Genomic DNA, 144,179 nt, shown 5'->3' with positions numbered 1-144,179 from the left:
GTGCCCGTTCTTGTCAGCATGTTACACCCTCGCGTCATCGCACTTCAGTCCTCTGCACCAGAAATTCAAGAGCACATTTTAAATTTAAATTTACAATGGGGGCAGTAGAGACTTTTTTTTAAATGTATTTTGGGGCTGAAGTCCCACTTGGAGTAATTCCAAGAATTTGGGACAGAAAGGCTAAGCATTTGATGTGTCTAATGAATCGACGATGTAGCTAGAAATAAAATTGTAGGCCTACTTGTATTGTGATGATACAAGATCTACTGAAATAATGTCAAACAAGAGGAAATTATATCGAGAAATGTGGGATTCAAATGACTGGTTTTACGCTATTGGACACGTGAAAGCAAAAGCAACATTTCTACTGATTTCACATATTCAGTCATGATGTCAGATCATTGAAAACGGATGGGCTCGGATTAGGGAGGAAGGAATGAAGGAAGGAAGCATTCAGAAAATACCCGAATAGGTCCATGTCTGCTCAGTAAAGTAGTATTGACCACAGTGAGTCTTGCTCATTTATACTCCCAGGTTGTAGTCAACAAATGCCCCAAAGAGACAGAATTTGCCTCCTTCGATTTTTTTATTTGATTTTAAAACTGTGTGTGTGTTCGCCTGTGTGCGTGCGTGTGTCAATAAAACATGTTGACCATTTACAGAGCGGTTTTAAGTGTACATATGGAGATTTAACGAAACCCTCACAATATACTGCTGAATTATTAAGCATGATATGGGATATTGGCTTGCTTCCATGTTGCTCCATGCGCTTCGTTCAAATGCATTTAGTCTAAATACATTTTTGAGTTGTTTATAAGTGTATTATAAATTATTGTAATAATGAATTAGCCTATACTACATGTTCTGGACTCTATAGCCTAGATTCTCGAAGACTTTAATTTGAGAACCTAGGACACTGTGAATAGTAATTCAAGATCCACCATGATGTGTTGTGTTGCAAATATTTCTGCACAGCTAGTTGATTAGTTGGGGCATAAGCAAAGGGGCATAAGCAAATGGTTGTGTATCTTCCAAAGACAGCCCATTCTATGCCATTTGGATCTCTGCGTCCTAGTCTGGTATTGATTTGTGTTGTGAAAAATTATTTAATTTCATGGCATTCTTCAAGGTCCCCTTGACTTGCATCACAAATACAAGCAAGTCATCAAATATTTTATTATAACCTACCAGTTAAAATGTGTGCGTTGAAATGTATGTCAAACTTCAAAGAATGCATTCTCTAAACCTCTCAATGCAATCTGTTATCGTACTGTATATTTTGCACTTTTTGTTATTGTTTATTAGTTGCAGTGAAGGCACTCAAATACGGCCTGTATAATGTTTTAAAAAGAATGAATAATTTCTGAGACAGAACATAACCTGAATTATATCATCAATGCAATCTGTTCTGATAAATTTGATTAGTTGTATCATTCCTAAGCAGGCTCACTTGATAATAACAATAATAATATACAATTTAAACTACTACAACTAGTTTACTATGCTCCTTTTGTTATAGGACTATCATATTTTCATGAAAGCATTCAAAATAAAGAAATATTACGAGGTAACTACAAATAATAATATAATAACAACAATGTTAGGCTACATAGTAGAACAATTCAGGAATATGTTATTGTAGCCTAAAACAATCGCAATCAAAACCATGATTCAGAGGATTGTACAACATTTGGTTGTGCCTCTATCCCTCCATTTCATGTCCACTTTCACCGGTTGGACAGGTTTACATGTAGAGAGAGAGAGAGAGAGAGAGAGAGAGAGAGAGAGAGAGAGAGAGAGAGAGAGAGAGAGAGAGAGAGAGAGAGAGAGAGAGAGAGAGAAAGAGAAAGAGAGAGAGAAATAATTGTAGTCATATTAAGAACATGAAATCCCTCTCTAATTAAATAAATAAAATCAGCCAGGATTGTTCCAGCGAACTAAAGAGGTTAAATAAAGCCAGTGAAAACACATATATTCATTCACCCTGCCTCCGTAACGCCCTAATTATATAATATTTCAGATTTGTCAAGCATTAATACGATTTATTAATTCCAAAAGTGACTCCCAAAACCCATAGATATTACCTTGTCGAATACATTTTTCCTCCTTTGCAATGGCCACTGACACGTTTTGGGAGAATAAAAAAATGTAAAAAATAAAAATGGAACGAATGCGCTAACTCATACATGCCCGCCAGTGTAGGTGATAGTGGTTATTACTGAGGCCTGCAGCATAGTGGTGCATGATGCTAATGCGCTACGAAAAAGAGAGCCAGGCTTTACCGTAGGCCTAATCTATTCGAACTGCAAGGGGGAAGAAAGAAAATCCGTTGGCGCTTTTCCCTTTAGCTCCATGACCGTTGATTATTGGTATTTTCCGAGTTTTCCAAACTAATAAGTGGCGCTATCAAGAATTTGGAAGCGCTGGGAGACTACCGAAGGGCTGCTAGACTTAATTGATATTGAGCGGGGCGCTGGTAGGCGCGGATGGAGGCCACTGCTGGGTAATTTGCAGTTTAATCAGCGTTTGTAATGAGAGCGGCTGATTAGCACGGGGTGGAAATAAAAGAGAGTTACAAGGAACGTCTGTCAGAGTCCGGTGATAATTCAGGACTAATTGTAATGATTAGAGCAAACTGGATGACTTTGGAGTTTTCTAATATGGTGTGTGTGTGTGTGTGTGTGTGTGTGTGTGTGTGTGTGTGTGTGTGTGTGTGTGTGTGTGTGTGTGTGTGTGTGTGTGTGTGTGTGTGTGTGTGTGTGTGTGTGTGTGTGTTTAGCCATCGTGATTTATGTGAAGTAAAGCAAAAAAGAAAAGCTAGGCATACTCATTCACCCACATGCATGATGCTAGCCTACTGTTGACTGATGTGATGTATACAGTATATAGTGTGTGTATATAAGCAAAAATGTAGCCCTACAACCCCTGACATCATCGGAATGCATAATATATGTCAGGTATATCATCTAGAATGTGTATTAGCGATTGTTCTCCAAGCGTTGAAACAAAACAGCCTACCTGTATTGCGGCCAAGCATTTCAGCACCATGGACAGCGGTTTTTCGAACGAGCTCCAACCAATACACTGCTGAATTACTAGGTTATGCATGATGGCCTAGGCCTAAAGATAAGTCTACTCTCACGTTTATGTTTGTTACAGAAGGAAAGATATTTTTATCATTGTATACGTTTATATTGATGTGGTGTATGTGTGTGTGTGTGTGTGTGTGTGTGTGTGTGTGTGTGTGTGTGTGTGTGTGTGTGTGTGTGTGTGTGTGTGTGTGTGTGTGTGTGTGTGTGTGTGTGTGTGTGTGTGTGTTTGTGTTCACTCTCGTTTGCTAGCGTGGGGACACATTCGGTAAGGGGAACTAGACTGAATCACGGAGATTTGATTATCAAACAAAGCAGCTAATTTATCTGAAAAATCGTTGATGGAGTCTGCGGTGACTGAGGGTGGGATATATTCCTTGAGACGTGCCTCAGTTACCTCAGGAATAGCAAATGTGAAATTAGTGAGAATGTGTGTATGAACGTGGAAGGCCAATTAGCGCGCGCGAGAGAGAGAGAGGGAATGGAAGGGAAGGGGCGAGCAAATCAGCTGTTTGCTCGCGCCATGGCGCATCTGCCGGTGGAGCCGCGAGGACACTGGCACCTGCTGTCGTTTATCTCTCTCGCTCTCTATCTCCCTCCTCCCCTCTCTCCCCTCATCTACTGCTCTCTACTGCTCTCTCTCTCTCTCTCTCTCTCATTCCCTCTCTATCCACTTCAAAATAAATAAAGTTGAAGATATGACAGGTGAATAACAGACATTTCTTACGGGCTGCCACGAAAATTTAAAAGTGTTAATTTGACTATTAACCACCATCTGTTTTTTTACATGTGGATTATTCACTAAAATGCTTTTTACAAAATAAAATACATAATGATAGCCTACCATTTGAATACAAATGTAAGCTACATTATATCTTTATAACGTCATAGACCAGTCCATCTAATTAAAATGCAGACCACAGCTTTCTGTTCTTACTTCCTCTGTTAATATCAACGTATGGATGCCTTTCATCTGCGCGTTTGTATTCCACGCTTCTCTAAGTGACCTCTTTCTTCCCCTCTTCCCCTGCCTCTCTCCCTCCACCACGGCTGGGCAGTGAGAGCTAGCCGCCTGGCTGGCTGGCTGCTGGACTGGTTGAAGCCCGATCGATTCTCCCAGCAAGAGGTTATCTATACGCGGTATTTTAATGTCAGGGAGTCAGCTAAATTGATAGTGATAAATATTTGCCGGAAGATTAGGTGAGGGGAGTGTGTCGGTGGTGCTCTATCTCAGACCTGTAACCTCGGCAGAGCCGTCTCTCTCTGTGGCGGATTAGCCCCATCCATCCAGTGTCACTGCCTGTCTTGTTGAGAAAATCAGTGAGTAAACACGGCTGACAGAGAGGGGGGGCGCCGCTGATTACTCATACAAATAGACTGCAAACTCCACCAGGACGCACCTGCCTTCCTGCCCCTTCTGAGATGCGTTTTTTCTCCCTCTTTCCCCTTCCTCTCTCCGCTCCTCCTTTTTTCCCGTGTTGACAGCGCCCGCTGTCTCCAAGGGTCCCTCCTGTCCTGCTGTTACCACTTTGTCCGCCATCAATCACTCCGCCATTGTGTCCTGGATGTTATATAGAGTCACTTAATATCTCTTCCTTCATCTCTATTCACTCCCAGAATGATTCTCCACAAGGGCCAGCGATACGGTCTGGACTCTCCACAAGGACCAGCGATACGGTCTGGACTCTCCACAAGGGCCAGCGATACGGTCTGGACTCTCCACAAGGGCCAGCGATACGGTCTGGACTGGGCGGGGAGCAATAGAGTCTGCACGCAGACACCCCAAAAAACAGAGAGAGAGAGAGACTCAGAAACAGTCATTTCAGATATTTGACAAGACGTAAATGTATATGCACTTTATTTCGACGTAACGGACTGATTGGACTCGCGCTTAAAAAAAAGTGAAACACAAAGTGAAGAGGAACAGGTCCAGACAGACAGTTTATGGTTTGCATTAAAATATTGGCCCACTAGAGAGAGGCCTATGGCTTGCAAATGAAAAAAGGAGAAATGATTAATGCGGTGAAAATCGGTACCCTATTGTCTTGTCTCAAGAACATTTATATTTTACCAAGTCAAACAAAAGGCATACATAGCCTATGTCTTCGGTGTTTTGAATAAACAGGGAGAATATAACCCATGCCATGACTTTATGCTTTGATATAAGATATCCTATAGCAAGTGATTAGCAGAGACGTGATGTTGGTAATAAACATTAAGGAGATTATTACAATCATTACAGATCAAATCATTCCTATATTAGTATCAAAGTGGATTTATAATTGCTATACCAAACAACGCGAGACGAGTCAAAGGTGAGCCGCTGTGACAAATAGGCCGTTATATTTGAATAGATCTGGAACATTTCGAACAAATAATAAATTGACCTTCTAATGAAAAGAGTCATTTCTTAACCTACGCAACCACTTCAATCATTATGAATGAATTTCAGTTTATTAGAACTTAGTAATTTTTTAATTAGAAATTACTTACCGACTATGGTTGTGAATTAAATACCTCATGCACGTGCATGCATTTAAATGTCCATATGCTGTGAAAGGATGATTAATACTCCTACTGTTTGATAAGTTTTGAGTTCTTAATTAGGCGGTTACTAAACCTTTGGCCTAGTATGCCTTGCCTCAGTCGAATCCAAACTCCTGTTTATTTGGTTATACAGGCCTGCATGTCAAACTTTAGGATTAATATCACATTAGGCTATACTTTGATTGTTGTTGTTGTTTTTCCCCAATAACTTACGGTTTGACCTATTTCAAAAAATGGATATGGAATATGCCCCAGGGTAAATGTTGTCCTTTAACAGTCTACCCTCTGAGCCTCTTTTTAGTAACCTCTGCGTAAAAATGGAGACATCACCTCTCCAATCCTATTTATGAAGGTTCTCTGACAAATAGTCCTCCGCGCTATGCTTGGGTGGCACCTTCATTCCGCCCTGGGCTTGTTTACATAGTGCCAGGACCATCCCCTGGATGAAACTAATCACTACCCGAGGGGACATCCATAACCCGCTAACGGGTCACCAGCCAGACAGTTATAAATGCTGCTGTCTGCTGCTGGTTAGGTGGGATAGATGTCCGTGTCCAAAGATGACCTTCCCGGGCGCACAACACCGGTCCTTTCAGGTAAAGAGAGAGGTGGTGACATGATAGAGGGATGTTCTGTTGCCTCTTGTTTCTTCCTTCAATATCAGGTCTGCTTTTATTACGAACAAAGAGCCAAATATGTAGAAAAACGCCGTTTCAAAGTTAAATCCACGCAGCCCAAGTTAGAGGAGAAACCATTTAGTTATAAAAGGAAATGTGGGCCATCATCTTTAATCGGCTTTCACGATAGTTAGATGGGAGGTTTTATCACACCTAAAATCATAGCAGGGGATAGGCTAATTTTCCGCAAATAGTGAGGCGGAGGAAAGAGATCAGGAAAATATTGTATGGAATCTTGAACCGATTTATTTCATCATTCCGCATTAGAGACTTATGAATTGTTCAAAATTGATAACAAGCACTCAATTCACTTCGTTATGTAGGCTAAGTTAAATTAGACTTCGATAATAAAACATCGCAGTGTCATTCAGTGGCTCCTTGAATAAAATGTAATTTGGGGGAGAATTTGTTGTATCTGTCACAAATATCCCCAATTAGCTTCAGTAATTATTTGATAGTTTCTGCAATTAAGGCTTAAACGGGTGAATTTGGAACTGTGCGGGACCGTAATTGGCCTAAATGTGATATTTTGCATATTTGCATAATGAGGAAAGTGGTAGAAAATTGTGTTCATTCATTTGTGAAAAATCCTATGAATTTTATGAATTTGAAAGGTCTGTTCCCGTAGCCTGTGACTTTGGCTAAATGATCCCTGAGGAGTCAACTGGAAAGTAGGCGCAGGCACGTCGCCAAGTGTGGAGGAGAAGAAGGAGAGGGGGAAGAGAAGAGAGGAGAAGTGCAAAGAGTGGAACATGACATTTTCAACTCGCGATCAAGAGGGAAATGCACGCTTACCGTGCAACTATGTGATACGGACCTTTTCTCCCGTCAAGCCAAGACTGTCTTGTCAGGTGGAACTTTCGAAATAGTAGGGCCTATTGATTTTAGGTTTCATGATTTGATTTATATTTTAGATACGTGGACTCATGCAATTCTCTGTGTTGGAATGCACGTTTTGGGGTCCATGTATCAATTCATGTTTATAGTGTGATATCAAAATAAACTAGTCAATATGAACATTCTAACATGCTCTCTCGCAGCACAAAGGAGTGTTATTTTTTGTCACCCCAAAAAACTCGTGGATCTCTTTCGATTGAATGTTATTTTTTGTCACCCCAAAAAACTCGTGGATCTCTTTCGATTGAATGTTGTTTTTTTAGTCCTGGCTACATTGCTGGAGGGTTAATGTGCCAGATGGCAGGTAGGCTATAGACCGTTATACGGTTATAAGGTGCAGAGCAGACACACTGCCACTTACAATGCAGTTAAAGTTGTTTCAAAATCCCATACCGTCACCTCTTCAATGCCATGGTCTAAATGGTCTTTAGGAACCTCAATTAGCTATGAACATAGTGCAATGAATGACACTGTAGTGAATGAGGCCATAGGAGGCGAAGTGAGGTGTGGGTAATTGGTAATAAAGAATCTAATTTCAGTCATTTGCAAAATCACAGTATTTTTCGTTCAACTAAATCCTAAATTACAGTGCTATTAACCTTGCCTGCAAATACTCTCCCACTCTATGCAAGAATGACTGATAGTGGTGGTTTGTAGCAATGCACACATTCTTTACCTCCAACTGTGATTTTGAACTTAGAGGGAGTATTTGTATCTCATGTTTAGTTGACAACAAGCAAATTAGAGCAAACTTACACTGAGTTTAGAGTACCCTGCTATTTTTTTAGACTATTTTAAAGGGAGAGCTGTAAGGAAAACATGTATTATTCAAATACTACATTGCCTCATCTTTCAGCAAGAGCCCAAACACCTGATATACGCCTGGATATACGAACATAACAATTAGGCTGCATGTTTTGATATGTAATAAGGCCTAACAAATCGTACAAATAGATGTATATATTATCTTCATGATTTAATTACATATCTGGACACATGTTTATTCTGGATTGTGAAGTGTGTCCATTCACACGCAACATAGCAGAAGTGTTGAGATCAAACTGTTATATATATATATACAGTATTCAGTGTTGGGGAGTAGTGAACTACATGTAGTTCAACTACATTTTGCAGTAGCTTAGTGGTAGTTGAACTCAATTCTAATCTTATTATTTTGTTTTTATTTTGTTTACTTTTCTGCCATGTAGAGGTGTAGCTACAGGAACTACACATTACGGGTTTAGTAAAAATACAATAAAATATGGGTGAAGTAGGCAAAAATGTCCTTTCTTGTTCGGCATCAGACCTGACTAATTCTCACTTGAAAAATCGTTTTTGTTTGTATTATTAGGCTAAATTACACATTCTGTTAACATCGGACTCCAGAGGGATCTGTTCTTACATTTTGTAGTCTATGACATGTCAGATTTAGATACACTATGATCATTTATCACGTAGTAGTTTGGATGTAGTGAACTACTTTTTCAAAGTAACTTTAGTTCAGTAAACTATATTTGTCTTAAGAGTAGCTTTAATGTAGCTTAAAACGTCTTCCAGTGTGAAGTAATTGGTAGCTTGGTAAACTATATTTTCAGAGTAGCTTCCACAACACTGACAGTATTATATATCCAGAAAGCACTCCAGAAATACACTCACATGGCAATGTAACATGTTTGTTTTAGTCAAATAGTGGGAGGTATCTTATTTTGCATAATCGGTAGAAACTTGAGAATACAGCTTTTGATTGAATGTGTCGGCTATCTGGCAAAGCAAAGCATTGTTTGATCTTTCCATTATATTACAAAAGCTCTCCAGTCTCATAATTCCGTTTTTAATTAGTATTTAGTTGTTTATGTTTTTGTTTTGAAGATGGTCCACATTAATCAGAATTTGACATGTTATTAAAACAGTGTCTGTTGTTGATGTGATGGGACTACCACCAGGGGAGAAGCATCCAAACAAACACTACTGGCTTAATGTAAAGAGTTAGAGAGGGGCTAGATTACAGTAACACACACACGCACGCACACACACAAGTCCATCTCTCTTTCCTATACAGGCCCTCTACCACTCCCCAGCAGCCCATAAAGCCGGTAGATGATAATGATGCTGCCATGGACAGTAATGATCCAGCCATTTCATGGGGTATTACTCTATAATGATGATAGCCCTGCACATTTGCATCCCATCCTGCCTGCTTCCTTTGGCTGCTGGGAAGAGAAGCACCTCTGTCTTACCTGGCAGCCTGGGGGATTTATAGTGCTGAGGACATGAAGACACTGTCCTGGAGTAATACAAGCCATACTTACAGTCAACCACCTACATTTATTACAGCGCTCTCAAACCCAAAACGCAAACAGAGCAGCCGTGTGTGTGTGAGTGTGTCTGCATGAAGACAAAGCAGAGAGGAGTTGAAAGGATAGATGTCGATGAAGACATACACAAAAACTCACCAATGACAGGCCATAAGAGATGACTGGGGGGTGGGTCTGGGTGGTGGGTGAGCAAAAGGGAGGGGTGAGGGAGGAAGAAGGAGGGAGGAATGGGGGAGGGATAGTTGTAAAAATGTACCTCCACAAAGACACAAAAAAACTACGCGGCCATAAATGTGTTCTTTGCCAGATACATTTTCTCTACAAACAAAAACACACACCACAACACAAAGACAACACACACCACAACACAAAGACAACACACACCCCAACACACACAATCACAAGCAACAAGAACACAGAAAAGCCTGAACCGTGTGCGTATTTTACTCTGGGAGTTAATAGGAATGAAATACCTTGGTGGATGAGTGCAGATGTGTTTGATACAAATAGTCATTTTCCTATTTGCTGCCTCATTGAGCATGATGAATGATGGGAGTCAGGGAGGCGGCGTGATAGATGGCAGCACCTTGGCTCCATTGCATGGCCTATTGATTCTCCTTCTTTATTACTCCTACAACCCAGCTGGCTGCTCCTGCCCTCCCTACACTCCCTCTCTCCCTCTCCACACTCCCTCTCTCCCTCTCTCCCTACACTCCCTGTCTCCCTCTCCCCCTACACTCACTGTCTCCCTCTCTCCCTACACTCCCTCTCTCCCTCTCCACACTCCCTCTCTCCCTCTCCACACTCCCTCTCTCCCTCTCCACACTCCCTCTCTCCCACTCTCCCTACACTCCCTCTCTCCCTCTCCACACTCCCTCTCTCCCTACACTCCCTGTCTCCCTACACTCCCTGTCTCCCTCTCTCCCTACACTCCCTCTCCCCTTACACTCCCTCTCTCCCTACACTCCCTGTCTCGCTCTCTACACTCCCTGTCACCCTCTCTCCCTACACTCCCTGTCTCCCTCTCTCCCTACACTCACTGTCTCCCTCTCTCCCTACACTCCCTCTCTCCCTCTCCACACTCCCTCTCTCCCTCTCCACACTCCCTCTCTCCCTCTCCACACTCCCTCTCTCCCACTCTCCCTACACTCCCTCTCTCCCTACACTCCCTGTCTCCCTACACTCCCTGTCTCCCTACACTCCCTGTCTCCCTCTCTCCCTACACTCCCTGTCTCCCTCTCTACACTCCCTGTCTCGCTCTCTACACTCCCTGTCACCCTCTCTCCCTACACTCCCTGTCTCCCTACACTCCCTGTCTCACTCTCTCCCCACACTCCCTGTCTCCCTCCCTCCCTACACTCCCTCTCTACACTCCCTGTCTCCCTCCCTACACTCCCTCTCTACACTCCGTCTCCCTTTCTCCCTACACTCCGTCTCTCTCTCTCCCTCACTGTCTCCCTCTCTCCTTCCTACCCTCACTGTCTCCCTCTCTCCCTACACTCCCTCTCTCCCTACACTCCCTGTCTCGCTCTCTACACTCCCTGTCACCCTCCCTCCCTACACTCCCGGTCACCCTCTCTCCCTACACTCCCTGTCTCCCTCTCTCCCTACACTCACTGTCTCCCTCTCTCCCTACACTCCCTCTCTCCCTCTCCACACTCCCTCTCTCCCTCTCCACACTCCCTCTCTCCCACTCTCCCTACACTCCCTCTCTCCCTACACTCCCTGTCTCCCTACACTCCCTGTCTCCCTCTCTCCCTACACTCCCTGTCTCCCTCTCTACACTCCCTGTCTCGCTCTCTACACTCCCTGTCACCCTCTCTCCCTACACTCCCTGTCTCCCTACACTCCCTGTCTCCCTCTCTCCCTACACTCCCTGTCTCCCTCCCTCCCTACACTCCCTGTCTCACTCTCTACACTCCCTGTCTCCCTCCCTCCCTACACTCCCTCTCTACACTCCCTGTCTCCCTCCCTACACTCCCTCTCTACACTCCGTCTCCCTTTCTCCCTACACTCCGTCTCTCTCTCTCCCTCACTGTCTCCCTCTCTCCCTCCTACCCTCCCTGTCTCCCTCCCTCCCTACACTCCCTGTCTCACTCTCTACACTCCCTGTCTCACTCTCTCCCCACACTCCCTGTCTCCCTCCCTCCCTACACTCCCTCTCTACACTCCCTGTCTCCCTCCCTACACTCCCTCTCTACACTGCCTGTCTCCCTCTCTCCCTACACTCCCTCTCTCTCTCCCTCCCTCCCTACACTCACTGTCTCCCCCTCTCCCTCCCACCCTACACTCACTGTCTCCCACTCTCCCTCCCACCCTACACTCCCTCTCTCCCTACACTCACTGTCTCCCTCTCTCCCTCCCCCTACACTCCCTCTCTCCCTCCCTCCCTCCCTCCCTCCCTCCCTCCCTCCCTCCCTCCCTCCCTCCCTCCCTCCCTCCCTCCCTCCCTCCCTCCCTCCCTCCCTCCCTCCACTCCCTCCACTCCCTCCCTCCCTCCACTCCCTGGCTCCCTCTCTCCCACCCTCTACTCCCTACACTCCCTCCCTCCCTGTTTAACTCGCCTCTCCCTCTGCACTCCCTCACTTTTCTCTTTTCCAGTGGGAAGGAGGAGAAAAAAGGGGGGGGTCATCCTCCTGCTTCAGGTCCCTCATACAGGAAGAGGTGTGTGTGTGTGTGGAAATTCATTTTCTGATTAGCACACACGCTCAGGCCCAGCCAACCAGCCGGTCTCTAATAGGGTTGTGTCTATTAGAAGCCTGGTTAGTTAGTTAAAGGAGCCTCTCAGAGTGCCAGGACAGAGACAGGAAGTGACGGTGCTAGGGACAGGATATGATGCAGGTAGAAGGAACACAGAAGAGACATCACAATGATTAGATTTTGTAGTTAAAACTGTTTTAGAGCAACGTCAGATGACAAGATTACGACAAGGTAAAGACGTATTTTTTAAGACTACAAAAATATGTGGATTTAATATACATATTTGACATCATGACTGCAACAGTTGCCTACTTCTTAAAAATACAAATCCCCACGAGAGGCAAGCAAATGAGAGTCAAACAACTGTTCAGCAAGTCTAGTTTTCACCCCAAAGCAGACACAGTTGTCTCTGTCATAAGGCTATTCTGCAATGTGTGTGTGATTGACAGGGCTGTGTGCAGTGGTCCGTGTCCGTCCACTTGTCTCGCTCCAGATCTGAGACACACACATACTCGGTCAGGACAGAGCGACATGTTGTCATCTCTGGCCCAGTGGGGTTTTTATACATACAGAAGAGTTGTCACTGTTCTGTCTGAGTGTGACCAATGACTGTATAGACTGAGTCAAAGTATGAGTCAAATAAGGATTTCAGAGGTCATGTCATAAATAGACATAAACACCTAGACGTACACTAAGACTCCCAGGCCCCGACTACTTAAGTTTGTAAGAAAAAAAAAGTCACAATTAATGAATAATTAACAAATCATATTAATGGTAGCCATTATTCCAAAACCTTTTGTGAATTAGTCCTATTCAGTAATGACTACAATTTGAGGCCTTTAACATACCCGCTCTCTCCCTACCCGCTCTCTCCCTCCCTCTCCCTACACACATTACCCTGAGAGGTAAGGCCTCTGCTGATACACACATTACCCTGAGAGGTAAGGCCCCTGCTGATACACACATTACCCTGAGAGGTAAGGCTCCTGCTGATACACACATTACCCTGAGAGTTAAGGCTCCTGCTGATACACACATTACCCTGAGAGGTAAGGCCCCTGCTGATACACACATTACCCTGAGAGGTAAGGCTCCTGCTGATACACACATTACCCTGATAGGTAAGGCCCCTGCTGATACACACATTACCCTGAGAGGTAAGGCCCCAGCTGATACACACATTGCCCTGAGAGTTAAGGCTCCTGCTGATACACACATTACCCTGACAGGTAAGGCTCCTGCTGATACACACATTACCCTGAGAGGTAAGGCCCCTGCTGATACACACATTACCCTGAGAGGTAAGGCCCCTGCTGATACACACATTACCCTGAGAGGTAAGGCTCCTGCTGATACACACATTACCCTGAGAGGTAAGGCCCCTGCTGATACACACATTACCCTGAGAGGTAAAGGCCCCTGCTGATACACACATTACCCTGAGAGTTAAGGCCCCTGCTGATACACACATTACCCTGAGAGGTAAGGCCCCTGCTGATACACACATTACCCTGAGAGTTAAGGCCCCTGCTGATACACACATTACCCTGAGAGGTAAGGCCCCTGCTGATACACACATTACCCTGAGAGGTAAGGCTCCTGCTGATACACACATTACCCTGAGAGGTAAAGGCCCCTGCTGATACACACATTACCCTGAGAGGTAAGGCTCCTGCTGATACACACATTACCCTGAGAGGTAAGGCCCCTGCTGATACACACATTACCCTGAGAGGTAAGGCCCCTGCTGATACACACATTACCATGAGAGGTAAGGCCCCTGCTGATACATACATTACCCTGAGAGGTAAGGCCCCTGCTGATACACACATTACCCTGAGAGGTAAGGCTCCTGCTGATACACACATTACCCTGAGAGGTAAGGCCCCTGCTGATACACACATTACCCTGAGAGGTAAGGCTCCTGCTGATACACACATTACCCTGAGAGGTAAGGCCCCTGCTGATACACACATTACCCTGAGAGGTAAGGCCCCTGCTGATGCACACATTACCCTGAGAGGTAAGGCCCCTGCTGATACACATATTACCCTGAGAGTTAAGGCCCCTGCTGATACACACATTACCCTGAGAGGTAAGGCCCCTGCTGATACACACATTACCCTGAGAGGTAAGGCTCCTGCTGATACACACACTACCCTGAGAGTTAAGGCCCCTGCTGATACACACATTACCCTGAGAGGTAAGGCCCCTGCTGATACACACATTACCATGAGAGGTAAGACCCCTGCTGATACACACATTACCCTGAGAGGTAAGGCTCCTGCTGATACACACATTACCCTGAGAGGTAAGGCCCCTGCTGATACACACATTACCCTGAGAGGTAAGGCCCCTGCTGATACACACATTACCCTGAGAGGTAAGGCCCCTGCTGATACACACATTACCCTGAGAGGTAAGGCCCCTGCTGATACACACATTACCATGAGAGGTAAGACCCCTGCTGATACACACATTACCCTGAGAGTTAAGGCTCCTGCTGATACACACATTACCCTGAGAGGTAAGGCCCCTGCTGATACACACATTACCCTGAGAGGTAAGGCCCCTGCTGATACACACATTACCATGAGAGGTAAGACCCCTGCTGATACACACATTACCCTGAGAGGTAAGGCTCCTGCTGATACACACATTACCCTGAGAGGTAAGGCCCCTGCTGATACACACATTACCCTGAGAGGTAAGGCCCCTGCTGATACACACATTACCCTGAGAGTTAAGGCTCCTGCTGATACACACATTACCCTGAGAGGTAAGGCCCCTGCTGATACACACATTACCCTGAGAGGTAAGGCTCCTGCTGATACACACATTACCCTGATAGGTAAGGCCCCTGCTGATACACACATTGCCCTGAGAGGTAAGGCCCCTGCTGATACACACATTACCCTGAGAGTTAAGGCTCCTGCTGATACACACATTACCCTGAGAGGTAAGGCTCCTGCTGATACACACATTACCCTGAGAGGTAAGGCCCCTGCTGATACACACATTACCCTGAGAGGTAAGGCCCCTGCTGATACACACATTACCCTGAGAGGTAAGGCCCCTGCTGATACACACATTACCCTGAGAGGTAAGGCCCCTGCTGATACACACATTACCCTGATAGGTAAGGCCCCTGCTGATACACACATTGCCCTGAGAGGTAAGGCCCCTGCTGATACACACATTACCCTGAGAGTTAAGGCTCCTGCTGATACACACATTACCCTGAGAGGTAAGGCTCCTGCTGATACACACATTACCCTGAGAGGTAAGGCCCCTGCTGATACACACATTACCCTGAGAGGTAAGGCCCCTGCTGATACACACATTACCCTGAGAGGTAAGGCCCCTGCTGATACACACATTACCCTGAGAGGTAAGGCCCCTGCTGATACACACATTACCCTGAGAGTTAAGGCTCCTGCTGATACACACATTACCCTGAGAGGTAAGGCTCCTGCTGATACACACATTACCCTGAGAGGTAAGGCTCCTGCTGATACACACATTACCCTGAGAGGTAAGGCCTCTGCTGATACACACATTACCCTGAGAGGTAAGGCCCCTGCTGATACACACATTACCCTGAGAGGTAAGGCTCCTGCTGATACACACATTACCCTGAGAGGTAAGGCCCCTGCTGATACACACATTACCCTGAGAGGTAAGGCTCCTGCTGATACACACATTACCCTGATAGGTAAGGCCCCTGCTGATACACACATTACCCTGAGAGGTAAAGGCCCCTGCTGATACACACATTACCCTGAGAGTTAAGGCCCCTGCTGATACACACATTACCCTGAGAGGTAAAGGCCCCTGCTGATACACACATTACCCTGAGAGGTAAGGCCCCTGCTGATACACACATTACCCTGAGAGGTAAGGCCCCTGCTGATACACACATTACCCTGAGAGGTAAGGCCCCTGCTGATATACACATTACCATGAGAGGTAAGACCCCTGCTGATACACACATTACCCTGAGAGTTAAGGCTCCTGCTGATACACACATTACCCTGAAAGGTAAGGCCCCTGCTGATACACACATTACCCTGAGAGGTAAGGCCCCTGCTGATACACACATTACCATGAGAGGTAAGACCCCTGCTGATACACACATTACCCTGAGAGGTAAGGCTCCTGCTGATACACACATTACCCTGAGAGGTAAGGCCCCTGCTGATACACACATTACCCTGAGAGGTAAGGCCCCTGCTGATACACACATTACCCTGAGAGTTAAGGCTCCTGCTGATACACACATTACCCTGAGAGGTAAGGGCCCTGCTGATACACACATTACCCTGAGAGGTAAGGCTCCTGCTGATACACACATTACCCTGATAGGTAAGGCCCCTGCTGATACACACATTACCCTGAGAGGTAAGGCCCCTGCTGATACACATATTACCCTGAGAGTTAAGGCTCCTGCTGATACACACATTACCCTGAGAGGTAAGGCTCCTGCTGATACACACATTACCCTGAGAGGTAAGGCCCCTGCTGATACACACATTACCCTGAGAGGTAAGGCCCCTGCTGATACACACATTACCCTGAGAGGTAAGGCCCCTGCTGATACACACATTACCCTGAGAGGTAAGGCCCCTGCTGATACACACATTACCCTGAGAGGTAAGGCTCCTGCTGATACACACATTACCCTGAGAGGTAAGGCTCCTGCTGATACACACATTACCCTGAGAGGTAAGGCCTCTGCTGATACACACATTACCCTGAGAGGTAAGGCCCCTGCTGATACACACATTACCCTGAGAGGTAAGGATCCTGCTGATACACACATTACCCTGAGAGGTAAGGCCCCTGCTGATACACACATTACCCTGAGAGGTAAGGCTCCTGCTGATACACACATTACCCTGAGAGGTAAGGCCCCTGCTGATACACACATTACCCTGAGAGGTAAAGGCCCCTGCTGATACACACATTACCCTGAGAGTTAAGGCCCCTGCTGATACACACATTACCCTGAGAGGTAAGGCCCCTGCTGATACACACATTACCCTGAGAGTTAAGGCCCCTGCTGATACACACATTACCCTGAGAGGTAAGGCCCCTGCTGATACACACATTACCCTGAGAGGTAAGGTCCCTGCTGATACACACATTACCCTGAGAGGTAAAGGCCCCTGCTGATACACACATTACCCTGAGAGGTAAGGCTCCTGCTGATACACACATTACCCTGAGAGGTAAGGCCTCTGCTGATACACACATTACCCTGAGAGGTAAGGCCCCTGCTGATACACACATTACCATGAGAGGTAAGGCCCCTGCTGATACACACATTACCCTGAGAGGTAAGGCCCCTGCTGATACACACATTACCCTGAGAGGTAAGGCTCCTGCTGATACACACATTACCCTGAGAGGTAAGGCCCCTGCTGATACACACATTACCCTGAGAGGTAAGGCTCCTGCTAATACACACATTACCCTGAGAGTTAAGGCCCCTGCTGATACACACATTACCCTGAGAGTTAAGGCTCCTGCTGATACACACATTACCCTGAGAGGTAAGGCTCCTGCTGATACACACATTACCCTGAGAGGTAAGGCCCCTGCTGATACACACATTACCCTGAGAGGTAAGGCCCCTGCTGATACACACATTACCCTGAGAGGTAAGGCCCCTGCTGATACACACATTACCCTGAGAGGTAAGGCCCCTGCTGATACACACATTACCCTGAGAGTTAAGGCTCCTGCTGATACACACATTACCCTGAGAGGTAAGGCTCCTGCTGATACACACATTACCCTGAGAGGTAAGGCCCCTGCTGATACACACATTACCCTGAGAGGTAAGGCCCCTGCTGATACACACATTACCATGAGAGGTAAGACCCCTGCTGATACACACATTACCCTGAGAGGTAAGGCTCCTGCTGATACACACATTACCCTGAGAGGTAAGGCCCCTGCTGATACACACATTACCCTGAGAGGTAAGGCCCCTGCTGATACACACATTACCCTGAGAGTTAAGGCTCCTGCTGATACACACATTACCCTGAGAGGTAAGGCCCCTGCTGATACACACATTACCCTGAGAGGTAAGGCTCCTGCTGATACACACATTACCCTGATAGGTAAGGCCCCTGCTGATACACACATTGCCCTGAGAGGTAAGGCCCCTGCTGATACACACATTACCCTGAGAGTTAAGGCTCCTGCTGATACACACATTACCCTGAGAGGTAAGGCTCCTGCTGATACACACATTACCCTGAGAGGTAAGGCCCCTGCTGATACACACATTACCCTGAGAGGTAAGGCCCCTGCTGATACACACATTACCCTGAGAGGTAAGGCCCCTGCTGATACACACATTACCCTGAGAGGTAAGGCCCCTGCTGATACACACATTACCCTGATAGGTAAGGCCCCTGCTGATACACACATTGCCCTGAGAGGTAAGGCCCCTGCTGATACACACATTACCCTGAGAGTTAAGGCTCCTGCTGATACACACATTACCCTGAGAGGTAAGGCTCCTGCTGATACACACATTACCCTGAGAGGTAAGGCCCCTGCTGATACACACATTACCCTGAGAGGTAAGGCCCCTGCTGATACACACATTACCCTGAGAGGTAAGGCCCCTGCTGATACACACATTACCCTGAGAGGTAAGGCCCCTGCTGATACACACATTACCCTGAGAGTTAAGGCTCCTGCTGATACACACATTACCCTGAGAGGTAAGGCTCCTGCTGATACACACATTACCCTGAGAGGTAAGGCTCCTGCTGATACACACATTACCCTGAGAGGTAAGGCCTCTGCTGATACACACATTACCCTGAGAGGTAAGGCCCCTGCTGATACACACATTACCCTGAGAGGTAAGGCTCCTGCTGATACACACATTACCCTGAGAGGTAAGGCCCCTGCTGATACACACATTACCCTGAGAGGTAAGGCTCCTGCTGATACACACATTACCCTGATAGGTAAGGCCCCTGCTGATACACACATTACCCTGAGAGGTAAAGGCCCCTGCTGATACACACATTACCCTGAGAGTTAAGGCCCCTGCTGATACACACATTACCCTGAGAGGTAAAGGCCCCTGCTGATACACACATTACCCTGAGAGGTAAGGCCCCTGCTGATACACACATTACCCTGAGAGGTAAGGCCCCTGCTGATACACACATTACCCTGAGAGTTAAGGCTCCTGCTGATACACACATTACCCTGAGAGGTAAGGGCCCTGCTGATACACACATTACCCTGAGAGGTAAGGCTCCTGCTGATACACACATTACCCTGATAGGTAAGGCCCCTGCTGATACACACATTACCCTGAGAGGTAAGGCCCCTGCTGATACACACATTACCCTGAGAGTTAAGGCTCCTGCTGATACACACATTACCCTGAGAGGTAAGGCTCCTGCTGATACACACATTACCCTGAGAGGTAAGGCCCCTGCTGATACACACATTACCCTGAGAGGTAAGGCCCCTGCTGATACACACATTACCCTGAGAGGTAAGGCCCCTGCTGATACACACATTACCCTGAGAGGTAAGGCCCCTGCTGATACACACATTACCCTGAGAGGTAAGGCCCCTGCTGATACACACATTACCCTGAGAGGTAAGGCTCCTGCTGATACACACATTACCCTGAGAGGTAAGGCTCCTGCTGATACACACATTACCCTGAGAGGTAAGGCCTCTGCTGATACACACATTACCCTGAGAGGTAAGGCCCCTGCTGATACACACATTACCCTGAGAGGTAAGGCTCCTGCTGATACACACATTACCCTGAGAGGTAAGGCCCCTGCTGATACACACATTACCCTGAGAGGTAAGGCTCCTGCTGATACACACATTACCCTGAGAGGTAAGGCCCCTGCTGATACACACATTACCCTGAGAGGTAAAGGCCCCTGCTGATACACACATTACCCTGAGAGTTAAGGCCCCTGCTGATACACACATTACCCTGAGAGGTAAGGCCCCTGCTGATACACACATTACCCTGAGAGTTAAGGCCCCTGCTGATACACACATTACCCTGAGAGGTAAGGCCCCTGCTGATACACACATTACCCTGAGAGGTAAGGTCCCTGCTGATACACACATTACCCTGAGAGGTAAAGGCCCCTGCTGATACACACATTACCCTGAGAGGTAAGGCTCCTGCTGATACACACATTACCCTGAGAGGTAAGGCCTCTGCTGATACACACATTACCCTGAGAGGTAAGGCCCCTGCTGATACACACATTACCATGAGAGGTAAGGCCCCTGCTGATACACACATTACCCTGAGAGGTAAGGCCCCTGCTGATACACACATTACCCTGAGAGGTAAGGCTCCTGCTGATACACACATTACCCTGAGAGGTAAGGCCCCTGCTGATACACACATTACCCTGAGAGGTAAGGCTCCTGCTAATACACACATTACCCTGAGAGTTAAGGCCCCTGCTGATACACACATTACCCTGAGAGTTAAGGCTCCTGCTGATACACACATTACCCTGAGAGGTAAGGCTCCTGCTGATACACACATTACCCTGAGAGGTAAGGCCCCTGCTGATACACACATTACCCTGAGAGGTAAGGCCCCTGCTGATACACACATTACCCTGAGAGGTAAGGCCCCTGCTGATACACACATTACCCTGAGAGGTAAGGCCCCTGCTGATACACACATTACCCTGAGAGTTAAGGCTCCTGCTGATACACACATTACCCTGAGAGGTAAGGCTCCTGCTGATACACACATTACCCTGAGAGGTAAGGCTCCTGCTGATACACACATTACCCTGAGAGGTAAGGCCTCTGCTGATACACACATTACCCTGAGAGGTAAGGCCCCTGCTGATACACACATTACCCTGAGAGGTAAGGCTCCTGCTGATACACACATTACCCTGAGAGGTAAGGCCCCTGCTGATACACACATTACCCTGAGAGGTAAGGCTCCTGCTGATACACACATTACCCTGAGAGGTAAGGCTCCTGCTGATACACACATTACCCTGAGAGGTAAGGCCCCTGCTGATACACACATTACCCTGAGAGGTAAGGCCCCTGCTGATACACACATTACCCCGAGAGGTAAGGATCCTGCTGATACACACATTACCCTGAGAGGTAAGGATCCTGCTGATACACACATTACCCTGAGAGGTAAGGCACCTGCTGATACACACATTACCCTGAGAGGTAAGGCACCTGCTGATACACACATTACCCTGAGAGTTAAGGCCCCTGCTGATACACACATTACCCTGAGAGGTAAGGCCCCTGCTGATACACACATTACCCTGAGAGGTAAGGCCCCTGCTGATACACACATTACCCTGAGAGGTAAGGCACCTGCTGAAACACACATTACCCCGAGAGGTAAGGCCCCTGCTGATACACACATTACCCCGAGAGGTAAGGATCCTGCTGATACACACATTACCCTGAGAGGTAAGGCTCCTGCTGATACACACATTACCCTGAGAGTTAAGGCCCCTGCTGATACACACATTACCCTGAGAGGTAAGGCCCCTGCTGATACACACATTACCCTGAGAGGTAAGTCCCCTGCTGATACACACATTACCCTGAGAGTTAAGGCCCCTGCTGATACACACATTACCCTGAGAGGTAAGGCCCCTGCTGATACACACACACATGTACGCATACCTCCATCTCCCGGCCCGTGTGTGTGTGTGTGTGTGCACTAGCTGCTCAGCAGACTAAATTACAGATGTTGCAGTGGATTGGAGTAGCGGGACATAATGAAGCAACGCCGCGTTCCGAGAGGTAATTACCCAGAAGCACCCTCTCCCTGCACCCGCCTGCCAGCCCCAACGAGGTGAGCGAGAGAAGATGAATAGCCCAAGTACAAAACCACTGACCCCTCAAAAGTTTCATTTACCATCTCCCCTCCCCCTCTATCTCCCCCCTGCCTCCCCTAGTCCTCCCCCTGGTTCTGGGCTGGTTTGGAAGAGGTAATCATCTAGGGACTGTTTTGGTGGCTTGATGAATGATGTGTGTGGTTTTGGCGCTCGTACACACACACAGCTATTTATCTGCTGCTGGTCCGAACGCAGCCAAGCAGCGCCGGGAGGCGTGGAGCATGCTGGGACTTATTGAGTCACCAGGACCAGCAGAGCGGAGAGACAGACCAGGGAGGAGTGGAGACGGGGAGGAGGAGGAGAGGTGAGAGAAAGGAGAGAGGAGAGGAGGAGGGGGGAGAATGAGAAAGAGGGGATGGAGCGATGGAAGGAGGACAAACTGGTGGTCCATGGAGGAGAGGAGAGGAGAGAGGAGAGGGATGGATGGAGGACAAACTGGTGGTCCATGGAGGAGAGGAGAGGAGAGGAGAGAGGGATGGATGGAGGACAAACTGGTGGTCCATGGAGGAGAGGAGAGGAGAGGAGAGAGGGATGGATGGAGGACAAACTGGTGGTCCATGGAGGAGAGGAGAGGAGAGGAGAGAGGGATGGATGGAGGACAAACTGGTGGTCCATGGAGGAGAGGACAGGGGGAGAGGAGAGAGGGAGACGGAGGGATGGATGGATGGAGGACAGAGTGGTTGGCCAGGGAACGTAGGAGCCGATCAATTCTCTCCCCCAGTCTATCAGTCATGTCCTCTCACTCTGTCTGTTTCTGCTGATGACACACTTTCTCTGGCCAGCCACTCATTTCCAGGCTAGGAGAGAAGGGAGGGGAAGGTGTGTGTGTGTTTGCTCTTGAGTGCATGTGTGCATGCATGTGCATGCCTTTATGCATGTGTTAGTGTGTGTGTGCGTGCCTGTATGCGTGTTGTCCAAGGAGACTGCCTGCCTTGTCGTTGGTTCTGTCAAAGTCTCCCCTCCCAGAAGAGAGTGGGCAAGGAGCTGAGAGCAGCCCAGATCCCAGTTAAGGCCCCCACAGGTAAGAAGGCCTATCTAGCCCCTCTCCTCTCTCCTCTTCTCTCCCAGGCGTGCCAGCCAAGGTGGCAGCAGCCTCCAGGTTTCAGGGCTCTGTCAATGCATAATGCATTAGAGCCCTCTCCTCTCTGCTGTCTGACAGGCCCTCTGCCTCCCTGCTCACTCCAACAGCCTGCACACTAATCAAAGACGACACATCCGAATGTCCAGACACACACACACAGAAATGTACTAATCAAAAAGTGTATTTCCTAGAGGCCGACTCCCAGGAGAAATCCAGCTGGAAGAAATTGGAATAATTTATTAGCTTACAAGTTTTCGTTGACAGTTAGCCCGGGGCTATTTATCTCAGTAATAGAGAACGGCTCCAATGTGGCAAAATTGACCAAATCAAACAGCTTTGATCAGAAAATGAATCTGGCAAGGCTGTCTGTCTTCGGGCATCCCGCGAGGCCGGAGAGAAACAAACAAAACTGAAATAGGGAAGAAGGAGAGAGAGTGAGAGAGAGATTTAACAAGTGGCCGGAGAAAGAGAGTGAATGATAAGTTCACATTGGAAGTGAAATCTCTTAGTATGACTTATTAAATCCACAAAGGGTTTGGTAATATTTAAAATGGAGGAGAACGCTGAGGAATTGATGTGACAACATCAAACTAACTGGCAGAGTTTACACTCCCTCTCTCTTCATTGAGTTTGATATGACAGAAATTGTCCTGCTTTTTCACATTACCACAAGTGGATAACTAATACATTTTGTCATCTGCAAAAACAGTTGTGAAATAGAATAACCAAAAATAACCGTCTAACTGAAAATGTAACAGAAAGGGTTTTACACATACCTCTCTGTAGAGCTCTGTCACAGCTGGTGTGGTGGAGGAAACGCTGTGATGGTGTTTTTCTGTCACATCCATTCTCATCTCATTCAATTAACACTCCAAATACAGTATGTTGAGACCATAGAGATGGAAAGAGAACTAATGATTGTATCCGTGCCATTATGGTGTATGTGACAGCATGGGCAGCGCCATTGAGGCTATCTCCATTTTAAAGTAGTACATTTTCTTCTTCTCGATTAGCTAATCTCTCCTGATGACCCGATTGGACATGAATCCAACAGGGTCACCAGGAGGGATCTGCCAATGAAGTTGGAGTTCCACCCAGTTGACTACATTAAAATGGTGGAAGCCCTCAATGGCGCTGCCCATGCTAAAACAGCATTTTGGCCACTAGAGGCCTCTATCATTCTCTATGGTTGTGACAGGAAAAGTGACATGATTTCCAACTTACAGCTGCAGTTTACAAAAATAAATCTGGGTTGATGGCTACTTGGCTAAATAATAATACATTTAATTTATAAGCCACTTTTTATTAAAACACAATGTCAAAGTGCTACAGTGAGTGTATAAACGATGATCTAGATATATAACGATGTGATAAATGTTGCTTTGTCCTTTTCCAAAACATCTGGATATCCAGTTTGATTGAACAGGCCCTTCAGTTCCACCACATATAACTTTTGATGGCAACCTGGGATTTTGTGCATTCACCATATGAGAACATAGTCTGACTTCTGTTCTGGTGATTTTTACGTTTCTTTTGGGATGTGAACCATGACACTGATCACATAGATAGAACTGCCATGACAAGGCCTCACTTCTCTTCTTTTCTTTTTGTCTCCATGCCTCCTCTCTCTCAGGGACACAGAGTCTGTTTATTCCTAGACTGACGGAGGGATCTGCAGGGTCGTCAGGCTGACACTGAGAGGGACGTAAACACGCCACAGCCATCTCAATTAACAAGCAGGCCTCTGATCCACACTTCACATACACACGTCACACACATCACACATGTGATCTGCTTGTGTTAAAGGCATGTCAATCACACCGACTCATCTCAACATTTCCTACTGACACTTTTAGCAGGACACACACACATTTTTCTGTAATTTGTAAACCGATGACAGCCCGTCTTCACATTCTAAATAAACCCTCTCCTCTATTGACACAATGGGGTGTTTGCAGGAAAACTGTAATGAGAGCATCGACAGAGTAGATCTCTCTGCCTGCACTGTAGACTGGCATTGGAATTAACCTGTCCTCCCTCATCTCCTCCACCCTTTTTTCTCTCCATCTCATCCTCTTCCTTCCCATTCCCTCCCCTCCCTCCTCTCAACCTCTTCCTTCCTCTCCTTCCCCCTCCCTCCACCCCTTCATCTAATGAGTTTTTACCTGGCACAGCCTGCTGTAAACTCCATTTGGACCTGAGCCTACAATTACCTCCTCCGAGTCTCCAAAGTAACTGCGGCCGGCCTAATTAGTATGCATTATCAATTAAAAAATGTAATAGCTGGCAGATTGATTAGATCCTCTGTAGTGGAGGGGGCAAAAACTGTAGCGAAACACACAGTGCAAAATCATCTCTGGTCTCCCACACTATTTCTCTCTTTCACTTAGAGACACACAGAGAAATACACAAAGGTAGAGGCAGGCTTGCACACACACTTACTCATGTGAGTGTATACACACACACACACACACCCAAGCATATATGCACAAATACACACATGCATGCATAAAAAACTATATTTACTTATATATATGCTTACGGTTCACACATACGCACACTTTTTTGAAACACATTAATTTGCACTTTATGCATATATATTCCAATATCTGAAAGGAGCAGGATTGATAAGATACTTTACAGAATAAAGGCCAATGGACAGGCAGTAAAATACATACACACTGGCTTAAGAGGCCTCATGTAGGTCTATTCAAGTCTCCACATTCAGGAAATATAGGCACTGTACATTTTCTGTAATTCAGAGGACTTTTAATTGACTACAATTATTATTTAACAAACAAATAGGAAAATATTAAGTGGAAGGAGTAACTAGTATTGTGTGTATTGTGTATGCAAAAGTTTAATCAAATAATGAGTTGTGTTGTTATAGCTTGCTGCACAAATCCTGCAAAAATAGAACCCTGCTTCCTGGAAAGTAAGTGGAGCCATGGGAGGCGTTAGGAAAAGGAAACCAATTTGTCAGGGAAATGAATATTACAGTTAAAGCAAGCATTCATTTTCTGGACATTGACGGCGCCATTAAATTGTGCTGTCTGACATAAAAGTCGCTGAATAGATAGGAATGTCTAAATTTTTCCCTCTCCTTCTCCCCATTTATCTTTTTCTAGACCTACTGGTTTTTAAAATAAATTGTTTACAAGGTAATCTGTTTTTGCACACCCATCAATTACTGTTTATTCAAAATCTGTAATTTTGTGTTGGGGACAAATATTATATTTCCATGTTCAACTGTTCGATGAATTGGTCATTCTTTAAAGGCTCAGCTCACATCAAATGTTTCTCCATGTTCAATATGCATTACCAAAGGCTTGGCATGTAGATAGAGTTGCTATATCTGATAATGAGAAAATAAAAGAGTTATAGAATCAAGAAAATATAGTAGTTCCAGGTTGGAGGCCAAGTCCTGTTTACATCAGCACAAATAATACAAGTCAAATAATTCAGCCAAATGACAGAGCATAAGTCACATTACTGCAGACAAACCATGGATTTATTTTCAAAAACATTCAAATGAGATTAAATGATTTATGACTACACATGAACAGATTTGAGTGAGGAACTTTGTCCGAATGCTTCTTCTTCCTCGCGCGCTGTCCAAGGAGCTGAAAATGACTGCCACCCTCATTTTCCACGTGCTCAATGAATTCATGCACGCTATTCAAACGTTTTCATCTATCTTAAATGATTGAATTAAGAATAGTTGCTTATTTACATAAATATCAATAACGACACATTACGTGAATTACCCCCCCTATTGGCCACAAACTTTGTACGCCTGAAAATATACTTTATTTTCATTAGGAAGCATGAAATGCGATCATTATTGCATTCATTAAGGCCACTATAAACAATTACCCAGGTTCGCCTTTCCTTATCATGTAATGGGTCATTGTGGTAATGGAAGAAACTTCACAGTATCATTTTTACACATGTCCACTAATACAGAGGCCATTTTAGCGGAGTTAGGTTAGGCAGAGATGCAACAAATAGAATAACATTCTGCCTTTTGGTGGGGCCTGTATCATTTATGTATAGCCAGGCCTATGGTGTATTTCTCTGGTATTTTCCTCACGCCAGCCGGGTCGGGTAGATCCATTACCTGGGTAGAGAAGCGACAAACGCCAGTTGTCCGGATAGTTCATAGCGCGGTAATACAGAGACAGGAATGGGCAGCAGATTCGGGGAAGCAGCGGAATTGAGGAGTCACATACAATGAGCGTCACACGGCAAGGGGACAGTGGCCGAGGGGAAGAGTGGCCCCCGCCACGTGCTCTTTGGTGACTGTCATCACGGTAACAACATTCTGAGGTGAGGGGACAGAGGTGGAGAGAGAGAGGAGAGAAAGTGTAGGCCAGGGGATCTATCTTAACATCAATGACAAATCTGTAGTAGAGGTTTAGGAGTGTGTTTGTGCTGAGTGTGTTATATTACACCGAAGGAAACTGCACTTCTCTGCGGATTGCACAGTTTCACTGAAAAAGCGGGAAAAGCGGTGTGCATTAGTGCTGACCCATGATATTGGACTAACAGTATTTTGTTTGTAGGTATAGGCCTAAATATGCATTATTTCAGGGCTCTATAGCCATTCCCCAATGATAACGTTTTATACCATTTGACTTTCCCATTCATACCACTGGCCTGTGTGTGTTTGGGACTGATCTCACAAGATTGAAATTATGCAAACACTTCTTAGAAATAAATGTTAGTATGAATTAATAAATTACGTTAATAAATTACAATCTAAATTAATGAATTAATAAATAAACATCGAGATGAATAGCCTTATTCTGAGAAATATGGCGGCACAGAAGAGTGTGGAGGTAATTCAAAGCATCTGAACCTAATGCAGTATTCTGCCTTCTGTGGTGTTTTTCTAAAAACTGAACGCTGCTGGCCATTTGAAAGTTCAGTAAACCTAAAGTCAATATGACATTAACCTTCAACACGTATTGTCAGTTTCTTACAAATGTAAGTATGATTAGTACTGCATTTTAAGTTTCAAGACAAGCCATCTGCTCCAAGGTAACAGTATAAAGAGTAGGCCCAGGCATAAAAGTGCATACACAACAGAACAGTTCGGCTCAGCTCACACACAGCTTGCTTCAACAGAACAGAGCATATGTCCCCGCAGTCGACGGTTACGTTGCCTATGAGCCTGCTTCAGCGTCAGTTTTCACTGATGTATATTTCGTTGTCCACGAGCTTAATTTTGATTTATCGTCCGTCCATAAATTAGAAAATATGTTTTAGAATTCCATCCTGCGGAAAAGCGGCGCGTGATGTCAGGGGATTGGGTGATATTTAAGATGTCAGAAAAACGTATTGGATTAGCGCGCTTTGTTCCCTCGCAACAGCAGGTGTTTAATCACGGTTGATGGCTGAGGCTAAATGCGTTAGGACAGCACAGGCCCAAAACTGGAGATGCGTTCCACGGATCGCGATAAATCATATGGCCGAATGTTGCTGCTTACCTCGCCACCCCCCATCAACACCCCCATGCCTCCCTTCCCATCACACACACCGTGCATGGCAAGCGTCTTGGAACAACAGTAACCTATTTCAGCGCGTTTATGATGTGATGTCGATGTGAAAATACCAATCCACTGAGAACCGCGCACAGCCAAAAAGTCTATCCTATAATTCACACGGTGTTGCTTGCATTCACTAACCTTTTGTCCGCTCTGGTTAAATACATTGATACCAACAGTGTACTATTAACATTGCAACCATTATCGTGGCCTGGGGTGATAACAATGGTGGAACAATTGTGGTGAATATAAGGCCTTATCTATTTTTTCGGGTAATCATGATTTATGTAACATAAATACATCTGGATAACTCGATTCAACTCGTGAAATGTGGACTGAGGGACTCAAGCTCATTGTGTGAATGGACTAGTTTAGATTTGACACTTTAGCTCGGGCAGGATGGAGTCTCAGCCTGCTCTGCTCCATCAGCGTGCTAGAAGTTTCTCATATATAGCCAGGCTCTCTCCCCATACACCATCATCGTTATCATTATCACCTTCTAAAAAGTGATTACTTTGCCAATACACGCTTTCCCGTTTCACACTGATGTGTATTTACCCGGGTAGGCAGAAATGGCTGAGACTTGGAGAGCTAGGCTGAGGGAGAGAAAGGAGAAAAGTGAGGGGAGGGGGGGGGGGGGGCGTTTAGGAGAGCAAACATTTTCAAGGTCACCCGGTGAACTAGAACGAGCGTGAGGAGATGCATGGCGAAAATAGCGCGTTTTGACACGAGCGCGCGGTTTGATTAAAAGGCAAAGTAATGAGTTTAAACACACGCCACGAGCATGCCGCCGGAGTCCGTCGGATTTTTTCGCAAATAACTTAACGGTGCAGTGATGGAAATAAGATTGTACTGTTTGGTAATGGAAAAGAAAGCCCGTATTCTTTTTCTGATATACACAAAATAAATTACACAAGCTAATAGTCATGGCGTACGTTTCCCCCCCCTCATCTCCCTGAATCATTCTGGGGAATTCGATCGCACTTTGCGGTTTCATTTTACATTGTTATCTCGGAACAATATTGGCTAAAATGAGGAAAACATCAAACACCTAATGTAACATTAACTGTTGTGACTGCTGAGAAAAATAGCTGGTGTGGGTTTGCACAAAAAACAAGTCAACCGTGGAAATAGGAGACAGGAGCCTCGTTACAGAGCGCCTTTAAATATGCCTAATAGTGGAACCAGAACGCTGGGAACCTTCGTGAGTAGAACCCTCCGAGCAGAACAAAGGGGATTGCAAAACAAACTGCAGGATGATTTAATGCTGTGTGCGTGGGGAAAAAAATCCGGACCACATTAGCCAGCAGAGAAACGTGCTAATCATGCATACCTGCAAGTGGGAACTCTGCCAAGCACGACCAAGCAAGAGCTCAAGTCCATATAGCTTGCAAAATACACTATGGAAATGTATCCAGGTTTCTGATGTATAGGCTATGAAAAATAGGCTACCTGATAGACCGAAAGTCACTGAATAAGGCATCCAGGTTTACAAGCTGCAGAAGACAGACCAATGTCACTGAATATAAGCAGGTTTCCAATGATATGCCTATGCATATGAATATATACTGAACAAAAATATAAACCCAACATCCAACAATTTCAACGATTTTACTGAGTTACAGTTCATATAAGGAAATCAGTCAATTGAAATAAATGTAACATGACTGGGCAGGGAGGCAGCCATGGATGGACCTGGGAGGGCATAGGCCCACCCATTTGGGAGCCAGGCACACATACAGGGGAGCCTGGCCCAGCCAATCAACATTTTATTTTAGCTAGAAAAAGTATTTATTACAGATAGAAATACTCCTCAGTTTCATCAGCTGTCCGTGTGGCTGGTCTCAGACGATCCCGCAGGTGAAGAAGCCGGATGTGGAGGTCCTGGGCTGGTGTGGTTGCACCAACCAGCCTGCTGTTGTGAGGCCGGTTGGACTTATTGCAAAATGATCTAAAATGACATTGGAGGCGGCTTATGTTAGAGAAATTAACATTCAATTCTCTAGCAACAGCTCTGGTGGACATTCCTGCAGTCAGCATGACAATTGCACATGCCCTCAAAACTTGAGGCATCTGTGACAGTGTGTTGTGTGAGAAAACTGCACATTTTAGCGTGGCCTTTTATTGTCTCCAGTACAAGGTGCACCTGTATAATGATCATGCTGTTTAATCAGCTTCTTGATATGACTGTCAGGTGGATGGATTAACTTGGCAAAGGAGAAATGTTTACTGACAGAGATGTAAACAAATTTGTGCACAAAAGTTGAGAGAAATAAGCTTTTGTGCATATTGAACATTTCTGGGATGTTTTATTTCAGCTCATGAAATATTGGACCAACACTTTACATGTTGCGTTTATATTTTTGTTTAGTGTAATATTACAGGTGGCGGCTATTCTTTGTTTGACACCCGACCTCAAGTAAAACATGAACAACCATTCAGTCCCCTCCTATCTATCGTATCTATCGTTTCTTATACTCCTCTCTTTTCTGTCTATCCTGGAACTTCCTCTTCATTGAGGATCTTAATTCGCCTCTAATTCTGTGTGTCAGAACCGTGTTCCCCCCGCTGTCCCGCCAGCAGCCCCTTGTCTCCCCGTTTTCAACCCTCTCTCTCTCCCGAGCTACTCAGCCCAATGACACAAGGCAAATTGCGTTTAATAAATTAGCTTAATGGATCCGGCGATCGGTTAGCGGCAGCGATGTTTCCTCTGGTTAAGCAAAACATTTATATCCTCCACATTCCCCCTTCTCTCTCTGTGAGAAGTGGAAACCGTGGAACAGGGCTTCCGGAGATGCACGTGCGCGCAATGAGGCCCAAAATAAAACCCTTCTTTGGGTGGTGCACGCTTTCACTTCACTGTTGGTTTGCATTACAGGGATAGGCTATTTAGCTTGCCCTTGTTCGACGCGTAACTGGCCGTCCATGGCAGTTACAGCATGATGATGGTAATCAGGCCTATAACGCTTCATTGATTAAAGTTGGTTTGGATAAATGTTTTAACGCTGCTGTGCCAAAATAGTTCAGATTCATGCGTAATGGGGGCACAATTATTTTCTTGGCGTGTGCCATTAGACTACATCGTCATCATCATCTGAGGAAGTTACCTTTAAAAATCACACTCTCTTCAGCGAGATCATCCAACCCAGTTTTAATAGCGTGGTGCGCCTATGCTGTGGGTTAAATGTCAATGACGATATGACCCCCTCCTTTACGGCCTCTGCATGTTTGGTTGCGCAAAACAATCTCATCGGACATTATTGATGTTACAGATGTTATAGTAATCAAATTATCGGCGTGTGAAGGGCCTCCCCGTCACTGTGGCGCCTGATGAATTACAGTAAAGGTCACAGACTGCTGCGACTTTATAGGAGCGATCTCCGGTTCACACAGCAACGCTCAGGTGAGCTACTCCAGGGCCTCGCGCCGCTGACACATTTCCGTTCAGGTTAACGGCTTTCTCACCCGAGGGGCAGAGGCAGGCAGGGTGCCCTAAATGGCTGTTGTATGGTCTGAACTTCAGATATTTTCAACGTCAACTTTAATAAAGTTACACTGGATAACTCTGTTTCAATTATTCGCAGATGTAGCCTCCCTTTTTACAATTCTAAAGGTTTTAACTAGTATGGCTGAATGGAGTACCATGGGGAGCCAACTACTTGTAGCGGTGTAGGCCTCTACATGGGCTTATCCCAGAGGTCAGTAATGTGCAGCGTCACATAAAACAGTCGCTATCCACTGACTTGTGGTGCTGAACATCATACAAGAGCCCCGATTTTGTCGCTGCCAGTGGTTCTGAAATGGTACCGAAAAGTTTTAAAGGAAAACAACGCATTGCCTTTATTGATGATTCAATACACACAAATCGATGGAGTCGTTTCGGTTGGTTCGAGCTCTGAAGCGAACAATATTCTGAGTTGATTATCCAATTACGCTACTTTTAATAATTTGTTTAGATTGCTGAATTAATTAAAGAACATGTCATAACAGTGGCGGATCAGAGTTTGATCTGAAAGGACTTTTCCACATTAAGTGCTGTTTTTATCACCGTCTTTGAAAATAAACGTTTATGGAAAAAAGTCACTCTAACCATCTGAGCATCCAACTGCTTTTGATAGTCTCCTGACACTACACCTGACATAGCCTCTTGGGAGGGATGTGTGTGACTTTTCGTAGAAGGCAGCCATTCATAGAATAGGCAACACATGGGTCTGTCTGTCTGTATATATAAAAATATATTTCTCAAAATCTAATGTGGCGTCATCAAAGAAATGACCATTCAGATATGAATTAATCGTTTTATCAAAAAGGCTAAATTTGGTAGAATATCAGTTGAGGTGCACCAGTCCTCGAGTTATGGCACTGCTGTGGTTATTGTGTCGGGGGGAGGGAGGAGAGATGCAGGGAGGGAGGAGAGAAGCAGGGAGGGACGGAGACTGAGGCTTTGCCGCTGTCACTCTCGGCCACATTAATTCACACGCAATTAGATGTCAGAACGCGCAGGGCTTCTCTGTTTGATGATAGCCTTGGGCTGCGCGAGCCACTAATCAGGAGAGTAAACTCCGCTATATTTCAATTTGGGAGAGCGCTCTTCCGCTAAGGGGGGCCCTGGCACTGCGATAAATAAAACGCCCATTTACTCCACCGCCTCGTGGAGTCATCCAAACTGCACGCAGCGCCTCGCCATCACCAAGCCCCCTAATCATAGCCTACATTTAGGGAACCCACATAAATCACACAATTGGAAACGACATGATTAGGGATGCCGTATAACTACAGCCGATACACTGCCTGGCTGTTTCCGCTTTTCCTAGTCGTCGATTGAAAATTATTTCATATTACTTCCAATCAAAAACTAGATGACATTGACGATTAGTAACACATTTTCAAATAGAAGGCTAAAGCCTACTGTTTATGTTATAGTCGTCCATTTAGGCCTTGGAGTGATTTGGTCACAGGTCTAGTCTAGAATAGGAGAGCGTGAAGAGTGACAAGTTCACAACTATTAGGCGAGTAATCCCCGGTATTTAGACACATCTGTCTTTCACCACACGACACTGTCTCTACCGAAGTGCCCCGAACTCCTTTCAAATGTTAACCAGCCTGTTCCTGATCTCGTTGAAGTATTAATTGTCTGAATATAGTCCATTTATATAATCCCCATGGCTTCGCTGCTGCCTTTCCAATAGGTTACTTCTAATTCTCTAAACGGAGTGGATTTGAGTGAAGTACAGCACATAATCTCTATTCAAATATTTCCATATGACAACTGCTTACCGACCACTCCAATTAAAGGCCAGTCACTTTCTATTTGAGACGTTCCATGGAGAGCCAGGCGGGTACGTGGAGAGAACAATAAAACCCTTTAAAAGCGTTTTATTTCCCAAAACTGCAGATCGAACTGGACTGGCCCAAGAGCCGCCTCGGAGAACCTCTAAACCGCAGGCCAGGGACCTCAAGGGGATTAAGGGGTGGACATGGAGGTTTGGAGAGGTATCAAAACTGTCATTTTTTTTCTCTCTCTCCAAACAAAGTGGCAGTCTGTGCGGTGCTTGCATGCTCATCATCATGAAAATGAGATGCGCATTTAAATCTGAGAGCGCGAGCGAGTCCACCGCCTGTGGTCACTGCAGGAGTATACCTGCCCGCCCCACAAGGTCCGTGGGTTAATTAATTGGGCCTGAATGCGAACAAGCGCGAGGAGAAGCAGCCAGCAGCAGCAAGGGTTTGATACCCTACATCTGGGTTTTTTAGAAGAAACATTCAGTCCCCCTCCACACACCCCATCTACGCGCGTGAGGGAGGATTTTAAATAGGAAATTAGCATTCAGATGAGAGCGCATGCATGGAGCGAGGCACTCGGACGGGGAGGCCTCTGAAAAGAGAGGGAGCAGGTTTGAGGTATATTAATGACTCCACGCGCACTCCCGTGACATAATCTCCAAACGCCGTGCTAAAATGGGAGTTCTCTATCGACACGCTATAGGCATAGTCCCCCGCTGGATCGGTTCTAAATTCACACACAAATAGGCAATTTGTCAAACATTCTGATCTAGCGAGGTTGGTGTGTGGTTGTGCCTGGAATGGGATTTACACGGTTTGAGCTGGTTGTTCCCAATAAAAATTACAGCTGGCTAATTGTTTGTTCTCAATACAAATTATATTAATCTCCTCACCATTCATAGAGTCACTGACTCCAAATGTCAAATGCTCTGTCATATTGACCAACATTTATCATCTTTACACAATTAATATTGAATGGAAAAAATATGTATCCCTCATTTCTTGTCTTGTTGGACTTGGGCCTGTATAATGATACAGTCAATCTATAAAACAACCAAAATTTGGTGAAGAAACATGTTAAAAGATTTAATGCAAACATGTGAAGGGTCCATGGATTGAGGAGACCTCACTGCTTTGCTGCTGCCAACCATGTTATGTACAGTCTTCTCAGTTCACAAAAATAAAATACACTGAATTAACATGGGCCCTAAAATAACACATTTCATTTGAGGAAACGTTTTTAATTAAAAAACAGACCATTTCCTTTTTCATTTGGTGCAAATGAGAAAGTATTATTTACCTTTTGTACCCACTTTGCATCTTTTCATGCTTTTGGACAAACACATGTATCTCAGCTCAGAACCTTTTCAACCCTAATGGTCTGTCAATGAGACCCCTAATTTAAAAAGCTACATGGCGGATCAACCCAAATAGATATTGCCTGGCTGTGTGTTCTCCTTTTCTCCGCTATGACTTTTACAGTCGAGGCTAGAGAGGGAGGAAGAGGTAAATGCAAAGTGCTTGTATAGGCCAGGAAGGGTACCAGCCCTGAGCACTCCACTCCGCTATGCTTTATTGTGTAGGCCCTGTGAAATACAGGTCTTCATTAGGGGCCTGCCTGGAGAGGAGTGCCGCCAGGGGCTTTGTGAGTGTGAATCACAGAGGTTTATGCGTCTTTTGTGTGGCTAATAATCCAATATTTCAGACTGAGTCTGTTTTAGTGCAAGCATTTATAGGCCCAAATTGCTACTGAATAGGACAGTCAAGCACTTTAACGCCACTCACCTTCCTCTCACCCCTTTTAACTTATTACCTTACATTAACACATTTTAACCTGTCAGGGGCCTCATGCCTAGCTCCTCACTGCTTTCAAATAAATTATTATCACGGTAAATAAAGTGCTTGTGTAGGTGGGGCGCAAAATGTGTTTACCTCGGCTTGAATCAACACACTAAATCTTTTTATCCCCTCATCCTCGTTAATGAAGCCAATCTCCGTTTGGACTGCGTTGATCACTCTTTAATGCACTCCGCTGGTTTTTACAGCGCAATCAAACGCTAATTAAGAACTGGGGAGGGTGGAGGGGGTGGCTTCTTACAGAGAGCCATCATAAAGGCATTCTATGTTTCCATTGTGCGTTCACTTAGAGAGCACAGAGAAGAGACAGAATGCACCTGGCTGCATGCCGCTCCTCAAATTACTTGGTTTGCTAACACTTTACATTAAAGTATACTTTATAAAGGGTTTATAAATCGATTATAAAATATATAAAAAAGGTTGATATGTTACATTTCGAAAACGTTGTAGTGGAACGTTTTACTGCAAAAAAGTTCAAATGCAAGTACTTGGCAAATACATTTAAAGTAAATGTATATCTCATGAGACTGGGTTGCTCTATCACCATGGACATTTCTATTAGTGTATGTGCTCACAGGTACAAATGCACGCATTCCACCCCCCCCATCTCAACAGAACATTTTCTTCCCCTACTCCAGTCTGCACACAGCAGATAGATACACATGTGAAGTCAGAAAAAAGTAAAGTGAAAAATCTAATGTACTGAAAGCCTGAATGTGTGTGTCGTCCTAACGAAGACCTGATTGAACATTTCTGAGTGGGAAGATGTAGTTCATTAGTCTCCACGCTTCAGAGCAGCATTTAAAAGAAACTTCAGCGCAGAAAAAAATCTAATTACAATAAAGGAGAGTCACACAATAGCTGTGAAGCATCAATTTAAGCCTAATCACCACAATCACCATCCCCAGGGGTCCCCTGGTGACAGACAGAGATGGGTTTGGGGGAGAAGATTGTATTTGGGGTGGATATGACACTTTCCACTTCCCTCCAAAATATAGTATTCATCAAACCCTATTCTGTTCCACTTTATCTCACAAATGAATAAAATCAACGTTTAAGTATTATGGTTTGTAAATTGTCTCTGCATTGACTGAACATGTGAGTTTTTGTTTGCAAGTATTTATTTTGATTTGTTATCATATTGGAGGGTAATCAATGTGGAGAGACAATGTACAGCTTCAAATACATCTGCTGTAATAAATGTTCGGATGTACAGGTAAAATAAGTGGTGGGAGAGATAAGGAAAAACCTTGAAGTTGCTGAGGAATTAAGAGCAGGAGGTCTGACTGTGGAAGGAGTCTGGAATAGAGGCCTTGACTGAGGAAGGAGTCTGGAATAGAGGCCCTGACTGAGGAAGGAGTCTGGAATAGAGGCCCTGACTGTGGAAGGAGTCTGGAATAGAGGCCCTGACTGAGGAAGGAGTCTGGAATAGAGGCCCTGACTGTGAGGAAGGAGTCTGGAATAGAGGCCCTGACTGTGAGGAAGGAGTCTGGAATAGAGGCCCTGACTGTGAGGAAGGAGTCTGGAATAGAGGCCCTGACTGTGAGGAAGGAGTCTGAAATAGAAGCCCTGATTGTGAGGAAGGAGTCTGGAATAGAGGTCCTGACTGTGAGGAAGGAGTCTGGAATAGAGGTCCTGACTGTGAGGAAGGAGTCTGGAATAGAGGTCCTGACTGTGAGAAAGGAGTCTGAAATAAAGGCCCTGACTGTGAGGAAGGAGTCTGAAATAGAGGCCCTGACTGTGAGGAAGGAGTCTGGATTAAAGGCCATGACTATCTACAGTTCCTGTTAGTGTACGGATGAAGACCTAAAAGGTCAAAACGTCACCTTTCAGTTCAGGTATAGGCTTCATCTTTTTTTCTGGTAATATGGCCCTATATTATACCGTATATTACTGATATTCAAAGGTGTGTTAGAGAGTGCAAGCTCGCTAGGGAAGGTTTGAATTTGAATTGTAATGTGTGTGTCTGCACATCTGTGCACAGGGAGACACTGTGGTTAATGAAAAGTGCCTTATCTGCTCAGGTCAGACAGCAGTTTCCTTTAGTGTCTGTCTGGGACCCTCTCTATCCCTCCTTCTATCCCCCTTTCTACCCCATCCCTCCCTTTGGCAATAAGACAGGCGTGTCCTTAACTGGGACCTTCTTTTTCCCTCCCTCTCTCCTATTCTCAGACAGACACCATGAAAAGTCCATATTAACAGGCCCATCATGTCGCCCTGAGAGAGCGAGCACGAAATCAAGCTGTCACCACAGAGGGGAGAGGGAGAGAAGGGGAGGAGGGAGAGAGGCAGGCCCCTCACCCCCCTCACCCCCAGCCCATTATAGTAGGTGCCAACCTGGGAGATGGATCACACATGCAGGGAGAGTAGACTAGTGGGTGTGTGTGTGTGTGTGTGTGTGCTTCTTAGTTTGTCTACATCAGCCTTTCTACAGTTTCTTATCCAGTCTAACATTCAGTCAAAGACATTGAATACAAGACCAAGAAGGCCCAGTTCAGTTGTTCTTCGTATTGTTTCCATTCACACAACTTAGCCGCTGCCTACATCAAATTAGGAAGATGACTGAACTTTGAGATAGATGTGGAGCTGTTGCCGTGGTGATGATCACATCAAGGAGGAGCAAAACCACCACCAACGTCTGGTATAATAGGCACTGTAATGTTTCCGTTCCTTTAATCAGTCAGATCAGGTAGCTAGTCAGATGAAAACATTATCAACATAACTATCTCAGATATGTCTGCTATCATGCTTCAATTTTGCCAATCACCAAAAATAAACTTTTGTTTTATTGAGCGGAAAATAAATCAAATGAATATGAAATAATTAAGAGCATTAAATTGCTACTTAGACTGCCTGTCTGTGTCCTGCTTGTATTCAGTTTACAATTGGCTCATTCATCCCCCTCTCCCCTGTAACTATTCCCCAGGTCGTTGCTGCAAATGAGAACGTGTTCTCAGTCAACTTACCTGGTAAAATAACGGAAAAATAAAATAAAAATTCTGTATTACAACGTCATTATAGTTACAACAGACAAAGACGTTTGTCCAACATGTTGATGATGTCGTTTATAGTAATAGACAAAAGAAAGTTCGTACAATAGGGGATCCCAAACTTTTTTGGTGTGCGACCCCATTTTGCAAAAAAAATAAAAATAAAATCACAACCCCACCATGTAACAAAACATTATGTAATCAACGGCCAATGTTTACTTCTTTAATTGGAGCTATTACAAATCAGCCCGACAGTACTTTTGACAGTATTCAATCTCAAAATCAAATCAAATTTTATTTCACATACACATGGTTAGCAGATATTAATGCGAGTGTAGCGAAATGCTTGTGCTTCTAGTTCCGACAATGCAGTAATAACCAACGAGTAATCTAACCTAACAATTTCACAACAGCTACCTTATACACACAATAGTAAAGGGATAAAGAATATGTACATAAAGATATACGAATGAGTGATGGTACAGAACGGCATAGGCAAGATGCAGTAGATGGTATCGAGTACAGTATATACATATGAGATGCGTAATGTAGGGTATGTAAACAATATATTAAGTGGCATTGTTTAAAGTGGCTAGTGATACATGTATTACATAAAGATGGCAAGATGCAGTAGATGGTATAGAGTACAGTATATACATATGAGATGCGTAATGTAGGGTATGTAAACATTATATTAAGTGGCATTGTTTAAAGTGGCTAGTGATACATTTTTTACGTGTATGGCAGCAGCCACTCAATGTTAGTGGTGGCTGTTTAACAGTCTGATGGCCTTGAGATAGAAGCTGTTTTTCAGTCTCTCGGTCCCTGCTTTGATGCACCTGTACTGACCTCGCCTTCTGGATGATAGCGGGGTGAACAGGCAGTGGCTCGGGTGGTTCTTGTCCTTGATGATCTTTATGGCCTTCCTGTGACATCGGGTGGTGTAGGTGTCATGGAGGGCAGGTAGTTTGCCCCCGGTGATGTGTTGTGCAGATCTCACTACCCTCTGGAGAGCCTTACGGTTGTGGGCGGAGCAGTTGCCGTACCAGGCGGTGATACAGCCCGTCAGGATGCTCTCGATTGTGCATCTGTAAAAGTTTGTGTGTGCTTTTGGTGACTAGCCGAATTTCTTCAGCCTCCTGAGGTTGAAGAGGCGCAGCTGCGCCTTCTTCACCACGCTGTCTGTGTGGGTGGACCAATTCAGTTTGTCCGTGATGTGTAACTTTAAACTTTCTACCTTCTCCACTACTGTCCTGTCAATGTGGATAGGGGGGTGCTCCCTCTGCTGTTTCCTGAAGTCCACGATCATCTCCTTTGTTTTGTTGACGTTGAGTGTGAGGTTATTTTCCTGACACCACACTCCGAGGGCCCTCACCTCCTCCCTGTAGGCCGTCTCGTCGTTGTTGGTAATCAAGCCTACCACTGTAGTGTCATCTGCAAACTTGATGATTGAGTTGGAGGCGTGCATGGCCACGCAGTCGTGGGTGAACAGGGAGTACAGGAGAGGGCTTAGAATGCACCCTTGTGGGGCCCCAGTGTTGAGGATCAGCGGGGTGGAGATGTTGTTACCTACCCTCACCACCTGGGGGCAGCACGTCAGGAAGTCCAGTACCCAGTTGCACAGGGCGGGGTCGAGACCCAGGGTCTCGAGCTTGATGACGAGTTTGGAGGGTACTATGGTGTTAAATGCTAAGCTGTAGTCAATGAACAGCATTCTCACATAGGTATTCCTCTTGTCCAGATGGGTTAGGGCAGTGTGGTTACGATTGCGTCGTCTGTGGACCTATTGGGGCGGTAAGCAAATTGGAGTGGGTCTAGGGTGTCAGGTTGGGTGGAGGTGATATGGTCCTTGACTAGTCTCTCAAAGCACTTCATGGTGATGGAAGTGAGTGCTACGGGGCGGTAGTCGTTTAGCTCAGTTACCTTAGCTTTCTTGGGAACAGGAACAATGGTGGCCCTCTTGAAGCATGTGGGAACAGCAGACTGGGATAAGGATTGATTGAATATGTCCGTAAACACACCAGCCAGCTGGTCTGCGCATGCCCTGAGGACGCGGCTGGGGATGCCGTCTGGGCCTGCAGCCTTGCGAGGGTTAACACGTTTAAATGTTTTACTCACGTCGGCTGCAGTGAAGGAGAGTCCGCAGGTTTTGGTAGCGGGCCGTGTCAGTGGCACTGTATTGTCCTCAAAGCGAGCAAAAAAGTTATTTCGTCTGTCTGGGAGCAAGACATCCTGGTCCGCGACGGGGCTGGTTTCCTTTTGTAGTCCGTGATTGACTGTAGACCCTGCCACATACCTCTCGTGTCTGAGCCGTTGAATTGCGACTCTACTTTGTCTCTATACTGACGCTTAGCTTGTTGATTGCCTTGCGGAGGGAATAGCTACACTGTTTGTATTCGGTCATGTTTTTGGTCACCTTGCCCTGGTTAAAAGCAGTGGTTCGCGCTTTCAGTTTCACGCGAATGCTGCCATCAATCCACGGTTTCTGGTTGGGGAATGTTTTAATAGTTGCTGTGGGTACGACATCGCCAATGCACTTGCTAATGAAGTTGTTCACCGAATCAGCGTATTCGTCAATGTTGTTGTTTGACGCAATGCGGAACATATCCCAATCCACGTGATCGAAGCAATCTTGAAGCGTGGAATCAGATTGGTCGGACCAGCGTTGAACAGACCTGAGCGCGGGAGCTTCCTGTTTTAGTTTCTGTCTATAGGCTGGAAGCAACAAAATGGAGTCGTGGTCAGCTTTTCCGAAAGGAGGGCGGGGGAGGGCCTTATATGCGTCGCGGAAGTTAGAATAACAATGATCCAGGGTTTTACCAGCCCTGGTAGCACAATCGATATGCTGATAGAATTTAGGGAGTCTTGTTTTCAGATTAGCCTTGTTAAAATCTCCAGCTACAATGAATGCAGCCTCAAGATATGTGGTTTCCAGTTTACATAGAGTCAAATAAGGTTCGTTCAGGGCCATCGATGTGTCTGCTTGGGGGGGAATATATGTGGCTGTGATTATAAACGAAGAGAATTCTCTTGGTAGATAATGCGGTCGACATTTGATTATGAGGAATTCTAAGTCAGGTGAACAGAAGGACTTGAGTTCCTGTATGTTGTTCTGATCACACCACGTCTCGTTAATCATAAGGCACACGCCCCTCTTCTTACCAGAAAGATGTTTGTTTCTGTCGGAGCGATGCGTGAAGAAACCAGCTGGCTGTACCGACTCCAATAGCGTGTCTCGATTGAGCCATGTTTCCGTGAAGCAAAGAACGTCACAGTCTCTGATGTCTCTCTGGAATGCTACCCTTGCTCGGATTTCATCAACCTTGTTGTCAAGAGACTGGACATTGGCGAGTAGTATGCTCGGGAGTGGTGCGCGATGTGCCCGTCTCCGGAGCCTGACCAGAAGACCGCTTCGTCTGCCCCTTTTACGGCGTCGTTGTATTGGTTCGCCGGCTGGGATCTGATCCATTGTCCCGGGTGGTGGGCAAAACACAGGATCCGCTTCGGGAAAGTCGTATTCCTGGTCGTAATGATGGTGAGTTGATGTTGCTCTTATATCCAGTAGTTCCTCCCGACTGTATGTAATAAAACCTAAGATTACCTGGGGTACCAATGTAATAAATAACACGTAAAAAAACAAAATACTGCATAGTTTCCTAGGAACGCGAAGCGAGGCGGCCATCTCTGTCGGTGCCGGAAGTAACAGCTTCCGGCTAGTAATCTGAAGTAAGTATGGGTTGAAGTAACTGAAATGCATCAGAAAGGTATTGGGAAGTTCAGAAGATCATCAGGCAATCATTTTGTATGATCTTCAGTGTCATCATTGATGATTTTCTTTTCCCCCTCTGATTTAGTGGCTGATCCTGTCCACTCTGTTCTAATGAGTCTTGAACAGCTTGTGGTCATTGTAGAGGGAAACAGAAGAGACACGTGTTCCTGAGAGTCTTATCTTTTCAGTGATGGGGTCATAATATGTTGTAGCTTAATAAACCATTCAAGAGCCACATTTGTAGGAAGAAAAACAGACACCACTCTGTTTATTATAACTGCCTCTAGTGGCTACTATGAAATAAGTGTTCATTTCAGAGTTTCTCTCGCGGACCGTTGTACGACATGTTGATCATCATGTCGTTTATAGTAACAGCAGACTAAGAGGTTTGTACAACATACCTTTCACAATAAAGTAGCACATGCACAGAAGGTATGGTTGTTTAGCTATTGGGGAGAGGTGTCCAGAGAATCAGGTCACTCAGCCACTCAGAATAATTAAATGAACATGCTGGTGGTACCACCTTTGTTTGTTGTTATCAACTGATAAATAATTGTCCGCTCTCACGTATTTCCTGATTTGTGTTTTAATGGAAAATGCCAATCTAGTAAAATGTACAGTCTGTTGGATGTTGACTTAGTGTTGCCAAAACAGACGTAAGGCCCCCTGAAGGGAAATTGCATTCACAGTACTTAAGCTTCCGTTTAGCGGGCTTACACAGTCTTGTGACCTGCGGTCAATCCCAGCTCAAACCCAGTCTCTCACACAAATTCCTATAAATATGCCTGATAATGGTAGTCTAGTGGTTAGCGCGTTGGGCCAGTAACCGAAAGGTTGCTGGATCGAATCCCTGAGCAGACAAGGTAGATATCTGTCGTTCTGCCCGAGCAAGGCAGTTAACCCACTGTTCCCCGGGCACCGAAGACGTGGATGTCGATTAAGGCATCCCCCCGCACCTCTATGATTTAGAGGGGTTGGGTTAAATGCGGAAGACACATTTCAGTTGAAGGCATTCAGTTGTACAACTGACTAGGTATCCCCCTTTCCCTAATGTTAACTGGAACATGAAAGAAAGCATCTAAGATACCGTACATATTCATTACAACAACACAGAACCAATCTCCATAGTGGGAACATTTACATTTACATTTAAGTCATTTAGCAGACGCTCTTATCCAGAGCGACTTACAAATTGGTGCATTCACCTTATGATATCCAGTGGAACAACCACTTTACAATAGTGCATCTAAATCTTTTAAGGGGGGGGGGGGGGGGTAGAAGGATTACTTTATCCTATCCTAGGTATTCCTTAAAGAGGTGGGGTTTCAGGTGTCTCCGGAAGGTGGTGATTGACTCCGCTGACCTGGCGTCGTGAGGGAGTTTGTTCCACCATTGGGGTGCCAGAGCAGCGAACAGTTTTGACTGGGCTGAGCGGGAACTGTACTTCCTCAGAGGTAGGGAGGCGAGCAGGCCAGAGGTGGATGAACGCAGTGCCCTTGTTTGGGTGTAGGGCCTGATCAGAGCCTGAAGGTACGGAGGTGCCGTTCCCCTCACAGCTCCGTAGGCAAGCACCATGGTCTTGTAGCGGAACAATATTTAAAGCAAACATACATAACTTCAGTTCAGCCCAGTAAGCTACAAGTATGAAGCAGCAGTCCGTCTGTGTTGAGTAGTCTGATTTAGCATCAGACCATTCCCTCTCTAAATGTGACATAAAAATGTCAAGCCGGGAGTGTAAAAGCTCCAGATTTGTGTGTGTGTGGGTCAGACGGAGCTGTAAGTTACAGCTGCAGTAGGCCTTAACGGCTTGTGTCATAATGGCAGATAAAGCCGTTTCTATACACTGCCAGTTACAGCAGCTCTCGCTGTGTGTGTCAGAGGGGAAAATGGCAGAAGAAGTGGGTGTGAAAAAATATTTTGCGGACTGTTGTAGTGTTTGTCTATGGCCTGTGTGTGTGTGTGTGTGTGTGTGTGATGAACAGCTGGCAGGGGGAATAAGTGCGTAGGGAGAGGTGATGGATGATCTAACAGGTGTTCTCTACAGCCCTCAGAGACACCTCGCTTATGAGCTGGAAAACACAGCCAGACACAAACCACAACACACACACCGCACCCAAACTCAACACAACACACACACTGCACCCAACACACAAACGCACTATACTCTAACCCAAAACACAGCCAGACACAAATCACACGGCACCCTAACCCAACACAACGCATCCTAACCCAACCCAACATTGCATCCTAACCCAATACACACATAGCCAACGCACCGAAACCCAAGACCCAGTCAGTCACACTGCACCACAACCCAACACACACTATGAAGTAACCCTACCCACAAACACACTGGAAAACAACCCGACACACTAACTGAACACACAACGCACCACAATCAAGAGAGACTCATTCAAAACAACCGTCAACAACCATAGTTCACGTTACAGTTTTAATATATTCAGTTCTTTTCACCAAAAGTGATACAGACCTCATTGATTGATGAACACATTTTTGGTTACCTGGTCTGGGGAGACACAGAGTCTCTGGTCTAGGGAGACACAGAGTCTCTGGTCTAGGGAGACACAGAGTCTCTGGTCTAGGGAGACACAGAGTCTCTGGTCTAGGGAGACACAGAGTCTCTGGTCTAGGGAGAAACAAGAGTCCTGTTGAAATGAAATGCAGCAGAAACATTGATGCTCATTGCTGACAATAGATTGTCACAGTGTAAAAAAATATGATGAGGTGTGTGTATGAGTGTGTGTACCGTATGAGAGGATGTGTAAGCATGAGAGAAACAATATCAATCTTTTTGCCTGCATGTAAGTGTGTATTTGCGTGATAGAGAATGAAAGAGAGGAAGAATAATTGAGATTGGGAGACAGAAATAAATGTTGTGTATGTGTGTTTTTGCATGCATGTGTATGAGACCTCTCCATGGCAGCTGTGCATTTCTCCCTGTGTTGGAGGACTGGGGCTAGGGGGCGCTGTAGACTCTAGGCCTGGGCCAGGGCCAGTTTAAGGTCTCGGAGCAGCATGGAGCCCATGACACTCTTCTCTGTGTTGATGGTGATCAGGGCTGTAGACGACTCCCTCAGCTCCACCGTCACCAGCACCACAGCTCCACTACTGGCCGTCTTACCAGCAAACCTACAGGGAACAGGAGATACAAGACTGGGTTACAGCACTAACAGGATAGTGGGTTACAGGACTGACTGGATACCAGATACAGGGTTACAGGACTGACTGGATATACAGCGGCAAGAAAAAGTACGTGAACCCTTTGGAAATACCTGGATTTCTGCATAAATTGGTCATAAAATTTGATCTGATCTTCATCTAGGTCACAACAATATACAAACATAGTCTGCTTAAACTAATAACACACAAACAATTATACGTTTTCATGTCTTTATTGAACACAGTGTAAACATTCAGAGTGCGGGGTGGAAAAAGTATGTGAACCCTTGGATTTAATAACTGGTTCACCCTCCTTTGGCAGCAATAACCTCAACCAAACGTTTTCTGTAGTTGTGGATGAGACCTGCACAACAGTCAAGAGGAATTTTGGACCATTCCTCTTTACAAAACTGTTTCAGCAATATTCTTGGGATGTCTGGTGTGAACTGCTCTCGAGGTCATGCCACAGCATCTCCATCGGGTTGAGGTCAGGACTCTGACTGGGCCACTCCAGAAGGCGTATTTTCTTCTGTTGAAGCCATTCTGTTGTTGATTTACTTCTGTGTTTTGGGTCGTTGTCCTTTTGCATCACCCAACTTCTGTTGAGCTTTGGCGGACAGGTAGCCTAACATTCTCCTGCAAAATGTCTTGATAAACTTGGGAATTAATTTTTCCGTTGATGATAGCAAGCTGTCCAGGCCGAGGCAGCAAAGCAGGCCCAAACCACGATGCTCCCTCCACCATACTTTACTGTTGGGATGAGGTTTTGATGTTGGTGTGCTGTGCATTATTTTCTCCACACAGTGTTGTGTGTTCCTTCCAAACAACTCAACTGTAGTTTCATCTGTCCACAGAATATTTTGGCAGTAGCCCTGAACAACATCCAGGTGCACTTTTTCAAACTTCAGACATGCAGCAATGTTTTTTTTGGACAGCAGTGGCTTCTTCCGTGGTGTCCTCCCATGAACACCCTTCTTGTTTAGTGTTTTACATATCGTAGACTTGTCAACAGAGATGTTAGCATGTTCCAGAGAATTCCGTCTTTAGCTGACACTATAGGATTCTTCTTAACCTCACTGAGGATTCTGCGCTGTGCTCTTGCATTCATCTTTGCAGGATGGCCACTCCTAAGGAGAGTAGCAACAGAGCTGAACTTTCTCCATTTTTAGACATTTTGTCTTACCGTGGACTGATGAACATCAAGGCTTTTAGAGATACTTTTGTAACCCTTTCCATCTTTATGCAAGTCAACAACTCTTAATCTTAGGTCTTCTGAAATCTCTTTTGTTCGAGGCATGGTTCACATCAGGCAATGCTTCTTGTGAATAGCAAACTCTTTTTTTGTGAGTGTTTTTTATAGGGCAAGGGAGCCCCAACCAACATCTCCAATCTCGTCTCATTGATTGGGTTCCAGGTTAGCTGACTCCAATGAGCTTTTGGAGAAGTCATTAGCCAAGGGGTTCACATACTTTTTCCAACCTACACTGTGAATGTGTAAATTATGTATTCAATGTAGACAAGAAAAACACAATAATTTGTGTGTTATTAGTTTAAGCACACTATGTTTGTCTATTGTTGTGACTTAGATGAAGATCGGATCAAATTCGATGACCAATTTATGCAGAAATCCAGGTAATTCCAAAGGGTTCACATACCCTGTCTTCTACAGTGGCAAGAAATAGTAACAGTACCAACTAAATACAGGAATGACTAGATACAAGGTAACATGAATTATGATAATACACATTTAGTCTTTCAGTCTAGGGTGGCACTAAGTTTAGGGATGTAAGTTAAGGTTGCATAGCTGACCTATAACTTCATGAAATTAACAACCAATGTGTGTTTCAGCTGCCTATACTCTTAAAGGAAGAATCCACTCATTCCTTTAATTTACAGTGTAAATAACATTAATATGTGTGAACAATATTTTTTTGTGAACAAATGTAGCATTTTGGCGTTATAATAAGGGTGGTGGCAACATGGAAAAGCGTTGTGGAAATCTGTTGCTGCTCAAGTCCACTACAAAATCCACAATGCAATGCTCTTTCTATGGGCTGGGTAGCTACACACAATAATACCAAAGACAATATCAGCATGTAACGGAGCTAAAATCAACAAAAAAAGAAACGTCCTCTCACTGTCAACTGCATTTATTTTCAGCAAACTTAACATGTGTAAATATTTGTATGAACATAAGATTCAACAACTGAGACATAAACTGAACAAGTTCCACAGACATGTGACTAACAAATGGAATAATGTGTCCCTGAACAAAGGGGGGGGGGGGGGGGGGTCAAAATCGAAAGTAACAGTCAGTATATGGTGTGGCCACCAGCTGCATTAAGTACTGCAGTGCATCTCCTCCTCATGGACTGCACCAGATTTGCCAGTTCTTGCTGTGAGATGTTACCCCACTCTTCCACCAAGGCACCTGCAAGTTCCCGAACATTTCTGGGGGGAATGGCCCTAACCCTCACCCTCCAATCCAACAGGTCCCAGATGTGCTCAATGGGATTGATATCAGGGCTCTTCGCTGGCCATGGCAGAACACTGACATTCCTGTCTTGTAGGAAATCATGCACAGAACGAGCAGTATGGCTGGTGGCATTGTCATGCTGGAGGGCCATGTCATGATGAGCCTGCAGGAAGGGTACCACATGAGGGAGGAGGATGTCTTCCCTGTAACGCACAGCGTTGAGATTGTCTGAAATGACAACAAGCTCAGTCCGATGATGCTGTGACACACCGCCAAAAACCATGACGGACCATCCAACTCCAAATCGATCCCGCTCCAGAGTACAGGCCTCGGTGTAATGCTCATTCCTTCGACGATAAACACGAATCTGACCATCACCCCTGTTGAAACAAAACCACGACTCGTCAGTGAAGAACACTTTTTGCCAGCCTTGTCTGGTCCAGCTAAGGTGGGTTTGTGCCCATAGGTGACATTGTTGACGGTGATGTCTGGTGAGGACCTGCCTTACAACAGGCCTTACAAGCCCTCAGTCCAGCCTCTCTCAGCCTATTGCGGACAGTCTGAGCACTGATGGAGGGATTGTGAATTCCTGGTGTAACTCGGACAGTTGTTGTTGCCATCCTGTACCTGTCCCGCAGGTGTGATGTTCAGATGTACCGATCCTGTGCAGGTGTTGCTACACATGGTCTGCCATTGCGAGGACGATCAGCTGTCCCTCCTTTAGCGCTGTCTTAGGCGTCTCACAGTACGGACATTGCAATTTATTGCCCTGGCCACATCTGCAGTCCTCATGCCTCCTTGCAGCATGCCTAAGGCATGTTCACGCAGATGAGCAGGGACCCTGGGCATCTTTCTTTTTGTGTTTTTCAGAGTCAGTAGAAAGGCCTCTTTAGTGTCCTACGTTTTCATAACTGTGACCTTAATATCCTACCGTCTGTAAGCTGTTAGTGTCTTAACGACCGTTCCACAGGTGCATGTTCATTAATTGTTTATGGTTCATTGAACAAGCATGGGAAACAGTGTTTAAACCCTTTACAATGAAGATCTGTGAATTTATTTGGATTTTTACAAATTATCTTTGAAAGACATTGTCCTGAAAAAGGGAGTTAAGTTAGTGCAATTTGTTTAGGCAATTTTACAGCTATCAATTTAGGAGTCTACAATCTCACCATGTTGGGACGGCAGGTAGCCTAGTGGTTAGAGCTTTGGACCAGTAACTGAAAGGTTGCTAGATCGAATCCCCGAGCTGACAAGGTAAAAATCGGTCGTTCTGCCCCTGAACAAGGCAGTTGCCCATGCTACGTCAATGGGCCGCGCGGTGCATTCTGGGCAATTCTGGTACAAGGATCGCTCTCCTTCAAGGAGTGAATGTGAGTCTATTGGGTGCTAGCTCAAAAACCCAATATTAGCATGAATTTCATCAACATTCTTGTTGATGAAATTCATGCTAATATTGCATTACAAATCTTTACAAATCTTTTCCGAAATGTGAGATAATTTTTTAAATTTTTTTTTAAAAATTTTATCCCATTTTCTCCCCAATTTTCGTGGTATCCAATCGCTAGTAATTACTACCTTGTCTCATCGCTACAACTCCCGTACGGGCTCGGGAGAGACGAAGGTCGAAAGCCATGCGTCCTCCGAAGCACAACCCAACCAGCCGTACTGCTTCTTAACACAGCGCGCCTCCAACCCGGAAGCCAGCCGCACCAATGTGTCGGAGGAAACACCGTGTACCTGGCCCCCTTGGTTGGCGCGCACTGCGCCCGGCCCGCCACAGGAGTCGCTGGAGCGCGATGAGACAAGGATATCCCTACCGGCCAAACCCTCCCTAACCCGGACGACGCTATGCCAATTGTGCGTCGCCCTACGGACCTCCCGGTCGCGGCCGGCTGCGACAGAGCCTGGGCGCGAACCCAGAGACTCTGGTGGCGCAGTTAGCACTGCGATGCAGTGCCCTAGACCACTGCGCCACCCGGGAGGCCCCAATGTGAGATAATTAACATGCTATCTGTAGTATCGTATAGCTTTGGAATCGTGACATTATGTACTTTAGAGGAAAATAGACACATTTCTCGACATATACACTGACTTTGAGAAGGGATTGCGTGGCGATTAGCTTAGCAATCGCGTGACACAGCATGACAACGTGAATGCAATTGGTCGAAAGTCTGCTGGGTGGGGTGTTATACGTTCCTTATTTCATCTGATTCCCATCTCCTTTCTATAATATCTCTGGCAACTGCACCATGCAATGCACCCTGGACTAAAGTGTCAGACAAACAGGAAAAATGTGCTAGACCATCCGTTAAGTTAGACATTTCTCGAGGAAGGAATATCACAAAATTATGATCAATGGCTCATTCGAGAGAAGACATCCTTCCAAGTTATGACATCAGACAGTATTGAAATCTGACATGTATGAGACGTTTTTGCGATCTAAATGTCGTATTCCTATTAACTTCCAGTGTAGTGAAAGTGACTTTATCACGGTGCTACGTCATACTGGCCAGATTTCTGCCTGCGTGAACGGCAATAACTCAGATACACATGAAAACTGAAATGACCCAGGGAATCGATAGAACATCACTCAGAGATGCACAAAAACAATATAACATTCGAAATGGCTGAAACTTTGCTTTAACACACACCAAGCAGGCCCTCATAAATCCTCCATTAATACAATTCCCAAACACTACAAATCATGTAATTACCCAGCATTAGTGAGGGGGTGTCAGAGAGAGGGAGAGAGAGAGAGAGATAGCCAGTCTATTATCCAGCTGACTAAAAAGCCATTAAGGAGGAGACACACTCCTTTTGTCAATCAAACATTCACCCCCTTTCCCCAGAGAGAGCAATAGAGAGTGTGTGTGGGGGGACCCTCCCTCCCCCAGGAGAATTCTAAGCAGCCCGGTTTCCTAGGATACGAGCCCCACAGACAGGGGGACTGAAATGGGGCACACATGGTGCCCATTGAGGGTGCTAACAAGAGCCAGGCAGCGGGCCTGACCCGGGGTGACCCAACCCCTCTTTAGGGTGACAGGCCTGTGCTGGGCCCCCTTCTCCCTCTTCCCTGTCCCCTCTGGTGCCCCACGTGGCTGACAGGCTGACACCACCCAGCCATCTGCCTCCGTTTAGCACTACATCCCTGGGACAAAGGCCCCCCGTGGACCCCTGGTTAGGCCTGACAAATACCTCACAAAGACCCGCTCTTAGAACTGACAAGCAGCCCTCCCTCAGGCCTGGCAATACCTCAGTGAAGAGGAGAGGAGCCCCCCACAGCAGATAGAGAAGGCTCAGAGCATGTTAGGAACAGGCCTGTAGACAGGACCAGGGGCCACTGGGCTGGCTCTGTCTCTGGGTACAGCTAAACAACACCCCCACCAACTAACACCCTATGGGATAGGGAGGAGGACACACCCTATGGGATAGGGAGGAGGACACACCCTATGGGATAGGGAGGAGGACACACCCTATGGGATAGGGAGGAGGACACACCCTATGGGATAGGGAGGAGGACACACCCTATGGGATAGGGAGGAGGACACACCCTATGGGATAGGGAGGAGGACACACATATGTGCACACACACACACACACACACACACACACACACACACACACACACACACACACACACACACACACACACACACACACACACACACACACACACACACACACACACACACACACACAACAGTGTGTCTGGCTGTGGCTCTGGGGAGCAGCTAAATTACCATCAACAGAGGAGAGGGAGTTTATCAGGCAGCTCTCAGTCCTCTCAGACTTAATTAAAATATTAGCCACTTCAACAGGACACACTCCACTGAAAACACCACTAATCCCTCTGTCCTTCATTCTACCCCTCCACTCTTTCATTCTACCCCTGCACTCTTTCATTCTACCCCTGCACTCTTTCATTCTACCCCTGCACTCTTTCATTCTACCCCTGCACTCTTTCATTCTACCCCTGCACTCTTTCATTCTACCCCTGCACTCTTTCATTCTACCCCTCCACTCTTTCATTCTACCCCTCCACTCTTTCATTCTACCCCTCCACTCTTTCATTCTACCCCTCCACTCTTTCATTCTACCCCTCCACCCTTTCATTCTACCCCTCCACCCTTTCATTCTACCCCTGCACTCTTTCATTCTACCCCTGCACTCTTTCATTCTACCCCTGCACTCTTTCATTCTACCCCTGCACTCTTTCATTCTACCCCTGCACTCTTTCATTCTACCCCTGCACTCTTTCATTCTACCCCTGCACTCTTTCATTCTACCCCTGCACTCTTTCATTCTACCCCTGCACTCTTTCATTCTACCCCTCCACTCTTTCATTCTACCCCTGCACTCTTTCATTCTACCCCTGCACTCTTTCATTCTACCCCTGCACTCTTTCATTTTCTCTTCTCGTTTAGCAAATGTGTAGGCCTAAATATGTCATTTTTCAAATATACCAATCTAACGACTCCAATCTAAAAGCTCCGGCTACCAAAAACAGCTTTAGATATGTTTAAAAAAACTGCTAACGATCATTTTAAAAGCCCTACCCAGCCACTGTGTCCTGTGCTATAACCTCTTTCCACGTAAGCTGCCTGAGGTGTGTGGTCACTGTGGCTTAAGGATTTTAGGGATGGGGGGGGGGGGGGGGGGGTATCTCTCGCTCTCTCTTCAGGCCAGAAAACAGTATGTTTGATTTGTCACTGGTTGGTGTGCTTTAAGTGTCTCTGTGTGTGTGTTACTTCTGTGTACAGGTCTGTCTGGTTGGTGCATGGTGAAACATTTTATCCTATAGTTCTGAGCTGTAGGCCTCTGGGCAGGATTCTCCCTGGTTCTGATTTCACACCGAGGACTAGAGGAGACACACTGAGGTGACACACACACCCCCTCATAAAAAAACGTAACGGGGCACAGTGAAGCCCCGAGGAGCATCCATTTACAAACCAGATGTGAGCCCAAATTCACACACACACACACACACACACACACACACACACACACACACACACACACACACACACACACACACACACACACACACACACACACACACAGTAGGGGTGATAGTGGTCCTAACCAGGTCATTGGTATGCCCATGCTCTCCCCAGGCAGGAGTGAGAGGGGCTAAACACTGGATTAATTGCAGCGTATGAAAAGAAAAGCAAACGATAACCCCCGGACTTAGAGAGGAGGGATTGGCATCGATCGGCAGACTGCTGCTAAGCATCACTCTCCAATTATGTGTGATTCTCCTCAGTGGAAAGAACCTCTCCCTGATGCCATCTGCCTCCAGTACACCTCCAACACCCCACCATGCAAACACTAAGTGGGCTTCACCTTTACATTCAACCTCAGGCTGGGTCAGGAAGAACAAGGATCAGTCTGCCACCCACCACAACCGACTGGCTGCACGAGAGACGTTACTGGATTGGATTTATGTAGAGCTTTTCCAGCACTTTACATTATATGAATATTCAACCAAAAATTCCAGAAAAACATTCAAGCAAACATTTGAAGTAAACATGAATGGTGTTTTGACTGGTCCGACATATAGCGGCTGCCTGGTAGACAACACTAACAGGCCCTGGCTGGTTAAAGCCATTAATGCAGCAGCATGCGCCCATCAACCCCACACTGAGCTGAGCTTAACTGGGCTTCACTGGCCATGTGGTCAGATGAGTGTCCAAGACCAAGTGTCCTTCAGCAGGGTGGTCAGATCAGACCAGCTACAGCCAGATGGGTACTGCTATTAACCCCTATTAGAGAGCAGTACATTTCCCAGAACACCGCCATACGGACACTGAGTGACCACACTGCAGCCCATATGAACACTGATGACCACTAGAGAGAGGGAGGTAGAGGTGTGTGTGTGTTGACCACTACACAACAGGGGGAGATGAAGGGATAAAGAACACTTCACAAGGACAGTATACAGATGTGTTAACTAATGCAGAGTTGGGGATTGGGAAGAGAGAAGACTCACACTCAAACACAGACATTGTTAGCAGTGTCATTGGATATGTTCATAACCATTGCTACTTCTGTTATAATTGTTATTATTTGGTGGCACATTCAACAATAAAGCTCACAAACCCACTAAAAACAAAATAATAAAAAACAAATAAATATTATTAAGCCTAAAAGCGCTTTGGGCTGCAATTTGTTCGTATTATAGGTGATAATCAAATAATGATTTTTACGAGTAATAAAATTATGGGATAAAATACTGAACATCCTCATTAATTTAAGACTAATAGGACAAAAAGTATATTTGCATTTAACTCCATTTCAGTCATCACCAAATGGAAATAAAATTGGATATATAAATATGTTATATTGAAGCAAAGTAAACACACAGCTTAAAATTCCCACGGTGCACTTTTAAAAATGAAGGTCTCTAACCAACCAATGCATACAAATACGATCACATTTGCTTTCAAACGGAGTGAAAAATAGAGCAGATTTATTCTATTCCCCCTGTTTAGACACAAACAAGAACAGCTTTTTCTACATTTGCTTTTCTGCTTGATTTATTGCCAGCCTCCTTTCCATCAATCTATTGGGCTGTATTGAGGTGGTTAGGTTTTCCTCCGTTAGTAAGGGCAGCTTGTAGAGAGTAGCAGTGCTGCACCCTGCTGGTGATGAACAGGACTGCATGGCTGAGAGGGAGAAGAGGTGCACTATACACCCATGTGCACATGCGCACAAACCAAAGAACCTGATATGCAGCTAGCATTCTTCCTTAAATTATTCTAATAGCCACAATATCAAATGTAATATAATATTGTGGCTAATACCACCACACAATATAAACATGATACCATGTAAGATCATCACTTCAAGGCTGAACCCTGACCTCCAGGGAGAGCGCCTCATTTGTGTGCTGGTGCCCAGGCAGGAGAGGCCTGTCCCTAGGGAGGAGGAGAGGGGGTCCTAGTGGAGTTCACCTCCATCACAGTAACATTAATGCAGTGTGACCTCCACAATGAGCTCTCAGTGTGTGTCTCCCCTCACATCGATCCTTCCTGTGTGCATTTGTGTCAACACTGGTCTGTGTGTGTGTGTGTGTGTGTGTGTGTGTGTGTGTGTGTGTGTGTGTGAGAGAGAAAGAGTGTGCACTAGTAGTTGTGCAGCATCAATATAACCCGACCTATGAGATACCTCTTCGGTACTTTCAGATCTCAAGAAAACCGTGGACGGCTCCACCTAACCTAACTTCCAGTACACCTATCTGACTCCTTCAGATGTGCAGAAGGGGAGGCTGCTAGCTCAGGGGTCGTCTTTGGACCAGGTCCATGTCATCATTGCGAGACCAGAGGAGAGCGTGTCGTCATTAAAGGACAGTGAGGAGAGTGTAGCTTCCTCCCCAGCCGTCAGCCAGCCAGCCAGGCAGCAGAGAGAGATTGATAGCCCAGAGTCATTTGTCCTATTGGTTATTCTAAATGAAGTATGGGCTTATTGGAGGCAGGCCTCTCCCACCGGCTAACATTGATTTCCACTCACTCTCCTCTCCTCCACTCCTCCCAGCTCCCTGTAACCTTGTGCTAGTGTCTCATTCCTCCTCTTTCTTTTTCCTTCTCTCCATCTCTCCCTTTCTCCCCCTTGGTTTTTCTATCCCCTTCTGTTTATCCCCTGTCCTCCCTCTCTCCCCCTAAGATCCCTTATTTTCAGACAGTTGGATAGACAGGGAGGGAGGTAGAGACAAAGTAAAAGAGGGACAAAGTGGGAGACAAATGGAAAGATAGGAGAGACAGAAAGAGGGACAAAGAGGAAGTGAAAGAGAGACAGGTGAGGAAACGGAGAGAGAGAGCAGGAGAGAGATAGATGGAGGGGTAATTATCCGTCAGGTGTGTGTGTGTGCGTGACGGAGAAGGAAGCTCATTAGCACACCCTGTGTACACCAATTACACAGCAAGACTTCACACACACCGTTCTCTAGGCATTCCCCTGGCAGAGCCGTCTCAGGCAGGGACACACACAGATAGTCAAACACATACGTGCAAAGCAGAGCCGAAAAAACAAACACACACACACACACACACGTTTGTTTTACTATCGTTGTGGGGACCAAACAATTCATTCCCATTCAAAATGCCAATCCCTAACCTTAAATAGTCACACAAAAAACAAAAACACACACACCTGTGGACGTTGTCTTGACCGGATGGAACCACTCCCAGGTTGGCCACGGTTGCCACTGGTCTGCTGATTGGTTGGCTGGTCATGTTCTCTGCTGCCATGGTGATGGTTGCCGAGCTCTCGTTCATGCCCAGCAGTTTACCTGATTGGGTGAGAAACAGTTAAGTGAAATGATGCACTCACATCACATCTAGAGGTTGCTTTGCAGGTGCGCTGGAGAATAATATTCATTGACTGCACTCAATACCCGGTGACACACAGCCAGCACACTCTCCTCATTCTGACAGATGACAGGAAATGAACATAGTGCTTGAGAGCTTGACTGTGTGGAAGATGAAGAAAGAAAGTGCACCCAACATGCCAGAAATAGTTTTTAATGAGGACTGGAGTGAATGGCAGAGGGAGGGATGGAGGCAGGTTAGAGTGAGTGGTGTGTGTGTGTGTGGGGACACACACTACTCCATTCAGGTCAAAATAACAAATCTGTTTAAAGACCGCATAAAGAGAAGGAAAGTTTCCTCAGTTTAAAGAATCTTCTTTAAAAAGAGAGGGGTGGGTTAAATCTAGCTTTTGTCTCCTCTTCTCCCTGATTGCTGTGAGGAGTAGAGATCAGAATACGAATCTAGTGAATGAAGATTCATTAATGAATTAACCAGACGAGGAAGGCATTAGTAGACACTTAGAGAAGAGTGGTGGCCTACATACCACATTCTCTGAACAGCTCTCCTCGGTGTGTGTATGTGAGTGTGTGTGTTTACAAGATATTTCAGCCACTCTTGGAGGACCATTGAAGTTGAATGGAAAATGTATCTTTATTATGACGCATTTCTGCATTAAAGCCTCCATAAAAAGCAGGCCTGTATTATTGGCATCACTTATGAAGCCATTAACAACAAACTGCCTTTGTTGCTGCTTTGACTGGTCTGACTACAGCACACGGCTCAGTAGCACTTTTTTTAACAGTGACTTATCCTAAACACCATGAAATACGGAGTGATTGGTCATGTTGATGATAATGTAGATAATGTTTAGTCTGACTGTGTAAGATAATGATTATGATATTTTTTGTAGTTAACGCGGTATGAAAGCTCACCTTGCTCCTTGCGGAAGTCCAGTTCGGTCATGGTGATGGGCAGGAAGAGTTCCCCTATGGCAGGCTGGATGGACACACTGAAATGGTCCTCCTTCGTACTGATGGACAAACAGGACAACAGTGAGTGTGGAAGGGCCACAACTATGTTACTGTGTTATGTTTCTGTCTGTGTGTATAATAGTACTGTAGTGTTTTGCAATATACCTAATAACAAAATCAAGCTACCGGTAATGCTCAAAAAAATTGAAATTAGGGGTGTGTATGTGACATTTTCTCTTTTCTGATTGCCATACAAAACAAACTGGGTGATTGGCATTTTGGCACGGATTGATTTGCTCTGTCCCCCCAAAAATTCTGATCAGCCTATTGATCAGCGAACGGAGCAGAGCAGAAAGGTGGTGGCATAGACTGCTGTTCTGTTCTGCTCTGGGAAGTCAGAGCAGAGTTCATTAATGAGGGGGATAATTGTTATCTCTGAAACAGGATCAATGGTGGGTGATGCCTCACCTGGGAGTCAGGTCAGAGAGGAGAGGAGGAAGAGGGGGGGTAGAGAAGAGATGGAGATAACAGACCGGAAAAGGGGAGTTTTCTTCTACAGCTAGAAGAAAAGCAAGTTAGGGATAGAACGAGGAGGAAGAAGAAGAGGAGGGAGAAGAGGAAGAGAGCCATAGCTGTTTCAACCTCACTGTGTATAAAGACAGGGTATCTTACCACAGCTGGAAGTTGGCTGCTTGTGTTGAGTCGTTGAAGTCGATGCCCATGAAAACAGTCACTGAGGCCTCTGGTTCCAGAGACTCTGAGAACAGAGAAGAGGAGAATGAGAGGAAGAGAGGAGTGAGTGAAAAGGGCAGAGAGGGAGGATGGGGGCAGAAGTGAGAGAAGAGGAGGAAAGGAAGAGAGGAATGAGTTACAAGGCCCGAGGGGGAGGGAGATGGCAGAAGAAGAAAGGGAAGAGAGGAAGAAAGAAGTGAGTGACCAGAACAGATAGCGAGGGAGTGGTCAAAGGAAGAAGAGAGAGATGGAAGAGGGAAGACAAGAGAGGAAGAGAGTGACAAGGGAGGGGGCAGAATGAGAGAGAGGAGGGCATTAGAGTGGAACAGACAGACAGGCATGCAGACAGACACTACTTGTGTTTTCTACTTCACAAAGCCAGGCCACTGCGTGTGAGAAATCCATCTTTCAATCTCATCCTCCGCAACAACGAAACCAAAAAAAGAATAGCCTATTTCCAAAACAACAGGATTGTCAAAGAGAACGTCACGGTATGAAGGGAGAGTGAAGGAGAGGAAAAGAGAGAGAGACAGAGAGGGAGGAGATGGCTATGTATAAAGTAGGACAAGAGAGAGGGATGAGAGAGATGAGGAAGGAAGAGAAGGAGAAAGACATGGAGCAGAGAGATCTGTGAGGTAGAGAAAGTGAGAAGGATGAGGATGAGGGAGAAAGAGGCCTAGAAGAGACAGATCGACAGAGTCATCCTCTATGCTCTCCTGAGCAGCCCTGTGTTTCTCTGTGGAGTGGAGGTGTTTTAGCGTGGAACTCTGTTTCACACAGAGGAGGACCCTGGACACCAGACACTGAAAACAGAGACATCAAACACTCCTCTTATCAACACTCCTGCCTCAAAGGTGCTTTATGTCACCCCTCTTTCTCTCTCTTCCTTTTGCCCCATCTCTTTAACTTCTTCCCTCATCTCACTCTTTTTCTCCTCCTCATCCCCCTCTACATTTTAGCTTTGAGAGGAAGGTGGACTTTACTACAGTAGATGAATACATGTAGATGCAGGTGTGGAAGCGGCAGATATGTTGAAACACATTGTGAGCCATGCTACTGTAGGAACAGTGCTCTGTATCATTTATTTTTAAGACATTGTGATAGAGTAAGGTATTTCTTCCGCATTCACTTTCTCCTGCTCAATTTGAAAACCGACTCCACACACACACACACACACACACACACACACACACACACACACACACACACACACACACACACACACACACACACACACACACACACAGACACACACACACACACACACACACACACAGACACACACACACACACTCTCCAAACTCAATCGATCCCAATTACCCAGTGTTTGGCAGCCTGAGTTCCTTCAATGCCCAATCAATCCACAGCCAATTGAAGCTTTTAACGTGCTTGAGCGCACACCACTTTTCTTTTTTCATCTCTTCTTTTGCTTTTCTTTGATGTCTGCAGGGAGAGTTGGCCCAGAGGTGTGTGTGTGTTATGAATGGAGATATTCTCTAATCAATATGGCCTCCCAGGGATTATGTGGATTAATACGCCCAATCTCAGCTATAGAAGATTATAATAGAAAACAAGGTCTTGATGGTTTCCTATCATATAGGCTTATAGTCCTCCATAGTATAATGACCTACTAATACAGGGTCTGGAGTGACCAGCAGAGCACCTATTTTAAAATGTCACGGAACATAAGAGGCCTTATATAGAATTGTAAGAAAGAGAGGTCATACCTGTATGTGCAAATGAATTCGTTTTACATTAAAATCATTAGGTCCTGGATGGCAGTGTAATGCAGGGTAGTTAAGGCCTTTCCCTCGACATTGGCGTAATACGTAACCTGGATGATGTTTCTGGCTCTCTCGCTCTGGTGGGAGGAGCTATAGGAGGACGGGCTCATTGGAATGGCGGGAATGGAATTAATGGAAGGAGTCAAACATGTGGTTTTCATATGTTTGATACCGCTCCATATATTCCATTCCAGCCATTCCAATGAGCCCGTCCTAAATACACAGTGTACAAAACATTAAAAACACCGTCGTTGTAATATTGAGTTACATCGACACTGATTGAAGTGGATTTGTGACATCAGTAAGGAATCATAGCTTTCATCTGGTCAGTCTCATTGAAAGAGCTGATGTTCTTATTGTTTTGTACACTCAGTGTACACCCTCGACTTATTCCACATTTTATTGTGTTACAAAGTGGGATTAAGATGGATTTAATAGTCATTTTTTAAATCAACGATCTACACAAAATGTCATGTCAAAGTCGAAGAAAAATTCTAACATTTGTAAAAGAATATCATGAAAAAGAAAAAGGTTGATTAGATAAATATTCAACTCTGAGTCAATCAATACATGTTAGAGTCACCGTTGGCAGTGTTTACAGCTGTAAATCTAAGCGCTTCCCACACCTGGATTGTGCAACATTTTCTCATTATTCTTTTCAAGATTCTTCAAGCTCTGTCAAATTGTTTGTTGATCATTGCTAGACAACCATTTTCAGGTCATAGATTTAAGTCAAAACTGTAACCCGGCCAGTCAGGATCATTCACTGTCTTCTTGGTAAGCAACTCAAATGTAGTTTTGGCATTGTTTTTTAGGTTGTTGTCCTGCTGAAAGGTTCCTGGTGGAAAGCAGGTTTTCCTCTAAGATTTTGCCTGTGCTTAGCTCCATTCCGTAAATGTTTTATCCTGAAAACTCCCCAGTCCTTAACGATTGATATCAAACATACCCATAACATGATGCAGCCATCACTATGCTTAAAAATTTAGAGAATGGTACTAAGTAATGTGCCGTATTGGATTTCCTCCAAACATAACACTTTGTATTCAGGACTAAAAGTGAATTGCTTTGCCACATTATTTGCAGTATTACTTTAGTGACTTGTTGCAAACAGGATACATGTTTTAGAATAGTTTTATTCTGTCCAGGCTTCAGTCTTTTCACTCTGTCATTTAGGTTAGTATTGTGGATTAACTACAATGTTGTGGATCCATCCTCAGTTGTCTCCTATCACAGGCATTAAACGCTGTAACTGTTTTAGTCACCATTGGCCTCATGGTGAAATCCCTGAGCGGTTTCCTTCCTCTCTGGCAAATGAGTTAGGAAGGACACCTGTATCTTTGTAGTGACTGGGTGTATTGATACACCATCCAAAGCGTAATTAATAACTTCACATGCTCAAAGGGGATTTTCAATGTCTGTTTTTATTATTTTTACCCATCTACCAATAGGTGCCCTTCTTTGCGAGGCATTGGAAAACCTCCCTGGTCTTTGTGGTTGAATCTGTGTTTAAAAATTCCCCGCTCGACTGAGGACCTTACAGATAATTGTATGTTTGGCGTACAGAGATGAGGTAGTCATAAAAAAAATGATAAAAACTATTATTGCACACAGAGTGAGTCCATGCAACTTATTCTGTGACTTGTTAAGCAAATGTTTACTTGTGAACTTAATCAGCTTCTTGGTATGCCACACCTGTCAGGTGGATGGCTTATCTTGGCAAAGGAGAAATGCTCACTAACAGGGATGTAAACACATTTGTACACAATTTTAGAGAAATACATTTTTGTGCGCATGGAACATTTCGGGGAATTTTATTTCAGCTCATGAAACCAACACTTTACACGTTGCGTTTATATTTTTGTTTAGTGCATATACACTACATGGCCAAAAGTATGTGGACACGTGCTCGTCGAACATCCCAAAATCATGAGCAATAATATGGAGTTAGAACCCCTTTGCTCCTCTGACAGCCTTCACTCTTCAGGGAAGGCTTTCCACTAGATGTTGGAACATTGTTGCGGGGACTTGCTTCCATTCAGCCACAAGAGCATTAGTGAGGTTGGGCACTGATATTAGTCCTGGCTCGCAGTCGGTGTTCCAGTTCATCCCAAAGGTGTTCGATGGATTTGAGGTCAGGGCTCTGTGCAGGCCAGTCAAGTTCTTCCACACCGATCTCGACATTTCTGTGTGGACCTCGCTTTGTGCACGGGTCATTGTCATGCTGAAACCGGAAAGGGCCTGCCACAAAGTTGGAAGCACAGAATCGTCTAGAATGTCATTGTATGCTGTAGATTTAAGATTACCCTTCACTGAAACTAAGGGGCCTAGCCAGAACCATGAAAAACAGCCCCAGACCATTATTCCTCCTCCACCAAACTTTACAGTTGGCACACGATTTTTACGCACTACGCGCTTCAACACTCGGCGGTTCCGTTCTGTAAGCTTGTGTGGCCACCAACACTGAGCCGTTGTTGCTCCTAGACGTTTCCACTTCACAATAACAGCACTTACAGTTGCCCGGGGCAGCTATAGCAGGGAAGAAATTTGACAAACTGAAAAGGTGGCATCCTATGACGGGGCCATGTTGAAAGTCACAGATTTTCAGTATGGGCCATTCTACTGACAATGTTTATCTATGGAGATTGGATGGCTGTGTGCTGGATTTTATACACCTGTCAGCAATGGGTGTGGCTGTAATAGCCAAATCTACTCATTTGAAGGGGTGTCCACATACTTAGGTAAGGTCAGGTAGTGTATTATGTTATCTAACTCCCCTATAGTATGTACATACTACCTCAATCAGCCTGACTAACCGGTGTCTGTATGTAGCCTCGCTACTGTATATAGTCTGTCTTTTTACTGTTGTTTTATTTCTTTACCTACCTATTGTTCACCTAATACCTTTTTTGCACTATTGGTTTGAACCTGTATGTAAATATTTCACTGTAAGGTCTACACCTGTTGTATTCAGCGCACATGACAAATAAACTTTGTTTTGAAGCAGTGTATTATGTTATGTAACTCACCTATAGTATTGAAGCAGTGTATGTTGAGTCCTGTGGGGCTCCTGTCTCCAATGTGGATCTCTTCCAGAGGGTGGTCTGTGGTGTTGGTCAGGCTGATCTGGACTGAGACCATGGTGGGCTGGTAGAGACAGGGCTGTCTGGGGAACTGGTACTGGGCTGACAGACCTTTACCTGTCATACGGTGCAGCAGGTCATGGCTCTTCTCTGGGACAAACGCTGGACCTCTCACCTGGACAGGAAAGGCGAGAGAGAGGGGACAGAGCTGAGTAAACAGGGACACACACACACACAGAGTGGACCAATGAGAATATGAAAAGGTCTGAAGAACAGAATGTTGGTTGATAACATTTTGACAAATATGGTCTTTGTCAGGTAACCAAACCCAGATAACCCCACATAGAAGTAGGTATGTTGTTTGGTAACGTAGGTCCAGCTCTCTTCATTAAATATCTACTTACCATAGGCTACTCCACTTACGACTGCAGGATAACTGAGGTTTTGTTGACAACTTATGCCTAGCTCTGTTCATTAACCATCAACCATTCTTCCTGGAAAAAGGCCCATTTCAGCCATGTCCTAGAAAAGCGCCATATAAACCCAATGTATTATTATTACTCCTATATAGTATGTCCCCAATCAGGCAGGTTAGTAGTGAGTGGGTGGGATAGTCTGATGCGGCTCCACGGCAGGCTGAAGGACTGCTCTGGCTTAATGAATGGGAACACTAGAGGACTGCTCTGGGCCTAGCCTGCCATTCAGCTTTCTATTAACAGAGCTTTTACCTTTTCAATAGCAGGAACTGTAATTACCATAGCATAGAGAGGCAAGACAAAACACCCTGTCAGGAGGAGAAGAGGGAGAAACTTACTGATCAATTCTGGGGTTAAGAGGAGTGTTTTTCTTGTTCTTTATTTTCCCCTAGCAACATTAACATGGTCCCTCGTTCATTGTGTATTCTGTTCGTTCTTTCATTCATTCTATTTTCTGTGCATTCTTATTCTGATTAACCGGCCTGACTCTCTTTTGAATTGTTGATTTGACAGTGGCAATGGAGTCCTCTCGACTCAAGATAATCTAGTCTACGTATAGTGGTACAAGCCATCTACTTCACACAGACAGACAGACGCAAGCAATCACAATTAGGCTGCATGCAAAAAAACAAATATACGTAAGCTGGCTAGGTGGTTTCATAACACTTCGCATCGGCACAAAACTACACTCCACTGCAATATCCCCATCAACAACTGTTACAAAATGCTACTTTTAATGAAGATTGAAGCTACTAGGCCTAAATGGTGTTACACTCTCATCATTTTGAGTTATCGGATGCCCACATCATGTCTCATTCATGTGTGAAAAGGCGAATAAAATCGTCTTTTTTTTTTTACACTGTTTAGTGGCTCAATCTTCATTAACAGTAAAAGGCTACCTTGTTGACACCCAGCCCAGCCATGCAGTGACAGAACTGTCTGTCTCAACATCAGGACAATCATAGCCATAGCCAGTGCATTCGGAAAGAATTCAGACCCCTTGACTTTTTCCGTATTTTGTTACGTTACAACCTTATTCTAAAATGGATTCAATTGTTTTTTCCCCCCATCCTCTCAAGCTCTGTCAGGTTGGATCTGGAGTGTCACTGCACAACTATTTTCGGGTCTCTCCAGAGATCGGGTTCTAGCTTGTAGTCCAGGCTCTAGCTGGGCCACTCAAGCACATGGAGACTTGTCCCAAAGCCACTCCTGCGCTGTCTTGGCTGTGTGCTTAGGGTCGTTGTCACGTTGGAAGGTGAACCATCGCCCCAGTCTGAGGTCCTGAGCGCTCTGGAGCAGGTTTTCATCAAGGATCTCTGTACTTCACCATAGGGATGGTGCCAGGTTTCCTCCAGATGTGACGCTTTGCATTCAGGCCAAAGACTTCAATCTAGATTTCATCAGACCAAAGAATCTTGTTTCTCATAGTCAGAGTCTTTAGGTGCCTTTTGGCAAACTCCAAGCGGGCTGTCATGTGCCTTTTACTGAAGAGTGGCTTCCCATCGGGTTCTTCGTCACCTCCCTGACCAAGGCCCGTCTCCCCTGATTGCTCATTTTGGCGTAAAAAAATGTGGGAAAAGGGAAGGGGTCTGAATACTTTCAGAATGCACTGTATATTGCCCATATACTAAGGACGCTACTAAGTAGGCTCCTCCCTGCCTCTCTCAGACAGACACATGGATATCAACCCTGTGTTGAGAGTAAAGTGAGAGAATGCTAAAACAAGTAGTTAACACCTCCTGAATCCTTCTGTTACACCTGCTGCTGTTGGTGCTATGTGTTTACCTTGACAAGCTGAGAGATGGACAGAGTGAGGGGTGGAGAGAGAAACGAGGGAGTGAGGGGGGGACGAGAGAGAGGGAAATTATAAAAAGAGGTGTGAGAAATCTCACAACAGTGTCAAAAAACCTCACAGTCAACAAAGATAAAAAGGGTCCAAGTAAACACGTGCGCAACGGTGAGAGTCAAACAAGGGATGAATATAACTCCTAATTTCTGACTTGTGATGATGTGATATGACATGGGAAAGAGTGTCTAAGTTGTTGACAGGAGATGGAGGTGGGTGGACATATTCGCCAGTCTCTTTCAGATTATACTGATAGGAGAAGAGATGTGTGTGAGACATTCTCAGGACTGTCATGGTGTGTGAGTGTGGAGAATCAGTTTGAAATACAAGAGGGTGGAACTCAAAGTGCTGACAAAACAAGTTAGTAAACAAACAGGCTGGCTAATCACATTCAAAAAGTCCAGTTTTTCCTCCTACAATAACACATAGTAGAGGAGAGCAGGTTATCCCCATCCTCCCCTGGTAATAGCCAGCCCAGACGTGTCGTGTACCCCCAGACAGGAAGGGGGTCAAACAAACATTTGTCACGGTGCGGCGCCCTCACACTCGCCCGTCACGCCAACGGGGGAAATTTATCGGGCCACTTTTGTTCGTGTCAGAGCAGTCGTTGTCGATAAAGCTGGCCGTAATGTCTGCCACGCCTTCACAGAGCAGATTTACCTTCCTGACAAGCACATCCTGCTCCCTCCGCACTCAAGGTCCTGTTTAACACCCCCGTGAGGAGGGAGGGATGGAGGGAGGATAGGACAGGGTTTCAAACTGCTTATCATCACCAATTTGACACAGCAGACAGTAATGACCTAACACACACACACACACCCTCGCCCAGTCTTCTGTCACTGTTGGCCTGTGATGCAGGACGCATCCTCCAAACCCAAAGTGTAAATAACAGCAGAATAGGGATGTAACCTTGCCTCCCGTGTCACACACCCCCTTGGTGGATCTCTTTTTGTCTGTTCTCCTGGACTTGGGGGAAGGTGACAACGGGAGAGGAAGTTGATTGAGAGGCTCTATTATGTCTCAACTTAAAGGAAGCTACTGTGATGGATGACACACACTCCAGTCACCTTCAGAGCCCGGACACACACACCCACGCCGTGGGATGACACGCTCACCCCCTCCCAGCATCCTCTCTGGTAAATTACCTGAAAATCTCGCTGACATATTCAAAAGGGGCTAACCGTAACTTGGCATCTGGCGAGCATGTGAACGCATAACATGTCCAATTTAAGAGAACGAGTGTGTGTTAGGAGATGTATGGGGATGTATTGAAAATCCATTTCTGTTTTTGTGACATTGGCTGCTTGTTACTTCAGAAAGACGATTTCATTATGTCGTGAGATTGTATGAGAGAGAGAGAGAGAGGTGTAAGAGACGTGTGTTAGACTTGATTTTAATTGTTCCCTCAGTCAGTCAGGAGATGACAATTAATTGAGTCAGTCTATCAGAAGACCTTGACTAGAAGGAGTCAGCAAGATGTCACTGCAGTCACCTACAACCATATTAAGCCAACAGGAGTTAGTTAGCTCAAAGCACACAGACAGAGGTTAGCTCACCTGGGACCATTCATCACAAAATTAGATTGAAAAAAAAAAAGTGATTAATCTTGGTACTTTCAAAGAAACATGGACAGTTATGGTACACCAAGACAAGGTGGGATCAGTTGAATTTAAGTCTTTACATCAGGTGCTTGATTCAGACAGACAGACAACCCCCTACCTGTGGTGGAAAAAGTACCCAAATGTTATACATAAGTAAAAGTATAGATAACTTAATAGAAAGTTACTCAAGTAAAAGTGAAAGTCACCCAGTAAAATACTACTTCAGTAAAAGTCTAAAAGTATTTGGTTTTTAGAAATACTTAAGTATCAAAAGTAATTGTAATTTCTAAAATGTACTTAATATATATAAATAATTTAAAATGTCTTCTATTAAGGAAAGCAGACAGCACCATTTTCTTGTTTTAAAAATGGATAGCCAGGGGCACACTCCAACACCCAAGACATTATTTACAAATGATGCATTTGTGTTTAGTGAGTCTGCCAGAACATAGGCAGTAGGGATGACCACATGTTCTCTTGAAAATTGTGAAATTCACACACACATATCATGTTCTGCTAAACACACACTCTCTCAGACACACACATCCCATCCAAATCAACCAATTGCATATTTCCTACAGGGCATTTAAACCTATTTATACCCAGACAGTGTGTGTGTGTGTGTGTGTGTGTGTGTGAGAGTGGCAGGTAGGGGTGTGTGGAGGGCAGGTCTGCTATATTCCTGCCTCTCCCAGTCCACTGCTGATTCATAATTAGACCTGAACCCAGCACACCCACACTGGGGGAGGTCAGGGGGGTGAGGCGCGGGGAGGTGCGGTCTGCCTGATGGGCACCAAATGAACAAATTATGATGGCCCCCTCTGGGCGTGATGGGGTCAAACGGCCCGCGCCCCGCCGCTGACAGTTCAATTTCCCCCCAACGCAGCCTCATTCGCCCAATGCTAATTATGAATGAAACGTTATCAGCCTTTGACAATTCCCCCCCTACACACAGACAACGGAAGGAGGGTGTGTGTTTGGAGGGGTGGGATGGTTTAAAAGGCATTTGTGAGAGATCCTCTAATGTCAAAATGTTATTAGAGAGAGGGAGAATGAAAAGAGAGAGAAAGTAGGAAAGAAGAGAGGGAGAGAGGAAGGGAAAAATAGGGGGGAGAGGGAGATCGAGGAGAGGAGGGGTCAGAGACAGTGACCAGGGTTAATGTAAATGTCTTTGATAACCAGGCAGTAATTCTCTAAAAGGGCCGAAGCGCTCAGCTGAGACACACTCACCGCTTCTGTGGGCTGATTGGTGAGAAATAGAAATGACACCGGGGCAAGTGTGTGTCTGTGAAGGATATTGGTGTGTGTGTGTGTGTGTGTGTGTGTGTGTGAGAGAGAGAGTGAGAGAGAGAGAGAGACAGATAGGAAGTGAGTGGGTGATACTATGTGTGTGTGTGTGTGTGTGTGTGTGTGTGTGTGTGTGTGTGTGTGTGTGTGTGTGTGTGTGTGTGTGTCTGCTCGCACATCTTTGAAATATGTAGCGAGAGGGTTGTGAGGTTATTTACCCCAGTCTATGAATCCTGATGGCCATCATGTATTTATGCATAGGATTGACTCTCAATCAGATGCTGATGTGCAAACAGCACCCTGTTAAATCTGCATTTCTATTGTCTATTACTGCCTGGCCTTAACCGATCAGTAAACACACCACTCTGCCTGAGACACCCTGTCAATCACACACACACACACACGCACGCGCACACTGATACAAACACACTGGATGAGTGAAGACTGAAAAAAAAAGTACGAAAAGATTGTATACGTACGAGAGAGAACTTATTATTTGTCGGTAAGACAATGAATGTAATGGGAACATTATGGGACGTTATAGTGATGTTATAGGGACATATCTACTCTCTATAGAATTAGCTCATATTGGTTGATTGGTCACACATGCTCCTCAGCTAAAGTAGTGCTGGTACAAGGCCAACAAACACATAAATCTAACACCAAAGAGAAAAAGAGCCATTCAACTGGGAAAAGGTCAACCATAATGCATAGACACACTGTAGACTACAGAGACACCAGGGAGAGAACAACTGACAGAGAGGGAGGTGGAGAGAGAGACAGAGAGGGAAGTGGAGAGAGAGACAGAGAGGGAGTTCGAGAGGGAGGTGGATGGAGGTTGGCACTGAGCGTTGTATGAACAGCGCACATGGAGAGAGGAAAACAGAAAGACTGTAAAACACAGGAAATGCAATTGTATGAGTGGAGAGGGATATTATTTATAAATATGTCCAAGAAGGAGGAAAGGGAGATGATTTATAAATACAGTACCAGTCAAAAGTTTGGACACACCTACTCATTCAAGGGGTTTTCTTTATTTCACTATTTTCTACATTGTTGAATAATAGTGAAGACATCAAAACTATGAAATAACACATATGGAATCATGTAGTAACCAAAAAAGTGTTAAACAAATCAAAATATATTTTATATTTGAGATTCTTCAAAGTAGCCACCCTTCGCAGTGATGACAGCTTTGCACACGCTTGGCATTCTCTCAACCAGCTTCACCTGGAATGCTTTTCCAACAGTCTTGAAGGAGTTCCCACATATGCTGAGCTCTTGTTGGCTGCTTTTCCTTCACTCTGCAGTCCATCTCATACCAAACCACCACAATTGGGTTGAGGTCGGGTGATTGTGGAGGCCAGGTCATCTGATGCCACACTCCATCACTCTCCTTCTTGGTCAAATAGCCCTTACACAACCTGGAGGTGTGTTGGGTCATTGTCCTGTTGAAAAACAAATCACAGTCCCCCTAAGCCCACACCAGATGGTATCGCTGCAAAACGGTGGTAAAACGCTAAACGCCTTGAATTCTAAATAAATCACAGACAGTGTCACCAGCAAATCACTCCCATATCATCACACCTCCTCCATACTTCACAGTGGGAACCACACATGCAGAGATAATCCGTTCACCTACTGTACTCTGCATCTCACAGAGGTTGGAACCAAAAATCTCAAATTTGGACTCATCAGACCAAAGGACCGATTTCCACCGGTATAATGTCACCACGAAGTCCCTTCTTATTGGTGTCCTTTAGTAGTGGTTTCTTTGCAGCAATTTGACCATGAAGGCCTGATTCAGTCTCCTCTGAACAGTTGATGTTACTTGAACTCTGTGAAGCATTTATTTAGGCTGCAATCTGAGGTGCAGAGGATAATGAACTTATCCTCTGCAGCAGAGGTAACACTTCCTTTCCTGTGGCGGTTCTCATGAGATCCAGTTTCATCATAGCACTTGATGGTTTTTGCGACTGCACTTGAAGAAATGTTCAAAGTTCTTGAAATGTTCCGGAGTGAGTAGCTTTCATGTTTTTTTTTCTTTATTTAACTAGGCAAGTCAGTTAAGAACAAATTCTTATTTTCAATGACGGCCTAGGAACAGTGGGTTAACTGCCTTGTTCAGAGGCAGAACGACAGATTTTTACCTTGTCAGCTCAGGGATTCGATCTAGCAACCTTCCGGTTACTAGTCCAACGCTCTAACCACTAGGCTACGCTGCTGCCACTAGGCTACGCTGCCACCCATGTCTTAAATGGACTGTAGTTTCTCTTTGCTTATTTGAGCTGTTCTTGCCAAAATATGGACTCACAACACAACTGATTGGCTCAAATGCATTAAGGAAAGAAATTCCACAAATTAACTTTTAACAAGGAACACCTGTTAATTGAAATGCATTCCAGGTAAGTACCTCGTGAAGCTGGTTGAGAGAATGCCAAGAGTGTGCAAAGCTGTCATTCAGGCAAAGGGTGTCTACATTGAAGAATCTCAAATATAAAATATATTTTGATTTGCTTAACACTTTTTTGGTTACAACATGATTATTTCATAGTTTTGATGTCTTCACTATTATTCTACAATGTAGAAAATAGTAAAAAGAAAGAAAAACCCTTGCATGAGTCCAAACCTTTGACTGGTACTGTATGTCCAGAAAGGAGGAAAGGGAGATGATTTATACAGTGCCGTTGGAAAGTATTCAGACCCCTTGACTTTTTCCACATTTTGTTAGGTTACAGCCTTACTCTAAAATGGATTAAATTGTTTTCCCCCTCATCAATCGACACACAATAGCCCATAATGACAAAGCAAAAACTTTGAGAATTCTTTGCTAATTAATTGAAAATAAAAAACTGAAATATCACATTTACGCATTCAGACCCTTCACTCAGTACTTTGTGGAAGCACCATTGGCAGCTATTATCACCTCAAGTCTTTTTGGATGTGACGCTACAAACTTGGCACACCTGTATTTGGGAAGTTTCTTCCATTCTTCTCTGCAGATCCTCTCAAGCTCTATCAGGTTGGATGGGGAGCGTTGCTGCACAGATATTCTCAAGTCTCTCCAGAGATCTTCGATCTGTTTCAAGTCCGGGCTCTGGCTGGGCCACTCAAGGAAATTCAGAGACTAGTCCCGAAAGCCACTCCTGCGTTGTCTTGGCTGTGTTCTTAGGGTCGGTATCCTGTTGGAAAGTGAACCTTCGCCCCAGTCTGAGGTCCTGAGTGCTCAGGAGCAGGTTGTAATCAAGGACCTCTCTGTACTTTGCTCCGTTCATCTTCGCCTTGATCCTGACTGGTCTCCCAGTCCCAGTCCCTGGCTGTCATGTGCCTTTGACTGAGGAGTGGCTTCCGTCTGGCCACTCTAACATAAAGGCCTGATTCTTGGAGTGCTGCAGAGATGGTTGTCCATCTGGAAGGTTCTCCCATCTCCACAGAAGAACTCTGGAGCTCTGTCAGAGTGACCATCGGGTTCTTCATCACCTCCCTGACCAAGGCCCTTCTCCCCCGATTGCTCAGTTTGACCATGCGGCCAGCTCTAGGAAGGGTCTTGGTGGTTCCAACTTATTCCATTTAAGATTGATGGAGGCCACTGTGTTCTTGGGTACCTTTAATGCTGCAGAAATGCTTTGGTACCCTTCCTCAGATCTGTGCTTCGACACAATCGTGTCTTGGAGCTCTATGGACAATTCCTTCAACCTCATGGCTTGGTTTTTGCTTTGACATGCACTGTCAACTGTGGGACCTTGTATAGACAGGTGTGTGCCCCTCCAAATCATGTCCAATCAATTGAATTTTCCACAGGTGGGCTCCAATCAAGTTGTAGATACATCTTAAGGATTATCAATGGAAACAGTGTGCACCTGAGCTCAATTTTGAGTCTCATAGCAGAGGGTCTGAATACTTATCTAAATACGTTTTTTTGCTTCGTCATTATGGGGTATTGTGTGTAGATTGATGAGGAAATTGTTTTATTTAATATATTTTAGAATAAGGCTGTAATGTAATAAAATGTGGAAAAATTCAAGAGGTCTGAATACTTTCCGAAGGCACTGTAAATATGTCCAGGAAGGAGGAAAGGGGAGATTATTTATAAATATGTCCAGGAAGGAGGAAAGGGGAGATGATTTATAAATATGTCCAGGAAGGAGGAAAGGGGAGATGATTTATAAATATGTCCAGGAAGGAGGAAAGGGGAGATGATTTATAAATATGTCCAGGAAGGAGGAAAGGGGAGATGATTTATAAATATGTCCAGGAAGGAGGAAAGGGGAGATGATTTATAAATATGTCCAGGAAGGAGGAAAGGGGAGATGATTTATAAATATGTCCAGGAAGGAGGAAAGGGGAGATGATTTATAAATATGTCCAGGAAGGAGGAAAGGGGAGATGATTTATAAATATGTCCAGGAAGGAGGAAAGGGGAGATGATTTATAAATATGTCCAGGAAGGAGGAAAGGGGAGATGATTTATAAATATGTCCAGGAAGGAGGAAAGGGGAGATGATTTATAAATATGTCCAGGAAGGAGGAAAGGGGAGATGATTTATAAATATGTCCAGGAAGGAGGAAAGGGGAGATGATTTATAAATATGTCCAGGAAGGAGGAAAGGGGAGATGATTTATAAATATGTCCAGGAAGGAGGAAAGGGGAGATGATTTATAAATATGTCCAGGAAGGAGGAAAGGGGAGATGATTTATAAATATGTCCAGGAAGGAGGAAAGGGGAGATGATTTATAAATATGTCCAGGAAGGAGGAAAGGGGAGATGATTTATAAATATGTCCAGGAAGGAGGAAAGGGGAGATGATTTATAAATATGTCCAGGAAGGAGGAAAGGGGAGATGATTTATAAATATGTCCAGGAAGGAGGAAAGGGGAGATGATTTATAAATATGTCCAGGAAGGAGGAAAGGGGAGATGATTTATAAATATGTCCAGGAAGGAGGAAAGGGGAGATGATTTATAAATATGTCCAGGAAGGAGGAAAGGGGAGATGATTTATAAATATGTCCAGGAAGGAGGAAAGGGGAGATGATTTATAAATATGTCCAGGAAGGAGGAAAGGGGAGATGATTTATAAATATGTCCAGGAAGGAGGAAAGGGGAGATGATTTATAAATATGTCCAGGAAGGAGGAAAGGGGAGATGATTTATAAATATGTCCAGGAAGGAGGAAAGGGGAGATGATTTATAAATATGTCCAGGAAGGAGGAAAGGGGAGATGATTTATAAATATGTCCAGGAAGGAGGAAAGGGGAGATGATTTATAAATATGTCCAGGAAGGAGGAAAGGGGAGATGATTTATAAATATGTCCAGGAAGGAGGAAAGGGGAGATGATTTATAAATATGTCCAGGAAGGAGGAAAGGGGAGATGATTTATAAATATGTCCAGGAAGGAGGAAAGGGGAGATGATTTATAAATATGTCCAGGAAGGAGGAAAGGGGAGATGATTTATAAATATGTCCAGGAAGGAGGAAAGGGGAGATGATTTATAAATATGTCCAGGAAGGAGGAAAGGGGAGATGATTTATAAATATGTCCAGGAAGGAGGAAAGGGGAGATGATTTATAAATATGTCCAGGAAGGAGGAAAGGGGAGATGATTTATAAATATGTCCAGGAAGGAGGAAAGGGGAGATGATTTATAAATATGTCCAAGAAGGAGGAAAGGGGAGATGATTTATAAATATGTCCAAGAAGGAGGAAAGGGGAGATGATTTATAAATATGTCCAAGAAGGAGGAAAGGGAGATGATTTATAAATATGTCCAAGAAGGAGGAAAGGGAGATGATTTATAAATATGTCCAGGAAGGAGGAAAGGGATATGATTTATAAATATGTCCAGGAAGGAGGAAAGGGATATGATTTATAAATATGTCCAGGAAGGAGGAAAGAGAGATGATTTATAAATATGTCCAGGAAGGAGGAAAGGGATATGATTTATAAATATGTCCAGGAAGGAGGAAAGGGGAGATGATTTATAAATATGTCCAGGAAGGAGGAAAGGGATATGATTTATAAATATGTCCAGGAAGGAGGAAAGGGAGATGATTTATAAATATGTCCAGGAAGGAGGAAAGGGGAGATGATTTATAAATATGTCCAGGAAGGAGGAAAGGGAGATGATTTATAAATATGTCCAGGAAGGAGGAAAGGGGAGATGCTTTATAAATATGTCCAGGAAGGAGGAAAGGGGAGATGATTTATAAATATGTCCAAGAAGGAGGAAAGGGGAGATGATTTATAAATATGTCCAAGAAGGAGGAAAGGGGAGATGATTTATAAATATGTCCAAGAAGGAGGAAAGGGAGATGATTTATAAATATGTCCAAGAAGGAGGAAAGGGTCAACAGCCAACTCCAGAAGGAGATTCCAGCCACTAGAGAGACAGTCTTTTAAAGACACTCTACTGTACAGTATGATCCAACACGTTTCTCTCTCAGCTGTCACACACACACACACACACACACACACACACACACACACACACACACACACACACACACACACACACACACACACACACACACACACACACACACACACACACACACACACACACACACACACACACACACACCAAGGGATGGATAAACAGACAGACAGATCTACACACACTCTCACCTGGATGGTGGAAGAGACATTGGAGAGTGACAGGCCCTCCAGGTCTCCTAGCAGGCTAGGGGAGAGGACAGAAGACTTGTGCTGGGTCACTGGTGCAGGAGTGACTACAGGACACACACACAGAACACTTATGAGATGAACTCCAACTGGAAATCTTGTGGTATTTTTCCCAGCTACATGCTGTTTTACAGACAGAAAACTCACAGTCGCCCAGATCCAACAGACACACCTCCTTCATTGACTTCACCTCCACCTGGAGAAAAGACCAGCAGAATCCTACATGAGAAACATACTGTCCCTAGACTGACTTTGAACAGGTGCTGGATAAAATATTAATTAATGGTCGACCCTTAGGTCTGTGTCACATTGTCAAACATATTTATAGTAAAAACACTTGGCAGAGTACAGCACAGTATATCATAACATAAGAGTTTTCTTTTTTAGCAAATGTTCCAACATGAATGGCAGATGAATGAAGGCTATAGATGAAAGAGAAAGAAGAACTAGTGGGAAAGAGAGAAAGATGACAGGCAGAATATTAAAGTAAAGTCTATCTGTATGTATTTGTGGGAATGTAGCCTACACACTGCCCTATTTGACTGACAGTGTCTATACAATGCAGTAACATGATATTCCTAAACACGTCTGCTATGTGCATAAAATATATTATATTTCTCAGGCTGCTGTGTGTATATACACATCTGTAGGGTCTGTATGATCTACATGGGCCAGCCATGAGACATGTCGTGTCACAATCCATAGATACACTCCATTGACTCTAACTCCTACAACTAGGCCAGGCTTGTCAAAAGGCGACTCAGAATATTAGGACGTGCATCGTCACATATACAACACAACAGGCCCTCTGTCTCTCCATGCCCTCCTAACCACCCACAGCCCTGTTCACTTCTCATAAAGAACCATAAAATTCCACTCTGCTTACTGCAGGATCCACAAATGGAGGAGTGTGTGAGAAGGCATATGAGTGAAAACAAACAATTATGTTAGAGGGCGTATCTTCTCAGATCGTCTCTGATAGATGCTTGGTGGCAAAGAAGAAACCCTTGTTAACAGGCGGATTGAGAGAGAAAGAGAAGAGAGAAAGAGGGAGAGAAAAGACAGAGAGATGCATAATGCATAGGTCGTAGGAGCAAAGTGTGTAAAATGAAAATGTCAGTGCAGAAAAGAGGGAATCAGAAAGAGAGTGAATCAGAAAGAGAGAGGGGGAGAATCAGAGAGAATCAGAAAGAGAGGGGGAGAATCAAAGAGAGAATCAGAAAGAGAGGGGGAGAATCAGAAAGAGAGAGGGGCTGCGTTTCAAACTCATAAAAGACACACCCTCCCCACTTACTCTCGTCTTATGCCCTTGGGGGAATCTCCGTCACCATCTTGACCATCGGTCCAAACGATTAGCCAAACAAGGGAACTTCGCAAAGTAAGCCCCTCAGCCCCTATTTTTGATAGAGTTTGCGAGTGTACAATTATGTTCACTTCGGGGCCTGAAACACCCCATAATTCAATTTGCGATGATTGCACATCCGCTAAGAAAACTCTGCCAAAACTTAAAACCTCAACGTCAATATGGAGAAGTAAACATACAAGTGTAAGTAAAAACAAATGTAAATAAGTTAGAAATTGTGCTACTAATGCACAAACACGTCTCATAAAATGTATGACGTTTTTGTTTGGTTAGCTTTTGGAAATTATATAAATAAATGTTTTTCCTTCTTCAGAAGTTCCAGCTAGGCATGAAAACGTTAGTTAGCTAATTAATTTGCTAGCTATCATACAGTGGGCGTATATTCATAATTATATAGTTAATATAAGTAGACATGCAATCATAATTGACTGTAGCGCATATAAAGCACCCACAAGCTACCGGTGGCTGAAAACACAATTGTCGCGGGATGAACGAGTGATGTACTTCCGGGCAAGGGCGGTCCATTTAAAATGAATTCCTTCCTCCCTTGCAAGTGTAAACTCGTCAGATGTCATCAGAAGTGTCCACTTAATTTGAGGCCTGAGGGTGTGTCTGTTAAGTGTTTGGAATGCAGCCAGGGATAATCAGAAAGAGAATCAGAAAGAGAGAATCAGAAAGAGAGTGGGAGAGAATCAGAAAGAGAGTGGGAGAGAATCAGAAAGAGAGTGAGAATCAGAAAGAGAGAATCAGAAAGAGAGAGAGAGATAATCAGAAAGAGAGTGGGAGAGAATCAGAAAGAGAGTGGGAGAGAATCAGAAAGAGAGTGGGAGAGAATCAGAAAGAGAGTGAGAATCAGAAAGAGAGAATCAGAAAGAGAGAGAGAGATAATCAGAAAGAGAGTGGGAGAGAATCAGAAAGAGAGTGGGAGAGAATCAGAAAGAGAGAGGGAGAGAATCAGAAAGAGAGAGAGAGAGAATCAGAAAGAGAGAGGGAGAGAATCAGAAAGAGAGAGAGAGAGAATCAGAAAGAGAGTGGGAGAGAATCAGAAAGAGAGAGAGAGAATCAGAAAGAGAGAGAGAGAATCAGAAAGAGGGTGGGAGAGAATCAGAAAGAGGGTGGGAGAGAATCAGAAAGAGGGTGGGAGAGAATCAGAAAGAGGGTGGGAGAGAATCAGAAAGAGGGTGGGAGAGAATCAGAAAGAGGGTGGGAGAGAATCAGAAAGAGGGTGGGGGAGAATCAGAAAGAGGGTGGGGGAGAATCAGAAAGAGGGTGGGAGGGAATCAGAAAGAGGGTGGGAGGGAATCAGAAAGAGGGTGGGAGAGAATCAGAAAGAGGGTGGGAGGGAATCAGAAAGAGGGTGGGAGAGAATCAGAAAGAGGGTGGGAGAGAATCAGAAAGAGGGTGGGAGAGAATCAGAAAGAGGGTGGGAGAGAATCAGAAAGAGGGTGGGAGAGAATCAGAAAGAGGGTGGGAGAGAATCAGAAAGAGGCAGGGAAGGATGAGGTGAGAGAAAAAGCAAGAAGAAACAAATAAGACCAAATCATATTCCGCTGTGTAAAATGTGATTTCTCTGCCTCCAGTAGCTCTTCAAAGACACTGTTCACACTCACTAACACACTGTATACTGTTGTACCATGATGAACAGCGGGTTGATTCATACTCTCTTATTTACGGTGTGGAGAACAGCTCAGATTGGACACAGGTCAACAGACCTTCATCTGTTCAGAGTCAGACCACGGCCTCAATTCAATCAACTGCCGATAAAGGAACACTCAAGAGAGTTAACGCTAGCTGTATCTTAGATGTTAAGCATGCTAGAACTGACACACCTAGCAAGCTGTTTCCCTCCCAGTTGGTTGGTTGTCTCACCTTGGGTTTGGCTTTAGACTTGGTCTTCTTCTTGTGTTCGGTGCCTGAGTCAGAGTCTGTGTGGGTGTCAGAGTCTGATTCTGAATCAGAGGAGCTCTCTTCTGCAGACGAACTGTTGGCTTCTTTAGCAACGTTCCCATTCTCATCTGAATCACTGACACAGGAACACGCACACACATAAACGAACACACATGCACGTTGAGGAGAGAGAACACAAAAGGTTGTAAGAGTTCAACCTCCAAATCACATTCCAACACTTTTCAACCTGTAACTGATAAAGGAGTGTTTAAAGATGATTTCCCATGAGGAAATCTAAGGAATAGGGCACCTTTAACATATCTTAAACTGAAGAGTGTAATACATTAACGCGTGTTTCCTATAACCAAAACATAAAAAACATGACAAAGTTTCAATACGAAGGGGAAAGTGTTACGCATCTATCCATTCAAACACTTTCCATTCTGCACCACGTAGTGCAGTCTGCTGGAGCTCACACTCAAACTCTGTCAGAACAACCTAGATCAATCTGTTTTGGTTCGCCCACTTAATTTAATATCGCTTTGGCTAAAAAGTTATCCTCCTCCCTCCCTCCATCTCCCTCTCTCTTCAATTTGTCCTGATAATGAGTGTTTACTGGGGCTGCCTGGGATTTTCAGCTGTTAAATTAACGAGGAGAATTGTGACGGTAACTGGCTTTTTAACTTGGCCGATGATGAGAAGCCAGTATTAATTTGGCCTACAGATTTCATTTGTTTCGAACAGGAAAAAGCGATATAAATCAGAGTGGGCCTGATTAAGCCCTGCCTGGAATGACTGGGCTGTAATGAGGGCATTATGCTGGGTTTGTTGTGGAAGCACTGGGGTGAGCTGGGATAATTACTGTGTGTGTGTCGGTGTGTGTGTTTGCGAGAGAGATTGTGTGTGTGTGGGATAGTGTGTGTGTGTGGGATAGTGTGTGTGTGTGTGTGTGTGTGTGAAATCACTGGGGTGAGCTGCTCTAATTACACTCTAATGGAGGGAACAAGGTCAGCTGCCGGCCTGTCATACAGCGCAAGCAGGTAGGGTGTGTGTGTGTGTGTGCGAAAGAAAGCTGGGGTGAGTGAAATAGAACGTGTCAGGGACAAAATTTGCCAGTGTGTAACAGTGTGCGTGTGTGTGTATTCAGCAGTAATGACTCAGATCTCATTCATTGGTACCACCAGGCAGCTAAATGCCCAATCCACAGTCATTATCTATCGGCCATGTAAATCTGGACCACTGCTGATGGAGCTCACACTAACTACATTCTAACTGCTCTGAACGTGTGTGTACAGTAGGTGTCATCGTATGTCTTCAACATGACCAGAGAGAATGTGTGTGAGAGACAGAGAAAGTGAACAGATGGAGAATGAGATTATTGATGCCACAATGCACTGATCACGTTGCTGACTGTGACCATGACTTCAGACAGCTGCACTGTTGTATGAGCGACCACACACACACACACACACACACACACACACACACACACACACAACCCTTGCCTAATTATCACGCTCAGCCTTCGATAAAACAGGTAAGACCTCAATAGATAAATTCAGCAAGAAGAGAAATGATAGACACACAATACATATAGGTTCCAAACCAAGGACCTAGTCAGGGGAGTGGGCATGTTCCATGATAGTGTGGTACCCGTCTTTGGCCGTTGGTTTGACTGTCTTCTTCTGTAGTGGGGTCTTAGTTTTCCTCTTCTTCTTTTCAGAGTCAGAGTCAGATTCACTGGAACTCTTCTCTGATTGGCTGGAGGACTTGTCTGACTCCTCACTGCTCTGACTGCTGTTCTTCTCGACACGGCTCTCTGCATCGCTGCCTGACTCTGGACACACATGTTCATTTTGTAAGATGTGCAGTCTTACAGATAAAATGGATTGGACTGGCAATGCAAACACTCACAAGAGAACTTTATGTTACACACGTGGACACACACACCTTCACTACTACTACTGCTACTGTCATCCGCACTGCTACTGCTCCCTGGTCCCTTCCCCTCCTCTCCAGAGTCAGAGTAGAACTTGTCATCTGATGACTTGGCAGGCTTGGATTTACCAGTCTTCCCTAGAGATGGAGCCCACTCCTTCACCTGGCAACAGAACAGGAAGTGACGTCAGAGGAAGTGAGGTACAGTAAGAGGAAGTAAAGTAAGAGAAGGGAGGAGAGTTGGGAGAACTGCAAACGTATTGAAACGTAGCAAAATGGATTTGTAGTTTGGGTGACAGAGTTGACCATGACCACCCTTGGTGTAGGGCCGGGGTGAGGTGAGCAGTAGAAGGAAAGATGGAATGATGGATCTTTACCGGCTCAATCACCTCCACATTCCTCACTGACTGGTCAGGAGCCACGGCAGGCCAATCAGAAAGCTCCAGGTAGCCACTGGCTTTGGTGTTGATGGTGTGGGACAGGGTTCCCAACTGGTAACGATCGCGGTCTGACAGAGGGAGAGAGACAGAGAGAGGTAAAGAGAGGTAGAGGGGGAGACACAGGGAAGAGGAGAAGAGAAAAAGATGGGGAGAGGGCAAGATGGAGGGAGGAGAAAGAGGAACAAGAGGGATGGAGAAATAGAGGAGAAAACGTGTCAGAGGAGAATCATTGGAGTTAGGGAGAGAGGAAAAGAAAAGAAGGAAACAATGATTAACATTGGAGGGGGGAGAAGGGTTGAGAGGCAGGGGTCTCAATGTCACAGCAGTGCTCTCTCAATATGCAGGACAGAGAGTAATTGGCCTTAAACACTCTGAAATGTCACTATATAAACACATACACAACTCTGTTTAATAAAGGGTCCAGGAGCCCACAGGAGCACATACACGGCAGCGGGCAACACAGATTAAAAGGATTCTCCCTCCCTAATGGTGAATATAGGAGGTGTAATCAGTCAAAGTGCCTGGGGAGGTCTGCCTTCAAAACAGGCTTTCTCTAACTAAAAAGATGGAGAGAAAAAAGAGGCGTTAAAGTGTGAATATTAAGAATGACAGGAGCGGTTAACGTTTTCCATAAACATCTAGCAGACGCAGAGACCTCCGCAGAATAATAATGTTTAGGAGGCTGCTTCTGTCTCTTATCTGGATTAAAGTCAAGTGTGTGTGTGTGTATGTGTGTGTTCTCTGCGTCTCAGAAAGGTTAGTATTAGCCAGGTAATTCATCCATCTCATATGAGCCAGAGAGAGAGCCCTGACCCCAATGCCATTCAGAGAGACCCACACAATTCCCTATCTAGTGCGCTATTTAAAAAGGTACCTTTGTAGGCAGACTTGAGGACAGGTGCTGGTTTGGGAGCCAGCAGAATGCGGTGGGCGTACTTGCTGAGCGCTCCATTCTTGTCATTGGGCACAATGAGCTGGCGGATGAATCGCGTGCGGTCTCTGATGTCATAGTTCTGGTCATATTTCCCCAGGTTCAGAATGTACTGGGTCAACAGCTTAGTCTGGATGGAAGAAAGGAGGGAGAGAGGGGGGATGGAGGGAAGGAGAGATGGGAGGGAGATGGGAAGATATGGTGGGAGAGAGGGAAGGAGGAGAGAGAGAGAAAGATAGAGGGGACGGGGCAGGAGAAAGATAGAGGGGACGGGGCAGGAAAAAGAGCAGGGGAAAGATGGAGGGATATGGTAAGATATTGAAGGAGATGGAGGGAAATGGGGAGAAAACACACACACAAAAAAAAAAAAAAAAAACCACACAGCTCTGGGGCATCACACTAAATGTTCCCTCTTCTCCTCGTCTTTCTCCAGCTGAGACTGCTCCTCACTAGCTGTATGAGTGACAACCTCTCCCTGTACCAGGTGGCTTTATGGTCTGAGATGGGAAGTGCTTTCCTTACACTAGCATATATTATTTAGAGAGGAATAAAAACAAGAGTTACTACCTGAACAGTAACATTACACCTCTCTCTTTCTCTCTCCCCACCCCCTCTCTGAAACATTACCAGGGGATACCGGTGTAATAATGTGCTCATTTGAGGCTGCAGCAGCAGCGTCTGCAGTGTGGTCATAATCCCAGCTTGGCAGCCATATTGCCTCCCATCTGATTTACATTTTACATTTTAGTCATTTAGCAGACGCTCTTATCCAGAGCGACTTACAGTAGAGTGCATACATTTTATTACATTTTTACATACTGAGACAAGGATATCCCTACCGGCCAAACCCTCCCTAACCCGGACGACGCTATGCCAATTGTGCGTCGCCCCACGGACCTCCCGGTTGCGGCCGGCTGCGACAGAGCCTGGTCGCGAACCCAGCCCAGCCTGGGCGCGAACCCAGAGACTCTGGTGGCGCAGCTAGCACTGCGATGCACTGCGCCACCCGGGAGGACATAGATAGAATGGGCCTTCAGTTCTCATAAGAGGGGAGGCAGGGAGATGGGAGAATGCGCGACATTGAAGCCTGCTCTTAACAAAGCATTTAGCTCTGAGGTTATGATATAGGACTTCTGTTAGACCCAGCAGGCTGAACCAAACCGGAATACTTAGGAAAGACACTGGCGAAACTATATTAGCAGCTAGTGCCTAAGTAGCCAAATAACTAGAACAACTGGAAGTCATCATAAGCTGAATTGACATGGTAATAACAGCTTAATAACATCTTATAGGCTACTGCACAGTTTAGCGTAGACTATGTATGTAGGTATGTTTTACCTGTTTGGAGTTGGTGAGGTAGAGTTTGGCAGCCAGGTTGACAGTCTGGAGCTTGACGATGTCCTCCTCGGAGGTGAAGCTCTTGGCCATCTTGCGGAGGACATCAGGGGCGATCTTAGGGACCCTCTCACAATACTCTCCCATCAGCCACAGGATGCTGGCCCGCGCCATCGGCACCTGGAGACACAGAGGGGTTAGTCCTCACTGTACTCTCCTATCAGCCACAGGATACTGGCCTGTGCCATCAGCACGGGTTACTCTATGTTAAGATTGTGCAGACAATTAAATGTTCCAACTCACACAAGATCAGTCTCATGAAATACACACTCGGACACAGACACACAAATGTTCAGATAGTGGTAGACGTACAGTGATCTTGTCAAAGAGTTTGGCCATGTGTTTGATGATATCACTGTGCTGGGTGGGCTGGGTCTGGAGCAGCTTCCTGATCACCACCACGCTCTCCGCCACCACCGTCTCTGTAATGACTTCATACGGTTACATTTAAAACAAAACCTACAAGAGGATTTCACACACATCAAACTTTGGAAAGAAGCTGGACAAAGAACCAATCAGTCGATCAATTAAACCAATGGACTGGATCCCTCCCCCATACCGTCTCTGTTAGAGAGCAGCAGCACCAGTCCATTGAGGCAGGTGTCTGTGACCTCAGAGATGTTGGTGGCACACCTGCCTATGGCCTGGATGGTACCGGCAGCAAACTGCTTGTCCTGGCTCTTCACATAGGTCTGGAAAAACCAAAGCACAAGTTGGAGCCATTCACTGTAAAAGGCAATAAATACATGTGCCAGAGAAGGGTAAAGGGTTTGAATGTAAAAAAGAGGAAAAGAGAGCAAGAAAGAGAGAGAAAAAAGAACGAGGAGAGAAAAACGTACCTGGAACTCTCTAAGGATGGTGGAGATGTTGGCTTCGTTGGCCAGGCTGGTCAAGATCTCCAGCTGGGGAGTCAAGAAAGAGCTGATCACACACCTGAACTCATCTCACAGTTTACTTTTACATTAACTAGGTCATCATGAGGGAGCTTACCTTGAGTGATTTGATGTGAGTGGCATCTGTGGATCTCACATAAAAACTCTTCATGTAAGGTTCAAACATGCCCTAGTGAGACAACACCAAAACATACAGTTCAAAACATACAGTGTGCCAATACATCTATGCACGCTAAACTACAACTAAAATGACCTACTACTACAGATGTAGGATCTTAATTTCACCTAGATATTGTCACATCAAAATAATCCTGCAGCAACAGGATTTTAACGTTTAATCCATAATGTTGCTTGATTGGTGGTTAGGCTATTAGCTGGCCATATGTAGGTTACATGAAAGGTGCAATACTGTTAATATACAGTGCACTCGGACAGTATTCAGACCCCTTCCCTTTTTCCACATTTTGTTACAGCCTTATTCTATTTTCTTCCCTCATCAATCTACGCACAATACCCCATAATGACATAGCGAAAACAGGTTTAGACATTTTTGCAAATGTATAAAAAATAAATAAATAAAATACCTAATAAGTATTCAGACACCTATGAGACTCGAAATTGAGCTCAGGTGCATCCTGTTTCCCTTGTTCATCCTTGAGATGTTTCTACTGCACCATCGCTACAGTGAAGCATGGTGGTGGCAGCATTATGCTGTGGGAATGTTTTTCAGCAGCAGGGACTGGGAGACTAGTCAGGATTGCGGGAAAGATGAACGGAGCAAAGTACAGAGAGATCCTTGATGAAAACCTGCTTCAGAGCACTCAGGACCTCAGACTGGGGTGAAGGTTCACCCTCCAACAGGACAACGACCCTAAGCACACAGCCAAGACAACGCAGGAGTGGCTTCGGGACAAGTCTCTGAATCTTATTGAGAGGCCTAGCCAGAGCCCGGACTTGATCGAACATCTCTGGAGAGACCTGAAAATAGCTGTGCAGCGACGCTCCCCATCCAGCCTGACAGAGCTTGAGAGGATCTGCAGAGAAGAATGGGTGAAACTCCCCAAATACAGGGGTGTCAAGAAGACACGAGCCTGTAATCGCTGCCAAAGGTGCTTCAACAAAGTACTGAGTAAAGGGTCTGAATACTTATGTAAATGCATTAGCTCAGTTTTTATTTCATAAATTTCTAAAAAACAGTTTTTGCTTTGTCATTATGGGGTATTGTTTGTAGATTTATGAGGGGGAAAAAACGATTTAATCCATTCTAGAATAAGGCTGTAACATAACAAAATCTGGAAAAAGTCAAGGGGTTGTAATTCTTTCCGAACGCACTGTAACCGTGTGTTAGTGTGGGTTTTCAGTGAATTTATCTAAATCAAATCTCATCTACATTTCCTGCAGGAAAATTATCAGCAACAAAATAGTAATCAAATTAAGAGCCTACATCTTGTAAGGGTGTCTGTCCTGTCTAGGGATTTTAAATGGTTAACCGTTAGTCAGTTAGCCACTGAAAATACATTTGACCAGTCATGCTAGGTATTTTGGTATTTATTAGGATCCCCGTTAACTGTTGCGAAAGCAGCAGCTACTCTTCCTGGGGTCCACACAAATCATGAAACATGACATAAAAACAAAACATTAATAGACAAGAACAGCCCAAGGACAGAATTTCATCAATTTAAAAATAGCACACGTAGCCTACATATCAATACATACAAACTATCTAGATCAAAGAGGGGAGAGGCGTTGTGCCGTGAGGTATTGATTTATCTTTTTTTTTTTTTTTAAACCATGTTTGCTGTTCATTTGAGAAATATGAAATGGAAGGGAGTTCCATGCAATAACGGCTCTTTATAATACTGTATGCTTTCTTGAATTTGTTCTGGATTTGGGGACTGTGAAAAGACCCCTGGTAGTATGTCTGGTGGGGTAAGTGTGTGTGTCAGAGCTGTGTGTAAGTTGACTATGCAAACAATTTGGAATTTTCAACACAATGTTTCTTAATAAAATAAGTGATGCAGCCAGTCTCTCCTTAACAGTCTATAGGTTAATTTGCACAATTTTGTGTAATTAAATTGGGTCAGAATTGAACAAAATCCTCAGTCAAAACAGGAACAGTGTCTGGGTCAACTGGAATTCTTATTTTGCAGACATTTGTAATGTAAGGGGGGTTTAGAGTCAGAAAGTAGCTTTCTTATGTCAACTATATGGTCAAAGATTTTTATAACTAAACCGATATGGCTGTCTCGGCTGAGCCGCAAGCAAGCCAGAGACTCGTTGCTAGGCAACTCACAGATGCAGGCTGCAGGGAGCAGTGGGAGAGAGAGGAGCAGCATGAAGCAGCCAACAGCAGCAGCTAAGCTAGCAACCAAAAAAGTTTCACAGCCTTTCTCTCCTGTTCTACTGGTTTTCATATCAACTTTATTTCGTTGTCCAGAAGCCAAAGGCACAATCCTAGTCATATTAACAACCCAGCCTAGTTGTTGCATACTTACATTTGCTCTCTTTCTAAGTTTCTAACCGAGATCTCTGTCACATGAAATGGATTGCATCAGGTGTCTTTTAGAACAGTGTCTTCCTGCTAATTGCATTTTGGCATATGTTGAAAATGATCTATTCCATTCTCTACTTCACGACAGTAGTTGCATGTTCAATAATGAGAGGATAGGCTTGCTATTGTCGCAAGTTTTTTTAAGCTCTAAATGAAAAATGGCTGTTCCTTCCATGCATAGTATTTTTTGTTGTCATTTTACTGTTTGGAATAAATATAACTGTTTGCTAACCGGTTAATGGGGGTTGGTTTGTCAGCAACAAAATGGAACAAGATTTGCATCCCTAGTCCTTACCTTTCTCTGGATGGACATGGTGGCTATGTTCTGTAATACAATGTATTGCACCTCTCTAAGAGGGAGAGAGAGAAAATATTAAGCCGTCGGAAATCCTCAGGGAAAAAATGAGGGGGAAAAATGGATAGATAGAGATTACCTGTGGCTTCTAAGCAGTCTGATCAGAGATTTGGTGACGATGCTGACCTCGTTTTTAGGAGCCAGGTGCCAGTATAGCTGGGCTACAGACATCACCACCTGACAGACCGAGGACAACAGACACATCCAACATGGCCGCTTAGCAACACCTCAAATACAGACAGTGTTTTTCAACTCCAGTCATACTGTTCCCACTCTTCTTTTTTTTTTTAATTTTTTTTATTTCACCTTTATTTAACCAGGTAGGCAAATTGAGAACACGTTCTCATTTACAATTGCGACCTGGCCAAGATAAAGCAAAGCAGTTCGATACATACAACAACACATAGTTACACATGGAGTAGAACAAACATACAGTCAATAATACAGTGAAAAAATAAGTCTATATACAATGTGAGCAAGTGAGGTGAGATAAGGGAGGTGAAGGCAAACAAAATATATATAAAAATAAATAAAAATATAAAAAGGCCATGGTGGCGAAGTAAATACAATATAGCAAGTAAAAAAAACACTGGAATGGTTGGTTTGCAGTGGAAGAAAGTGCAAAGTAGAGATAGAAATAATGGGGTGCAAAGGAGCAAAAATAAATAAATGAATACAGTAGGTAAAGAGGTAGTTGTTTGGGCTAAATTATAGATAGGCTATGTACAGGTGCAGTAATCTATGAGCTGCTCTGACAGCTGGTGCTTAAAGCTAGTGAGGGAGATAAGTGTTTCCAATTTCAGAGATTTTTGTAGTTTTCTTATTTAGGATGAGTCTCTCTTCACTCAGGACACAAAGCTCTTTAAAGCTCCATATATCAAACAGCTAAGTAAGTAAAGTGCCATGTGTTTTTAAGACGAGACGTGTCATTTAGAAGGTAACAGATAGCCGGAGTAAGAACTGAGGAGTCACATTTGGAAGAAGTGACGGTAAGTGTCGGTAAGATGGAGGGCCGCAGTGTGTTTTCTCTGGTAAAGACATAACATGTCACATTGTAATCAACACACTCATTTGGGACCATTTTTCCTCCTGCTGCTACACTGCAACACAGACCTTGAGTCTCCTGGGTGATGGAGCTCTGCTCACAATGTGTGTGTGTGTTACACAATGGGTGTGTTCCTGTGTAGCAGCGGCAGAATCAGTGGTGGCACGGCGTAGCCTTGGTTCCAGAGACAGCATTGAGGAAGAAGTGAGAACTGAACCACACGCTCAGACGGTTTCATCAAGGCTGCCTGTATCCCTCACAGCAGGTTGAAGAGCAGACACACACACACACACACCACTTACTGCTGTGTATGTGTATATTTCTATGTGTGTGTGTTTATACAACTGTGTGTGTGTGTGTGTGTGTGTGTGTGTGTGTGTGTGGTGTTTGACTCACGGCAGTGTTTCTGCTCTGTAGTAGAGGCTTGGTGTTCCTGAGCAGCAGTCTGTGGTCGGGGTCCATCATGTAGGGCTTGGCCTCTGTCTCATCTCTAGTCTTTTCCTCATCAGACTCATAGAACGCCCTCTCACTGTGCTCATCAAACACACCGTCCTGAAACACACACACATTACACATTTCCTTTCACTCTGCTATTCACAGCACACACATTTACTTTCACTGTGAAACACAGCACACACACAACCACCATAAACGTCAATCTGATAGCACATCAGCCACATCTTTACCACCAGGTGTCAACTCATCATATTCAAAGCCAGATGCACACACACATCTAGAGGTTGCTTGAAGATGACCTGGACACCTGTACAACAGTTAAAAGGTAAAGAAACTTTGCACACTGTGCTCACAAAATATCAGTAGATTTTTTACTGTGCTAATTGCAAATGTTTTGCCTTTCAACAGCTACTGAGGACACGTTTTGTGTAGGGGTTTCCTTTATTATGTTCACACAATAACTGCAACGCTGGGTGAAAAATAACTGAATATAGACTTACATTACCAACACATACTTACTGACAAATGTCTCCCAGTAGACAAATGTCTAACTTTGTGATTTATTTGTAGGTTATATTTGACTCATCATATTGAAGAAATTATTTCTTTATTACTTTAGTGATGATGTCTATTGGTCCTTTACCTGAGACATTTCCTGGTTGGCTTTAAAGAGACATTCAAGACAAGCCATTATTTAAAGGGGCAATCTGCAGTTGCTACATACATTTTTGGACTTAATTATTTGTACCCATTTATTCTTGAAGAATATAACTTATGAATGCCTCATGAGCTTAGTTCAACTGTCGTACCCCATCAGAATGCAAAATATAAGCCTGTTACTCCAATATATAAGCTCACTCCAAAATATAAGCCTGTTACTCCAATATATAAGCTCACTCCAAAATATAAGCCCGTTACTCCAATATTTGTAAACAAAGTAAATGTAAACAAAAACTATAATTTTGATATCATGGATTGTCAGTCCTTGCATACATAACAGTCAATGAATTTGAGAGTGGTTACATTTCTCCAGCCCCATCTCTCAGCTTTTTACAGAAACAGGGAAACCGCTTTGTTACGGTTTTAACTGCTGAGTTCCACTTTAAATGATCACACCACATCTCACACTGTTCTTGTACAATCTTATAAACCATATTTCCTCTTTGCTTCCTCTCCCCTTCCCTCCATCTCTCACCTCTTTCCAGGGGCTGGTGAACTGTGTCCTGGCGTAGCGTGTCAACATGGAGATGATGACCACCTGACCCCACTCCTCCACGTCCACTAGCAGGTTACAGAGTTTACGGTAGTTCTTATGGATCAGGTCAATACGGTCCGGACACACCTCCTCAAAGGCCATCACAACGCTGCCTGCTACCAACTAGAGGACAGGAGGAGAGAGAGGAGGTGTGTTACTGTAGGGCTGGAGCAAAAGCCTCATTAACTCCAGAATCGGCGTTGGAGACCCATGCTCTAGCCTGGTCACATCATAAGCCACCTTGGTTAGAAAGACTGTACTTCCTGATCTAACAGAAATAATTAGGATGTACAGTTAGATTATAATAAAGAAAAACTCAGGCACCACACAGGAGAGGAATAACTGGGTAGAAAACTAGAGCATTTTAAGTCTTCACTAAACTAATCTAACTTCTCATTGCCCTGTGCTCCCGAGTGGCACAGCGGTCTAAGGCAGTGCTAGAGGCGTCACTAGATAACCTGGTTCGATCCCAGGCTGTTTCACAACCGGCCGTGATTGGGAGTCCCATATGACGGCGCACAATTGGCCCAGCATCGTTGTAAATAAGAATTTGTTCTTAACTGACTTGCCTAGTTAAATAAAAAAAAATCAAATAAATCCATCACTAACATAACATGTCCAACATTTCTCATATTTTCTCATAATTATTATTTCAGCTCATAACTAATTGAATGTTCTATTCATGAGACAAGAGAAAGGGGGAAGCGGGAGGAGAGAGGAAGGGGAGGGGGGCAATCAAGTACATTTTATTGGGAGAAAAAAATCCATTTGTCTGGTCCATGTTCTATCCCTATAGTGCTGCTGGCTGGCTGACTGGCTGGCTGGCTGATTGACATGGCTATGTATTAATATGCAAACAGTTTCAACACAGAGAGGCGAGGGGGAGAATGAAGGAGATAGGGAGCGGGATTCGGTCTCTCTCATTACAAAAGACAGGACCCTGGTGGCCACTGCGGAAACCCTGTACATTTACCCATCAGCCTCGCCATGCAGCTGCGTTGATTGTGTATGTGTGTGTGTGTGTGTGTGTGTGTGTGTGTGTGTGTGTGTGTGTGTTTGAGGCCCTCTTACAACTGGGTAGCTGGGAAGCAAAGTGTTAATCATTCAACAATATGGACAGCTTTAGAGAGTAGGCTTCTACATGACTTTTAAAACTTTATACAATGGGTGTGTCTAACCCTGGACGCTGATTGGTTAAAACCGCATTCCAGCAATTGTCTATGCCACAAGTTACCACTGGCTAAAGCTATGATGTTGAAATGCCTATTTACGCTGTTCCATCTCACTGCGCAATCCACTGTCTCATCAGCCCAACCAGAAATTGTATAAACTTGAACTCCACTGTAAAAAGCATGTAGATATTATTTCCCATTTCTTTTAGACTAGCAATTGGTTTTCAATAACGGAGATGTGTATATACCTTGTCTGTCTCTCTGACATTGGCAACATTGTTTCAATATTGAAATTCTATCTCCGGCTTTCCCATAGTAATGAATGTGAAGAGGTCGGGACGAGACAGACAGGCAGGCATATTTTCTCAGCCAGTCAAAATCATGAATCAGCATCATTTTATGGATATATACAAAGTAATTTCAATAGAAAACAGTTCAAATGAAACAAAATGCAGCTAGTTTGCAGTCTTCCAGCTTCAGTTTGAAGTGATTGCGTTAGCTGTGTTGTTGGCTAGCTCCTCTGAACAACAGTGTCCTGACGAGAGAGCACATTTTCTTTGCCAGGGGAAATCACACATTAGCTTATTGTTATGGATGTCTCCAAATAAATGTCACTAGAAAACAGCTTAAACAAAGGCAAATGCAGCTACTTTGCTGTTATTCTGGCTGCACTGTTTGGCATAACTGTAAGTTAGCCTTAGTTGACTAGTTAGCAAGCAAGGGATAAGAACATTTAAAACTAACAACTGGGTCACGTCTCTGACAACCGAACTGATAGAACGAACGAACGATCAGCCAACCGACTTGGCTAGCAACCCTAGATTTGTGTCGGGACTATATATTGTGGAAGGATGAAATAGTATGAAAATAATTTGAATATGTTGGTAACCCGTTTGTGCCGGCCCTCGAGTTCGTCTCGGGCCTAACAACACCCGTGCCAATATATCCTCCAAACACCAGCTTCATGGGCATTATCACTTAAATAGAAAGGTGTGTGAGATAAAATGCATGTTTGGGAGCAGCCTAACTTTGCAACCACAAGTACGTTTTTCAACCAAAAACAAGCTGTTGTGTACAAAAACAACCATATGGACGAAATGAATCAACACAGAGGCAAGGAACGTAACATTGTTTAAGCACTCAGTTTAGCAAGCAATTAGGAAATCCACAGGCAATAAGAAAACTCATAAGCAGAGTTTAACAGAGCTTGTGGTTTATAATTGGAAAGCGACCTAATTGGGTAGTGTGTGGTTTTTAATTGTTTTGCACAGTGTGCTTGGTCTCAGAACTAACAGATGCTGGATGTAAAGTTCCAACTCTGCAAACTTGATCTAGTTTAGCGATCTCACGTTGGAGTACAGTAGTGACAGGACTTGAACAGGAACGTTGTGAGTGTAAGTGTGTGTATCAGTGGATACACTGATGTTCCTAGTATCTCAGGCCTGTTGTGCTCCCTCCCCCTCTCTCAACTACCCCCATTAGACACAGCTCCAAGGTAAACTACATGCACCATCAACAAAACTGACACCCCAATCTATGGAGTTGGCACCCATCCTCCCTCCCTCCTTCCACGCCCCTCCTTCGCCCTCCCTCCCTCATCCACCAACATATTATCTACACTGCGTGACAAGCCAGTAATGGAAAAATCACACTAAGCAAATGGTTCCTCTAATAACAATACATTTCCTATAAAATTATGAAGGGCCCAAACCGTTTCCTTGCATCTATTTTGTCATGAATTCTAATTAGGGTGCCAGGGAGGTGCCAGGGAGGTGCCAGGGAGGCGCCAGGGAGGTGGCGAGTGCTGGGTCATCACACCAGAGACGACGCCTTGATTGATGGCATGGTGCAGGGTCGGTGGGCCTACCCTCCTTGCATTCTCTCTCTCCTCCCTCGCTTTTTCTCTTAAATTAATGGGTATCCCACCTAGCCCATAATCATACCACACACACACACCTCTCTGTCTCATTTCAATTTTGCAGGGGGTGGCGCGGGGGGATGGGATGGGAGGGATCGATCATTTATCTTGTAATGGCTGGATAATAGATCCATCACAGTAAAACAGCTGCACAACCTCCTGTGTTGTTTCTCTCTCAACAGCCCTTCTCTTCTCATTCTGTTTATACCATCCCCTCTTTAACCAGGGGTGTCACACACGTTTAGCCTAAAGGGGCCATCACTGTTCAGACCAACGTCAGGAAGGCCACTTATTGGCTCAATAACAAAGTGTATTATATTTTTTACACCTATACAGATTTATACTACTTACATCAAACTACCCCATTGTCTTAACAGCATAACTGGGAATTCACTTTTTTTCTTCTGAGAATTCAAATTTTCGCAACACCCAATCACCTAGAATAATCAAGGCTAGTTTTAGAGTACAATTTGGGTATGGATGGTAGGCCATAAACGACTACCGAGCCGCATGTCTATCACCTCAGCTTTATACATTCCCTCATTAGGCTAATCACACCATGTAAAGGAGTCTAGTTACGGCAGATCTGAAATTCTAAATCTGAACGTGAAGGGAAATATCAGCTTAGGTGTTTATGTCTGCAAAGAGCATTTTGTGACACATACATCAAATGCACTTGAAATACTGCTGTGGGATCAACAGTCATAAAGCAGGTAATTTAAGACGCATGTAAAATATATCCAGAAGTGATTGTTATGATACTCCTAAGAGTGAATAAATCCAAATAGGCCTACACTTTGAATGAAAGACCAAAGGCAATACGATAGATCACCGACAAAAAGCAAAGAGACTAAACCGACAATAAATATGATATAAAAGCTCTGAAATTATTATAACAATCATAACACAAAAATACCCCTGAAAATACATTAGCATTCCTCTCTTTTTAATCACAGCACTAGCACTTCTGTGACTGTGCCCTCTATCTCTCTCTGTCCCCCAGCCAGCCAGCCAGCCAGCCAGCCAGCCAGCCAGCCAGCCAGCCAGCCAGCCAGCCAGCCAGCCAGCCAGCCAGCCAGCCAGCGAGAGTGTTACAATGGGGAGAAATCATCTATCTTCGTTAGTGACTGAAGCCAAATATGCTATGCATCTGGTCCTGGGCTCTCCAGCCCCCACTGGCCTTAGTGCTACGGATTTGTTTATATAATGAGAAATGTATGCAATGAATACATAATTGAGAGGGGGAGAGCGTGTATGGCCTGTATGTGGTCCTCTGTAGCTCAGTTGGTAGAGCATGGTGCTTACAACGCCAGAATAGTGGGTTCAATTCCTGGAACCACCCATATGTAAAACATGTATGCCCACATGATTAAGTCGCTTTGGATAAAAGTGTCTGCTAAAATGTTTTAAATGTACAGGGCATTCTATATGCTAACTTCAGCACGTACACAATTGACATTTAAACAGCCTTGATAAGAGCATTTAGCTATGTATTTATGGTGACTTTCTGAAGAGTATGCGCCTATCTATTATCCTAATAGGGGAAGGAGATGCTGTATTTGTGATGGGCTGGGCTGCTTTAAAACACTGGAGTTGGAGAATGCCATCAAGCTAATCTAGAAAAAATAACTTAACCGTAGAAAGCAAATTAAGGTGACACCAGCATCAGTGGGAGAATGCCTTTCTAAATGGACAGTTAACTGGGAGAGTCTAAGGATGTGGGTTTAAGTGGGTGCTAACAAAGCATGGCATTGGTGAATGAGCTAAGCTGAGGGGAGAGACGGCTAAAGATTGGGGGGGACTGTTCTGTTGGACTGGAGCACCCTCCGGTGGCTGAATGGGATTACTGCACCTAGTGATAGTAGTGACATCATGGATTTGGTTTGAATTAAGTAAGAGAGAGGGACTGACTGTTGAACAGATATGATATCAAATAGATGACACCCCATCTGATTTCAGACTGAATACAATATATTTAATCCATGCTTATTGCATTGCTGCTTTGTTCATTGCAGGTTTTTGTGTATGGAGACATTCATTTTGGTAGCTATTTTAGTTTTAGTCTAAAAATACATTTGAGTCATTTCATCCATCGTTATTTTTAGTTATTATCAGTCGACTAAAACTCGGGACAATTTTAGTCTAGTTTTAGTCGCAGCCATTTTAGTCACATTGGTCAGGGCATTTTTTCTATTAAATAATGAATATTTAGACTAACTTTAGGCTAACTAACTTCCATTATGTGCACATTCAGATACATTTAAAGCACTAGCACACTTTTTCCAACAAAAAACAGAGTTCCTATTGGACAAATTCAAGTAGGTCCCTCCGTTTCATTCAGTAGTAGGCCTGTCAACTAGGCCTACTATCTCCTCATATACCTTAGCTGGCAACATTGATATTGCGGCAGATTGCAGCCATAATTAACAATATAGATTATAAAATCCTTGGCTACAGGTTAAACAATTTACAGCTCTGAATTTCTCCCCATCATAACGGTCAAGGGGGGTGAGTAAGCATTTGAGCTTTACAAAAATGCCAGAAGTATTACTGGAGTCATACTACTAAACTAATATAATTTGTTTTTCCCCATAGGAAAAAAGCAACCACAACTCGCATTTGTGGACTGTGGCTCGAGAGCAGTGACACAGAGGAATGACTAATAGATCTTCTGATGTGATCAAAGCAAAAATACCTTACATGAAAGTAAGAGTAAACATTGTTTCTAGTTGAAGTTAGTTACAAGTCAAGTGTCCTGGCATCGAATCAGTTCAAAAGATTGACGGAAGTGACCGACTGGGAGCTGTGTGAGAGAGCAGGGCATATCAGCTCAATCAGACTGTGCAACTGAAAGATGTCAATTCTGCCAATGAGAGGATTGCATGAAATATTCTTCATGCATGCATGCTCGTGACTGGACAAAACAGATGAAAAGGAGCTTCATGTCAAATTAAATGTCCATTAGTCTCACGTGGAATTCTCGTCACATTTTTGAAGACGAAAATAAAAAGTAATTTGTTTTTCCCAGGGCATCTCGTCAACTTTATTAATTTATACATTTTCAGATATGAGAACAGAAAACCAGTACAACCCCCCCATCCACCCCTCTCTGTCATCCCTCTACCCCTCACTCCCATCCCTCCACCACCACTCCCTCCCATCCTATCCCTCCACCAACAGGCGCTCAACATATTGTATTAATGGGGACCAGGTTAAGACTAACTTTAAAATCGGGACCCAAGCACAGTGTACCTAACCTTCTCCAGTGGCAGAGATGACATCACCTCCTTAACCCACTGCAAAAAGGAGGGTGGCTTTGCAGACTTCCAGTGGAAGAGGACAAGGTGGCGAGCTAGCAGATGTGTGGTAGTAAATGGCAGTGAACAGGTTTGGGTTAACAGTTGTATTACACATATGTGAGAATGCCTAAAAAAAAAATGGGGTCCTAGAAGCCACTCAAATATTGGCATGACCAAAACATGTGTCCCACAGTTGCTGGACTCCGGTGGCATCTCAAACACTTGGGGTCAACACTTGGACATATTTTTGGCAATCTGTTATTTGATTAATGGAGACGGAGCCCATTCCTTATGCAAAATGATGAGGTGTGGATACGCTCAATACTGTTTTGCCATATATCATCGGGTAGCTCACAACCCATGTCTTGCTCCCATGCAGATTTTGTATTTGCCAAGGAAGGCGGATTAATATTCTGTATTATGTCGTATAATCTGGAGATTGTGCCCTTCAGATATGGGTTAAGATCTAAGCACCTCTCGACTGGACACTTAGTACGCTCGAGTGGAAATGAAGGGAAATATTTTTTGGCAAAGCTGCGAGTTTGCAGGTATCTAAAAAAAAGTGGGTATTGTGAATATTATGGTCAACCCTCAGAGTATCGAATGAGACGGATGTGGGTCACAAAAAGACACCAGACCATTCCTGTGCCAGAACTGGAATGCCGTGTCAATCTGTGACGCTGGGAAGAGATGATTAGATGTTCATGGGGAGAAGCCGCTTGCTTGTTTAAGGCTAAAGTGATTGCGGAATTGGGACCAGACTTTAAAGGGAGTTCTTGACAATGGGATTCAAAACATGGGTGCCAAGGTTCATGGGTATCGAGGAGCACAAGAGCGAGACAGGAGAAGTTGGAAGGCTTGACTGTAACTCAATGATGGCCCAAGTTGGACCATCCTTGTTTTCAAATGTAGAAACCCAATAAACACATTTAGATATATTTGCTGACCAGTAGTAGTGTAAAAAACTGGGAAGGCCTAGCCCACCTGCAGCCTTAGGTCTCTCTAGATATACCTCTCTCATTTGTGGATTTAACTTATTCAAAATGAAGTTGGAAATGTAGCTGTCCAGTTGTTTGAACATCGACTTTGGCAGAAAAATGGGAATCATTTGGAATAAGTACAAAAACCTAGTCATCTTAACAGAATGAATGTGACCTGCTAATGAAATGGGAAGAGACGACCACATTATGAAATCCTGCTTAATGCGCTCCAGGAGTGTTTTGAAGTTGTTTAAACAGAGACTTGAATGAGTCTGTGACCTTTATCCCCAAATTAGTAAAGAGCTGAAGCTCCACCTTAAATGGGAAATCGGCATACCCAATTCCTTCTGCTAACTGATTAATGGAGTGTCGTGGAAAATTACATAATTAGTCATGCTATCCCGTGTTTTACTGCTTAAAGAATAGTCTCTTGTTATATGCTAGTGTTTTTCTAACCTGATACAAACTTGTCTTGGTGTGACTTAGTCATAAGACTGGGCTTACAGCTAAGATACATTTGGGTGCAACTGCAGCATGTGAAATCCCGTGGGTTTACCATCTACAGAAAGTCACATGTATGGAACCTTGGAGAAAGGAGTACAATATCGTGTTTCTTGTTGTGAATAGACGGTTGAGCCCTCGGGCTATCAACCTTGTGCTATCTTAAATTTACACAGACAACGAATGACCTTTTACACACTATCTGCTGACTGCCACGTATACAGAAAGGGGTTGTATGTATTTTCTCAATAAAAGCATTCAACCAGCACTGTTAGTTGAGCTTTCAACTATGCACCTGATGCTCTACCTTGATTCACAATTTTTTGCTAATCTTATGATAAAGTGTTGTTTGAAAGAATCTACAGTCTCTCTTCCCTTTGATTAGATATTCCACGACAAATTGGTGACAGCGGTGGGATGCTAACTTCGCTTGCCGCTTGCTCCCAGGAGACCGAGGTTAAACTGCGCGCAGGGGCTTCGTTAGACGTGACTCAGTGTACCACACACTCAGACTCCTAAAACGGAGCAGAGGGGGACCCACCTCGGACCTGTCAGGAGTGTCAGTGAGTGGATACGTCATTCCGGACAGATAAGAAATTCAGAGTGAGACTGATTTTCTTTTAAACATCGAAAATCCTGTTCTAAGAACAGGTTGTGCACATTATGTCTTTGTTGTAGAAAAGACACCCCTAGTTGTAGCAGAGTTATTTCTGAATAGGGAAAGTCCTAGAAGTAATTCTAGGGCAAACATCCTGTTTAAGCAGGGTGACCCTGTAGGAGCAGGGGAAATCTCCGATTGGGATTTTTTTGTTGAAGCAGAAGTATCCTGGTTAGAGACAGGGGTTGTGTTTCTCTGTTGAAGCAGAAAAGCAGTCATGGGATGATATGACACAGTTACGAGTTATGTGATTCCAGGGCACAATCCTGAGATAGAAAACATATTCCTGCTAAAAATAAATAAAAAAAATGTAAAGAAAAATGACAGGGGAAAAAAAAAATATATAAACACTTTAAAATAAAATGAATCAGTGTACTGGTAAAACAGTTGATTATGATAGGGAAACCAGCTATACATTTAAACCCTATACGGAAATGTGCATAGGAGGAACTACCATGTGGGTACAACATTTAAAATGACAGAGTAAAAAAATATTTTGATGGAGGAGAAATTACTATTTTCAAATTATAAGAAAGGAAGACGTTCCTAACCAAATACTGTTTGTTTGTTTTGGTTTCCTGACTGTGTGTATTGACGAGAGATTTATATTATGGACGGACGATGGACCCTATCAGCCCGACTGGCTGCACTGTGGGATCGAATAAAGGAACACATTCTCCAGTAGTAAATTGGCAGACGTTCCAGTATTGGTTCTAATACAAGGTATCAAAACCGTTACCAATTAAAAGGCAAATATACCATAACTACTCTCCAGAGAAGTGGGTATCACTACCTTAGAAAATTGTTAAATTGGCATATATTAGAGCAGTGAGTGAGTAAATCTAAAACACTCTGGCCACGGTCAGGAAGAGGAAAACTATAGCAAAGCCATAGAGGTACTAAAAGAAGAGCAAGAGCATTCTACCAATTTGGCTAGAATATGGGGAGAAGAAATCTAAATTACGGATAAAATTGGGCAGCATTTCCCTGCTGACGGAAAACTCCAATATAATAAAGAATTCAGATGCTATTGTGAGTTGGCACAATGACATGAAATGAAAGTCTAAGGCTCAATACATCAGCGTTTTGATGTCACCGTTCTATCGGCAGAGGAGAAAAATCGCTAGAACCAACAGTAGTAATATTTGTACTAGAGCATAACCGCTCTATTTGTGAAGTAAATTGAGTATGTAGTATGCTTATTTGACATAAATACAAATTCATTGCTTTAACTAATTATGACAAATGTTAAGAAAATGTTGAGCAATATTATAAAGTAATGACTTTTCAAATCAAGTTGCGTTATACATTATGTTGGCTGACAAATTTGTTGGTTACGCTGTCCTTATGAACATATCATTGCATCGAACTTGCTAGTATATTAACTATATGCTATCCAACTACCCAACGTTTATTGACTTGATTATTCACATCATTCTCATCTTAGCTAAAGGGTATAGTTGTTGTGCGTTCTCAATGGACATTATTAGATATGGTGCTTTGTAAATTCCCTCTGGCTATTTGTTCGGATGTCAGAACACTCTTTTCTGAACGTACCAGAGCGCAGAATAACTGATGAATGGTCAACACCGGTTGAATATGGCCGGTGTCAGTAAACATCAGGGAAAGAATGTAATTAAATTGTTGCCAGCAGCACAGTTAGTCACCAACGCTTTGGATAACATGACAAAAGCCTAACCAGCTCTGCTAGGGTGAGTAAATGGTCAAAGTGAGGATGTGTTCTCTTATTTGTGTCTGGAAGTAGCAAGCAAGCTAGCCAACTTTAGCCAGTTATCTTGGGTGATTGACAGCCTTTGAGGTCAGAGAGCTTGGATCAACACTGCTCATTGGTCAGAGCGGGCAGTGTGTGCTCTAAACAGTCCGAATTTCCAAAACACACAAAGTAGTAAAATGTCTAACTATTATTTGTTATGCTAACGAGCTAGCAAGAGGCTGCATAGCTACAGCATCAACTTCTGGTAAACATGCAAAGCTCAACATAAAGGTTACAATATACTAAAATTAACTAATAGTATACAGTATGAAGTGCAGTTGAAGTCGGAAGTTTACATACACTTACGTTGGAGTCATTAAAACTTGTTTTTCAACCACTCCACACATTTCTTGTTAACAAACTATAGTTTTGGCAAGTCGGATAGGACATCTACTTTGTGCATGACACAAGTCATTTTTCCAACAATTGTTTACAGACAGATTATTTCACTTATAATTCGCTGTATCACAATTCCAGTGGGTCAGAAGTTTACATACACTAAGTTGACTGTGCCTTTAAACAGCTTGGAAAATTCCAGAAAATTATGTCATGGCTTTAGAAGCTTCTGATAGGCTAATTGACATAATTTGAGTCAATTGGAGGTGTACCTGTGGATGTATTTCAAGGCCTACCTTCAAACTCAGTGCCTCTTTGCTTGACATCATGGGAAAAACAAAAGAAATCAGCCAAGACCTCAGAAAAATAATTGGATACCTCTACAAGTCTGGTTCACCCTTGGGAGCAATTTCCAAACACCTGAAGGTGCCACGTTCATCTGTACAAACAATAGTATGCAAGTATAAACACCATGGGACCAAACAGCCATCATACCGCTCAGGAAGGAGACGCCTTCTGTCTCCTAGAGATGAACGTACTTTGGTGCGAAAAGTGAAAATCAATCCCAGAACAGCAGCAAAGGGCCTTGTGAAGATGCTGGAGGAAACCGGTACAAAAGTATCTATATCCACAGTAAAACAAGTTCTATATCGACATAACCTGATGAAAGGCCGCTCAGCAAGGAAGGTGCCACTGCTCCAAAACCGCCATAAAAAAGACAGACTACGGTTTGCAACTGCACACGGGGAGAAAGATTGTACGTTTTGGAGAAATGTCCTCTGGTCTGACGAAACAAAAATAGAACTGTTTTGCCATAATGACCATCGTTATGTTTGGAGGAAAAAGGGGGATGCTTGCAACCCGAAGAACACCATCCCAACCGTGAAGCACGGATCCCATTAATTGGAGTGGTTGAAAAACAAGTTTTAATGACTCTAACCTAAGTGTATGTAAACTTCCGACTTCAACTGTATATGGTCCCGTTTGAAAATGTATGTTCTAACTGTATTGGTGTGTGCTAAGTTAACTTCTTATGGCTGTGAAAGTGAAAGTTCAGGGCGCCAAATTCAAAACAGAAATCTCATAATTAAAATTCCTCAAACATACAAGTATTTTACACCATTTTAAAGATAAACTTGTTGTTAATCCCACCACAGTGTCCGATTTCAAAAAGGCTTTACGACGAAAGCACAACATATCATTATGTTAGGTCAGCACCTATTCACAGAAAAACACAGCCATTTTTCCAGCCAAAGAGAGGAGCCACAAAAAGCAGAAATAGAGATAAAATTAATCACTAACCTTCTTCATCGGATGACACTTCTAGGACTTCATGTTACACAATACATGTATGTTTTGTTCGATAAAGTTCATATTTATATAAAAAAAATCTCAGTTTACATTGCCGCTATATGTTTTGCCTCCAAAACATCCCGTGATTTTGCAGAGCCACATCAATTTACAGAAATACTCAAACATTGATAAAAGATACAAGTATTATACATGCAACTTTAGATAAACCTCTCCTTAATGCAACCGCTGTGTCAGATTTCAAAACAACTTTACGGAAAAAGCACACCATGCTATAATCTGAGTACAGCGCTCAGAGCCCAAACAAGCCATAAAGATATCCGCCATGTTGTGGAGTCAGAAATAGTATTATAAATATTCACTTACCTTTGATGATCTTCATCAGAATGCACTCCCAGGAATCCCAGTTCCACAATAAATGTTTGATTTGTTCCATAAAGTCCATCATTTATGTCCAAATACCTCCTTTTTGTTAGCACGTTCAGTACACAATCCAAACTCACGACGCGCGAGCAAATCCATGCGAAAGTTCAGATGAAAAGTCATATTACAGTTCGTAGAAACATGTCAAACGAAGTATAGAATCAATCTTTAGGATGTTTTTAACATAAATCTTCAATAATGTTCCAACCTGGGGAATTCCTTTGTCTGTAGAAATGCGATGGAACGCAGGTCTAACTCTCACGTGAACGCGCGTGGTCAGCTCATGGCACTCTGCCAGACCCCTGAAAGAGCCCTCATTCCCCCCTCCTTCACAGTAGAAGCATCAAACAAGGTTCTAAAGACTGTTGACATCTAGTGGAAGCCTTAGGAAGTGCAATATGACCAATATCCCACTGTATATTCGATAGGCGATGAGTTGAAAAACTACAAACCTCAGATTTCCCACTTCCTGGTTGGATTCTTTCTAAGGTTTTTGCCTGCCATATGAGTTCTGTTATACTCACAGACATCATTCAAACAGTTTTAGAAACTTCAGAGTGTTTTCTATCCAAATCTACTAATAATATGCATATATTAGCAACTGGACCTGAGTAGCAGGCAGTTTACTTTGGGCACCTTATTCATCCAAGCTACTCAATACTGCCCCCAGCCATAAGAAGTTATGGGTCTTGAATTTAAGTGATCGACTCAACGTGGAGAACTAAATTTGGGTTGAATAACATTGATAGTAGTGGTTTTATTTTACCATGTTATCAGAATTCTAATAAAGAAACATATGGCTTTCTGGATGATACAGTACAATTGACTTTAGTATGTTTAACTATGTAAGTGGACTAGCAGTAGTGACTAACGTTTTATGAATTAGATAGAATGATTCATTGTGCAACATGTATTTGTAGCCGGAGGCTAAGTACATACGGGGACAGAATGTTCGCTTAAGAGTGTGCCAAATGATAGGTGACCATTACTGTACATTCATACCCCAGGGTGAGGGTAACTTCACTATTGTGGTGGAACATCTGAAAAAGCTCAGTGGTGATTGGATTCAGTTTGGATGGGTTCAGTAAATATCTGGTGTTATGGGAGGTACAATATTTAAATGGTTGATTTATGGCTTAGTTATATATATATTTTTTTACAATAATGCTGAATATAACTTGTGTTAAGAAATTGTGCAGCAAAGCCGTTAAGACTATTCTTGCAATGCCATTACTGACCCCTGAAGGAGATGCTGAATAGCCTTATCAAATAGGAAAGGGGATAAACAGCAACCCTGCCTAGCCCCCCTGTGGAGAGGGAAGTAGCTGGAAGTAACACTGTTGGTGCGAACAGTAGTCATTGGGGACGAGTACAAAATCTTAATCCAGGAAAGGAATGACCGGCCAAACCCAAAACTCTCCAGTACTGTAAATAGATATTCCCACTCAACCAGGTCTAAAGCCTCAGCATCAAGAGAGATGACAACCTCTGGCTGTAGAGTTGAGTGGGCAGAATAAAGAACATTAAATAGCCGGCGCATATTATAGAAAGATTGCCTTCCTGAGATAAATCCGGTTTGGTCAGAGTTAATTATATTAGGCAACAATGTCTCTAAACAGCGCGAGAAGACCTTAGTGAGATTGTTATAATCACAGCACAAAAGGCTTATAGGGCAGTATGAGCCACAGTCTAGGGGATTCTTGTCCTTTTTAAGCAAAACTGAAATAGTCGCTTTGGTAAGTGTCTGGGGCAGCTTCTGACTAGAAAGGATTTCATTGTACATTGAGCTGAGGATAGGGGATAGTATAGAGGAGAATGCTTTATACATTTCAATAGGGAAGCCCTCAGGCCCAGGAGCTTTACCGCTCTGCATGGACTGGATTGCCAGAGTAGCTTCATCATCACTTATTGAGGCATCCATGTTTGTTTGTTCTATCTGAATTGAGACAGGGTATGTCCAGATTGTATAGAAATGCCTGCATACGAGATGCGTCAGGAAGAGCCTCTGATGAGTAAAGAGCAAAGTAGAATTGCTTAAATTGATTGTTGATTTCTTTGGGATTGGTAGAATATAAATCAGCTGCAACACAGATTTCAGGTATGGTGCTGCTAGCAGCGGATTGTTGAAGCTGGTGAAATAACTTGCCAGTTGCCTTGTTCACAAAATGTCTGCCTCGACTTAAACAGAAGCTGCTCCGTTTGTTTATTGGAAAGATTGTCAAATTCTGATTGGTGTAGCAGTCTCCCTCTGTAGAGTTCAGGAGTCGGAGAAGAGGCATATCTGTTGTCCTTGTCCACACCTAGAATGAGTTGAGATAGCTCCGATAAGCGTTTAGTGCGCTGTTTATTGTCATACACTGTGTATGAAATAATTTGTCCCCTTAGATATGCTTTTAACAACTCCCACACAGTAGAGTGAGACACGTCAGGGGTGCAGTTGATCTGAAAAAAGACATCAATGTGAGTTGATATGCATTTTTTAAAGACACTACAGGATAGTAGTAGTGGGTCAAGTTGGCACGCCGTTGTGACACAGTGCTGTGCGGAAAGCGGATATCTAGCTAGACAGGGCTATGGTCTGAGATAACGATACTGTGATATGGGTTATTAGCTACAAAAGGAAGAATTATATTGTCCAGCAGGAAAAAGTACATCCTAGAGTATGAGTGGTGGACTGGAGAAAAAAAAAGAAGTACTGTTTAACAGCTCCTCCTCCATGGAACAGACAAATTAAAGGATTATAGAAAGGAATTGAATACTGCACCTGATTTTGAAATTACATTGTTGGGCTTCCGTCTGGATCTGTCTAAAATTGGATGTAATACAGAATTGAAATCTCCACCCAGTATCAAATGATGAGCATTAAGGTCGGGAAGTGTTGCAATGAGGTCTGAGAAAAATTGAGCGTCATACCAATTAGGGGTTAGCCAGAACAGCCTGTGTCCTAAACTATTTCCCCATCACTATAATATATTATGATCTGAAAATTACTTTCGAGGAGACAAACGGGGTGCCTTTTCTGATAAGGATGGCTAAACCTCTGGCCTTAGCAATAAAGTTGGAGTGAAATATTTGGTCGACCCATCCTCTCTTTAGTTTATCATGGTTGTTAGACTGGAGATTGGTCTCTTGGAGAAAAACAATGTCCGGACTTAAAGACTTAAGATGAGCATACACTCGGCTATGCTTGACCACATGGCTAATTCCTTTTAAGTTCCAGGTGATAAAGCAAGTGGAGCCTAGAGTATGTGAATTAGGCATAGTCATAGTAATTAGAAATGAATGTTCGTATACTCACATGGACAGTGTGCTGAAAGGTCAGAACAATAAAATATAAAGAAAATAAACTGCTAAAAACAACAAAATACACAGAAGAAAACCTTGGACCCCTCTGCTGGCCTTCCCCCTGTTTGAAGGCTGCATCTACCTCTCCTAGGCTAGAGCAATACTACCATGTTAAACTGAACCTCAGTAGAGCTCTATCCAGGGCCAACATAATCAAGTTTACACATAGGGAAGGGGATTCTGGAAGGAACCACCTCAGTTCTCTAATGTATCTTATGCAATATGCATATTTGAAGGATAAGAAAGAATATATATTATACAAAAAAAGAGGTATATGTCTGTCCGCCCCCCATCCTGAGGTATTAATTACCATCTGTACAACCGGCAGTCCCGTGCCAGCAGCCACTAAGCAACAAAGCGGACCAACTAGTCAAATAGTAAAAAATAATACACGTGGTCCTTTGGGAGTATGAAATTGTAGGTATTAAACATGCTCACAGTATGTCAGTAGGGTATCCTATTGAGGCATGGAAAGAGACAGCTCAGCGGCAAGCCCTAGGTAGCGACTAGCCTAATTACCACCACCCCATCTAGCATAGAGGCTGTCTAGCCACAGCTAGTTGGTAAAAGCTAATTGTGCCATGTACTGTAAAAACAAATGTAAGGGAGGTAAGGCAATAAATAGGCCATGTTGGCGCAGAAATTACAATATACCAATAAAACACTGGAGTGATAGATGTGCAGAAGACGAATGTGCAAGTAGAGATACTGGGGTGCAAAGGAGCAAGATAAATAAATAAATACAGTATGGGGATGAGGTAGTTGGATGGGCTATTTGAAGATGGGCTATGTACAGGTGTAGTGATCTGTGAGCTGCTCTGACAGCTGGAGCTTAAAGCTAGTGAGGGAGATATGAGTCTCCAGCTTCAGTGATTTTTGCAGTTCGTTCCAGTCATTGGCAGCAGAGAACTTCAAGGAAAGGCAGCCAAAGGAAGAATTGGCTTTGGGGGTGACCAGTGAGATATACCTGCTGGAGCGCATGCTACAGGTGGGTGCTGCTATGGTGACCAGTGAGCTGAGATAAGGCGGGGCTTTACCTAGCAAAGACTTGTAGATGACCTGGAGCCAGTGGGTTTGGCGACGAGTATGAAGCGAGGGCCAGCCAACGAGAGCGTACATGTCGCAGTGGTGGGTAGTATATGGGGCTTTGGTGACAAAATGGATGGCACTGTGATAGACTGCATCCAATTTGTTGAAGGCTATTTTGTAGATGACATCGCCGAAGTCGAGGATCGGTAGAATGGTCAGTTTTACAAGGGTATATTTGGCAGCATGAGTGAAGGATGCTTTGTTTTGCGAAATAGGAAGCCGATTCTAGATTTCATTTTGGATTGGAGATGCTTAATGTGAGTCTGGAAGGAGAGTTTACAGTCTAGCCAGACACCTAGGTATTTGTACTTGTCCACATAAGTCAGAACCGTCCAGAGTAGTGATGCTGGGCGTGCGGGCAGCGATCGGTTGAAGAGCATGCATTTAGTTATACACTGCTCAAAAAAATAAAGGGAACACTTAAACAACACAATGTAACTCCAAGTCAATCACACTTCTGTGAAATCAAACTGTCCACTTAGGAAGCAACACTGATTGACAATAAATTTCACATGCTGTTGTGCAAATGGAATAGACAAAAGGTGGAAATTATAGGCAATTAGCAAGACACCCCCAATAAAGGAATGGTTCTGCAGGTGGTGACCACAGACCGCTTCTCAGTTCCTATGCTTCCTGGCTGATGTTTTGGTCACTTTTGAATGCTGGCGGTGCTTTCACTCTAGTGGTAGCATGAGACGGAGTCTACAACCCACACAAGTGGTTCAGGTAGTGCAGTTCATCCAGGATGGCACATCAATGCGAGCTGTGGCAAAAAGGTTTGCTGTGTCTGTCAGCGTAGTGTCCAGAGCATGGAGGCGCTACCAGGAGACAGGCCAGTACATCAGGAGACGTGGAGGAGGCCGTAGGAGGGCAACAACCCAGCATCAGGACCGCTACCTCCGCCTTTGTGCAAGGAGGAGCACTACCAGAGCCCTGCAAAATGACCTCCAGCAGGCCACAAATGTGCATGTGTCGGCATATGGTTTCACAAGGGGTCTGAGGATCTCATCTCTGTACCTGCAGAACCATTCCTTTATTGGGGGTGTCTTGCTAATTGCCTATAATTTCCACCTTTTGTCTATTCCATTTGCACAACAGCATGTGAAATTTATTGTCAATCAGTGTTGCTTCCTAAGTGGACAGTTTGATTTCACAGAAGTGTGATTGACTTGGAGTTACATTGTGTTGTTTAAGTGTTCCCTTTATTTTTTTGAGCAGTGTACTTGCATTTAAGAGCAGTTGGAGGCAACGGAAGGAGAGTTGTATGGCATTGAAGCTCGTCTGGAGCTTAGTTAACACAGTGTCCAAAGAAGGGCCAGAAGTATACAGAATAGTGTCGTCTGCGTATAGGTGGATCAGAGAATTACCAGCAGCGAGAGCGACATCATTGATGTATACAGAGAAGAGGGTCGGCCCGAGAATTGAACCCTGTGGCAATCCCATAGAGACTGCCAGAGGTCCAGACAACAGGCCCTCCGATTTGACACACTGAACTCTATCTGAGAAGTAGTTGCTGAACCAGGCGAGGCAGTCATTTGAGAAACCAAGGCTGTTGAGTCTGCCGATAAGAATGTGGTGATTGACAGAGTCGAGAGCCTTGGCCAGGTTGATGAATACGGCTGCACAGTAATGTCTCTTATCGATGGCGGTTATGATATCGTTTAGGACCTTGAGCGTGGCTGAGGTGCACCCATGACCAGCTCTGAAACCAGATTGCATAGCGGTGAAGGTACAGTGGGATTCGAAATGGTTGGTAATCTGTTTGTTAACTTGGCTTTCGAAGACCTTAGAAAGGCAGGGTAGGATAGATATAGGTCTGTAGCAGTTTGGGTTTAGAGTGTCTCCCCCTTTGAAGAGGGTGATGATCGCGGCAGCTTTCCAATCTTTGGGAATCTCAGATGATACGAAAGAGGTTGAACAGGCTAGTAATAGGGGTTGCAACAATTTTGGCAGATCATTTTAGGAAGAGAGGGTCCAGATTGTCTAGCCCGGCTGATTTGTCGGGGTCCAGATTTTGCAGCTCTTTCAGAATATCAGCTATCCGGATTTGGGTGAAAGAGAAATGGGGGATGCTTGGGCGAGTTGCTGTGGGGGGTGCAGGGCAGTTGACCGGGGTAGGGGTAGCCAGGTGGAAAGCCATAGAAAAATGCTTATTGAAATTCTCAATTATAGTGGATTTATCAGTGGTGACAATGTTTCCTAGCCTCAGTGCAGTAGGCAGCTGGGAGGAGGTGCTCTTATTCTCCATGGACTTTACAGTGTCCCAGAACTATTTTGAGTTTGTGCTACAGGACGCAAATTTCTGTTTGAAAAAGCTAGCCTTAGCTTTCCTAACTGCCTGTGTATATTGGTTCCTAACTTCCCTGAAAATGTGCATATCATGGGGGCTATTCGATGCTAATGCAGTACGCCACAGGATGTTTTTGTGCTGGTCAAGGACAGACAGGTCTGGAGTGAACCATGGGTTATATATGTTCCTGGTTCTAAATTTTTCTAATGTGGCATGCTTATTTAAGATGGTGATGAAGGCACTTTTAAAGAATAACCAGGCATCCTCTACTGACGGGATGAGGTCAATATCCTTCCAGGCTACCTGGGCCAGGTTGATAAGAAAGGCCTGCTCGTTGAAGTGTTTTAGGGAGCGTTTGACAGTGATGAGGGGTGGTCGTTTGACCGCAGACCCATTGCGGATGCAGGCAAAGAGGCAGTGATCGCTAAGATCTTGGTTGAAATCAGCATAGGTGTATTTGGAGAGCAAGTTGGTTAGGATGATATCTATGAAGGTGCCCGTGTTTACGGATTTGGGGTTGTACCTGGTAGGTTCATTGATAATTTGTGTGAGATTGAGGGCATCAAGCTTGGATTGTAGGATGGCCGGGGTGTTAAGCATGTCCTAGTTTAGGTCACCTAGCAGCACGAGCTCTGAAGGTAGATGGGGGGGGCAATCAATTCACATATGGTGTCCAGGGCACAGCTGGGGGCAGAGTGTGGTCTATAGCAAGCGGCAACGGTGAGAAACTTGTTTCTGGAAAGGTGGATTTTTAAAAGAAGAAGCTCGAATTGTTTGGGTACAGACCTGGATAGTAAGACAGAACTCTGCAGGCTAACTCCGCCCCCTTTGGCAGTTCTATCTTTTCGGAAAATGTTATAGTTAGGGATGAAATTTCAGGGTTTTTGGTGGTCTTCCTAAGCCAGGATTCAGACACGGCTAGGACATCCAGGTTGGCAGAGTGTGCTAAAGCAGTGAATAAAACAAACTTAGAGAGAAGGCTTCTAATGTTAACATGCATGAAACCAAATCTTTTACGGTTACAGAAGTCAACAAATGAGAGCACCTGAGGAATAGGAGTGGAGCTAGGCACTGCAGGGCCTGGATTAACCTCTACATCACCAGAGGAACAGAGGAGGAGTAGGATAAGGGTACGGCTAAAGGCTATAAGAACTGGTCGTCTAGTATGTTCGGAACAGAGAGTAAAAGGAGCAGGTTTCTGGGTGCGATAGAATATATTCAAGGCATAATGTACAGACAAAGGTATGGTAGGATGTGAATACATTGGAGGTAAACCTAGGCATTGTGTGATGATGAGAGAGATATTGTCTCTAGAAACATTTATACCAGCTGATGTCACTGCATGTTTGGGAGATGGAACTAAAGGGTTGGCTAAGGCATATTGAGCAGGGCTAGAGGCTCTACAGTGAAATAAGACAATAATCAGAACAGCAAATAAAATACTATTCAAACTATATTGTTCTTGTGAGAACATGTCACCCTATACATACCATCATTGTTCATAACATTAAGTTACTGGAAGAATAATTGTAATTTTTTGGCAGCAGGGTGGAGGCACGTTTATTTACAAAAATATATATATTTTTTTTTTTGCTCCCCAATCTCATGGAATCCAATTGGTAGTTACAGTCTTGTCCCATCGCTGCAACTCCCGTACGGACTCGGGAGAGGCGAAGGTCGAGAGCCACACGTCCACCGAAAAACGACCCAGCCAAGCCGCACTGCTTCTTGACACAATGCCTGCTTAACCCAGAAGCCAGCCGCAGCAATGCATCACAGGAAACCCTGTACACTTGGCGACCGTGTCAGCGTGCATGCGCCTGGCCCGCCACAGGAGTTGCTAGAGCGCGATGTGACTCGTGGCCGTTGTTGTTTCGACATTTTACGATGAAAAGGCCAAAAATGTCAGAAAAAAATAGGCTAATTAGTGAATTGGATTTGATTCCTAATTAAATGTTACAAAATTAACACGGTAGAGAGTGTTGGTCAAGTATTAACAGTAAATTGTTCGCCCTGGACAGGAGCACAGAGAAAACGTATCTAAACTATCGTCATAGTTTTAGCCAAGAAAAATATATTGTTGACAGTATTTTACATCATAGCTATTGTTGACAAAATTAACACTGTATGGAGAGCATGTTGTCTACTGAGGTCTTGTAAGCGGTCTCCTGTGGATAATTATATATGATCTGGTACTGTAAACTGGTTCTACTCACTGTGCTTTTGTCCTTCAGCAGTTTCTCAATGACTTCGATCAGGAGTTCCTTCTGATCCTGGTCCAGGCTGAGGAGGAGGAGGAAAGCTTTGATACAACTCCAAGGTCCAAACACACACACAGAAAAACACTCACACTCACACGTGCACAAACACACCCATCCACACCCCACCTGTAGAGTTTCTGGATGGCGTGGGCGGATGTTTTCCTGACGTAAGGGGACATGTCGGAGGCGGCCTCCTTGATGGCCAGCATCATGATGGGAACGATGATGGGGACTCTGATACTGGACAGAACCCTGAGAGCACTGGCTCTGATCAGCTGGTTAGGGTCCTGGCAGAGGTAGAGATAGCCAGTATTAGTATTATCTACACTTTGAGACAGAGGAAAGTAAAATAGAAAGAAAGGAATGGAGACAGAAATCATGTGGTGTGAGATACTGAAGACATGATACAGCACTACACTAAAACGACATCACACCCACCCACACAGGTAGGAAGTGAAGCATGGTATGGAGCTAGCAGGGGTTGAAAGTAGTTTTCCAGCTCTGGTGTATGATGATGATGGGGTAGCCTCTAAAAACCCCATTGTTGGCCTGTGACCTCACATAGAGACAGACAGACTCTTTAACGGCTCAATACTTCTCCACAACACACACACACACACACACCTTTAAAACACATGCATACACACACCAAACATGACACCTTCGTCTAAGAGTACAAGTGCGTGGAAATTTAAACGGTAGAACCCTCAGCATCAAATCCTGCTGCGCGCACACACACACACATTACCTTGAGGGCTTTCTGAAAGGTGCTGATGGACAGTAGAGCCAGGTCCTGCTGCTCCTCTGCATACCTCACCAGGTACACATACACCAACTTCTTCAGCTGGAAAACACACATACTTTGAATTAGTCATTAATACACCCTTATTTTTAGACAAATCCTAAATCCATTCATTCATTAGCTTTCGGGTTGAGCACAGACCGTCCACATTACAGAATATGTAGGTAACACTATTCTTTGACAGTGGAGAGAACAGTGCTTTGGCTAGACGTCAGATGTACGTCTTGGTTTAGTTGTTTTAAAGGGGGAAAGCGGAGGTTGAAAGTGTTCCTGTTTGATATTATAACAGTCTAGATCCATGTTGTTTCAGGGAGAGCAGAGAATGAGCAAAACTATTTTTTGTTTGAATTCAGAAAGTTTCAGTAGCGTTATCGCTTCCTCCCTTCCTCCTCCCTCACTTCCTTCACTCCCCCTCTCTCCTCCTCCCTCACTTCCTTCCCTCCCCCTCTCCTCCTCCCTCACTTCCTTCCTTCCTTCCCTCCCCCTCTCCTCCTCCTCTCTCACTTCACACGTAGGAGACTGAGCTAATATTTGTACAGTGTCCGACTGGGGGTTAAAGGTTGGCCCTTTTATGATTCACCAGTATTATTCGGTGTGTGTACGGGGAGGTTCAGCTGTGGTGAAACAGTTCTCAATCATTGCAGTAATTAGTGGGTGAATTAACAGCATTAATGACTAAGAGGGGACATAACCCATTTGGCCCTGTTTTAAGGGAATCACATCATATCGACATCACAGAAAATAGATGTTCAAAACTAGGAATACTAATCAAATAAGCTAGTGATTGAATATCCATTATTAGATCAGTCATCATATAGTCTAGCCCCCCCCCCCCCCCCCCCCTCCTCCATACTACCCTCATTTTCCCACTCATACACACACCTCCAGGATGTCTAGTATCAGGGTGTTGTTCCTAGAACTAGTTGAAGAAAACAAAGCATCCTGATATTAAATCACATTATTCCTTCAATACTCTGTGTCCTGTGCTGCTTTCTGATTAGAGACAATCAATAACACACAGCACTACACAGGCCTGTGGAGGAGAGAACAAGCAAGGGGGTGAGAGAGAGGGTGGAAAGAGAGGTGAAGACAGACAGAGAGATGCAGAGAGGCCCATAGAGGGATCTAGCACTACCCTAGCAGCTGGTGTGTGTGAGGGGGGAGAGAGGACGTGACCATGGGCTCTCCTCTGCCAATTACCCCCACCAACCTGCTCCAGTTCCCTACCATTGGCTGCCCTGTCACACACACACCCTTTCCTACTGCATGTTTATTCTCCTGATCAATATTACCAGGAGTGGGGAACTCATCTGGCCGGGCAGTGGTTCTGTGGTCTCATACTTGCAGTGGGGAGATGTCCTCCATGTTCTTTTAGATAGAGCCTTCTAAATGTTTTCAACCATGTTGTGCAAATAGAATGGATGCTCAGTGTATGTGTGTGTGGATGATGCCCTACCTCTATATTCTTACTAGCCACGTTCTTCACCACTGCTGGGAACAGCTCAGAGGCATTCTTCCCCTTTGCGATCAGCTGTAGACAGAAAATCACTTACATGTTTCACCACAGTATTCAATTTACTATTGCATTGTACATATCATACTACAGCAATGTACTGCATCTATTTATACTTTTTCAAAGGAGGATTTTTTTTTTTAAATTCAGTAAATGAATTGAGACTATAAAACTGAAGTACACTTGAACTGAGTTTGCAGTGCACTTAGCTGATGTGCACTTATCAGGCTTGGAATGTGTGTATAGGTTCTACTACTCACCCCAACAACCCTCTTCATGGCCTCCAGTTTAAGCGACTCCTTGTTGCTCTCAAGCATCTCTTTAAGGTCATCATTCCTGGAGGGGGAGAAAGAGATTAGAAAATGTACAATACGCTATTTAATATTATCACACTGCTTATTTGCATAGCAGAATGCGCTTGTACACCAGACAACTCTCACTGATGTAGCCAGGAATTGATTAATGAATTTCATTAACTAAAGAATGGAAAACTGTGGTGCACAGAGAGTTTGACTTGGAAATTGTGTTTGCATAGTCAACTTAGACACACACTTACCCCAACAGACATGTCACCAGGGGTCTTTTCACAGTCCCCAGTTCCAGAACAAATTCAAGGAAACATACAGTATTATAAAGAGCCATGATTGCATGGAACTCCCATCTTATATTGCGCAAGTGAACAGCAAACCTGGTTTAAAAAAACCGAATAAAGCAACACCTCACGGCACAACGTCCCTCCCCATGTGACTTACTTGTTGTGTGTATGTACTGACATGTGTAACTGTTCATGTTTTTATATGTACGTAAATTGTAAAGTATTTTGTCTGTAATGTCTTTTTAGTCCCTAGTAAGACTAGATGTCGCCAATGGCGTCGGCTAATGTGGATCCTAATAAATCAAATAAATCAAATTCAACAACATGAGGGAGAGAGGGGGATGGGTAGAGAGAACGAAAACCACAAAACACAACTTAACCATATTGGGTGTTGTTACCAGGCGCAGAGAAAGCAATGTCAGGTCGTGAGTGACTCACAATAATGTCACAATCAACTAACACTAATCAGCTAGAGATCAGGAAACGCTAAGCTATTTGGTAAACTTGAAGACACACATCACAAGCAAGTGCCAAGACTCACACTTCTGTACAGTACCCTTTGGTGTGTGTCTCATCGGGGCCTCCATTGGTGTGTGTGTGGGGTGTGAGGTGCTGCTCCTCCTGGCTGAGTTCAGTCTTTAAGGTGAGCTGGAGGTTCTCAGCAGACACCAGAGCTGTCCTCACAGCTCCTGCTGCCTCAGAACGCAGCACAGAGAAACCCCGGTGACCATTCATACTGCTACAGCTTCTACAGGCCTGTCTGTTGCTCTCCTCTCGTCTCTCTGTCCGTCTTCCTCACTCTTCTTTCTCCACTTCTGTCAGTAGGTAAGGGGAGACACAGGATGCCCTTGCAGCTGGCTAAACCTCTGGCCCTCTCCCTGGCATAGACAGCTCCCCCTGGTCATCCAGTTATACTCTCTTCTGCTTTATTTCAGTCCTGTGACTCCAGGCATTTCCTGCCTGTCATCTCGCTCTCCTGCTTTCTCTCTCTCCCCCCCAGCTTTCTCTCTCTCTCCCTAGATCTCTCCTCAGCTCTCTCTCACTCTAGCTTTCTCTCCACCTCCAGCTCTCTCTCTCCCCCCCCAGCTCTCTCTCTCTCCCTAGCTCTCTCTCTCCCCCAGCTCTCTCTCTCTCTCTCCAGCTCTCTCCCCAGCTGCCTCTCTCTCCCCAGCTCTCCCTGTCCCCAGCTCTCCCTAGCCCCAGCTCTCTCTCTCCCCAGCTCTCTCTCTAGCTCTCCCACATCAGGCTACTAAACTATTGAGAACCATCTCCTTAGCTCGATGTCGATAGAGGGAGTTGCAAGTTGAAGTTGCCCTCTTTGCAGACTACTAGTATGACTCAGTCTTCACAGTTTTAAATCCAATCTGGAGAAGGGATGAAGTTCCCTGTCTGAGATCCTTAGCCCACCAGTCAACGGCTACTTCGTCCGCTTCTCCTCCTCTTCTCTGGACGTACATTAGTTCTCTGTCCGTGTGTAGCTGTAGGGTGGTAGCTCAGTTGGTTCTGTCTGCCAGAGTCGGTGCTTGTAGGGTGGTAGTTTAGTTCTCTGTGTCTCTGCCTGTGACTGTGGCCACTTCCCTCTAGGGGAAACGGGAGGGCCTTATCAGCCTCAGGGTAAACACACAGAAGCTTTCACCACCTCTGTCCAGAGCACAATACACCACTTTACACCCACGCCTGCCTTGTGCCCTCCCAGGGAACAGATGCCAGGGCTGGGCTAGATAAAGGCGACCAGCAGGATAAGGCGCTGTAAACTGCTCCAATCAGCTGGTTTATTAGCTGCCGTTACATAGGCTACTATTGTCTGCCATTGATTTCAAAGTTTAACAAACTCCATGGACAAGGACTATTTTGAACAATTTACATAGAACATTTCACAAAAATACATTTACTGGAAGAACTGTGCAAATGCAAAGTTTAGTAACAGAATTAGTCAAATCTACCTCACTTTTTTATGTGACCAAAAAAACTCAAATATCTGCTTTGAATTATGATTCAAAGATGTCTGCAGAAAGAATGGGGTGTCAGCTATATATTTGAACAAATGTATTTTGAATATGGAATTACAGCAGGGGAAGTGGATTTACATTTGGTAACGGAATTACTGTAACGGAATTACATCATGGGTCCCTGTTCTGTACTATACAGAAATGCATAATTATGGATATGAATATCATTGTCTTCATGGTGATGTATTCTGAATAGGTATACAAAGGTAGAAATTAGGGATGCAAATTTTGTTCAATTTTGCTGCCAACTAACTATAAAAAATGAACAGTAAATTAACAAAAAATCCAAAAACAGTCAAATGTGACCGACCGACTCAAATCAGTCTTCGGTAGAAAATTTGAAATGGTGTCTTTTTTTCCTTCTTTTTTCTTTTTACATTGGATGAAAGTAGAGACTCAGAGCTACAAAATGGTATATCATACACTACAGTTGAGGAACAATGGGAAAGTAATTCTGCTTTGAAAGTTGATAAACTTGTAAACTCACTTTTGAGAAGATGGCCTTTTAATTTTTTGATACTACTACTGGAGAGCCCTTCTTTGTCTACACCCATTCAGCATTGTTCGCACCCTCTTAAACTGTAGCACCTCCCATCTCTTTAAGGGTTGATCCAAGCGTTCTGTACTAACAGCAGCAGTCAAGCACCCAAGCTAACTTTCTAGCTACTTCCAGACACAAATATGAGAACAGCTCACTGAACATTTCCCGCCCAAGCAGAGCTGGTTAGCATGCTATGTTATCCAGAGCGTTGGTGATTGCAACTGTGCTGTCAGATTGTCCGTTCATAAATTCGGAGCATTCAGAGTGCACACTGGACGCTCTGGCCGATGAGTAGGGTTGATCCGAACGGACTGACCCCACAACGGCAGTCAAGCACCCAAGTTAACTGGCTAACATTGGCTAGCTACTTCCAGACAAATGAGAGAACACCCCATTTTACTCGCCCAAGCAGAGCTGGTTAGGCTGTTTTCATGTTATCCAGAGCGTTGGTGTCTAACTGTGCTGCAAACTGTTCCCGACGTTTACTGACACCAGCCATATTCAACGGGTGTTGAGCGTTCGTAAATTCATCAGTTATTCTGCGCTCTGGCACACTCAGGTGAGAGTGCTCTGAAATCGGTGTAGATGGCCAGCCCGAATTTACAAACGCACCCGAAATGGTTATTTGCAAAGTGGAGTCTTCTGTTAGCTAGCTAGCTAAACAATGAACCATAATCCCAACACATGACGTTACTACCCTGCATGAATATGCAGGTAGCTAACCAACCAGGTTCAATGTTAGCTAGCTAACATTAAGGCTATAACTAGCCAAGCGAATGGCTCAGATACGAATAATATGATCATACACGTACACTTTAAATGAAAATAATTTGTCAAAATTAGAAATGTGTAATATCTGAAAATGTAGCTAGCTAGACTACCTTACCCATGGTCTGAAATTGGAGTGGATAGCCAATGTGTAATATCTGAAAATGTAGCTAGCTAGCTGCATACATCATGGATGGACGCGTCTCCTGTCGGATGCCATGGTTGCCCTTAGTTTGAAGATGTAATCCAGAGACAGGCGTTTTCTCCTTAGCTATCATACTCAAATTCCACTGATTTCAAAAATCTGTCGTCCAGAAAGTGGAGAGCAACACTTATGCAGTTTTACTACACGATACAATTTTTTTGTTTTTAAAGCAGTGTTAGACAGGATTACCTAGACAAACAGAACAGCTCAAATAGAGGCATGCTATATGGCAGACACAATCCAAAACTCATCTCTCGGCAAGTCCAGCCCACTCATTATCTCAGCCAATTACGGCTAGCGGGAAGGTTGCTGCCTTTTTCTGTGGCTAAACCAACTAGGCTTGTAATTTAACCATTTTATTCTTATTTACAGATGGCATACAAGTTTTCTATTAAGGTACATGAAAGTTCTCTGTGCTCTACTGTACTCTACTTTTCTGTACAGTACTCTACTGTGCTGTCCAAACTTGTGAAACATAGACGTCTATGATTGGTTGACTTTTTCAATGTCCATGGACGTCCGTTGCTCAGTGGGTGAGAGTGCTTGCTATAGTAAATGCAAAGAGGGTTGGTCACCCTCAATGTGAGCAAGACAAAGGAGCTTATCGTGGACTACAGGAAAAGGCGGGATGAACAGGCCCCCATTAACATCGACGGGGCTGTAGTGGAGCGGGTCGAGAGTTTCAAGTTCCTTGGTGTCCACATCACCAACGAACTATCATGGTCCAAACATACCAAGACAGTTGTGAAGAGGGCACGACAACACCTTTACCCCCTCAGGAGACTGAAAAGATTTGGCATGGGTCCCCAGATCCTCAAAAGTTTCTACAGCTGCACCATTGAGAGCATCCTGACCGGTTGCATCACCGCCTGGTATGGCAACTGCTTGGCATCTGTCCGTAAGGTGCTACAGAAGGTAGTGCGAACGGCCCAGTACTTCACTGGGGCCAAGCTTCCTGCCATCCAGGACCTATATAATTGGCGGTGTCAGAGGAAAGCCCATAAAATTGTCAGACTCTAGTCACCCAAGTTATAGACTGTTTTCTCTGCTACCGCATAGCAAGCGCTACCGGAGCACCAAGTCTTGGACAAAAAGGCTTCTCAACAACTTCTACCCCCAAGCCATTAGACTGCTGAACAATTCATAAAAATCACCACTGGACAATTTACATTGACCCCCCCCCCACCTCTTGTACACTGCTGCTTCTCGCTGTTCGTTTGTTACCTATGCATAGTCACATGGACCCCACCTACATGTACAGGTTACCTCAACTAGCCTGTACCCCCGCACACTGACTCGATACCGGTGCCCCCTGTATATAGCATCGTTATTGTTATTGTTATTCTTATTATTACTTTTTATTTTAGCCTACTTGGTAAATATGTTCTTCTTCTTGAACTGCACTGTTGGTTAACGGCTTGTAAGTAAGCATTTCACGGTAAAGTCTACACTTGTATTCGGCACATATGGCAAATAAAGTTTGATTTGATAGGTGTCATGGTATGTGTCAGTAAGAGCCAGTAGATGTGACATCAACTGAAGAAAGGGAGGAGACAGCGCGGAAGAGAGCGAGAGGGAGACTGTTATCCGTCTTGCTTTGACCACCAGATGACAGAAGGAAAACATAACAGTATGCCAGTGGAAAGGAGGACAGTAGCAGGTGACCCAACTGTGGTTTGTGACTACTATGATTAGCGATTTGGTAATAGAATTACGAGTTTTAATTACTTAATAATTCATAAACAAGCTTGATATCAGTAAAAACACTAACTAATTTGGTACAGTAGTCTACCTTTACTTGTTACTTCTGTGAACTTTCATTAGAAATGTTTAAATATCTTAAAGATGTGGGTTTTTGGTAAGGAATTACAAGGCACAAGGCAATGTTTCTTAAACTTCAAGAAGGCAAATCATTTATCCAAAACGAAATATAAGTGTTGATATTAGTTGGCAGGGGTATTTGTGTTTCAATGTATTTCTAATACCCTTTAAGACTTTTTCTTGAATATTTCTAAAACCCCTTTTCCATCTGTTTGACCAGAAATTAAAGCCTTTGCTTATTCCTAATTTCTAGGATGGGAAGTTGTTGAAAAATGCACATATGCCTTAGTAAAAAAAAAAATGGTGCACAGAGGTCCTTTAACCTCTCTAGGGTATGTGGGACGGTAGCGTCTCACCTCGTCAACAGCCAGTGAAACTGCAGGGCGCCAAATTCAGAACAGAAATCCCATTATTAAAATTCCTCAAACATACATGTATTTTACACCATTTTAAAGAAACACTTGTTGTAAATCCAGCCACAGTGTCCGATTTCAAATAGGCTTTACGACGAAAGCAAACCAAACAATTATGTTAGATGAGTGCCTATTCACAGAAAAACACAGCCATTTTTCCAGCCAAAGAGAGGAGTCACAAAAAGCAGAAATATAGATAAAATGAATCACTAACCTTTGATGATCTTCATCAGATGACACTCATAGGACTTCATGTTACACAATACATGTATGTTTTGTTCGGTAAAGATCATATTTATATCCAAAAATCTGAGTTTACATTGGCACCTTACGTTCAGTAGTTCCAAAACATCCGGTGATTTTGCAGAGAGCCACATCAATTTACAGAAATAGTCATCATAAATGTTGATGAAAATACAAGTGTTATACATGGAATTTTAGATCCACTTCTCCTTAATGCAACCGCTGTGTCAGATTTCAAAAAAACTTTACGGAAAAAGCAAACCATGCAATAATCTGAGTACGGCGCTCAGACGACAAATCAACCCAAAGAGAGTACGGACGAAAAGTCCAAAAAGTTCCGTTACAGTCCGTAGAAACATGTCAAACGATGTATAGAGTCAATCTTTAGGATGTTTTTAACATAAATCTTCAATAATGTTCCAACCGGAGAATTCCTTTGTATTCAGAAATGCGATGGATCGCAGCTAACTCTCACATGAACGCGCATGGTCAGCTCGTGGTACTCTGGGAGAGAACTTACTCAATCTCCTCTCGCCCCCACTTCACAGTAGAAGCATCAAACAAGGTTCTAAAGACTGTTGACATCTAGTGGAAGCCTTAGGAAGTGCAACATGACCCCATTTCCACTGTATCTTGGATAAGCAAAGAGTTGAAAACCTACAAACCTCAGGTTTCCCACTTCCTGGTTGGATTTTCTCTCAGGTTTTTGCCTGCCATATGAGTTCTGTTATACTCACAGACATCATTCAAACAGTTTTAGAAACTTCAGATTGTTTTCTATCCAAATCTACTAATAATATGCATATCCTAGGATCTGGGCCTGAGTAGCAGGCAGTTTACTCTGGGCACGCTTTTCATCCGGACGTGAAAATACTGCCCCCTACCCCAAAGAAGTTAAAAGGGAAATGCCCGCCCCATTGACATAAACCAGGTCCTCATAAAATCCCTATAACATCATGGGAGACTGAACCACAATAAAATAATATGGCATTTTAGGATGCAGCTGATCACTTGAGGACAACCAGCCAGTCAGTCACATGTTGCTGTGCTGTGATGCAGTCAGGGCCAGCAAGCAGAGAAGCAGAGTAGACCGTGAGGTAACAAGAGCCCAGGCTAATAAGGATAATCCACAGGAATGTGGCTTTGCCCCTGACTGTGTCACACGACAAACATTATATAAAACCGCAAACGGACTAATTTTATTTCATTGGAGAAAGCCGACTCAAACAAAAGCCATCTATTAATATCTTTATGAGCAAAAAGGTGCAAGACAGGATTCAGTTTACTGCCAATAAATGCATAACAAAGGCAAGTTAAAAAAAGCCATAAAAACTATCAGTGATTCACTGCTTTACCATTCAAGTCTGCCATCTAGTGTTATGGTTATGGTACAATCATTGCAAAATAGAGAACTACAGAGCAACATTCTCAGAAATCCATCTTCCAGTAGGTCTAAAAGTATTAAATGGGATAAAACCTTCAACTACCCTATACTAACACCCATTCAATCAATACAGATATACAAGAGGTGTGGGGCTAGTGAGTTGGTTTAATACACCAATGCTATCGGTCACTGACTTGAGTTTGGGAAGTTCCGGAAAAAACCCTCTTCATTTGAACAATATAATGTCAAGGGAATTAGACTAATGCCTGTGAAAGAGTGAGATAATGTATGGATGCCTGACATTAGCCAAGGTTAGGTTACTAGCTTATGTGATACTGATAATCCTTTAGGACAGACTCCCTACTAGATCTCAGAGTAAAGCCTAGGTATCATGTGTCATAGTTTGTAGAGAGAGAGTGGAATCATTCACATCCAGGCATTTCCCCCCCAAGCCCTGCAGCCCAACCAAGGGTAATCTAGTCTCCATTACCAGACCTGGCCTACTGGCCCTGAACCACCAAACAGGCCAACTGTCATGTGAGAGGAATTCAAGAATTCACTGAGGGCCACACCACATTAAACATTAGGCTGACAAGTCACTGCTTGATGGAAATTGAGATAGTTGAAGCTGTTCTACTGTCCGCTGCTAAACAGAGCAACAATAGGCTAGATGTAACACTGGAGAACAGATAGAAGTAGAGACATTCCATTCTATGATGGCATTTGCACAGCGCAAACATTTAATGAAACCTTTATACTGGTACCTCTTAAAACTGCTAGAATGATTAGTCTACATGGGAAATAGGCCCAATTGTAGAGAAATACAGACAAACTAAGTGGCTAATTCAAAGCTTCAAAGATACTCAGGTTGAAAGAAATGTATATAATGGGCTGACTGTGAGACTTTACGAGACAAAATAGCCTTGTCTTTAGCCAGCTGGGGAAAGATTAGCCTACTGATAGTAAAATAATAACTGATCCCAACACCCAGCTCATGGTTTGGGAAACACAGTTATCCCTCTCAAATCATACAACTGAGTAACTAAACTATTGGGCTCATATTCAAGATCATAATGAATAAGATTAGGCTATACAAAACGGATCCTAATTCAGCACACCTTCCCTGAGATCCTACGTGAATACAGGCCCTGATTTACAGTAAAGCCACATGACAACAGGATGGCCAAACTGATGATGGACTGCCCTCTAGTGGTATCATCACTTGACGCTGACAGCGGAGGACCACCTTGTACACTTTGTCAGTTCCATTTCATCTCTCTTTTTCAAATGTAAAGGGTCTGAATGGGTAGTTTACAAACATTTACAAGTGTTGGGAATGTATAGTAGTCACTTTAGTTTATGACAGTGAGAGGGGAAGAAGATGTGGTATTTTTTCTACAACTGAGGGTAGCCTATGTGCATAGAGCACAGCAAGCATTATTTTGATGTAGCTATTCATTTAGAATAATCTGACGCAGTACAGCTCTATAACATAAAACGACGTGATGGTGTGTAACGTAAAATGTGTGCTAGTATAAAAAAGGGTGCTTATTTGTGATCTTTTTTTTGTTTATGTCAACATGTCTTCCACGCAAACTGCATCTTTGATAAGTGCTGGCTATCAACAAAAGCGTTTTCAAGCCTGAAGCTACCATAAAATATATTGCCAGCTAGACTAGGTAAAGATGCAACTGGGTTGACAGCTGTATATCTAGCTAGCTACCACCACCAGCCATGTTAGCTAGCTAATTAAATTGCAAACACAGCTTACACACAAGCAAGTTACTAAAATGCTTTCTAGCTAACTGGCTTACTTTTTAAAGTCGACGCTGAACAGGCCAAATCCAGCCCCAGCGTTGGAGGTGGTCGGGGTAGTCTCCTGCCCAACCTCCACCGCTGAACCAGTTCCTCCTTGGTCGCTGTACGACAAATTGTTCGTCGACATACTCAACATTTGACGTTTTGCAAGTGTACAGAAATGTTTATTGTGGAAAGCTAAACTATCGTAAAACAAAATTGCAGTCGTTGACAGTTTTATGATGCTAATTAGAAGGGGAAGCGATACAAAACTTTATCATGAACATGCAACTTTTTTTCCCTCATCCATCCAGAACCGGAAGTATGAGTTGGATAAGTTTTAGTCACATGACAGGAGGGAACGATGAAGCACCTGACCGCCACGGTAAATATGGTCGCAAGCCAATCAAATTAGCTGAGGGGCGTATTCAATGACGCGCATGCGCGCTAAACGAAAGTGGGAGCGTGCAGTATTTTTGTTGCCCTACTGTTGATGCCCCATTTAAGTTGAGAGCGTATGAGAACGTCTGTGACAGGGTTTTGTACATGCAGGAAGAGTCATGTATGCTTTTTTTACATAATAATGTAGGTTAGGAGAAAATATAATGATATCAAAATTATATCAAATTATCGATTGTAATAACCCATGGAACTCTTTATACCTTGGAAGGAGTGAGGGATTAGGTTTGCAGAAAATGTATTACTTGGCTCAGTGGTCTAAGGCACTGCATCTCAGTGCAAGAGGTGACACTACAGTCCCTGGTTCAAATCCAGGCTGAATCACATCCAGCTATGATTGGGAGTCCCATAGGGCAGTGCCCAATGTTGTCTGGGGTAGATCATCATTGTAAATAAGAATGAGTTTTTAACTGACTTGCCTAGTTAAATAAAAGTGAGAAAAAAAATATATATACATATATATATATTACTAACCCAGAGCATGGTGTTACAGGCAGGCAGTCGCAGCTACACTCTGTGTGTCAGCTGTGCATTCCAACACTCTAACAAAGACCCCAATAGATACCCAAGTGCTACACCACCAGGTGTTGTGTATGTGTAATGACGTTTATACCACATTTCACATGTTCACAATAATTCGATTTTCAAATGCATGGGAAACTGAGTATTTAACACTTGAGTCTTTTACTGTGAGTCTTTCAGTTGTCTTTTAAAAACAATTTATATCACCGTTCTTTTTTTTTTCTTGTTCGGAGATCAAATTTGAAGCGGCTTGGAAGCTTTGCATGCCTCTGGGATCGACGAACACTTGGGGTAGTGTTCATTCTCAATGGTTGAAAAGCCACCAACTCTTTCTGAGCCGGGCTCTGCGTATGAAATTGGATTCTACTCTTGGTGAACTGTTTCCTCTGTTACAGTCTCAGTCTGCAGAAGCTGCACCACAGAAGCACTTGGATAGCTAGAGAACAGCCTGTCATCACAACTGGTAACTAAATGGTTGTTCCTTCTCGTCTGACAAGAATCCGATCAACATGTCTACGAACCATTTTATCATCTCCCAACATGACTTTGTAGGAGACAGGACCAGTCACTGAGTCTATGAATCCAGGAATCCATTTTTGCCCATGACTGAAATTTCTGGTCAGGACAGGGTCCGTGTCTCCAAAACTCCGGCCCTTGGTGCGTTTGTCATTGTTCTCTTTCTCTCTGTTTTGTTTGGGGACAACTTTCCTTTTCAGGTCTGGATAGACTAGGTACAATGTGGAGTGTAGATATACCTAATAACATCTCAGCAGGAGAAAGTTCTGTTGTGGATTGAGGTGTTATTCTGTAGCTACACAGAACACGTGACAACTTTGCTGCTATGCTCCCTTCTGCACTTTTCGTCATCATTTCTTTGAATGTCTGTACTGCCTGTTCCGCCAGTCCATTTGAAGATGGATGATGTGGAGCAGATGTCACATGCACAATACTGTTGTTTCTGAAGAATTCTTGTGTTTCTGTACTCACGAAACAGGTCGCATTGTTGCTCACCACCATCTCCGGTATCCCTTGGTTACTAAAGCTCTATTGTAGGCCATCTATAGTAGTGGTGGATGAAGCAGAACTAACAGGATACACATTCATGCATTTTGAATGTGCATTGGAACATTTTCCCCATTAATGGCCTTACGTAATCCATTTGCAATTTTTCCAAGGTTTTTCTGGAAACTCCCAAGAGTGGAGTGGAGCTGTTGCCTTTCTGTGTTCCTAACACGTGTTACATGTCTTGACTCAATTCTCCATCTCCTGATCTTTCATATGCAAGACCCCCAGGTGACTCTGATGTGCTGTAGCATATCCTGGCATGCTGGCTGTGGAAAATCACTCGTTCTCCCCACAAAACGCAACCATCCTGTACACTCATCTCTGCTTTCCTGACACTGTGTGGTGTGAGTTCAGTTACTTCTGTTTGTTGTGGTCATCCCCTTACCACATATTCTCTAACTCTAGACAGCACTGGATCTTTACCTGTCCAGGTTCTCACTTGCTCTGCAGTCACGAGTGCTGTGTCTGTGTCCACAAACATCTGCACTCCTGAGCTGTTATGATGGGCGTGTACGGCAGCGGAAGACGGCTCAAGGCATCTGCGTTGCCATGGTACGTTCCTGCCTTGAAAACGGTGACATACTCGTACACCCGCAACATCACTACCCACCTCTGGATTCTCAGAGACATCATCTGTGGAACTGCCTTCGTTTCATTGAAAATTAACAGTAAAGGTTTATGATCTGTACAAATGGTAAACTTCCTGCCATACACTGTATATATTTGTGGAATCTCTGAACCCCAAACATTACTGCAAACTCCTCTTTGTCTAATTGGGAATAGTTATTTTTTGCTGGGTTAAGAGTTCTCAATATAAACCTTATTGGTATCTCAGTTCCATCCTGCATATGGTGTGACAGAACTGCCCCTACCCCGTAGGGTGACGCATCACACAAGTGAATGAGGTCCTTCTCTCCATCGTAGTGAACCAACACATCTGATGACTGCATCAGTTTCTCTGATTTTGCAAACGAAGCCTCCTGCTCTCCTGCCACTGTCTCTTTACACAGTAGTGTTTGAAGCGGTGCTAACACTGTTGACAAGTTTGGCAAAACCCTGTTATAATAGTTTAGCAGTCCCAAGCAAGCTTTTAACTCAGTCACATTTGTAGGAGCAGGTGCGTTCTGGATTGCTTGGACCTTGTCATTGAGTAAATGGATACTCGTGGCGTCCACTCTTTGTCCTAGGAACACTCCCTCGTTCCTCATGAAGGTACACTTACTCCGCTTGAGACTTAAGCCTGCACTTTCCAATCTCTGTAGTACCTCAGTCAGCGTGCACAGATGCTCCTGGTCACTCCTCCCCGTCACTAGGATGTCATCCAAGTAAATGGCAACGTGGAATTCCTTGAAGGACGCCCTCGTTGGTGCTCTGAAAAATAGCAGAACTACTGGAGACACCAAAAGGTAAATGTTTATACATAAACAACCCTTTGTGTGTGTTTACTTTACAATACTTATTAGATTCCTCATCCAGAGTGATCTGTTGATATGCATGGCTCATATCTAACTTTGTAAACTTCTGTCCACTAGACATATTTGCAAATAAATTCCCTGTTTTTGTAATAGGATAGTGCTCTAACTTGGATACTCTGTTAACAGTCAGTTTGTAATCTCCACAGATTCTCACAGTATTGGCAGGTTTCAAAACATGCACTATGGGAGCTGCCCATTCTGAGAATTTGACTGGTTCCATAATGTCCTCTTTCAAGAGACGGTCAATCTCTGCCTCTACCTTTGACTTTATGGCATAAGGCACAGGTCTTGGTTTGTAAAACCTTGGTGTGTCCTCCTTGTCTACATATATTTTAGCTGGGCGGCCTTTCAATGTTCCAAGTTCCTCTTTGAACACATTCTCATGCTTTGTCAACACCTTTTTCCAATGTCCACTGTTGACCCTCATCAATCTGATTTACTGTTCCTCAGTTATTTTATTCAGCCCCGACCTAGCAGGTTTGGTCCGTTGCTTGATACGATTACTACAGGTAGCTGAGTCATTGTGTCTCTGTGCTGCACAGTTACATTAGATGCACCAAATGTGTCTAGTCTACTCTCTCACTTGTGTACGTTTTGAGATGTAGAGAACAAATATTTAAGTCTGGAACTTTTGCACTGTCCCACAACTTTGAGTACTCTGATCTTTTCATTATGATTACACTGCACGCTGTATCCACTTCAAACTTCAAATCTGGTTAATTGACTTTACATTTTTATGTGCTAAACATGTGTATGTGGTCAATAACATTTGATTTGATTTTGATTTGATTTGATAGGAGCCACTTTTGGAATGTTCTCTGACGTGCTGTACATCAGCCAAACTCAACTGGCTGACCATGGTCTGGACCCGGACCCAGATAATGGCCAATACGGACAACATCGCATTTTGTTCTATAGAAGTGAATAAATGATTTTTTAGACAGCTTTAAAAATTCAACCGAGTGCAGCGGCCTCTCTAACTCAGCAACCTCTTTTTCGCTCTCTCTCGAAGCAACGCCCACCTTTACCAGTGCCCCGTCTAATCCAATCGCATGGTTATATGCAAATATAACAGGCAGCATCTTACCCATTCACATCAATCCATAATTTCCTCTGCGGAACCTTGGGACAAGCAGGCAAAAAGAAACAGAAAGATTTGACCGCGGCTCAAAAATATCACAGATAAAAGGAGCTTAGTTACCAGTATCTTTGTTAATATGTCTGGTAAAACATTTTAAAAAGTTCACGCTGAAAACGGTATATTCAAAGACGAATGGACGGAACAGTATGTATTCATTCGCCCCGCAACTACTGCAGCACAAAACCAATGTGCTTGATATGCAGCGAGTCCAATGTTAAGCGCCATTATGACACCAGGCATAGTAATTTCGATCAGACTTATCCCCTGAACACAGAGGTGAGAACAAACAAGATTAACCAACTCACATCCCAATATGAGAGGTCCTGCAAAATCCTTGTCAATTCCCTGGCAGCCCAACAACATGCAATGGAGTGTTCACTGAGGATAGCTTGGGTTTTGTGAAAACACACACAAAAAACATTTCAGACACTGAGATGGTAAACAAATGCATGTGTGAAGTTGCTGACACCTTGCTGGAAGGTAAAGAAAAAGATGAGCTCAGGGAAAGATCAAACAGATCCCACTGTCAGATTCCAAAGCAATGAGTAGAACTGAAATATTAGCTGAAGATTTAACTTCACAACGTGATGAGGCTATTCAGAATGCAACATGCATTTAATTAGATAAGGAGAAAAGATGTTGCCGACAGACATGACAGCTCTGCTTCTAGCTGCTAAGCAACTTTGCAGTATTATTTTTTTGTGTGTTATTTGTTATATTATTAGCCCAAAACATTTTTTGTGTTATTACATACAGCCGGAAAGAACTTTTGTATACCGGCGGTAAATCACCAGCATTACGACCAGGAATACGACTTTCTACTGTATTTTAGTCAATGCCATTCTGACATTGCTTGTCCTAATATTTATATATTTCTTAATTCCATTAGTTTACTTTTAGATTTGTGTGCATTGTTGTGAATTGCTAGATATTACTGCACTGTTGGCGCTAGGAACACAAGCATTTCGGTACACCCGCAATAACATCTGCTAAATATGTGTATGTGACCAATACAATTTGATTTTATAACACTGATAATTGCCCAGCTTCTGGTGATTGTCAGATTTTATAACGAAACAAAGAAGGAATTCTGTGAGGAACTGTTGGGCTTAACAAATCTAGAAGCACACACACGGGTAGAGGATATCCATGAGGCCATCAAAGGGATTCCGACAAAAAGGGGGATAGTTCTGAAATCAGTGGTCTCCACAGATGGAGCTCCAACCATGATAGGAAAGGGAGGGGACTGGTTGCACTTTTGAAAGAGGACCACCCTGACCAGACATCATATCACTGCATCATCCATCAATCTGTCCTGTGTGCCAGTGGGGGAAAAGAGTATTCTGAAGTCATGACAACGATAATGAAAATGATAAACTTTTTGAGAGCAACATCATCCCTACAACATCGCATGCTACGAGGCATTCTGACAGAGGCCAATGCCAGTTTTGATGACAACAATGTCAGATGGCTCAGCAAAGGCAGGGTTTTGGAAATCTATTGGGCCATTCGGGCGGAAATCTAAGCTTTATTATCAGAGCAAAAGAGTGACAAGGCAACTCAGTTTATAGAGTTTTTGGAAGATGAGGAGAAGATGGAAACAGTTGCATTTTTGACAGACATTACATCGCATCTTAACCAACTGAATGTTTAGCTGCAGGGACAGGACAACACAGTGTGTGATATGATAACAGCAGTCCAGGCTTTTTGTAATTGGTATTTTATTAGGATCCCATTAGCTGTTGCAAAAAGCAGCAGCTACGCTTCCTGGAGTCAACACAAAACATGAAACATGAGATAATACTGAACATTAATAGACAAGAACAGCTCAAGGACAGAACTACATAAAATCAAAAATACAAAAGGCACACATAGCCTACATACTGTATCAGTACATACACACAAACTATCTAGATCAAATAGGGGAGAGGTGTTGTGCCGTGAGGTGTTGCTTTATCTGTTTTTTGTAACCAGGATGACTGTTCACTTGAGCAATATGAGATGGAACGGAGTTCCATAAAATAATGGCTCTATATAATACTGTACGCCTTCTTGAATTTGTTCTGGATTTGGGGACTGTGAAAAGACCACTGGTGGCATGTCTGCTGGGGTAAGTGTGAATGTCAGAGCTGTGTGTAAGTTGACTATGCAAACAATTTTCTTATAAAAAGAAGAAGTGATGCAGTTAGACTCTCCTCAACTTTTAACCAAGAGAGACTGGCATGCTGTCAAGAGAATTATGTTCTCAGTGTTCATAAACCAATTCAATGAAACTACTCAGTCTGCTAATCAGGATTTGTAAGATACTGATTGAAATGAAGCAGACAGAGGCCCAGCTAAAATAGTCAATAAGGTTTATTCACGGGAACGTTCTAAAGTCAAGAATACAAAGACATCCATTTTATAGCTACGCACATACATTTGCACACAAACAGTAGGTATCTGTCACGCCCTGACCGTAGAGAGCTTTTTATGTCTCTATTTTGGTTTGGTCAGGGTGTGATTTGGGTGGTCATTCTATGTTCATTTTCTATGTTTTGTACTTCTTTGTTGTATGGCCGGGTGTGGTTCTCAATCAGAGGCAGCTGTCTATCGTTGTCTCTGATTGAGAACCATACTTAGGTAGCTTTTTCCCACATGGTTTTTGTGGGTAGTTATTTTCTGTTTAGTGTTTTGCACCTTACAGGACTGTTTCGGTTTTGGTTATTCTCTTTGTTATTTTGTATTAGTCTTCAGTTTTCAATAAAAAGCATGAACACTTACCAAGCTGCGCTTTGGTTTGATTCCTCTTCTTCAGACGACGAAAACCGTTACAGTATCTTACGCCCACACTGTCCTGCTACCCAGCCGACAAAGATTAGGGACCGTGAGAACACCGTGAGAATCACTCCCTGTCCTCTCCCCAATCTCTCAGTGGCCCCTAGCCAAGGTCGGCCCCGAATCTTTCTCAGACAGTCTGTGTTCAAGACACTATAATAGACATATTGTTTGACTGACTATAACTACATACATCATTAATTATAACTTTATGATTCTAGTCAATTTCTACAATTATATGGTTTCAGACTGGAGTATTCTAATCATTCCTTTAAAGCTATAAATTCCACCAACACATGCATAGTATTTATATCAACCCTCTGATTACAATGAAGAGCAAGACATGCTCTGTTCTGGGCCAGCTGCAGCTTAACTAGGTCTTTCCTTGCAGCACTTGACCACACGACTGGACAATAATCAAGATAAGAATAAACTAGAGCCTAGGGGACTTGCTTTTTGGAGTGTGGTGTCAAAAAGCAGATCACATCTTTATTACGGACAGACCACTCCCCATCTTTACAACCATTGAATCTATATGTTTGACGATGACAGTTTACAATCTAATGTAACGCCAAGTAATTTAGTCTCCTGAAATAGTTCAACAACCACACCACTCATTACCAGATTCAGCTGAGGTCTAGAACTTAGAGAATGATTTGTACCAAATACAATGTTCTTAGTTTTAGAGATGTTCAGGACCAGTTTATTACTGGCCACCCATTCCAAAACAGACTGCTCTTTGTTAAGGGTTTCAGTGACTTTATTAGCTGTGGTTGCTGATAGGTGTATGGTTGAATCATCAGCATACATGGACACAGATGCTTTGTTTAATGCCAGTGGCAGGTCATTGGTAAAAATAGAAAGAGTAGAGGGCCGAGAGAGCTACCCTGCGGTACACCACACTTGACATTAGAGAAGCTTCCATAAAATAAAACCCTTTGAGTTCTATTAGATAGATAGTTCTGAATCCACGATATGGCAGAGGTTGAAAAGCCATAACACATACGTTTTTTCAACAACAGGTTATGGTAAAAAATATCAAAGGCTGCACTGAAATCTAACAGTACAGCTCCCACAATCTTCTTATTATCAATTTCTTTCAACCAATCTTCAGTCATTTGTGTCAGTGCAGTACATGTTTGAGTGCCCTTCTCTATAAACATGCTGCAAGTCTGTTGTTAATTTGTTTACAAAGAAATAGCATTGTATTTGGTCAAACTTGGCTCTCTCATCCCTTCCAGGCTTCTGGGAGGGAGGGTGGACAATGAGCCTGTCAGCGAATGTAAGCAATGTCCCCACGCTCTCTGGCAGCTTTCATGGCTGGGATAAGTTCTTTCCTCTTCTGGCGCACAGCTTCAGGATAGTCCTCATTGAGGAAGATACAGTGTCTTGCAAAAGTATTCATCCTGCAACAACCTGTAATTTAAATAGATTTTTATTTGGATTTCATGTAATGGACATACACAAAATAGTCCAAATTGGGGAAGTGAAATGAAAAATATAACTTGTTTAAAAAAAAAAATAAGAATTCAAAATGGAAAATTGGTGCGTGCATATGTATTCACCCCCTTTGCTATGAAGCCCCTAAATAAGATCTGGTGCAACCAATTACCTTCAGAAGTCACATAATTAAGAGTCCACCTGTGTGAAATCTAAGTGTCACATGATCTCAGTATATATACACCTGTTCTGAAAGGCCCCAGAGTCTGCAACACCACTAAGCATGGGGCACCACCAAGCAAGCGGCACCATGAAGACCAATGAGCTCTCCAAACAGGTCAGGGACAAAGTTGTGGGTTATAAAAAAATATCTGAAACTTTGAACATCCCACATAGCACCATTAAATCCGTTCTTAAAAAATGGAAAGAATATGGCACCACAACAAACATGCCAAGAGAGGGCCGCCCACCAAAACTCACGGACCAGACAAGGAGGGCATTAATCAGAGAGCCAACAAAGAGACCAAAGATAACCCTGAAGGAGCTGCAAAGCTCCACAGCGGAGATTGTAGTATCTGTCCATAGGACCACTTTAGGCCGTACACTCCACAGAGCTGGGCTTTACAGAAGAGGGCCAGAATAAAGCCATTGCTTAAAGAAAAAATAAGCAAACACGTTTGGTGTTCACCAAAAGGCATGTGGGAGACTCCCCAAACATATGGAAGAAGGTACTCTGGTCAGATGAAACAAAAACTGAGCTTTTTGGCCATCAATGAAAATGCTATGACTGACGCAAACCCAACACCTCTCATCACCCCGAGAACATCTTCTAAAATGAAGCATGGTGGTGGCAGTATCATGCTGTGGGGATGTTTTTCATCGGCAGGGACTGGGAAACTGGTCAGAATTGAAGGAATGATGAATGGAGCTAAATACAGGGAAATTCTTGAGGGAAACCTGTTTCATTCTTCCAGAGATTTGAGACTGGGACGGAGGTTCACCTTCCAGCAGGACAATGACCCTAAACATACTGCTAAGTAACACTCAAGTGGTTAAGGGGAAACATTTAAATGTCTTGGAATGGCCTAGTCAAAGCCAGACCTCAATCCAATTGAGAATCTGTGGTATGACTTAAATATTGCTGTACACCAGCAGAACCCATCCAACTTGAAGAAGCTGGAGCAGTTTTGCCTTGAAGAATGGGCAAAAATCCCAGTGGCTAGATGTGCCAAGCTTATAGAGACATACCCCAAGAGACTTGCAGCTGTAATTGCTGCAAAAGGTGGCTCTACAAAGTATTGACTTTGGGGGGGTGAATAGTTATGCACGCTTCTGTTTTTTTGTCTTATTTCTTGTTTGTTTCACAATAAAAATCTTCAAAGTGGTAGGCATGTTGTGTAAATTACATGATACAACCCCCCCCAAAATCAAATTTAATTCCAGTTTGTAAGGCAACAAAATAGGGAAAATGCCAAGGGAGTTGAATACTTTCGCAAGCCACTGTATTCGTTCCTCTCAAGTTCTTCACTCTTTCCAGAACAGCTACCATGTCCTTGAACCTCAGGAACTTGACAACTATTGGCCTGGGACTGTCACCTTGGCCGGTGGTATGTTTTTCAGTTCTGTGGGTGCGCTCCACCTCAAACTTCCTGTGGTCCATTTTCAATTTCTCTGAGAATATTTCCCTCACTTTGTCCTCAGACTCCGTCCAGGTCTCATGTGGAGAATCTGCAATTCCATCCACAACCATGTTATTCCGCCTTGATTGTCCCTTGAGATAGTCTGATTTATCCATTATTGTTATCATGGATTCCCACACAGAACTGATGTCTTCTCTAAATTACTTAAAAATTTCTGTCATTTTGCCATTCTCATGTTTAAAATCATCGAGCTGACTCTGGGAGAACTGCAAGCTGTTCTTCAGGTCCTGGACCTCTCTGGTCAGGTCATCCATTCTTTTATTAGTTGAATCCACCAGTATTTGGACAAAACACTTAAAGCTATTTTCTTGTTGTTGTAACAACTGCTTGTAGAACTGTTTTTGATCGCCGGTTTTGGTCTTTGTCATGGTAGCTAGCAACGTTAGTTACGCTGTTACTCCTTGAAGTTCCAGACAGGGCAGGTCACAGGGAAGATTGAAAACAACAAACAGCAGGGTTCTAGACAAACCCGGGACAATCCACGGTCCAAGCCACAATGGCTAACCGTGTGTCGGGCTGCGTTCAAGACTTCAAGAAACCCCGTTGGCTCGATAGGCAGCTAGCTACCAAATAGCTCCTCAGACCCAACCTTGGTCGGCAGGATCACTGGACAGAGAGTAGCAGTCCAAGGAGGAAATTGGAGCTTTTCAAGAATTATCTCCAGGGAGAACTTGTCCACTTCCCCAATCTTCTGGTGCAAACGCAGGGAGACAAAGATGTTCCCAACTATGTTGATTTCACCCAGAAGCTGATGGATAACTTCAAGGCTTGCTTTGATGACTTCACTGTTGGAAGAAAACTGCTGCTGCTCATCCAGAACCCCTTCTTGGTCACAACTAGGGCTGTTGCAGTGACCGTGTTACCCCCACACCGGTGGTCACGAGTCATGAAGGCAGTCAAATTCCACATTACCGTTTAGTCACGATAATTAGGCTTCTTCAAGCTCTGATGCTGCTACTGGTCATTAGTGGCCTACAAACTTGCTAACTGCCTGGTACTCTAGACTCTATTGTCCCTCTAATCAGTCTGACATCAATGCAAATGTTGTGATGAAAAGAGGGGGATCCCATCCGCTTTCTATAGGCTAGGCCTACTATATATATTTCTCAACCTTCCTAATATTAAGCACATTGCTTATATTTACAACAGGAGTATAGCCTACCTGGCTGGCATGAAAATACCCACGGGGAAAAACCTCCTCCATTCGCTATTTAAGTGCATAGATGACATGTATTTTTTCTCAGGTGCATGATAATGGTCCATTCTAAATCAAAACAAATGTCACACATATATTATTTAGTATATGTAAAGACAAGATTAAATCAAGAATTGTCTGATGGGTGACAATATTAGCCTATCACTTGTGAGTTACAGTATATATAATCACTTGTGAATGAGCTCCTGAGTGGCGCAGCGGTCTAAGGCTAGAGGCGTCACTACAGACAACCTGGATTGAATCAAGGCTGTATCACAATCGGCCGTGATTGGAGTCCCATAGGGCGGCACACAATTGGCCCAGCGTCGTCCGGGTTTGGCCGGTGTAGTCAGTCATTGTAAATAAGAATTTGTTATTAACTGACTTGCCGAGTAAATAAAATTAAAAGGCCCAGCATAAGAAACAATGCCTTTTTTTTGCGACATGTTCAAATCATAGTCGCACACTTCATGTAGCCAAGCTCATAGACTTATATGTTTTAATAAGGTTTGTATCACAACTAAAGTGGCCAAATAACTTCTTAAAATTAAGCACATTAATCTGCTTTACAAGGGGTGTAGAGCCTAACTGGCATATGTAAGCAGCGCATGAGTTTCAAGTTTGGGGAAGATAATTTTCACCATAAAAATGCACCTTTATAATAAAAGCATAATTGCATTTGTGGTCAATTTTGATCAAATCAAATCAAATTTATTTATATAGCCCTTCGTACATCAGCTAATATCTTGAAGTGCTGTACAGACACCCAGCCTAAAACCCCAAACAGCAAGCAATGCAGGTGTAGAAGCACGGTGGCTAGGAAAAACTCCCTAGAAAGGCCAAAACCTAGGAAGAAACCTAGAGAGGAACCAGGCTATGAGGGGTGGCCAGTCCTCTTCTGGCTGTGCCGGGTGGAGATTATAACAGAACATGGCCAAGATGTTCAAATGTTCATAAATGACCAGCATGGTCAAATAATAATAATCACAGTAGTTATCGAGGGTGTAGCAAGTCAGCACCTCAAGAGTAAATGTCAGTTGGCTTTTCATAGCCGATCATTAAGAGTATCTCTACCACTCCTGCGGTCTCTAGAGAGTTGAAAACTGCAGCTCTGGGACAGGTAGCACGTCTTTCCGGTAATAGAACATTTGCGCTTATAGCCTACTACCATGTACGTATTGCTGCATTTATAATGTGAAAAAATTGGCCAATAGTTTATCAACATTTTAAGCTAAATGTTCTGATCTGTTGCGTCAGCCACATTGCATAAAAAAAATGTTTTATGCCAGCGGTTGTATTAATTTGGGATGTATCGCATCCCACAACTATCCCAGACTATGCTTAGAATATTTATTTCTCGCACAGAATAGAATACGTAAACTTTTGTACTATGGGGGATAGTAAATTGACATAGGCTAGTGCTTTTGCTGTTCCTTAGTCCTACTCATCTTGTTGGCCGACGAAAAGTAAATGTAAACAGTTCTTCCAATATCTTCAATATGCACCTCGGAAGGTAATTGAGGTAATATGTACATGTAGGTAGAGTTATTAAAGTGACTATGCATAGATAGAGAGTAGCAGCAGTATAAAAACAAAGGTGGGGTTAATGTATATAGTCCGGGTGGCCATTTGATTAGATGTTCAGGAGTCTTATGGCTTAGGGGTAGAAGCTATTTTGAAGCCTCTTGGTGTCACGATCGTCTATGGGTGAGAGAGAGGACCAAGGCGCAGCGTGTGCAAAATACATTCTCTTTTATTTAGAGAAGGGAAAAACACGCAACGAACACTATAACAAAACGAAACAAAACAACAAACGATCGTGAAGCTATAAACGTAAGTGCACACACAAGCTACAAACGTACAACATAGACAATTACCCACAAAACCCCAATGCCTATGACTGCCTTAAATATGGCTCTCAACTAGAGACAATGAACCACAGCTGCCTCTAATTGAGAACCAATCTAGGCAGCCATAGACATACAAACACCTAGACAAGACACTGACCCATATACCTTACAAACCCCTAGACAATACAAAAACACATACATTCCCCATGTCACACCCTGACCTAACTAAAATAATAAAGAAAACAAAGAATACTAAGGCCAGGGCGTGACAGTACCCCCCCCCCCCCCCCCCCCAAAGGTGCGGACTCTGGCCGCACAACCTGACATTGAAGGGGAGGGTCCGGGGTGGGCCTTATTATGGCGGCGGCTCGGGTGCGGGACGTGGCCCCCACTCCACCATTGTCAATACCCGCTTTGGTGGCGCCTCTGGAGCGGCGACCCTTGTAGCAAGTCCCGGACTGAAGACCATCCCAGAGGGCGCCACCGGACGGATGGGTAGTGTAGGAGTAAATGAGACACATGGATAACATATAAAGGCATAGGACAGCTGAACATTAAAAAAACAGACCACATGAAGAGAAGAGACACATAGTCTGCTGATTCCACTAAGAGCACACATACCAGAGACACATAGGCGCCTAAGACAATTGGACACACTAAGGATAGGGGAGAACAGAACAAAGAGTAGATTGAGACAGTAATGAAAGGGATAGACACATGGTCTGCTGACCTGACACACTAATGATAAAAAGACCCCTAGTCAGCTTCTTCTAAAAAGAAGGCTTATAGGATAGAATCTGCTGATTCCAATAAAGGCAGAACAAAGACTATATTGATAACATTAATGACAGGAAGAGACACAGAATCTGCTGACACACTAAGATAGAGGGTCCGGTCACCATTATAAACTAATTGAAAGCAGATATGGGCGTTATTGGGCGTGAACAAGCAGGAAGCCTGAACTAAAAGATGGTGGTGACGAATGACTTAAGGGAAAACTTATTTGCATGTGGGATGGACATAAACGCTATGTGTGTATAAATATGGGAGCCAGGGGCTCTGGGAAGGTGTGTGTTCCGCGGGACATTCCAGATTGCTATACAATTGTATTAAAAGCATGTTTGATTTCACAAGTTCTTGTCAGCGTTATATTTGAACTGATTGTCCACGACATAATTTGGCGAGCTTGCCAGGAGGGACAGGGACTGCGGAATGGCGTTCAGGGCTGGAGATAGTTTCTTTGGACAATCTTGCAAACACTTTGGCCACAACTATGAAAAGGTAAGCTTGTTCTTACATAGTTGAAATGTTTGTATGGATTGTTTCAGAGATCCTGTCTCAGCGAGAGGGGCGCCATGTAAGTCTCTCTTTCAAATTTCCTAAAAAGAAACCAGTAAATACTAAAGAACTTTTGAATTCAATGAATTTGCATGTATGTGTGATTTGGGGAATTGTATTAAATATAAATGTATGCGCATGTATAGAGACTGAGTGAATAGGCGCTGTAAACTTTGCTTGTGTTGGGTGTTTAGCGGAGCATGCGCTCGTTCTGTGGATCGTTCGAATGTGTAGCTTAAATGATGCGGTTGTTTGCGTCATCTGGCTGAGATGGTTGGCTATAATGTGGGACAGCCCATACGGTCAAAACAGATAATGTAGGTAGAAAATCCTGTGATACCTCTTCAATAAAATTAGTAGAAGGAATGCTTGGACAGGTTACTTATGAATAACGGCTCTAAAAATAATAGAGAACTGCATAAATAAGTAGTTAGGAAGCCACGATACCGCTCTTTAAAAAAGGAACATTTTTAAAGAGGTCTGCTTGGGTGGGATATTCACGGCAGGAGAATCTGTGGGTGAATATTTAGTAAATAAATATTTCATGGCTACCGCCCCAGAACGGGGGACTGAACGGATGAATATTTAGAAGGCAGGAAGAATGTTAGCCCGATTGTGCGGCGTTCAACTGCAAGCGAAATCCTACGAATAAGAAACGCTCCGTCTAGCTAAACGGGGGTTTGTAATTCAGTAGGTCACGCCACGATATTGCTCTAATATAAAATAGAGATCAGTACGGGGTGGGTGTATATGATATGAAGACAGGCTGATCCGATTAGACAGTAGTCTCGTCATATTGTAGAAATCCTAGCAGTCTAGGCTTATGTAGGAGGAAGTGAATTAAGTCAATAAAGAAAGACTAAGTTGTTTTGAGGTAAAAACAAAGGGATTGAATGAACGGATGAAAAATAAAAAGGATGAATGAAAATGTTGTAAGAAATGAGTAGATCTGTGTAGAGATAGAACATTAGGAATAAGGAAGGACAGGTTGTGTGTGTTTAGGCAGAACGTCCAGAAGAGGGAGCGCGCAGCCTTCCTGTGACAGAGTATAGAGTTGAGGAAGGGTGCCGTTAAACTGCAATTAGGCAGAGGGAACGAAGTTAAGAAACATCGAAGTAAAATAAGTTATAAGCAAGGATAAAAACAATGATGTGATAAAGTGGTAAGAGACCGCGGTAAAAATAACAAAAAGGTGTCAAAACAAATAATAAATAAAAATACTTAAAAAGGCGTTAACCGAATAGTATAAATACGGATAGAGCAGTGGGTAACAAAAGAGAAAACAGAATCGCCGATAAATTGAAATTATACTATAAAGTTAAAAACGAATCTAGGTTAGTTAAGATAAATAGTGAAATCCAGGACACATTAAGAATTCACGAACGGTGTAACAAAGAAAGAGGAAAAAACAGGCCGTCAGTCACTCTGTGTCTACAGAAGCTACGGTCTAAAAATAGCCTGAAGGGCAGAGAGGGGTGCAAAATCGAGTGGCCAGGATAAAAAAGGAGAACAGGGGAGGCTTGACTCACTAATAAATTGACCATAGGATCAAACAATAAGAATATAGAGAAGAGGTAAGAAAGTATAGACAAAATAAATAAATAAAGGTAAAAGTAAGACGTTAGATAGAGATCTTAACGGAGCGTGCAGTGGACCTGTGTGGCTCAGTTGGTAGAGCATGGTGCTTGCAACGCCAGGGTTGTGGGTTCAATTCCCACGGGGGGACCAGGATGAATATGTATGAACTTTCCAATTTGTAAGTCGCTCTGGATAAGAGTGTCTGCTAAATGACTTAAATGTAATGTAAATGTAATCTTAAAAATTGATTAGAACTGTAATAACAGAACAAACCAAATGGATAAAATGAATAAATAATGATATCTGTAAAGGGAAAAACACAGTGATATTTGAAGTACTGTACTAGAATAAGACATTAAGTCATCTGTAGTATTCAGAAATAATGTCTGTACTAAATAGAGTAGGCTTTGATAAGAGAAATTAAGTGATGTGACAAATGAATTATTAATTGGAAAGGGGACTAGCTCTACCTTGGAAAAATAGTAAATAAAAGGTGTATAATACATGGGAGTATTTAGGAAAAATAAATAAATAAATAGTGGCATGAAAACAAAAGGACTGTTTCCATAGCATAGAGAGATGAGGGATTTTTTTTAAAAAGCCATGGAGTCACTGAAAGAAGCGCACATTAGTTCTACCGAATTTGGATTGAATATGAAAAAACTGGATAATAGGGGATGCCATTACCCGGTAACATTCTATAACCAATAAGAAAATAGCTCCCTGTTTTGGATATGGGTATAGCGGGTATTGGGAAAATTAGTGTAAGGTGACACTAGAACTTAGTGCAATAGCAGGAAATGTCGCTCTACAAGAGTTTGTATCTTTGTCAAAATAACAAACAACTAATTGGTTTGAGGTTAGTAGGTATGGAATTTTCACTTGGCGGTGTATAGTCTCTGATTGATCAATGAGTGGTTCATAGAGATTACAGTTTATATGTGATGGAAAAAGTATTAGATCATGTTTTTACCTAACTTCTAGTAGAGTACCGATGGAATTTTAATTATTAGACATTCTATACCACAATTCTCTGGAACTGTTACAGACGCTTATAGAATAAAATCTATGTATAAGTAATACTATTGTTTTGCTGATTAAAAGGTAACATTGTGAATATTAACGATATGTACACTTTCTTTTCCAGAAGAATAAGGAAAAAAAAAAAAAAGGGTTTTAATCTTCTCTGGTCAAAATGTCATTGGAGACTGCATTACTGTGGAAAGCAGTTAGTTAAAGTTAGCCGCTTTAAAAATAAAAATATCTGGATAAGGCTAAAAATGGAGTTCTGGATAAGTGAGTCCAGTCCCTTTGTGTTATTGGCCTATGGTTCACTAGTAAGTACACCATGTACTGGGAATGAATATGCATTAGTAGATTTATTGGAAGGGTTTTTTCCAATTCAGTTTCAAATTGGGTATGCAAAAGGATGGAAATGTTTTTTGAAAAATGTATTTAAAGTTGTTTCTAAAGAAAGGAAACATTTTAATGGTGTCAAAATGCCCTGAATCCTAAGAATTTCCTGTGTAAGACTGATCACCTTCACTAGAAATTGTTTGAACAGGTGGGATTTAATTATAAAATAATTAAGAAACACCAGACTCTATTCAAAGTGTATAATTACTTTGAAAAAATATCAGTTCCCTGGGGTTATGGTCTTTGGGTAAATACACAAATGTGCTTTGTTCATTCTGCATATGACATGTGATGAAAGTGATGAAAGGGTTTATTGGAGTGTGGGTCTCTGTGAGGGTTATGTTGATAAATAGATCATCTGTAATTCGTCTGAGAAATCACCGGTAGAATAAAGGAGTTATCATAGAAGGTGACGTCAGAATGCTTTAAGGCATGGGAGAGAATATCACCACAAGTGGGTGTGGAGCTCAAACCCACCCTAACCGACTGAATAGTGAGGGACAACTGTGTCTGATGACCTGTGAACTGTATCTAAAAATAGACATGCTGACATTATATTTGTTGGGAGAATAATGACTTAAAGGAATTGGGGTACTGACCTTTTTATTATCAGGCCACTCATGAGAGAAAAACTGAGACAAAAGGGCTATTGTAAAATAGATATTACTGGTATTTAAAGTGTTTAGTATAAATGTTAATTATTAAAGGGATGTTGTGTATTGAATAGATAAGGTCAAATTTGAGTTAAAGTAAACACTAAGGACTGTTATCCTGAATATTGGGTTGGAAAATGTATTTAAAAAATAACTGTTTAGTTATTTAGATATAGAACTGTTTAAATTTAATAGGCCTAGGGAAGCTCTGGAAACTAATCCTGAGACAAGGAGGTTGACAAAACTTACAGAATATTAGATAAGGTTTTTTGTTTCTTTTGTTTTATAATGTCATTGGAATTGTAATGATAAAAATGTTATAATATAATTGTATAAAAAGGTAGTCTGTTGTGCGATGATACCCAATGATGAAGAAGAAAGAGACCAACAATAACATTGGCATAGAATGAAACGGATGGACATTTTCCCCAGGTTTAATTACATTACAAATAGTGGTCATTTATTGCAAATGAGTAATTATTATAATTTTTTTTTTCTCTTTTTCTCGTTTGGTCAATTTATTTTTGTTTTGAGGAACATAAGGTTGTGTATATGTTCCTGAGGAGGGACTGATACTGATATAAATGATATATAAATGGATTTAAGAATGTTTTAAGTATGTATCAAACAAATGGCTGTTATCGGTTAGAAAAAACTGTGACTACATTGGGGATATGAGGGGACTCATAAATGAAGGTAATGGTAGTGAAGGGGTGTTATTTCTAGAAACTATGTATAATAATAGAGATAATTCACAGAAAAGGAAAGACAGCTGGCTGTGTAAAATATAGGGACAATTCTAAAGTGAATAGAACAATTCACATATGGTAAAATGGTAAAATGGTAAAAATAAAATAATGATAAAATGGTAAGAATGGTAAAAAGGTAAAAATAATAAGTGGTGGCATTTTGAACATTAGAGCAAAAGTTTAAGAAACTTATGACTTAGTTTTGTTAGGATTGGATATTAATCCAACTGGAAGACGCTTGACTGATTACATGTTATTTTACAGCAGTTGTTGTAGGGACCATCATTTGACTATCATTATGAATATTTCTGTGGCAGGAGGCCAGGTATTTGAGGCAGAATGGTTACATAGGGCTGTTATTAAAAATTAAGATTTAGTGATCTTGCTATAAGAAGAAAGTCTGTTGTCAGGGAATAACCCATGTGTTAGTGTGTATGTCCTCAGGAAAAAACAGCCAGAAATGGAAGGGCTTGGGCTGCATTCTGGAGACTGAGTGTACATCAAGATACACCAGGCTGGTGGTATACTTCTTACAACACTGCAGTGGTAAAGTTCTTCATGTCTCTCTTTGGTGGGTACATAAGTCTCACGAGAAGTGAGGTCCAGCTGAATAAGGGGTGAGCTTGAAAACACCATGACAGAGGACGTGGAATCAGAGAGAGAGAGAGAGAGACTAGATTCCACTATAGACATACTGGGTTGAGTTTGGGGGCTACTTGTTTAATTTTTTAATGCATCATGTGAAAAAGAATAGATGATAGGATATTATACTCTAAACAAACATGTTAAAGGAATTGATGTGAAAGCATATATAGTGTTGAATTACGTCAAGAAGAGATAATGTTGATTAAGGTTATGCACATGATTATCAGTTAAAATGGAGCAGATGGGAAACTAAGTAAAAAATGACATGATTTGGGAACACCTCTCAGAACCTGGGGCCAAAAGGGGAAGACTGGGTGGAAGCATGAGGAAGCTTTTTAGGGCTTTTATTTTTGTGGAGTCCAGCAGAAAAGTATCCTGGAGGCATAGAGTCAGGTGAAGAGAGAGTGGGAATTGTCATGGTCTCAGATTTCAGTTTTCATGAATATGTTTATGCATAACACATAACATTGTCAATGCTGTTATGTTTTGTCTGTTGTTTTCCAAGTCTTATGTTTAGGAAACAAGAAGGAGAGGGGTTCGCCAGCTTCAGCTGTAATGTCAGTTTGTTGTGTGATGAGTGATGGAAGTAAGAGGATGTATGGTGCAATCATAGAACAGAGGCCATAAGTCTCTAAGTATGAATGCCTCACAGAAAGAAGGCAGAAATCTGAACCAGGACGAGAGGTTCTGCGTCTGATGATCCAAGGGGATCAGAAGGACCTCTCCCAGTGATACCAGGAGATCTAGTCCACGTTCGAGTGTTCCGGAGGAAGTGGGATCAACCGAGGAGAGAAGGACCCTATGAGGTGGCCAAAGCAACAAGAACGGCCGTCCAAGTGAAAGGAAGCCAGACGTGGTACCATCTGAACCACTGCACCTGAGTCCCAACAGAGAGAAGGACACAACCATATAGAGATGAAGACACAGAGGATGCTGATTCACCAGGGAGGAGCCAAGAAAACAGCAAATCAAGTGAAAGCCAAAATGTGACAGGTGCACTGACTAATGCACCCAGAAGAGGAGGAGAGGCCTCACAAGGAACAGAATGAGAACATTTCTTCCCTAAAATTGAAACCCTTCCAGAT

General features: G+C 43.6%; 1 protein-coding gene across 2 annotated transcripts; it reads right to left on the bottom strand.

Annotated features, from left to right (window-relative positions):
• Positions 1 to 45,104: 45,104 nt before the first annotated feature.
• Positions 45,105 to 123,371, bottom strand: ap3b1a (adaptor related protein complex 3 subunit beta 1a). 2 transcript variants are annotated; one of them, XM_038971351.1, is made up of 27 exons: positions 123,069 to 123,371; positions 113,536 to 113,611; positions 113,219 to 113,293; positions 111,709 to 111,804; positions 111,087 to 111,247; positions 110,916 to 110,982; positions 89,544 to 89,726; positions 88,289 to 88,444; positions 86,927 to 87,024; positions 86,788 to 86,842; positions 84,039 to 84,110; positions 83,888 to 83,950; positions 83,608 to 83,740; positions 83,361 to 83,470; positions 82,992 to 83,168; positions 81,597 to 81,783; positions 80,660 to 80,790; positions 80,295 to 80,445; positions 79,998 to 80,181; positions 78,327 to 78,480; positions 75,242 to 75,290; positions 75,038 to 75,141; positions 63,147 to 63,375; positions 58,277 to 58,361; positions 57,566 to 57,663; positions 56,476 to 56,614; positions 45,105 to 45,821 (listed from the first exon to the last, which is right to left on the bottom strand). In XM_038971351.1, exons 1-27 carry the CDS (start codon positions 123,206 to 123,208, stop codon positions 45,668 to 45,670), a joined length of 3,327 nt encoding a protein of 1,108 aa, XP_038827279.1. In that variant the 5' UTR covers positions 123,209 to 123,371; the 3' UTR covers positions 45,105 to 45,667. The 2 variants fall into 2 exon arrangements, with proteins under 2 accessions (XP_038827279.1, XP_038827278.1); XM_038971350.1 differs by lacking the exon at positions 123,069 to 123,371 and adding an exon at positions 114,427 to 114,892.
• Positions 123,372 to 144,179: the final 20,808 nt, after the last annotated feature.

The sequence above is a fragment of the Salvelinus namaycush genome, chromosome 31 (assembly GCF_016432855.1).
Source record: "Salvelinus namaycush isolate Seneca chromosome 31, SaNama_1.0, whole genome shotgun sequence".
NCBI classification, from domain to species: Eukaryota; Metazoa; Chordata; class Actinopteri; order Salmoniformes; family Salmonidae; genus Salvelinus; species Salvelinus namaycush.
This window is presented reverse-complemented; position numbering and strand designations above follow the sequence as displayed.

Coding starts and splice junctions, on each gene's coding strand:
- ap3b1a (XM_038971350.1), bottom strand. CDS start 114,605: ATGAATGGTCACCGGGGTTTCTCTGTGCTGCGTTCTGAGGCAGCAGGA. Junction 113,612..114,426: donor GATGAGACACACACCAAAGG/GTACTGTACAGA, acceptor CTCCCCCTCCAG/GAATGATGACCTTAAAGAGA. Junction 81,784..82,991: donor ACCTCACCAACTCCAAACAG/GTAAAACATACC, acceptor TCTTCCATCCAG/ACTAAGCTGTTGACCCAGTA.